Genomic DNA, 140,047 nt, shown 5'->3' on the forward strand with positions numbered 1-140,047 from the left:
CTGTTAATTAAGCATAGAGGGACCAAAATCATTGGTTGCAGAAAAATAGCCGAACTGAAGTTACGTTTGTGTATGTTTAACAAAAAGTTGAGTTGTTGTATATTTTAGTATCGTGAAAAGTAGATCAGAATAAATATACATGGAATAAATCTTCGTTTTTTTTTGGCATTGGAAAATCTTCATTTTATGATAATGTATACTAAGATATATGGATATCAATATATATATATATATATATATATATGCCTTTAATCGTGTGGTCATGATTTATTAGCAACTTGCAAATATAGGAAAAAAGAATGTCAACTTTCTGTACTATATTTTACCAAAACAAAACTTTCTATACTATATAAATTTTATATTATAAATAATGTGATATATTCTCTCATGCAACTTCAATATGTGGCCTGATATATATATATATATATATATATATTTTATATTACATATATGTCACTTTTATGATTTTAAAATCTTCAAAACATTATTTGTGAAGTGATATGCATATGTATCATTTTCATATTTAATCTCAATAAAAAAATGACATTGCTTATGAAATTGTGACATAGCATCAATCTTATTGTGACGTGACATCAATTTTATTGTGACATGTACAATTTTATTTATAAATATTTATGTTTTTTTGCATTTTTTCTAAATATGATAATGACTATTAACTCATATATTACATTTATATAAATTTTCTATATAAATATTTGTTTTTGGAAATTTTATTAAAATATATCAATAACTAATAACTCATTACATGTACAATTTTATTTATAAATATTTATGTTTTTTGGTAATTTTTTCTAAATATGATAATGACTATTAACTCATATATTACATTTATATAAATTTTCTATATAAATATTTATTTTTTGAAATTCTATTAAAATATATTAATAACTAATAACTCATATATAACCATAAAATTGACATGTATATATACCATTAATAAAAAATAAGCTAAATATAATGATCAATATAATTTGTTACATCAATTTATATATCACATTTTTATAAATATATAAATTTTACCAAAACTAATTATAAGTGTGTATCAAAAAAAACAAAACAAAAGTAACATTAATAATTTTTTATATATAGTTAAATGACTAAAGTTATATTAAAATTTATCGTTTCACTAGGTTAACTAACAAAGTGATTTTCTCAGTTTAATGTATTTTAACTAATATAAACAAAATTCTAAGTTTTACTAGAAATTATATATTAAATATACATATATTTAAAACTAGGTGGCAAGAGATATATTTAAAATAAATAATTACTAAATATAATATAATATAATATGATATAAATTATTTTTTTTATAAAATATAATTTTAACTGTATTGAAATTAAATAAAATAAAATTTAAATAGTTAAACTAAATAAAATGTAAGAATATAAAATACATTTATGATTTTTTTTCAAATCGTTGAAGTTAAAATAAAAAATTAATAATGTCCAAATGTAAAATAAATGTTTCCGTTAAAATAAAAATATTATATTTAAATTTATTATGTATGCACATGGTGCCCAAAAAACTCCTATTTATATACATAAAACTAGTAAATTAAGATAACCAAAGTGGATTAGCAAAAGAAAATTAAGATACCCAATTAATGTTACAAGTCAAAAAAAGAACCAATATCGACGATGATAATAATAAATAATTAAATATCGCGAGGACGGATCGTGGCATCACATATGGTATCATCGTCCGTACGTTGTGTGGTTGTACGTCAGTTCCATCCATACCTAATTTTTGCTTTACTCAAGAAAATCAAATTATTTTCCTAATTTAAGAGATAGATGCTAATAAAAAGTCATTTTTACAATAAATTAATTAATATATATATATAAAAATATGTTCGTTTCTCTTCTAAGCTATTCGCGTGGAAAATTATTTTCTGACAGGCCGACACGTGTCTGTCTTCTGGGTTTTATTTCTTTGGCTAGACTTGAATTTAATTTTGGGCTTATACTATGAACAATTGACAGAACTTTTTACTATTTAATATTATTGAATGTGTTAATTATTTCTTAATACATAGTAGATAAAAAATTACGATAAGGACGTTATATTATCATCAAAGCAATCTTTACTCTATGTACCTCATCCTGTGATAATTTATAAAGTAACAACGAATCTATGAGTTCAGTAAATTTGCAATTACCTACGTCAGAATTTTAAGTATATAAACAGTCAACAGTAATGTGTTGAATATTATATTCATATGATTTAAAAGCCTTTACAAATTTTTATTTTTAAACATACACCAAAAACTTTATGAAAGTAAATATCCATTTAGGTTCTCAACCACTTCAAATACCACCAACGCCAAAAAAAATTAATCAAGTGCACGAAAACTATAATATATTTAAAACTACAATAAATACATTAGTTAATGAAAAATTCTTTTTAAAAAATATTATGGATGCATACATAAATATTAAGAGAAATGTATAAAAGGAAATAAAAGTAACAATAACTTGAAGGACAAAATGTATAAGACTGAGAATATTTATGATTTGTGGTCTACGATATATTCAACTTATTGTCCTAATCAAGGTGGAATAAACATTGAATAATATTTTTAAAAAAATTATATATACATAGAAATATTTTTAGTGGTAGGATATATTAATAATTTCTAATATTTAACCAAATGAAGAAAAAGGAAATCTGCATGTATATAACCATGAAAAGAAAACTACTTTAAATAACTTAATCAAAACAACAACCACGTACAACTAAACCCGATGAACGTCCCAACCTCAAAAGAAAGATGATATAAGAGTTTTTTTGCAAAAAAGATGGTATAAGAGCAAAAATCCCAAGACATGACATATAGTTTTGTACTAAAAGCTTACCAACCAATTTAATTTACATAGTTTATTCAACAGTAATCAAAGCAAGCAAATATCCATAATCAAAGTAAATATTGGTAGTTTCATAGTCTATTTACTATTCAAATACATTAACATGTACAATATTTAACTAATATGTATATTTCTATATGATACAAATTTATATTAAACATTCATTCTAACTGTTTAAGTTGTTTTTAAATTTCTATCCCGTCCGTAGGCCGGCCCTAGTTTACGTATATTCATGTGTTTGTGCATTTATCTACTATCTATATTAGTACGCGTGGAGGAATGAGAATGATAAAATCATCATTAAAAGGAATTCCAATTTGATAAGATCATATAAAAAAGATTGATAAAAAGAGTTTGTCGTCAGCTCAAGAAAATGCTCAAATCCGTAACCGAGAAACGCGTGTTCCCACAAAGGATAGAAAGGTATTTCTTGCCCCCCCCCAGAATAAAAATTTCAACTCATCAAAAACATAACTTTGATTTAAATTCCTTTTCGGTGTCAAAAAAAAAAAGTATAAATACATTTTTTCTTACAAACTGAATTCCTATTTTTCATTAAACAATTCACTTTTTAAAATACAAAATTGCAGATTAGTTTTCACCTTGAAATTGGATAAATCATATTGTTGGCTGTGCAGTAACCCCAAAGGGCTATATTGGGCATGAACATTCGGGATCCCAATCGGATTTCGATTTTATCCATTCGGGTTTTGGTTTTCGGGTTTATCAAAATCAACCTCATTCGGATTATATAAAAGTGTAGTGCGGGACTGGGTCGGGTTCTATCGGGTTCGGATCGTGGTTAGTAGATCTTCAAAGAACCGGTATAACCCATTGTACGTTCAGATTCGAGTCCCGATCGGTTCTTCGGTTTAAAAATACATGATTTGTACATATTTTAATAGCCAAAACATAAATAAAATCAATTCAAAAATAAGAAAAAACATCAAATGTGATCATTCAAAATCAAACGAAAGATAAACATACTTAGTGATAGAAAGAAAACCAGATAAATGAAATCATAAAACAAAAACTAAGTTCTCATGAAATGAGAAACATTATTCAATGAAAATAAAACCAAAATCTAAAAACTTCATCCTTCAACTGCCACATTCCACCATCAAACTTCATGTAATAGATAATTATTTTAGAAGTTCAATAATATCTTAAAGTATTTTGGATATATTAAGAATTAAGATCATACTTGGTAGAAGTTCTTTTTATGATTTTAAATGTTTCGGGTTCGATCGGATATCCATTTAGGTTCGGGTTCGGTTCAGATAATACTCATAACCTAAAATACCAAAAAACAGGATCCATTCGGTATTTTTGTCGGGTTCGGATCGGTTCGGATTCATTTTTATCGGATCGGGTTCGGTTCGGATTTTCGGGTTCAGTTTATTTGCCCAGCCCTAGGCTATATGAACATTTCTAATTAAATTAAATGTATAAGTATGTTTTAAAATATATGTGTATATACATATGTTAACCACTTCAAACTAGTACTCCCACATAACGTAACTCACTTCACATAATTGTTTTTGTTTATGCAAAGTGTTTTTTTGTAAGTTTTATGCAAAAGTTACATTCATAGATTTAATTTAACTTCACAATATATATTGAAATAAAAATAGAGGCCATAAATTTTTTAAAGTTGGTAGATGTTACAATTTGGCCAAACTCCTTAACAAAGATGAAAAGTATTTGTTATATTTTTAATTGTAATAAATATATACTGTAAAATTATTATGTTGGGTGACTATTTGGTTAACACTAAATTTTTCTGGATTTGAATCTATTTATACATAAAATTAAAGAATCAATTACATTTATAGGAAAAAAGCTCTAATTTTGGGTTCACTAATAAAATTAATTTTTAAAACCGAACATAACTGAAGATTTTAAAATTAAAATATTAATTTTAAATATTAGTATTCATAATAGTAAGAATAAAGGTAGATATTAATTCACTGGATTAACTAATGTATAATGTATAAGTAAAGTATTATTTGTTGGTTATAACATATATTGTCTGTAACAAAATGTGTAGATGTTTTCAAAAAAGTGATGTCGTTATTATGCAGATTTGAATCAAACGTTTATCAATTGTTTGTTTGTACACTCTTGTAAACATGATAGTTATGGATCCTAAAATATAGGAATTAAAGGTAAAGCAGTTATAAAAGATTTGGTTTATTTTTTGGTTAAGATGCATAGGAAAATCATAAATTGGTCATGTTGCTGTTTTAATAGTATTGATTTATAGTTTATATTTTGCATGTGAAATGAAATAATAATATATATAAATATATAACATTTAAAGTTTGTAATTACATTCTAAATAAATTGTTTGTTTTTTGTAAAATTTGGTTGGAGAAGAATCCACTTAGAGGATAATTATAATTTTGATAAGTTTGGTCAAAGAATAATCTAATAAAATAAATGATTTGCTAGTTAATTAAGTAGTTTTGGTAAGTTTAGATAGATAAGAATCTAACAAAATAATTAGTTCAATTAATAGTTATTAATTCATTGGCGCACGTTAATAAATATTAAGGTGAAGTAAGAATTATTTTCAAAATGTATTTCATTTTAATAATGTAGATTTAGGTGATGATTGTTTCTTTGGTTTCTAGTTTCTAGTTTTTGGATTTTGGTTTTTGGTTTTTAGTTTTTAGTTTTTGGTTTTTGATTTTGCAGTAGATTTTAATTTTTTATAAAATTATGAATAGTTATTTTAGATTTTGGTTTCTAGTTTTTTTGTTTTTAATTTTAGAGTTAATAAAATAAAAATATTATTAATAGTAAAGTATTTATTCTGCAAAAGTAAAATATAAAATACTATTATACAAAACACACATAAAATTATTTGATAAATTATTTTAAAACAAATACTGAAAATAAAAAACAAAACTATAGTAAATCTCATATATAAAATTTTGGAAATCTATATATACTTAGTAAATTTTTTAAAAAGGAAATATTCCTTATCTTATTTAATACTAAGTAAAATTTGAAAGAATAGAAAATTTATTGTATAAGTATGAAATAAGAAAGAAAACTATTAGTTCTAGTCCTAGTTAATATAAGGTAAAACCAAATATGGATACAAAACATAACTTATAGGTGTTAAATAGTAAAATAAAAAAATATCTCATTTCTCTAAATAAAGTAAAAGGTTATTAAACTATATATATATATGTAATTCTTGTAATTATTAACTTCAAAATAAATAAATTTATATTATTGATAATTTTCAAATTTTATCTGAATTATTTTGTATTTACATCAGTTTATTGTTAGATGTATGTTCCAAAAATAGTTGCTAGAAATGCCTTAAGTTTATATGCTCAGGGTTGGATCATAAACATTATCTATATGTACATTTACTAGGGTCGTCCCGCCCTACGGACGGGATATATTTTATTTATGACTTATGTTATTATTTTTTTGTATGATTTGGTGGTTTGTATTTTAGATTTGCATTTGCAAAAGATGTATACGATACACTACAAAAAGATCATATTACATCACATAAATAAATAGCATTAGAAAAATGAATGATATCAATTTGAAACAATTATTAATAAATGATACAAAATATTTGTTTTAACATCAATTATTGTAACCGATGTTGTTATTAAATTATCTTTGTCTATATTAATCTTTGTTAATCAAGTGAAAATCAATTAAAAGATATATTATCTTTTTATATACGTGTAAAAATAGGTAGTTTACTCTAAACTAAAAATAATTTTAATTTTTACTATTTTTTTGTTGTTCTTGTCAGAAATCAAAATTTTGATAAATTAATAAAAAGCTTTTATTTTTTCATTAATGTAATTATTTTACATTTTTTAGTGTTTGTTATATTTTATTTTAAAATTAAGTACAATAAAAATGCATGTCACTATAGTTGAAATTTAATACATAAATTACGAATTATTTTCATTCTTACATATTTGTTGGTGAATGCGTTGGTACCTTTTTATACATTTTTAAACCTATTTAGTTAGATAATGTGAAAAATGAATCAATTTAAAATTTGTTTTCTAAAGTTAGTTAAATAACATAACAATCTAAAAGTGATTATTTAAGTATACACACATTATAATATTAAAAATATTATCAAATAAACCATATTATCCAAAATTTTATCAAATAAACCATATGAAGCCAAGGTCGTACTACATTTTCAGATTAAGTAACACTCATTCATTTAAGCAGGATTTTTAAAATTATATTACTATGAAATTAATAATCCCTTATAGTATATTACTATAATATAAAGTTATAAAAATAGATTCAAACCAATAGCTACTTTAAAATCATAATATGTAGACTACAAAAGATAATGTATCTTTACGTTCATGGAATTTAAACCAATATATTTTTGGTTAAATTCATAAAGAACTTTATGAAGCAAATAATTTTTTCTTTGTAAAACTTAGTTAAATTGTTCGGATGGCCAATTAGTTTAGAGAGATATAGAGAATCATAGAATCTATGGAACCAACATTGCATCTATGTTGTTTGTATTTCTCTTCTCATTGACATTGTCCTCAACTGTTACTTCTCGGAGAGAGCCATATGTAAAAGTAATTGTTGCATAATCTTTCTTTTTCTTCTCGATTGTAATTCTCGGAAGAACCAGCATGAAGATATTGGTTTTGGCTCTTAAGTATAGCCAAGTAAGTAGTTTACAAAGCTTTCATGACTCGGAAGATAGACACATATAAACACATGTTAACCAAATCCCTCAGAATAGAGTGACTGTTGGAATAAGCCGAAAAATAGAAATTTACAAATGAGAAATTTACTTATAGTTATACCAACTCTACTATTTTCTCTTTTTGTTAAAATTACAAAATTATCTTACCATAAAAACGTAAAAACGTAAAAATGTAATCATTAAATCAGAAATTTACTAGTTCTACTAATTCCCCTTTTTGTTAAAATTTACAAAATTATCTTACCATAAAAAATGTAATCATTAATCCTTTTTATTGTTTGTCTTTTTCCCTCATCTTTGTTGGTGAGGAACATTAAAAAGTATAATCTCTGAACCTTTCTCATCTATATCTTTTCATGTCCTTCACACCTATAAAAAATGCCAATCCTGGTTTTGATCAGAATCATCATCCAAATGATTGCCTCCTTCTCTTGGTTAGAAGAGAGATAGAGAGAAATACATAATTGTGGAGATAAATGAGAAACAGTCTCAACTCATATAGCATTTTTGTCCCTTCTCTCAGGTCTGCAATGGTACGTCTCACCTATTCCAATCTGTATTTAAGAATTTGAAACAAAATACTGTCTCTCATCATTCCCTCTCTATAAAATATAGACAAAACCCACATTCATATGATTCTGCTTGCAGAAAGGCTCCATCCATGTATTCCAGAACTCCAAAAGAAGACCCGATCAATTTCTATCCCCTGTGGCATGAAACATACACATTAGATTTGATGATAATACCAAAAAGAATACACGTAGACTGAAATATCAATAAAACATCAGAGAATGCTTGACTGCAGTGTAATACTTGAGAGAGAGCCTTCTTCTTCTTTTGGTAATTTGAGTGTGAGAAACCATGTTCATTGCTGCAAGTTTCAGTCAAATGAAACTGACCAACCCAGTTGCTTGTCCCTTGGATTGAAGAGGAAGGAAACCAATCAAGAATTAAATCGCAGAGAAGGAAGAAAATATAGGAAAAGCAACGCAGCTCTTAAGACAGGTGAGATTCATTTCATGGCATGGCATATAAGACAGCAACCTCAGTGCTATGAAGGCTGTACCATATGTGGTCGTGCGTGAGAACTTGTTGCAGCTTTAGTACTTCATATTGTTGTTCTGGCGTAAGGTTCACTACTTGTTGGAGCAATGTTTGACTGAACGTCCCGAGAGTGAAGTGCCTAGAGAAAAGAAAATCAAACACGGAGCCAACATAATAGATTTAATTAAGCTTCCAAATTATATGATCAATCTGAAGAGAAGCACTTTGAACGAATTGAAGAGACTAAGTCTAATCCTAGACAAAACACATACATACAAATATTTAATATTGATATTACTCTATCAAGGAGTATACTTCTTCCTAACTATCAGTAGAATTCTAAACTAATTAGGTCCATAGATAGCATAAGGAGATGCCTGATGATTTATGTCAAGAGAACTAATAAAAAGCTTATCTTTGCCTTAGGTGAAAGTCTAGTGATCTCGTGCAACAAATTCCTTTTACCATCAATTCTCTGCAACACAATTATAAATAGGTTACTCTGTCAACTAACCTACTGGAACAAAAAAAAAAGAGTAGAGGTCGTCATAAGCTGGGGATCTAACAGAAGGAGTAAGCCTGCATATATATAAATATATCCAAAGTAATTTAGCATATAACAAAAGAACTTAAGAAACAAACTAAAAGATATACATCCTATTTTTAAATCTGAAATCAAAGAGATAGAAATCAATTGAGAGAAATTTCCATACCTAAAATAAGTATATAACAGTTTCATAATATTTAGTTTAAGAACACTATGACCATCAGTTTAATAACATAAAAAGACTATGAACATAATCTTAAGAACACTTCTAACATCGATTAAAAAACACTTTGAACATGAGTTTATGGATATAAAGCACTCTGAACATGAGTTTAAGAACAGATTTACCTTTGAATCCAGTAAGAGCACATCAAGATACATCAGTTCCCCTCCACTTTTCACATTCTTGGCTTCCAGGATCTGAGCAACAACACTTAGACGTTGGAGAAGCAGCGTCCAGATTTCAAATCAGAAAGAAAGATTTAGTGTTTTCACAGGATTGTGAGGATGTTGTTCAAATGAAAAAGCTACCCTTTTATAGATGAAGAATAGACTGCCTTGCAGAGACATAACTCACAATCAATGCCAAGATCGTGCTAAATGTCGGTCTTTGGAGTTAAGAAGGCGATGATGGCGATTCGGACGGTTTCGGTTGAGTGGAGTAGAAGGCTAAACGACGCATGTGGAGACAGACGAAGAGATTCTCCATCTAGTTTCAGTCATCGAAACACCATTGATGGTGTGAGAGAGAACGCAGAAAAAGTAATGGACTTGGAAGAAGAACAGAAACCCTTGCGACTTATGTGAGTAATCAGATTTGAGTCATTCCCTTGCGATGTTGCCCGACTTTATTGACGTGGATGCTCACGTCGCGCAACAAGAGATAAGCAAACATTTATATATATATATATATATATATAGATTTTACATACCCTACGGCAGTTTTTAATAATTTTTATTTGTAACAAGAATAAAAGTAAAACATGTTCTATGCAAAAAGACTAGAAAAATTGGATTTTGGTTTTTGTTTAGAAATAGACACTTATTTTAAAAACTAGTTTTCCTATAATTTAGGAAAGCGTTTTCTCAAAAATTTTGATTGGATGAAAAATGGGTTTTGGAAAAACAAAAACCAAAAACTATTCCAAAAACTGGAAACAATCAACCTCTTAATTTATATATTTGTAAACAAAAATATTTTTTTAAATATCTAACTAACAACATTTCAACTAATAGGAAAACATAATATAAAAAGTTATATTACATAAAATTAATAAATTTTACATTAAAAAGCAAAACATCATTTAATTTAAAACAACAATTAGATTTTAATATTTATTTTAACTTTTAAAATATACAGTATATAGTTATTGTACATAAATATTGTTACATCAGCATTAATTAGATTATTATTTATATTGAAAATTGTTTTGTTTCTTATTATATACTATTTTTATCAGTATTGAATGTTTTTTTGTATTGAATATATTTTTAGCACTTGTAAAATTGTTTTGTTCAGTTCCTTCAAATTGGCCAAACTCACATTCAACACCCACCATAGAGATATACAAAATAGCTATAAGTAGATCAACATAAACACCGACATAAACGAATTAGCAACAGAAGCGCCGTCTTACAATCTAAATTACACCTTCTTACCATTGTCCCTCCTGGGAAACTGAAAAGGGAGATTTTCCTCTATAGAATTTCGACTGCTGAGATTAGGAATGTGTTACATATATAAACAAACATACACGGAGAAAGTAGGATCAAAGAGAACAGTCAAAACAATGAGTTGTGAACACAAAATGATAGATCTGCCTTTGTCATAGCTAGACCAATTCTCTGATTTGAAATCATACCTAATCTACTATCTAAAAGTAAACACATTACTTAATAATGTGCATAGACGAATGGATTCAACTAAGTTTTTGAGTTAGTTTCTCATCTAAAGAATTTGTCTGCTTTTGCATCATTTACCAAGTAAAATAAACAAGTCTGTATTATATTGTACACGATTTTTGCTTACCGAGGTTACAAAATCATCCATTGACAGCTGCTTTCGTTTCTTCAAGAAAGTAGGGCTCTCTATTACTTCCCTACCCAAAGCTCGCTTTGAAGGTGTTCCATTCTGAAAAGAATTTATAAAGCGGACCATCAGAAACAGTTCCATCGCGTTTCTCACCATTAACAAAACACTAAAACCATGTTTGCGAAAAGTCCTCACCTTTGCAAGCTTCTTCTCTTTACGGGCTCGCCTCTCTCTCTCATCATACTCTTGGTTCTCTTTCTCTATCAGCCGGATCAGTGTTTCGCATCTCCTGGCAAGTTCCTGACCTGAGCGGGATTTTACGTACCAGTCGAAGCTGAACGATGGGGATGTCTTAAAAGCCGTCTTTAGTTCTTCCCAGTTTCCATACCCAAGCTTATGGACCATGCATACCTGTTAATAATAAGTTCCTCGGATCAGTGTCTTATAGGAATGAAAGAAAACAGTAAAATCTCAAGTAAAAGAGTAACAAAAATAAAGAAGGATAAAAAGATATCAGACCATGAAACGGTCACACTCTTCATTGTACAGCTTCCCTTTGTTCTGACCATACTGAATCTTCAGTTCCAGCCACGGGTTCCTGTAGCGATCCAGTTTCTTCCCAATAGCTTTCATGATTTCATTTTCATCTTTCCTAGAGATTCTCCCTTCCCCTTTCTCAATATTCTTGATGATTCTATCGTAATCTACAAATTATAGGTCAAGAGGTAACGCTTACTTAGCATAAGCTACTTGTGCGAGGCAAAATATCCAACTGTATGTTACTGTTGACACTGTAAACTTAACAAATTAAACCTACTTACCACTCAGCTCTTTGTATCGCTCTTTGAAAACTTGAGCATATCGTTCAACCTCTTCCTCTGTTTTCCCTTCCATCTCAGAGGCAATACTCTTTATATCGTTCCGGCCATACTTCTCACAAGATCTAATGAAGGTATTGAAGTCTCTTTTGCTCCATGTTGAGAAGCCCTGAAAAATAATCAACTGTATTCGTTATACAAAGCCCATCGCAAGAAAAATGACAGCTCACTGTATAATGTCAAATGGATTCACTTGCCTCTTCCAACCATTGCTCCTTTTCTTCCACTTCCTCGGCAGTTAAGGGATCTCCAACTTCTAAGAAAGTACTTAATCAGTAACAGGCTCAGTGGAGTAGTGTAAGAAAAGAGGACACGGACTTAGAAACCAAGACTGACCTTCAGGTTCATCAACTTCAACTGTGTCTTTCACCTGAGTTTTCTGATGTATTTGCTGAAACCAAAACAAAAGAAGTTGCTATTACCCTATAACGCCTTAATGTAATCAGAGACAAGTTGCATAAATGTCATGATAAGTCAGATAAATTCTCAAATTAAAACCCCACCATAAGATGTCGCACTTCCTTTTCATACAGCTCGGTCAGTCTCTCCAGGTTAAAGAACTGGAAATCATGCCTGCGGGATGGAAAATAAAATAAGATACATATGATAAGAATAAAATCCATATAAAAAAGGTACTTACAACTGGGGCATGCGTGGAATTTTGGGATCTTTAGGTTTAGCTGGAGCACCTGGTCGCAATGTTTGCTTGAAGTATTCAGCTTCAGAGTAGCTGAAGGGTGGGTAGATAAAAGTAAATATTTGAGACTGGATGTTGTTTAGGAAGACAGAATAGATCACTTAACAAAAAGGATAGAAGTAATACTTACTTTGCGCTTTCTCTCTCGCTTTGGTGGATCATTCCAATTCTCACTTACAATCTTCTTAAAATCAAACTTGTTCTCATCCTACCAGACAATAAAAAAGAAAAGATCACGTAAGATTATGCAAAATAGCGCAGGTGCCTAAGCACAGTATGGATTGAATATTTCCTTGAGCCGTGCAATTAATCATGCAAGAGTACCTTATTATCATCGTCGAAATCATAAAGCTCAGCATCTGCAACAAACCGAAAATCAGATTATTCGGATCTCCCCAGGAGTTACTATAAAAAACAAGACAAAAGGCACATGAGATGCTTACTGTCATCCATTTTAAACTGTATTGCATCTTCAGTGAATTTCTTCATCTTCGCATCAAGTTCAGCAGTTGCCTCCTCTCCTTTGGCAATGATTCTGTCAATATCCTCATCCGTAATTGTGCTATCTTTAGAACTAAACACCATTTCAGCACCATATCTAACCATTTGGAGTAACTCATCCTTATTAACAGCTGAAAAGTAAAGAAGAGAAACAAATGTATAAGAGACAATACATATCTATATGAAAGAAGCCGATGCATTTTACAATCTCAGTAGACAAAACACTTACTTTTCTGTTCTGCCAATCGCCCTTGCTGAATTACCAGAGCATCAAGTGCCAGCTTCTTGTAAGCTCTCTCAATCACCTTTGCCTCAATAGCATTCTGTAAATGACCAATACAAAATTAGTTTTAGGTTCTTGATGTTTTTCTTTCTTAATTCACGTGTCGAAGATTAACCTCCGTGCAGAACCGGAATACTTGAACTTCTTTCTTTTGACCAATCCTATGTGCACGATCTTGAGCTTGCAAGTCAACTTGGGGATTCCTGCCAGAGTCCACTCAACTCATTAAGCATGATGAAAATAATCTCTAACCTCAGTAGAAAAGAAAGGAGCTAACCAGTCACTGTCATAAAGGATCACAATATCTGCAGTAGCAAGATTGATACCAAGCCCTCCAGCTCTAGTGGATAACAAGAAAACAAACTTCTCACTTCCTGGCTTGTTGTAGGCTTCAATGGAAGCATCTCGTTCGTCACCACCAGTGTTTCCATCAATACGGCAATACTGGTAACCACGATACATTAAATAATCCTCAAGAATATCCAAAAGCCTTGTCATCTGAAATCAATTAGTAAAATCATTAGACATGAACAAGAAACAAGAAACAAGAAACAAGAAGAATAGCACTTAGACAAAAGGAAACAAGAAAGGAACCCTTATTTGTTTGTGTTAATTTCTACCTGTGAAAATATCAAAACCCTTGAATCGCGTTCCTTCAACTTAGGTAGCAACTTGTCTAAGAGAACCATCTTACCTAGAAACAACAATCACATCAGATATAACTAAGACACTTGGCCACAGATATTTGGAGGAACTAATTTGAATGCAAATCTTACCTGCATTTGTTACAAGGTGATCTCCTGTGGTATAGGGTGGACCCGGCTATGCACCTTGGAAGAGATAAGGGTGGTTGCAGCATTTGCGCAATTGCATTGCTATGTTCAAAAGACGTTTGCGTTCTCCACCACCATTGACCACTTCGAGATCCTTCTGCAGTAACGCCTTGTAGTACTGTTTTTGCATCTGAGACATGCCAACTTTGAGTATCGTCTCCTTTTTTGGAGGTAAGCCTTTTTCTACATCAGATTTTAACCTCCGAAGAAGAAATGGTCGGAGAACCTGGAAAGATAAGAGGTAAGCGATTAGCATCAACAGAGAGAATAAAATTCATATCCATGAATACGTACCTTATGAAGTTGTTGAACAACAACAACTTCTTGCTGGTCATTTTCACCAGAAATTTGAAACCACTCATCAAAAGTCTCTGCTGAACTAAAAACCTCGGGGAGAAGAAAATTGAGAAGAGCCCACAGTTCATGAAGATTATTCTGTATAAAAGAAACAAATATGAATATCAATTAAGAAGTTGAGAACTGCAAACAAACCAAGTAATAATATGAGAAGTATGAACAAAGTATATATAATCAAAACGACAATGCTCAAACAGTTACAGTAAGATTTTTCTTTGACAGAATTGTTGTAAAATCTAAGTAATTATAGATCATGAGATTGAATAAATACCTGAAGAGGGGTTCCTGTGATAAGAAGCTGATAATTGGTGTTAAAAATTCTCATGGTTTTTGAAAGAAGCGAATTCTCATTCTTGATTCGATGTGCTTCATCAATGATTATATAACGCCAGCTAAAGCGTCGCAAGGTTGTCTTCTCTTTGATAGCCATCTCAAAGCTTGTAACACAAACATCGAATTTCCCTGCAACTAGCAGTTCTTCACGAATATATCTCTGCAATATTTAACATAAATTTCAGAATCCAAGTGGGAACACATAGATAAAACCATGAAAATGGCAGAGCAGTTGTGGCTTACCCTTTCCTCAGGATTACCAAGGAACTTCACAGCACGTAGGACGGGACAAAATCGGCGAATTTCATTCATCCAGTTACCAATGGTTGATTTTGGAGTAACTATCATATGAGGACCATTAATTCCCCTGTATTCATGCAGGTAAGCCAGCAAAGAAATTGTTTGAAGTGTCTTCCCCAGACCCTAGACCATGAAATAAAAATGAAGCAAAGATTAGCATCAGAGAAAACAGAGAGCTGCAAGAAAACTTAATGTATACTTTGGTAAGCAATGGTTTACCATTTCATCTGCGAGAATTCCATTTATGCCATTCTCATACAACCGAATGAGCCAGTTCAAACCAGCCAATTGGTAGTCTCTCATTTTCCCCTGAATGCCTGTGATATTAGTATATAAATCAGATTTCTAGAACTGAACAGAATTTACAAAGTATATGTAGAAACTGTGAGGCCACCACTGAGGAGTGAACGTACGGAGTCAAATCCTAATATAAATAAGTTCTGGTTAGTGGTCACAATTTAACTTGCGCAATTATGCACCATTTCTAGATAAAGAGGAGGAACATTCACGTACTTACAAGCGGGTTGTGTGAGCAATCGCGTGCCTCCAGATCCAGGAATAGCACCCTCTTCTTCCTTAAGATACTCTTCATCTTCCTCTTCTTCAGTTAGTTTGGAAGCATGACGACCCCTGAAGATAAAGTGAAACCCAATAAATTAAAGCCATGAGACTGTGTGCTTATAATATTTCATGAAGCTTCAGATGATTAACCACACTATATTTTGAGATCATGAACATTCACCGCACCTTCCTTTCCCCTTCTTCTGAGACCGAGAAGACTCACTTTTAGCAAAATGTGCAAACAACTCGGTTTGTTGCAGAAGATACTTCAATCCTCCTTTTCCTCTGTTGTTCTACATGCATAGAACGATAGAGAATATTCAATGCCTCGGGATGTAGAAGACAAACAGCACACAAATCATAACAATCTAATACAAGCTTACCATATCTGCATCTATGGAAGCATTTTGGGCGTCTAAAATATCCCGAATTTTCTTCTTCTTCATCTTCTGCAATTCTCTAAGCCTAGCCTTCTCACGTTTGCTGATTTCAGCTTTTTCATTATCTTCTTCGTCCTACATAGGCTCATGAAATCATGAAAGGAGTCAAATATTCTCACGAGTCACATTAATGTACCACCATAATGAGAAACACAGCAGCATTAGACTATTCAATTAGACTAGTCACAAAAACCAAGTATTCTATCGATGGACCAACAAAGGATAACACCATAACCACAAGCTTAGAAGAAGCCCCAAAGTTGAATTTATTGAATACAATACCCAACACACAGTATTCAATTACACGCTCAGAGGAAGCCCTAATAACCGTCGTTAAATAAGAAATTCAAAATTTCAAGCAAACTAACGGCGAACACGAGAATTGTTAGAATGAGAGAATTATTGAGAGTTTATTTATGGAGAATGAAGAATATGAAAAACATAGAGAGAGAGAAAGTAGATCTCAAGATGTAAGAGAAAGAATGAGAGAATAGTTTCCTTAATTTAATTGTGGATCTGGGTACAAGTATTTAAAAACAAGTGACCTCAGTACACAATATAATAAAATATCTTTTTCTCTCTTCTTCTTTTCTTCAATAAAATCGAGCTTATAAAACCCTTATAAAGCCTTATAAAACCTTATAAAGTCTGGCAGCTTAATTCTCAAGTCTGGCAGCTTAATTCTCAAGTCTGGCTGCTTAATTCTCAAGTCTAGCTGCTTAATTCTGCTTCATGTCAACACTCCCCCTCAAGCTTGACCATGTGGAACAAGTCAAGCTTGGAAGCCATGAAGTATTCCCTCATTAAAACCTCAACTAGGTAAAACCCTTTGGGAGAAAACCCAAGTCAAAGAAAAAGAGTAGAACACTTCATGAAGGAGAGATCATTGACATGATAGGTCTATGAGTCCCAATTTTGGATGAATGGACTCACATACCTTAGTGCTTGCTGCCTTGGTGAAGATATCAGCTAGCTGATCTTCACTCCTTGTGTAGCACGGCAATATGATCTTCTGCTCCACGGCTTGTCTCACTTTGTGGCAATCTACCTCTATATGTTTGGTCCTTTCATGGAAGACTGAGTTGCTAGCAATGTGTATAGCAGCCTGGTTATCACAATGCATCGTGATTGGCGTTGTAACTTCAATTCCCAAGTCCTTAAGAAGCTTCCTCATAGCTCTATATTCTGCCTCAGCACTTGAACAAGACACCACCTTCTGCTTCTTGCTCTTCCATGTTACCAAATTGCCTCCAATGAAGGTACAATATCCAGTAGTTGATCTCCTATCAACTCGATCTCCTGCCCAATCCGCATCACAGTACCCAACAATCTCAGTGCTTCTATTGCATCCCATCCATACTCCTTGGCCTGGTGCCTCTCTTAGGTACCTGAGAATCCTCTCAACCATGTTCCAGTGGTGTACCTTGGGAGCTTGCATGTGTTGGCTTACTTGGTTTACTGCAAAGCATACATCTGGTCGGGTAATGGTAAGATAAATGAGTTTTCCCACCATTCTCCTATAATGCTTTACATCTTCATATGACTTGTTTTCAATCTCCCCCTCACGCATCACTTTGTATCCTTCCTCTAGAGGTGTTTTGGCAGCTCTTCCACCAAGATCTCCAGCCTCATTTAGTAAGTCAAGGGTGTATTTCCTTTGAGATAGAAACAATCCTTCCTTAGACCTACACATCTCGATCCCTAGGAAGTATTTGAGCTCTCCCAAGTCCTTGATATCAAATGAAGCCTTAAGGAACGCTTTGGTCGAGATGATCCCTTCTTTGTCACTGCCTGTGATGATAATGTCATCAATGTTGGACCCGAATATGACCCTCAGGTGAGGTACCGATAAGCGTGAGCTAGCATGTGGGTTGCGATAAGCCCATCATAACAAAGGGAGCTGAAAGCCGAGCTGACGACAAGACCTGGGAGACATCATAGCAGAGGTCACGACAGAAAGTGAGCTAACACCTTAAGAGACTCGGTCAAGAGGAGCCTAAAGCGAGCTCCGTAATTGAAGCCAAATATCTAGGAGAACAGTTGAAGGGTTGCCAACGAAACCTAGACTATATAAAGATGGAGAAGATAAAAGACAAGGGGGATCTTTTGTTCCATATATCAACTTTTGTACTAGATTAAAAGCATTACGTATTCTTTAGCAATCATCTCAAGATACATTTCTTTGTATTCATCATCTTTCAACTCATCAATAAAATCATATTCATTCTTCAAGTTTATTTACGGGATTCAGCCCACGATTCTCATTCATCTCTCTTGACCTAACCTAAATCTAAGAAGTGAAACCTTGTCTCTCACAATTGGCGCCGTCTGTGGGGACAAATAATCGAATCCCTTTCTCTAAAGCTTAAAGGATGAATCCATTAGACGGAACGAATCCATCTAACCCCGATCAATCGAACCAGAGCAATAGCTCACCGAATCGCACTGCTCCGGGGGCAAATAACCCGAGAGCCTCCGGAGGGACCAACTCTGGGTCCTCAGCCCTCAATAACCCATCGCATCAATCCGCTCCGAACCAAACGGAAGATCAGCTTTCTGAGATCCGTCGGATGATGCTCCAGTTAGTGGACAAAGCTCAAGAGACCGAGCGAACGGTGCAACAGTTAGCCGAACGGCAGCAACAGTTCGAAGAGATAACCAGATCTCAATCCGCAACGACCCAACCGTCCGTCCACCAGGGAAGAGGAGTCACTTTCCATGAACGGTTAGCTGACCCTTCCTTCCCTAGAGAGCGCCTGAACTTCTCCCCTGATAGCCCAGGTGCAGAAGGGCAGGAACCTGCTTTCCAAACGCCTCGCGCTAGGACAGCTCCTGCGTTTACCCCTCCTATCACCAGCACCATGGGGAGCAATGTAGCTACAACTAGCTCCATGCCTGATCGAAACACCGGTGGGAGCACCCGTTTGCCTCCACCGCCACCTCCTTCCGGGTCTGGAGCAGGAACCAACATACCGTCCGGGGGCAGAACATCAGCTTCAGTGTTTCAAGCTAGGGTTTCAACCCCAAGCACAGACGAATACCAAAGGACGGATGCTGATCCTGCAGCTCTCCGCACTAACCTCGCTCGGAGCCTAAGGACCAATGAGCGACCTATTTCGCCAGCTAGCTGGGAAGACGACCGAGCTCGGTCTCACCAGGAACCTGCTCGCCGAGTATCTGATAATGACCCAAATGTCCTTCCCTTCGAGGGACCTGACGCAATTCGCAGGTACATGGAGCGAACCCACGCAGCTCTCCAGAAATTGGGAGCTCAAGTTCACAAGGTAACGAGCTCAGCTCCCGAAATCGAGAGCTTAATTGAGGAGACTCGTGGAACTCCGTTCACCGATAGAATTGCCAACTCTTACATAAGAGATACTCGAAAAATTAAGATTCCTGAATACGATGGGAACGCAGACCCAAAGGCCTATTTAAGAGCCTTCCGATTAGCTATCGTTAAAGCTCACTTCACAAAGGAAGAGTGTGATGCAGGATATTGCAGAACATTTGCCGAAAACCTGATCGGAACAGCTCTCGAATGGTTCTCCAGCCTCGAGCCGAACTCTATAGACAGTTTCGATCAATTGGCTAACGCCTTTATGAAGCAATATTCAACTCACATCCTGAAACAAGCGTCTGAGGCTGACCTCTGGAAGATCAGACAAGGACTGGGAGACTCACTGCGAGTCTACATCGAAAAGTTCAGAGCAGTAAGAACTAAACTCTCGAATCCCAACGATCAGGTAGCCATTGAGGCTCTTAGGAGAGGTCTCTGGTATAAATCAGGTTTCTTCTCGGAGCTAACGCTAAATCCCCCTCCAACTATCGATGACGCCCTCCATAAGGCCTCTAGATACATTACCTTGGAGGAGGAAATGGCAGCATTAGATAAGCTCCACAGAAAACCCCAGAGTCACCCGAAAGGCGAAGCCTCCGATGGAAAGGGACCTCACAAAAGAGGTAGCTCCCGAAATAATCAGACCCAGGGAGAACATTCTTACGTAGTCGAGGAAGACAAGGAAGAAAAACCTGTCGCCGCGACAGCTAAAGCCCCCTGGTCCAAAGGTTATGACGAGAGCAAACATTGCTCTTACCACGATCGAAAGGGACATTCAACCGAAGAATGTTGGGACCTCCAACGACAACTGGCTGCTAAATTCGCAGCCGGAGAAATAAAAGATGTGGACCTCAAAAAGCCACAACCTTATCAGAAGAGAGGTCCCAGAGATAGCTCTCCAAAACGCGAGAGGTCACCTGAAAAAGAAACAGACTCACCACCCCCAGCTCCCAAAAAGAGAGTCGATATGATCCTTGGAAAGTTTCCACAAGGAAAAAGCCTACAAATCGAGGCCCTCTTGAGTAAACCACCTCCCCAATCGAGCCCTGGCTCAAGGATCGATTACATCCTTGGAGGGTCCGATGTGTGTCAAGACTCCGTTAACTCTATTAAAAGTCACGTACGGAAAGCTGTGTCAAACACTCAGTCCAAACCGACCAAGCCTGAGTCTAACACTAAGATCTCTTTCTGGGAGAGTGAGACATTAGACCTCGATAGACCTCACGACGATGCCCTTGTCATAACATTAAATATAGCAGGGTACGAGGTACCTAAGCTCATGATCGACACCGGAAGCTCCGTCGATCTTATTTTCTACAACGCACTAAAGGGAATGGAAATAGACGACTACGAAATTGTCGACCAGAAATCCAACCTCGTAGGTTTCTCAGGTGAAACAGCCACCTCATTGGGAACAATTAAGCTCCCAATTATAGCTGGCGGAGTCATGAAAATGACCAACTTCATAGTTGTCGACAAACCATCCCCTTTCCACGCAATCCTCGGAAGGCCTTGGATTCATAAGATGAAAGCAGTAGCTTCAACTTATCACCAATGCGTGAAATTTCCAACAACCAACGGAATAGCTACCATACACGGTAGCCAAAAGATTTCAAGGATCTGTTACCTGGGAGGATTCGAGATCATAAAAGAATCCCCCCAATAGCAATTACAGATCCAGGAGAGTCGCGAAATGCAACGAAATATCCGAGGTCCCCCTAAGAACCTCACCGAAAAAGTTAGCATCGACGACTCAAATCCTGAGAAACAGGTGAGCATCGGATCCGAGCTACCTCTCGAAACCAAAAAGGAGCTCGTCGAATTCCTAAAACAGAATATCAAAACCTTTGCATGGACCACCAGCGACATGAAAGGCATAGATGCAAATGTCACCACTCATAAGCTCAATGTAGACCCTACTTTTAAACCGATCAAACAGAAACGTCGTAAGCTAGGTCTAGAAAAAGCCCAAGCTGTCAACGACGAGGTCGATCGACTAACAAAGGCCGGGTCCATCCGAGAGGTACAATACCCCGATTGGCTAGCTAACCCAGTGGTAGTAAAAAAGAAGAATGGGAAATGGAGAATCTGTGTAGACTTCACCGATTTAAACAAAGCCTGTCCTAAGGACAGCTTCCCGTTACCTCATATCGATCGTTTGGTCGAAGCAACGGCTGGACACCAGCTCTTGTCCTTTATGGATGCCTTTTCAGGATATAACCAGATTATGATGGATCCTGAGGATCAAGAGAAAACCGCATTCATAACTGAACGAGGAACCTATTGTTACAAGGTCATGCCGTTTGGTTTGAAAAACGCGGGAGCTACCTATCAAAGGTTAGTAAATAAAATGTTCGCTGGACAACTCGGAAAAACCATGGAAGTCTACATCGACGACATGTTAGTCAAATCCTCAAAGGGGGAGGACCACATCTCCCATCTAAGAGAATGTTTCGAAATCCTCAACAAATACGACATGAAGCTAAACCCAGCTAAGTGTACCTTCGGAGTACCTTCCGGCGAATTCCTAGGTTACCTCGTAACCGAAAGAGGCATCGAAGCCAACCCGAAACAAATAGCGACATTCCTGGAAATGCCATCACCTAAAACGACCAGAGAGGTACAAAGATTGACCGGACGGATCGCAGCACTAAATCGATTCATCTCCAGGTCCACCGATAAATGCCTTCCATTCTATAAACTTCTGAAAAATAATAAGAAGTTCTTATGGGATGAAAAGTGCGAAGAAGCCTTCAAACAGCTGAAGGCTTACCTCTCGGAACCTCCGATACTATCCAAACCTGTAGTAGGAGAACCACTGTACCTGTACCTCGCCGTGTCGGCAGCTGCAGTCAGCGGAGTGCTAGTACGAGAGGAACAAAACGAACAGAGACCTGTCTATTATACTAGCAAAAGCTTAATAGACGCCGAGACGAGATATCCCACCATGGAAAAACTAGCCCTAGCAGTCGTGACAGCTGCCAGGAAGCTGCGACCTTATTTCCAATCGCACTCGATCATCGTAATGACCTCACAACCATTACGGACGATTCTGCATAGCCCTAGCCAATCCGGACGATTAGCAAAATGGGCTATAGAGCTCAGCGAGTACGACATCGAGTACAGACCCCGAGCAGCAGCAAAAGCTCAGGTCCTCGCCGATTTCGTTATTGAGCTAGCATCCGAACATCTAGACCAGGAAACAGAGGTTCCGAAATGGAGCCTATACGTGGACGGAGCCTCGTCAAGGCAAGGCTCCGGTGTCGGTTTAAGACTAACCTCCTCAGCCGGAGAAACCATCGAACAATCCTATAGACTTGGATTTAACGCTTCCAACAACGAGGCCGAGTACGAAGCACTAATCGCTGGATTAAAGCTCGCCCTGAGCCTCGGAATTCGGGAGCTAAACGCCTACAGCGACTCGCAGCTGGTAGCTAGCCAGTTTCACGGGGAATACGAAACAAGGGACGAAAGAATGGGGGCATACCTCGAGGTCGTCCTAAACCTCACAAAGCAGTTTGACAAGTTCGAGCTAACGAGGATCCCACGAGGGGAGAACTCCTCAGCAGACGCGCTCGCCGCATTAGCTTCCACATCCGACCCTCTCGTAAAACGAATTATACCCGTGGAAGGAATCGAGAAGCCAAGTATCGACATAGCTACCAAGGCTGAGATGGATAGCAAACCAAAGGAAAAAATAGAGGATAACAGCCTCCCGACGGTAGCTACCCAAGTTTTCACGACATTCTGGTTCCCGAAAACTAGAACACGCAGCTTTAGAAAGCACACCTCCAGGAAAGCAACCCAGAACCCGGAAAACAACGACAAAAGTGAAGGTACTCACCGAAGTTCAGACTCCCTAGAGCCTAACTCTACGAGTACCTCCGGGGGCACCATCCAGACCTCGGAGCCACTTGTCTATAAAGTCCAAACAAGAAGCCGCACCGCTCTTAAAAACGCATCTAGGAACGCTACACAAACCACAGGGGATAACGAGGAAATTGGAGATATTCCTCAGAACCCAGAACCTACTCCAACGAATATCTCCGGGGGCACCACGGCACCAGGTCCCGAACAGGAATCTCCCTCCTCTCTTCACAACAAAGTTGTAGGGAGAGAAGACTGGAGAATACCGATCATGGATTACATCCTAGAGGGAAAAATTCCACCCAACAAGTGGGAGGCTCGAAAACTCAAAGCTTTAGCAGCAAGATACTGTATAATCGAGTCAGCCCTCCACAAACGAAGTGTCTCCGGACCTTACCTAAAATGCGTTCACGGCCTAGTAGCTATGAAACTCATGAAGGAAATGCACGACGGTTCCTGTGGAAACCATTCCGGAGGCAGAGCCTTAGCCATCCGAATAAAAAGACAAGGCTACTTCTGGCCTACCATTATCGCAGATTGTGAGGTCTACTCCTCATCGTGCGACAAATGCCAAAGGCATGCACCGATCATACACCAACCAGCGGAAAAGCTGTCTAACATATCAGCTCCCTACCCATTCATGAGGTGGTCTATGGACATTATAGGTCCATTAGTACCTTCAGGGAAAGGAAAGAAGTTACTAAACCTCCTGGTCCTAACCGACTACTTCACGAAATGGATTGAAGCTGAAGCTTTCCAACAAATAAACAGATTCGAGGTCGAAGGATTTGTTTGGAAAAACATCGTATGCAGGCATGGCGTCCCATACGAAATCGTAACCGACAATGGAGGACAGTTCATATCCCACGACTTCAAAAGTTTCTGCGATAAATGGAACATCCGCCTCACCTTCTCATCACCTCGGCGACCTCAAGGGAACGGACAGGCGGAGGCTGCCAACAAATCAGTTTTAGCAAACCTCAAGAAACGCCTAGGAGCCCAAAAGGAGCTTTGGTCGGAAAAACTACCCGAAGTACTATGGGCCTGCCGAACCACCCCACGAAAAGCTACAGAGGAAACTCCCTTCTCCTTAGCTTACGGGATGGAAGCTGTCGTCCCAGCAGAAACCACCGCAGGTAGCCTCAGACGGGAGCTCTGCACCTCAAATCCCGCAGCTAATAACCAGCTCCTGATGGATAGCCTCGACTTGATCGAGGAAAGACGAGACCAAGCCTTGCTTCGCATTCAAAATTATCAGCAAGCAATGGCACGACACTACAATTCCAAAGTAAGGCCCCGACAGTTCGCCGTAGGGGACCTAGTGCTTAGGAAAGTGTTCGAAGGAACAAAGGAACCGGGAGCTGGAAAGTTAGGAACCAACTGGGAAGGACCCTACCGAATTATCCACATAGTACGACCCGGAGTTTACAAACTCCAGAAGGTACGAACCGGGGTACCTGAAATCCGATCGTGGAATGCCACGAACCTCAAAAGATACTATCATTAGGTACCTAAAACCCCTGAACTACGTTTGGCTTGATCCCTTGACTGGGTACGTAGGCAACTCCGTCATGAGTGCAGCCCCAACCTCTTCTCACCAACCTCCTCACCTAAGCCAAAGGGGCAGGTGTTACCAAGAACACTTAGCCTAAAAATAGTTACTGTGTAAATAATCTGAATCATGTATTCTCTGATATCTGATATTAATAAAACGATTGATTCAGTTTCATAAACATCAAAGGTCTTAAAACCCTCCAAGAAAATTTAGGTCCCCCTAAATCGGGACCTAAGCTCAACAATCTCGAATACATTCAGGTCCCTAAAAACCTGAACCTAAGGTCTTAAAATCCTTAATACACCCAAAGGTCTTAAATCCTTAATACACCCAAAGGTCTTAAAATCCTTAACATAAACCAAGGTCTTAAAATCCTTAACAATCAGGTCCTAAATCCTTAACATAAACTAAGGTCTTAAAATCCTTAACAATCAGCAAGGTCCTAAAATCCTTAACATAAACTAAGGTCTCAAAATCCTTAACAATCAACAAGGTCCTAAAATCCTTGACAACTGTTAAGGCCGCAAAATCCTTAACAATCAACCAGGTCCTAAAATCATAATCAAAACCAAAAGGTCTTGAAACCCTTATCAAAATCGAAAGGTCTTAAAATCCTAAAGAATCAGGAAAATCCTGAAATTCCTCAATTTCATCCGTTAAACTTCAAAGGCCTCGAAGTCCTTCGAATTAACTCAGGTCCCTATGAATCTAAATCCAGGTTCCTACGAACCTGAACAACCAGGTCCCAGAACCTTTCGAATCGGACTCAGGTCCCCGAGCTAAAATCAAGAACTTCTCTTTAAGGTTATCACGACCGAATATCCATTAAGCTAAATGCTTATCATAAATAAAGACTAAAGGTCCTAATCCGACTCAACGATGACGGCACACAACTCATCTGAGATTCGCAATCACTATGATTAAATGAAACGAGGTTAAGTTCAAAAACTTAAAACAGAAATAATAGCCACGATTTAAACATAAGAAAGGGTTTAAAAACCTCCCCAGGCTATTGAAATCCAGCAAGCGTTAAGGTTTAAAGGCCTCCTCAGGCACTAAGTCACAAAACATAACGAAACAAAGCCCTTAGGCCGAAGTCTTAAAAACACAAAACATAAAGTTAAAAGAGCCGTAGCTCTCAATCTTCCTTCTCTTCCTGAATCGGATCACCAGCACCGGCAGGAACTCCCTCATCGACCACATTGCCGTCACCTCCTATTGCTGCCTCGACTGGAGCTAAGTCAGGAGCCATCAAACCCAAATTAGAGCCATACTCCCCAGAAAAGGATGGATTAAACATGTTAATCTCGAAAGTACCTGAACTCTCCGAGATCTGGGGAAGAGGAAGCTTGCTGACCGAGAAGTCAGAGACTTGAGCCTTCTCATACGCAGTTGTCGCTTCTGGTAATAAGGCCACCAATTGGTTGTACTCCTCTTCAACGCTTTGGATCTTGTTGTTCAGCATATCCTTCAAGAGGTCGGCATTAGCTTGGAGCTCCTGAGCGTACACCAAAGCGTCGACCTCATCTTTCTTCCTAGCAAACTTCTCCTTAACACAGACCAGGATCTTGCCGTAAGCTTCGGCGACTTCTTTCTTCCCTTCCCTGACAGCCAGCTTGACTTCAGCTTCCTTGTTCTTCTGGCTATCCCGGGATGAGGCAATGAGCTCACGTACTTGATGCTCAGCTATCTTTCGAGCAGCCTCTAAATCATTGATCCTCCTGCTCTTCACCTGGATATCGAGCTTTTGACTCTCGATCTCTCCTTGCTGAGCATCGGCCTTCGAGCCTAGCCTCGTCACTTCGGCTTCGAGTTCAGAAATTCGAACCCGGGCTTGGTCAAGATCGGTTTTGGCTGCCTTAACCATCTCGGTAACCTCAGCAAGTTCACCAGCATTGGGGGCAGCACACAGAGCATTCTCAAACCTGAGCTGGGCCCTGTTAACAGCCCCAGCCAACTGCAATAAATCCAAAGAAAATATATATATATATCATCGTCTCCAAAGAATGTAAACAAATAACAGATAGAGATCACGTACCTGACCCATACAGTGGGCAATATCGAGATACTCATCTCGGTTAGTCAGGTCCTTGAGCGCTGGAAGGGGACATCCCACGCTCTTCAGGTGCCTCATTATCGCAGCTAGGCCCCAAGAGTCATCCAGGATCGACCCAGGCTTCGAATGGGTAAAGCTCCACCCAACAGTCCCTCCTCTAGAGGACGAGGAAGAAGAACGGATGGAAGCTCCGCCCTGATCGATCCTGGGCCTCTTGTGTCTCGACGGCTCGATCTCAGAGGTACCCTTCGGAGCCTGGTAGTCAGCCTCCGGCACCTGGACCTCAGGGAGAGGAGCAGCATCCTGAGCTACAACCTCAGTTGGAGTAGTCTCGACAACAGGTTTGGATCCTCCGTCGTCCAAAACTTCCTTCATTGAGATAAGGAACGATCCTCCTTGGTTCCTGTCGCTTCCACGAGAAGCACTGGCAGCTTTAGAGGGGTTACCCCTAGAACGGAATGACGGTCGCAGAGTCATGTCACCTGGCTGAGACTTTTCAGTTCCCGAAGCACTAGCACCAGTTGAGATCGATACAACCGAATCGCCTGCCGAAACTGGAACAATGGAAATCCTTAAGTTTAAAAACTTCAAAGCGATAAAATCATTGAAAAGGTTCTGACAAGAACTCACTCTCAAGGTTCTCAGCAGGAATGGGATCTTGGAAAGAGGCGTTGTAGGTATCTGGGAATCTGGCTGCACTTATTCGAGAAGTGGTGTAGGCCACCCAGGTACAGGGACTCTGTTGCAACTTGCGGTATAGAGCCCTGGTGAGCTTGGTAGAGAGCTTCGGGGGATCTTCGATTTCTGCAAGTAAATCAGAGCAAAAGGTTACTCGGCCATAAATGAATAAAACAAAAAAAATATCCCTAGAATTCCTAACCAGATGGATTAGTCCAAGTGACCCTAAGGTTCCGACCCACAGGAACCGTCGAAGGATCAACTTTAACGTAAAAATACTTCTTCCTCCAGTCATCATCACTACTAGAGAATCTGAAGATAACATGATTGGGACGACTAGGGAGGTAGTAGGTCCCGGTACCACCCTCCTTAGAGGCGCTTTCCTTCAGGGAAAAGAGGCTCATAAGTTCGGTAAGACCGACGCTAACCCCCTCCTCTTTGGACCTAGTGATAAAGCCGTTTATCACCCGGATAACCGAGGGACAGAGTTGGGAAAGGGCTAACTGATAATGATCTAGTAGATCAAGCAGTAGGGTCGGAAGAGGAAATCTCAAGTGAGACTTGGAGATGTACTTCTCATGGCAACAGAACCAACCCTCCGGAGCGGTCTCGGGGGTTTCGTCAGAATTACAGGCACGGCCAAGCTCCTTTTGGGCGAGAGCTTGAACCATGAGGTTAACCACGTCTTGATTTTTCAGCAACGAAGGCGAGTGAGGACTGCTCCCACTAGAATCGTCTTTCTTCTTCCGTTTAGAAACTCTGGTCGCGATTGCCTCCCTGGCTGTCTTTTTCCCCTTCCTCATCTTGGCTCCGATTTCTTGCTTAACTTTCAGTAGTTTAGCTCCAGAAGCAGAGGGAGGCATCCCGGATTCCCCGGAACCTTCTTTCGGATGATCCATAGTATGGGAAGGTTAAGGAGAAAATCGATTGCAAGGTTTGGGAGAGAATTTGCAGAGAAAAGTAACGAGGAAGATAAAAAAATCGCAGTAAAATAAAGAGAGAGAAGTTACCTTGAAAACCGAACGGAGGCGTGGAGAAAGTGGAAGGCTAGCAGTTAATGTTCACCGCTTTATATCCCATCACCTCTCGAGATTCGGAAAAGTCATTTCAAACCCTCTCCATCTGAACCATAGATTCTGCCAAACGTAATAAAGACCGTTAGATCGAGTAAGCTGAATCTAAATAGGATAAGAACTAATCATTATCTTAACGAAAAGATAAGATCGATAGCTAGATTCTAGCTTCCGAGACAAAGGATTTTATTCGGAAGCTGGGGGCAACTGTTGGACCCGAATATGACCCTCAGGTGAGGTACCGATAAGCGTGAGCTAGCATGTGGGTTGCGATAAGCCCATCATAACAAAGGGAGCTGAAAGCCGAGCTGACGACTGGACCTGGGAGACATCATAGCAGAGGTCACGACAGAAAGTGAGCTAACACCTTAAGAGACTCGGTCAAGAGGAGCCTAAAGCGAGCTCCGTAATTGAAGCCAAATATCTAGGAGAACAGTTGAAGGGTTGCCAACGAAACCTAGACTATATAAAGATGGAGAAGATAAAAGACAAGGGGGATCTTTTTTCCATATATCAACTTTTGTACTAGATTAAAAGCATTACGTATTCTTTAGCAATCATCTCAAGATACATTTCTTTGTATTCATCATCTTTCAACTCATCAATAAAATCATATTCATTCTTCAAGTTTATTTACGGGATTCAGCCCACGATTCTCATTCATCTCTCTTGACCTAACCTAAATCTAAGAAGTGAAACCTTGTCTCTCACAATCAACATAGATGAGAATGACAATGATTCCTTGCTGGCTAGTGAGGGTGAATAGGGTATGATCAGCTTCAGACTTGACAAAGCCTCTTCCATTGAGGGTGGTGCTCAACTTATGGTACCAAGCCCTTGGAGATTGCTTCAAGCCATAAATTGCCTTCTTTAATCTGAGAACATTTCCTGACTTCACCATGTTCTCAAGACCAGGATGTGGTCTCATGTAGACTTCATCCTCCAATTCTCCTTGAAGAAAGGCATTTTTCACATCCATCTGCCATAAATCCCACTCAAGATTGACAGCAAGAGATAAGAGAATCCTTATAGTGTGAAGCTTGGCCACTGGTGCAAAAGTGTCTAGATAATCTTCACCATACACTTGAGTATATCCCCTTGCAACCAGTCTTGTCTTCTTTCTTTCTGGTTTTCCATTGGCTCCATACTTGATAGTGTAGAGAAGTCGGCTTGTCACTGCCTTCTTTCCTTTTGGAAGTTCAGTCTCAAATCATGTATCATTCTTGATCATGGCTCTCATCTCATCTCCAACAGATTCTCTCCATTCCTTGTGTTGCATAGCTTCTTCATATGTTCTTGGAATGTATTCCTGATCCAATTCACTGATGAAGACTTGATGATCTTCTGGATATTGAGCAAGGGAGCATACTGCACTTATTGGGTGAGCTACAGCTTCAGCATTGAAGTAAACTTCTGTGTTGATCCACTGTGATTCTTGATCCTTGTACTCCTTCTCAAAAGTTGTATCTGCTCAGGTTCTGCTTCATTTCCTTCACTTGGCGCCTCTACTTGAGTCTCAACATCTGATTCTGATGGCATCTCATCTTGATCATGAGCTACAGAGCTCTCTTCAGGTTGAGCTTGTGTAGACTGCTCAACATTTCTACTGCCCCCTTCATGATTAGGATGAGTGCTCTCAACACTATCAGCTGCAGTAGATGATAAATTTTCAGGGACACGTTCCACACTTGGTAAAGAGGGCATACTGATTCCCAGGCTCTCCATTACTCCCCTAAAGTTATTTGCTCTATCTGAGGCTGATTGAGAAAGATCTTTGAGCTCATCCCAACTCTTTCCATCATAATAGCCTCTAGATTCTGCAAACTTCACATCCCTCGAGACAAGAACCCTTCTTGACTCTGGATCATAGCACTTATACCCCTTCTGAGTTGGAGAGTAACCAATGAACATAGCTTTTGAGCTTTTAGCATCAAGCTTGTTCCTCAGCTCCCCAGGTATCATCACAAAACAGAGGCATCCAAACACACGCAAATGGTCCAAAGATGGTTTGGTCTTATTTAGAACCTCAAAAGGAGACATGTCGTTGAGGACTTTAGTTGGAGTTCTATTGATCAGATAAGTAGCAGACATCACAACATCACTCCAAAATCTCTTTGGAACATTGGTGTGGAACATCATTGATCTTGCTACTTCCATCAAATGTCTGTTCTTTCTCTCAGCAACTTCATTCTGTTGAGGAGTGTAAGGACAGCTTGTCTGATGAGTTATCCCATGTTGAGCAAGATATTGCTTAAATGCATGACTTGTATACTCTCCACCATTATCTGACCTTAGAATTTTCATCTTGGCATTGAAATGGTTGCAGATATAGGTCTGGAAATTCTTGAAAGCATAAAACACCCTGTCCTTAGACGGAATCAGTGTCACCCAAGTGTATTTGGATTTCTCATCAATGAAGGTGACAAAGTATTTGTGGTTCTCTCTGGACACACATGGAGCAGTCCATACATCAGAGTGAACTAGGTCAAAACATCTTTCATAGATGGTGCTAGACTGTGAGAAGACTGTTCTACAATGCTTCCCCAATATGCAAGCTTCACAATCATCATTCTTGAAGACCACACCTGGAAGCATCAAGTTTAGGGCTCTTGTATGAGGATGTCCCAACCTAGCATGCCATAGTGTGCTATCAACCCCGCTGGATGTACTAGCCAAACACTGAGAAGTGGATGGTCTAGACATCTCTGTCTTCTGAAGATGATATAGTTCATTGTGAACGTGCCCCTTTCCAATCACTTGGCCTGTCTTTAAGTCTTGAAATTCAACCTCATCTGGTCTGAAGACAACCTGACAACTCAGATCAACAGTAGCCTTTCTCACAGATAGCAAGTTTGATGTAAACTGAGGCATATACAAGGCAGTAGATTCCCTATCAAACAACCTCAGGTTCCCTATCCCTTCTATCTTAATCTTATCACCATTTGCTATTTGAACATACCCTGAGGCAGGCTGGACATCACTCATCAAGTTTCTATCACTAATCATGTGATGGCTTGCTCCTGAATCTATAATGATGAGTTTAGGGTCAAGAGAGTATGTACCAGCCTTCTTGAATGAGATAAAAGCTTGGATAAGGGAATGTAGGTCACTCATGGTTGCTGGACCATCAGTATTGGCTGCACTATCAGTACTTCTCCATGTTCCTTCTTCATTTGAACCACCAATGACAGATGAATACATGGTTCGACCTTGAATCGATGGATGCTCAAACTCTTTGATTACATTCCTGGCTTGATTCAAGTCACTTCTTCTTGGCATATTGTGGTTCTTATGTTGTTCCTTAGCCTTCTTGTACTCTGGAAACAACACCATGTTGGAGTTCTCCCTCATGGAGAGATATGGACCAGTGGACAATAGATTGTTCCTACTGATTTTGAGATAAACTAGACTTTGAAGAAGCTTTTCCTGATATGGTTGAAGCTTTCTTGAGTTCCAGAGAATAGGGTACTCCTCTATCTTGAGTTCTGGTGAGGTTCTTCCCTTTTGAAAGACCTTTGGACCAGTGGATAAAAGGATGTATCCAACAGATTTTGAAGATAATCTGAGAAGGAAAGAAAGAAATTTGCGGAAGCTTTTGTGAGTTTCAGGAGCTTAATGCTCTGATACCATGTTAGAATGAGAGAATTATTGAGAGTTTATTTATGGAGAATGAAAAACATGAAGAACATAGAGAAAGAGAAAGTAGATCTCAAGATGTAAGAGAAATAAGGAGAGAATAGTTTCCTTAATTTAATTGTGGATCTGAGGACAAGTATTTAAAAACAAGTGACCTCAGTACACAATATAATAAAATATTTTTTTCTCTCTTCTTATTCTCTTCAATAAAATCGAGCTTATAAAACACTTATAAAGTTTATAAAGTCTGGCAGCTTAATTCTCAAGTCTGGCAGCTTAATTCTGCTCCATGTCAACAACAATGAATATTCAAATCGAAGAGGATACCTCGTTGGCGTCGTCTTCTACAGGGACAACCTCGTCGTCAGATGCGGGTGCTTCCTCGTCGGAGTCCGCTGAGCGAGCAACGGCATGGAGCTCCTCATCATCATCTTCTTCCACATTCACCTGATCGTTAACTTGCGCCTCTTCCTCAGATGAGTAAGCCTCGTCTGAAGAAACTTCGCTCTTCAAAGCTTTCGCCATGGACGCCGAGGGTTCTTGTGGGTAGAGCAAAATCAAAAGTGAATTTTAATGTGGAAGCAACGATTAAAAATTAAAAAAAAAAAAAAAAAAAGAATCAAAGACCCGAACGCTTTAACGACCGTATCTTCCGGCGCCGATGTGCCACGTGGCTTTTCATTATAAAAAAGAATTTCCCGCCACCTGAGTGTTCGGAAACTCCCGCCTTGGACTTTAATTTGCACTAGTGGGCTAAAAAGGCCCATGGGCTTAGCTACCAGACGATATATCCATTTGTCCCGCTAAATTCCAGAAATACCCTTATTAAGAGCGAAACACGCTAGTAACGCCTTTGCGTATAAAGGAGGATGAAAGTGGAATTTTGATTTAATTAAAAAAAACAAAAATTCGTATTTCTTCGCACGTTTCTTCCTCTTTCTATCTGAGCGAATCGTCGTCATCGCAAGATCACGCTCTCCCATCCTATATATCTGTCGCCGTTAATGTTATAGCTGGGTAATATCTCCGATCACGAGAGAAATTTCGTATTGTGGTCAAAGAAGTAAGCTTTCTTTCGCTTGATTTGATCCTCGGGGTTTTTAAATTTCTGATTTTGATTACTTAATTATCTTTATTAGAAGGTTTTGTTTACCTATTTTTGGTCAATTTTCATCGATTTTGATATATGAATGTTCACCTTCTTGGCAGAAGATGGGACAGTGGAGATGGGTCTTCTTGCTGGCAATTTTTGCTTTTCTTCTTTCCTTTTCAAGTGGAACAGGTGTTTTTTGATTAAATAAACTTCTATAATGATGTCTCTTTCTATTCTAAGAAATTTAAGTTTTCAGCTGAGTCTGGTTAAGATAATGAGCTTTGGAACTTAGGTGTATTGATAGCTTCTTTGGAAAAATATAAACCAAAATATATATGTAAAGTTAATTTACTCCACTGGAATAGTGATGGTTCATTAAGGGATAGTTACATGTTTTCTTTTAAGTGAAAAAGAAAAATCAACCTGATGCATAAGTAACCATGAAGATATCAAAACATTGATTTCAAAAGCTTTATGATACCGACATTCTTATATGTACTTGTTTTATGAGCCGTGAGGCTATAACTAGATCAAGAGACTGAAAAAGTGAATTTTTATGGTCAAGTTCTTTCTTGTATTTGTAGTTCTCAAGTTGAAGAGCGATGATGGTCCACCTCTTTACAACCATACTCTTACCATGACACTTGTGGAGTATGCTTCTGCGGTAAGCTAACATGGTAGCTACTCCAGTGATAAAAAAAAAAAAGACCTTTAATCTACTGTTTACGTTATTCCCCTGCACAATGCTTGCCATTTATCTCTAATATTCTCTAGGCTAGAAGGAACTAGACGTGCAACACTTTGTCATTATGTTTTCATTTATCGTTGTTGGCACTCTTGTTAGCACTACTAGAGAAGAGATTCAATGGTTATATATATTTATGCAGGTCTATATGTCTGACTTGTCAGAACTCTTCAACTGGACGTGCAAAAGATGCAATGGTTTTACAAAGGTATAACAAATATTGAGGCAAAATCACTGTTTGAAGCCACAGGCCCACATTATATCAAAAGCTAATAGCTCCAATTGGGCATTGGTGCAGGGTTTCCAAGTGATAGAGATAATATTTGACGTTGAGCACTGCCTACAGGTCTGCCGTGGTATCATAAGCTACATATGGACATAATGTCCTTCACTGATCAACTATTAATATCATTACGTGTTACCTCAGGCATATGTTGGGGTGGCAAAAGACTTGAATGCTATCATAATTGCGTTCCGGGGAACTCAAGAACACAGGTATGGTTCTCGTAACTGTAATCTTTAATGTACACCTTTTGCCTAAACTTGGCTCATTGCTTAATCAACCAAAAACTTGTGTAGCATACAAAACTGGGTCTCAGACCTGTTCTGGAAACAACTCGATCTGAATTACCCTGACATGTCAGATGCAATGGTACGCTTTAACTTCAAACTTTTTCCATCGAGACTTTCAATGTAGTAAGGTGGAATTTGTAATAGTAGTCTACACTGGCAGGTTCACCATGGCTTTTACAGTGCTTATCATAATACAACTGTACGGCCTGCAGTGTTGGGTGCAGTAAAACGAGCGAAGAAATCCTATGGTCCGAACATCAACATTATGGTGACTGGTCATTCAATGGGAGGAGCCATGGCAACCTTTTGTGGGCTAGACCTAGTAGTAATCATATTTGCCTCTAACTAAACTTTATTGTTACATCCTTTGAACTTGTTCATTCACTTTGATTTTGGAATTAAATCTCAGGTAAATGGAGGAGAAGAAAACGTGCAGGTCATGACATTTGGGCAACCTCGTGTTGGGAATGCAGCTTTTGCATCTTACTACAGTTTGCTTGTGCCTAACACCTTTCGGATCACGCATGACCATGATATTGTTCCTCATCTGCCTCCTTACTACAACCATTTTCCTCAAAAAACATACCACCACTTCCCAACAGAGGTAACATCGTTTCCTCAGTCCACTGGATGTTCTTAAGAATGATATTTTTAAAAATTTAAAGCTATTTCATGAAAAGAAAAACTGGACTACTCGGGTGATGTTTCCAATGTCTTGAGTGTAATTTCTCCTATTGGTTTATAAGCTGTGTGGAGGAACCGATGAAAGATGTAATGGTGTGTTTCGGCTTGCAGGTGTGGCTAAGAGATGTCAGTTCTTTGAATCATAGTGTGGAGAAAGTTTGTGACAACACCGGTGAAGATCCAACATGCAGCAGGTAACTATCAATCCCTCTAAAAAAAGTTGGTGATACAATTCCACTCCGCAATAAACAACCTACACTAGCAAGAACAAACCCGCAAATAGAACCTTAGGTTGTTTCAGAAATCATTACAACAAGTCTCATGTTTCATGTTTTAGCTTAGTTACCAGACATTTATTACACGCTTCCATTATAACTGTTGGTTCTTGTTGTTTCAGGTCGGTGAAGGGCAATAGCATTTCAGACCATCTAAGGTACTTTGGGGTAGAGTTGCATTGTGAGACTTGGAGACAATGCTCAATAGTGATGAGCCATGAGATGGATAGATTCAGCAAGAAGGATTCAAAGGGTAATCTAATCATGTCGCGGAATGTTCCTTCCACCAACGGTAACAAAACAGAATCTCTTATCGAAAATGGGGATCTTTAGTCTATAGGAATCGTTGATTCAAGTCTTGGTCAAGCAAAGCTTGCTTCAAAAGGAGATTCCGGTGTTGGAGAAAGAAAGAAAGTGTATAGATACATATAATCAAGACTTTGTAAATAGGTTGTAGGTTGATAGTATGTAGCAGAAAAAATGAAAAACCAGATTACATTTTTTTTATACCATGACCACCACATAGATATTTGATTCAAATATGAAAAAATGTAAATGGGATATTGTATGGTAACGAAATAGTTTTAATTTCAAAGTATATAGCTATATCAAAATCATGTGTTTGTTTGGATGAATGTAATATTGTAATATGTGGCTTTACATGATTGCGAACCCACCGGAGGACAAAGCGTCTCTTGTAGAGTCTGGAAACGGCCTTCATCGGTCAAAATACATGTCTAGTTCCGATAATACCCTTAATATTAACCAGCACGAGTCTTCTTCGGCGTTGCGTGTAAAGGACGAAACTGGAAATTAGAGAAGAAAAAAACGAATATTCGTATTTCATCGAAGTTTCTTCTTTGGATATATAAATATTCAGCCGAGGATTATCTAAAACGTATATCCAAATAGGTGGCTTGAGGATTTGGTTCGCTTGCGTTGATCCTCAGTTTCTGTCTGGTTTATCCTTCAACTGCTTTGGTTAGCTCAAGTTTACTCTTATTATTGGTTGATGAACAGAGAGATGATGTGCGTTGTGTTTATTGTCATCTTCTTGTAGAAGAACATGGGACAAAAGAGATGGTTCTTGTCCTTGCTGGCACTTATTGCTTGTCTTCTTTTCTTTTCACGTGGAAGAGGTAATAAATGGAACTAATCTTTCCTTTTTGATTCTGCCTCTTTAAGTCTAATCAAGACAATAAGCTTGAAAAAATTGTGAAATTTATGGTGTGAGCTTCTCTCTTCTAGTTGAAGTTCTCAAGTTGAAGAGCTATGATGGACGACCTGTTTACAACCATACACTTGCCTTAACACTTGTGGAGTATACTTCTGCGGTAAGCTGATACCAAATTACTACATTATCTCTAATATTATCTGCAAGGTAACCAGGACTCCAGGAGTTAATGCTACATGTGTAATAATCGTCATATTTTTAATATATCGTTACTAGCACTACTAGAGAGATTATGCAAGTAAGTACATCAGGTTGATGAATCAAGTTTATATATGCACGCAGGTGTATATGTCTGATTTGGCACAACTCTTCACTTGGACCTGCGAAAGATGCAATGGGTTGACAAAGGTATAATAACATTTCCACTGTTTAAAGCCACAGGTATGTGTAAAAGCTACTAGTAGCTTCAGTTGTGTATTCTAATATGGTTGCAGGGTTTCCAAGTCATAGAAATCATAGTTGACATTGAGTACTGCCTACAGGTCTGCCACTGTATCTTTAGCTTTATGAGGACATCCTTTTCTTTTATGAATATCAGTTCATTTAAATTGTTACAACAACAGGCATATGTTGGTGTGGCAAAGGATTTGAATGCTATCATTATTGCATTCCGGGGAACTCAAGAACACAGGTATGGCTCTTGTTATTGTAATCTAGAAGGTACACCTTTTTTTTTTAATTTTGGTTGATTAAGCCAAAATTTGTGCAGCATACAAAATTGGATCTCAGACTTGTTCTGGAAACAGCTTGATCTGAATTACCCTGATATGCCAGATGCAATGGTAACGCTTTAACCAACAAGTTTTTTTTTATCATCTGGATTCTTATATTCTGAACAATGGTCCTACATTGGCAGGTTCACCATGGCTTTTATACTGCTTATCACAATACAACCGTTCGGCCTGCAGTTTTGGGTGCAGTGAAACTGGCGAAGAAGTTCTATGGGACGAACATCAACACCATCATGGTGACTGGTCATTCAATGGGAGGAGCCATGGCTGCCTTTTGTGGGCTAGACCTAGTTGTAACCATCCTTGACTTTAAACTAACTTTATTTATATGTTATTGTTATGTTCTTTGAAGTTGTTAAATGACTTGGGTTGAGATGTAACTTTGCAAGGTAAATGAAGGAGAAGAAAACGTACAGGTCATGACGTTTGGGCAACCTCGTATTGGGAATGCGGATTTTGCATCTTATTACAGTTTGCTTGTGCCTAATACCTTCAGGATCACGCATGACCATGATATTGTTCCTCATCTGCCTCCTTACTTCTATTATTTCCCTCGGAAAACATACCACCACTTCCCAACAGAGGTAACAAAAATGTTCATCAGAGTAATAGCTTTGTGTAACATTTGGTAATAGTGTGTTTGGGGTTGCAGGTGTGGGTGAGAGACCTCAGTGTTTTGGAACTTGTTCGTTTTGGTGTTGAGAAAGTTTGTGACAACACTGGTGAAGATACTACATGCTGCAGGTAGTAAATAACTTGTTTCACTTAGTACATCGTATTATATTTCATGTTTTCAGCTGGATACAATTCAGTTTTGACATGAATTCTAGTATAATTTGGTGGCTTGTGTTGTTGTTTCAGATCGGTGATGGGAAGAAGCATATCAGACCATTTAAGGTACTTTGGGGTAGATTTGATGTGTGAGACATGGAGACAATGCAACATAGTGATGAGCAATGAGGTGGAGAGGTACAGCAGGAAAGATTCAAAGGGTAACATATACCTGACTCGGACAGTTCCCTCCACTGAAACGAAAACTCTATCCAAAACAGGAGTCTCTAGTATATAGGAGCTGGCTGATTGAACAAGAATAGTTGCTTGAAAGGGTGAGGTTGGGAGATATCAATGTGAAGGAGGAAGAGGAAGGGTTCTTTGATTCTTTGTGGTTGTGAAAGATAGTGTACAGATAATAATAATCAAGACTTTGTAAATAGTTAGTTGATAAGAAAAAGAAAACATGTAAAGATCTCATAGAAATTGGATTCAAGTTATGTATATATGTGAATGAGTATCAAATTGTTTTTCTTTCTTCTTCTTTCAGATACTAAAGTTACTCTACCTCTCACTCTCTCTCTTTTACCAATCAATCAAGCAAGGTGTAAGTGCATGTGGCCTTTTGGTCCTTGTTGGCCCTTGTTGCGAATCTAAAGCTGAGCAGATCCTGTCTGAATGTGATATTCCATTTTATGCAAGAGCAGACAAAACATGTCTACTTGCCTCTTTCCTTGAGGACCAGGAATCACTAACTTTAGCCGTCCATAAAACTACAACTGGGTAAGTAAACAAATAGGTGATTTATTATTAGTAAAGAAAGCATTGAGAAATAATAAATAGAAACTGTCTGCAGGATAACGATCAAGAAATGTGATTGGTCAAATAAAGAGGCACTCTCTGCTACGGTTTGTAGCCATGTCATCCCTCCACCTTATCTTTAATTTATTCCGGTTCTTTTAAAGCTTCAAATCTCACGAACTCCCAAGCTAACAAGTAACAACAACATTCACGAGGAGAGAGAGAAAAGAATTGTAAAAAAAGCAAAGTGGATAGAGTCATAGAGAGAGAGAGAGAGAGACCCCCTCCATCGGCTCTGTTTCCTCCTGTTCTCATGGAAGATTCACCCAATGATCGCCTTCATTTTGGCATCATGGGTTTCGGGTAAATTAAAGATCTCCTCTGTTTCTCCTCTCTTTTACTCTGTTTGATCAGATCAATGTTTCCTGATCTGATTCATGGGGCACTTTTCACAAAGTCTCTTCCTTTTTCCACATCTGATTCATGGGTTTTCGAAAAGTTTCTATTTTTGGCCTGAAACAATAAGATCTGTCTCGATCCAGAAACTTTGATAATTCTCAATTGTGTCAATTTGAAACTGTTTCTGATCAATATTAAGATCGTTTCTCTTCCACCATGTATGTTAGGTGTGAGCATTACAGGAGGAGATGCCAAATCAGAGCTCCTTGTTGCAACGAAGTCTTCCCTTGTCGCCATTGTCATAACGAGACCACTGTAATATTCTCAACTTACTGTCCGAAATTACTTTTTCTGTTATGTCCTAACCGTAAAAAAAAAGACCATCCTTCCTTTGTTAAAACAGAGCACTTTGCGGAATATTTTCGACCGTCATGAGCTTGTTCGTCAAGACGTTAAACATGTACACGATCCGATTCTCTTAATTGAACCATGTGATCACAGCAAGTTCGTATTTTTCTCTCTAATTTTGTTGCATCTTATGGCGGTTTCTTTCTTTTTTCAGGTGATTTGTTCGGTTTGCGATACAGAGCAGCCGGTAACTAACTATTCTCATCACTATAACTATTCTTATGAGATGATCACTCAATGTTTCTATCAGGTAGCTCAAGTATGCTCCAACTGTGGTGTCAACATGGGAGAATACTTTTGCAATATCTGCAAGTTCTATGATGATAATGTAAACAAGTTTTGATTTGAATCCTCTTCCTTTCTAGGTTTTTGATTCTAATCATTGCTCCTTTTTGTCCTGTTTCAAGACTGAAAAAGAACAGTTCCATTGTGATGACTGTGGAATCTGTAGGTGAGAACCTTTCTTATGTTCCTCTTTATTTTGAGAGTTGTGTGATGAATGGCATTTTATTTCTGCGTGTTGCAGAGTTGGTGGGCGTGAGAACTTTTTCCATTGCAAGAAGTGTGGTATGCTATCTTATTCATCTTCAGTTTCAGACACACAAAAAAAAAAAAAAAAACAAGTGTTGAATGATCCATTTTCTTGCTATTAGGATCTTGTTATGGGATTGGTCTGCGCAACAACCACCGCTGCGTGGAGGATTCAATGCGACATCACTGTCCCATTTGTTACGAGGTACTACTGTATGTGTGTGTTTAAGAACCTTGAGGCTTTTAACTTCTTTATGGCCGAACATTTTCAGAAAATCATATAGTATGCTTTTGTTGATGCAGTATCTGTTTGACTCCCTTAAAGAAACTACAGTGATGAAATGCGGACACACAATGCACTGTGATTGCTACCATGAGATGCTCAAACGTGACAAGTAAATACACTCTTTTTCTTGTTGGTTATTTGTCTCTCTGTTTAAATCTTGAATGTGTGTGTGTTTTCTGTTTGATGTAGATTTTGTTGTCCGATTTGCTCGAGGTCAGTGATTGATATGTCCAAAACATGGCAGAGGATGGATGAAGAGGTTAGTATAAAAATCCATTGTTGAATCTTTGTTTTTAAGTACATTAAATCTCAAATTCTATTCATTGGTTTTCTTAGGTCGAAGCCATTTCTATGCCTTCAGATTACCGTGACAAGAAGGTACATAAGTTTCTTTTTTTTCTATGTCACTCGAAATTGAAAGATTACTGACAAGATTCATTGGCATTAACAGGTTTGGATACTATGCAATGACTGTAACGACACAACACAAGTATACTTCCACATAATCGGACAGAAATGTGGACATTGTAGATCTTACAACACTAGAGCGGTCGCACCTCCCGTTCTTCCTCAATGACAAAACGAAAGATAATTCACTTATTGCCACCAGCAAGCGAGCAAGAACTTCTTGTTGCTATAAAAAAAAACAGTGGCAAAGATTGATGATCGGTTATATAACAAAAAGGGACTAAAGAAAGATTGATTGGTCACAAAAGCAGAACATACATTTGTCTTCTTCATGATTCGATTTGTTTGTTGTTCTTATATTGTTATATTGTCATGTATAATATACTCTCGATCCAGGGGAAAACCCTACCTGGATTTATATGTTTTCAAAGATCTGTTGAAAACTCAGGCAATATATTAGTTGCAATGTGTGTTTTCTATGGTTGTTTGGATCTACGAATGTCTCAAATTTACAGATACATCATTTTTATAATCTCATCAGTTACATACTACACAGGTCAAAATTCATTTTGCATGAAACTTCCTCGCAAGAAGAACTGTTCGACGAGCTCTTGACCCCCTTCTCTTCACTACACTATCCCGTCTCTGAATCAAGAATCAACATACTTCTCTTCCCATACTCAGCAGCTTCTCCAACACAAGGAACGTCGATACCTAAGCCTAGATCCTCCGCAGACTCTTCCAGAGCATCTATCTAACTGAGAACCACACATTAGCGTCTTGCAACTTTTTCAGCGTCTCTTGCCTCTATGCTGAGTAGGAACTAGGAAGTGAATACGTTGAAGGAAGAACAAAGAGACATTCTTTATAACTCAGTACAATGCTGTTTCTATGAAGAAAAATTATTCAAAAGACGCAGAACAGTGTTCTGATGATATGTGATCTTCTTCTTCATCACCAAACACAAAGAAAGAAGGTCAACTTTCAAAAACGCCCCGCATATTTGACGTTATTTCAATTTTACCCACATAGTTTGTTGTATGGTGAAAACTCGGTTGAGAATATGTGATTTTATATCATTCTGACCAATCTAATTTGTTAACAAGAGAGGACAAAACCATAGTCAAAGAACCAAAACCAAATACCTTATTCATACACTAATCAAGAACCAAAACACATACATGTATGTATAAGAGAAAAGGATCCGAAGTAATCTTTTTCTGTAGAGTTGGTGTGATCTGATATACATAGATGGTTGGTCAACGGCACCGGGCAACACGAACGGATGTACGGCGTTCGTTGGAGGTGCAGACAGCCATGACAGAGAGGCAGACGACCACCATGATGAGGAGATGTAATAGTAAACTAGAACCATCGTCGCCACCACCACCACCACCACTACAACACGAAGACATGCACATCCCACCCATTCTTCTTTGTGTCCTTAAGATCCGATGGTGAGTCCACGGAAGATGAGATGATAATGAAGAGGAGATGAATTGGCAGATGAGAAGTGTCTCTCTTTAACGAGTTTTTGATTGGTTAGTTGTTTTTAAATATGGTTTTTGTTGGACTTGATTCAGCCAACTTCTTGTTTTATTAATGATTAAATCTATGTTTTAATATTGTTTTTTTTTTCGTTTGTATTTACCTGTTTTGATGGTATGTAGTAGACTTAAGACATGGTCTCACGTCAATGTATTTAACTATATAATCAGCATGTTGTTGTATGAGACATAGATTATTAATTAAAAAACATTAAATTAAATAAAAAATAGCTACAAAAAATAAAAACGCTAATTTTAACGACGCTAACGCTTCCAGCAAAACTCTAAACCCTAAATCTTAAATTCTAAACCCTATATCAAAATTCTAAACCCAAATCCAAATCCAAACCCCTAAACCCAAACCCTATACCCTAAACCCTAATCTTAAACCCTAAACCCAAATTATATACCTTAAACCCAAAAATATACTATAAACCTAAACCCTATACCCTAAACCCAAGTCTTAGACCATAAACCTTAACCCAAACCCTATAGCATCTAAGTTTGGGGTTTGGATTTAGAGTTTACCGTTTTGGGTTTTAGGTCTAGGATTTGGGTTTAGGGTATAGGTTTTGGGTTTAGGATTTACAGTTTGGGTTTAGGATTTACCGTTTGGACTTATGGTTAAGGTTTTGGGTTTAGGGTATATAATTTGGGTTTAAGATTTACGGTTTCGGTTTAGGGTCTAGGACTTGGGTTTTAGGGTATAGAGTTTAGGTTTATAGTCTAGTTTTTGGGTTAGGGTATATAATTTGGGTTTAGGGTCTAGGATTATGGTTTAGGGTATAGGTTTTGGGTTTAGAGGTTTGGATTTGGGTTTAAAATTTAGGGTATAGGGTTTAGAATTTAAGATTTATGATTTAGGGTTTAGCTGGAAGCGTTAGCGTCGTTAAAATTAGCGTTTTTATTTTTTGTAGCTATTTTTTATTTAATTTATTGTTTTTTAATTAATAATCTATGTGTCACTTTGATTGATCCTAAAGAGTGGAGTAACTAAGTTCTATCCTTGTTGTATACTACAAACGAAATTACTAGATCACGTAACTAACTTTCAGATTAATGTTTGTTTCAGTCTCGACTACAAAAGAAACCGAAAAAGAAAGAAAGAAAGGACCAGTAATTCAACCTGCCCTGTCATGTTTCATACTTGGACTGCCTTTCTCGAATGGTCAGACATCAAGGACACAACCTGCCTTACTACGCTTCGTCTACTGGTTATCCAAACAACGATCTACAAAATTTGGTTTGAGAGAAATGCAAGACTTCACTCTTCACCAACCTCGACCCCCCTCAACCCCCCCCCCCCCCCCCCCCCCCCAAGGATGCTTCAAGATCATACAAGGAAGAACCACAAGAAATTCCAGAGACTCCTCGGACACTGGTTGAAACACTCTACCTAGTGATCATCTGTTAGTAACTAGTTTAGTAACTTCTGAAACCTATCGTTGTTTTTTCACTTTTTTTGGCAATGATTGGTTTAACCGCTCAACCTTTGTAAAAGTACAATCTGCTTCATTTTAATGAATTCACATACTTATAAAAAAAAGACCAGTAAACTGAAAATATGAGTCAAAACACACATCAATATAGAATAAAAGAATTTGAGCTTACTATTTATAGTAGGCATCCCACTACAACCAGGATAATCTCTTCAATATTAAAGATAGATACAAGTTTTTCTAAGTATAATTAAGATCATCAAAAACTTATGAGGAATGCATTGTCATGTGTGGTTTGTCTCAAATATATATGTGAAGGTTTTCTTTGGTTCACCATGACCTATCAAAGTGGAAAGAAAAACAATCAGCAATATTTTGCAAATAACGAGAACTAAACACTCAAAAATATGATCATACATCATGGTCATGAAGCCACATGCATGCTTACTAACTATATGTCTTTTGGGTTATTCTCACAATAAGAAAAACAACACAAGCATCCGTTTCCCAACTAATCAAATTGAATCTTAAAACATATACTTGTACTCAAACGTGCAACAACTTTTCACATATGAGGACCATCTGGATGGAGATGAAATTATTGTTCGTTTAGACTTAAAATTACAAGTCATCTGAATGGTTCATCTTGATGAGTTTTATAAATTTAGGTTTAATTTTTAAAACCAGTCAACTGAACCAAATTGAATCATCTCGATGGAGATGGTTTAAGTAAAACTGTAAAATTTATACTCCTAATAAATTTCACAAACTACAAACCTAAACCTAATATCACGAGCTTGTCTCTCTCACCGTCACTCTTGAATCTCTCTCGCCGTCAAATTTTCAATGTTGGTTTGAAATAGTTTGGCATGTCTTCAAAAACCTTTACCTCAACATATTTATTTTTGTTGTCAAAACCAATCGAATTTGGCATCTTCAACATCAAAGAAAACGAGTTATCCAAGAGATAAATATTTTATTTTATGAATTGATTCAACAACATCAAATGAAAATCTGTGAATTAGAAAAGATGGTAGTTTGTTAAATGGAAGGAGGATGTTGTTATAAATGTAGTCTATACAAAAATAATTACAAAACACTCTAGACTTGAATACTCTTTTTCAATCAAATTATAAACACTTTCAATATTCAAATAAAACCAATTACGATAGAAAAATCACTTTATTTATGTTTGTGTTATCCATTGTTTTATCAAGTTAACCAACTTTTAGTTATCTAGAATAGATATAGTACAATTATCTATGACCATATATGACCAAGGTAGTATGGATACACAACCTTCACTTAAATGTTTAATGAAGATAATATTCCAAAGAACTTCAGTTTCTTCGAAATTGTCAGAAAAATCATAATGTGTATAATAGATGATTTAGTAATCTTTGAAAAGATATATCTAACAGCGGGCCTGACTTTCCATTTTATATCATGTCCTGTGTGACTGACTCAATTATCTTTGTTGTGGATATGAAACATGTCTCACATTATGTTCTTGCATTCCAGTTAACCGGAGAAAGATATGGAGTTCTTAGAGGTTGTGTTGAGCTAGAATCAATTGCATTTTCCCACAACTTGTTTTGACATGATAAGTAATTGTTCTTGTGAGTGTTGATAACAAACACCTATGCAAAAGAAAATTAGAGAAATTGAATAAATATTATGTTACTATATTTTCTATCAAATTATGAATATTTTCAAGATTCAAATAAAACCATGTGCTATAAATAATTCACGTTCATTGTCCTAATCGCAGGTGATGGAGGATACTGCTACTACCTTAAGAAGCTTACAATGTCATACCACAAAACGTTCCTGTTCCACAGTTCGGACCGGAATACTAATAAGATACTGTCAAGGAAAAAATGTGCTACAACATTGTGCGGTTACACAGCTTTCCTTGAATGAAAGCATACTCGTGTGGGTAACTTTTATTTGGTCAATTTTATGTACCATCCTTAGTTGTATGATGGGATTTATGCGATGGAGATATTATTAATAATCAATACTGAACATATCTGGTTATCGAAACTAAAAGTGTTAAAAAAAATAAATAAATAATTCACGTTATTACATTTTTGTTATCCATTTGTTTTTAAGAGTAAAAACCAAAATTTTGTTACCTTATGCAGATATAGTACAATTATGTATGACCATTAATCTATGATCGAGTTAGTATGACTACACAATCTCATATTATTGAATTTTGAATATTTTAAAAACTTTTGTTTCTTAAGAATTATCAAGAAATTTGCAGTGTATATAATAGATTACTTTAGTGATTTTTAAAAAGATTCATCCAATATTGGGCATGGATTTCATCTAACATCATTGCATTCATCTAATATCATTGCATTTGTGTTTGACATCAATTGTCTTTGTTGTGGACATGAATCATGTTTAAATCTTCATACCCAAATGACATACTTTAAAATTTGAAAAAATAAGTTAAGCTTGTTCATGATCATTAGTCCATTTATGAGATATTTTTATCGCCAAAATGAATTGAGAATACAGCTTCTTACTGTAGTCAAAAAGGGAATATGACATCTTACCTCATGGATTCCATTTTATATGAAATAAAAATTAATGAACCTGAAATAGGTTAAAGCTAGACATTATCGACAGCTTCAAACAAATCATCATCATTCTAAAGTCCTTTTTCTGTAACTAAATTGATGAAGCAAACGGGGAAGAATCTGAATGAATACTTAGGGGGGTGTATTGAATTTGACATTTGAAGTAATTTGATTTTTAATGAGTTTGTAGATGATTGCAGGAGAATTAGAGAATTTGGTGTGATTTTTGTTAAAACACTCTAGAATCTCATCTAAAACAGTGAGATTTGGATTTTTATTTTTATAACTAAAGAACTCCCCTCAAACACTCTAGAAACAATTAAAATACTCTAAAATCTTCAACTTAAATTTTGTTCAATAACAGTGGATTTCAGAGTGTTTTATGAAATGACAAGTTCAATAACACTAGATTTTAAAGTGTTTTTTAAAATCCGTGTTTGAATAACAGTGGATTTGTCATTTTAATACAAATCACTTGAAAATCTTAGTTGAATACACCCCCCTAGTGATTCGATAGTGCTCTTCCGGTACATTCTAAGTCTTCAAGGAAAAAGTGGAAATAAGCATCAATGTGAGGAAAATGATCCTAAAATGTGAGCTAGGAATCTCACATAAAGTTTCTCCATTTTGGTTAACTGGAGAAAGAAAGGAAATTCTTAGGGCTATATGTTAAGCTAGATATAGCTGCATTGTCCCGTAACTTGGGCGGAAATTTGTCTAATTCTGGTAGGGAGGTTTGGTTTTTCTTTCCTAGTTAGTAGAAATAGACTTTGCAATTTGTGCAATGTGTAGCTTTCTGTTTTGGGTTAAGAAGTTAACTTGCATGATAATAAGTCTTTACCCTCGGTTCAAGTTTACCAGAGACTGTGGAATCAATTAGGTGAACCTTTTCGCTTAATTGTGCTTCTTGCTTTATCTTTATTTTCACTTTTGTAATATTAGCATCACCATGAAGCTGTCTTGGTTTGTTGTTTTCCGTTTGAGGTTAGTTAAAGTATAGAAATGAAGTAATGTTAAATCCACCAACCAAGGGCGTTTGGTCTAGTGGTATGATTCTCGCTTTGGGTGCGAGAGGTCCCGAGTTCGATTCTCGGAACGCCCCTTTTTACACTGTCCATAAAGGACGTTACTTTTTAACGAAGTCTGAATAAAAAGATAACAACTACATGTCATAAATTTGCAAAATACTTTTAAGCCTAGAGACTCCATTTCACAAAGAAGTTACTGATCTCATTCATAACAGCTCTTTCAGTTGATGTATCTTCACACTTTTTCATTGTAGTCCCACAAAACTCATATTGCTTCGTACAAAGAACCCATATACATCTACAGATCTTTTACTGTTTCAGGTGAATCTTTCTATCCAGCAATATACACTTTCATATACGAGCTTTCAAGGGAGAACAAAAGGAACTACAAAAAAGGGAAGAGACTTTCTTTATACTAAGTTCCGGTTCTGTGGAACTCGCACAAGCCGAGAAGCATAGCAAACGTACAGCTGGTTTAAGCACATTGCCATCCCGAAACCAAGAATCCCCGCAAAAAGCATTGAGTAGACAACCGGAATACCAAACTGAAACAAAAGATCTTTACCATGAGAATGTGTTTTCAATGTATGACTGAGATTAAATGTTCTAAGTAGTTCAAAGCTTATATTTACTTACTGTAACATATAACAGATGAACAAGCAAGGCCACTAGTGCAAACTCAAGAGCTGCGTATGTCCACATGTATTCTCTAATAGCTACAAGTTTGGGATAAGATAATAAAAGTTAACAAATTTACATGATTTGTGTCAGGATGGATTAAAAAAGGGAGCAGTCTTATACCGAGGACGACGGCAAATGTTGAGGCTAAGAGAGCTAAGGTGAATGAAAATGGCGCTGCCACAAAGATGGCCTGTGATTTCAAGTCACGAATCTACAGAACATAGAAGAATCCATGTCATATTATGTAATGAAAGATAAAATCTTTATGATGAAATACCACAAAAGTTAGTCTGTGTTGAAGAAAACAAGCATTACCAGTAAATGTTCAAGGAAGAAGAAGTAGCAGACTGTGCTGATGAGTACAAGCACTACAAACTCTTGCCCCACACTGCAACATTTATCATCAACTGTTAGTGTTTCTGAAAAGGATAAGACCCTTTTTGGAGTGAGTTCTGAATATTACCTAATGCTTTGTGGCTGAGGATTCTGCTGAGTGAGTTCTCGTCTAGTGGTAAGCTGATTGATTGTTGGGACACGAAGCAGAATCACCGGCAAGTTTCTGACTTCTTGTCTGCAAACGTCGCAGATTCGGGTTCCCTTTGTACTAAACCACTTAATGGCACAGTGCTCATGGACGAGCCTGAGGTCACCTTTGCAGCTGCATTCCATTTTCAGCGTGTTGCCTTCCTCGCAGACGTCAAGACAAATCCTGCACACCGCTTCTTCTTCAGGGATCTCTTCTTCAGTTTCTTCCGCAGTAACCGGAGTGATTTCATCTCCTAATGAAGAAGGCACACATGAATCAATCTATTCCTCATATCAACATTCAACACTCTTCATCCCCATGAATCCAGCAAAAGAAAAACAAATGAAAATTAGTACATACCACTACCACTTGCTTCATTGGAAACATGTTTGTTTGTATTGTCAAAAGAGACAGCTCGTACAATGACTTTGTTTCTCCCAGGCATGGACAATGATCTTGAAACTGATGCACCATCCCTCTGCAACAAAAAACAAACTCCAACATTTTAACCTTGACATAAAGAAAAAATCAAAACTTTCTAGCAGGGCTGAATCTGAGCACAGCTCCAAAAAACATTGATCTTGGCTCCAAATTTTTTGGAAGTCCTTTTACATAGAAATAGACCCCCAAATTGTTTTAAAAAATATTTATAGAAATCTCAGATCCAGCCATCTTTCTGCACACTATAAACTTCTCTACTTACATTAGATGTAGATTGGTCAGTATGCACAACAGGAGGTGTAGATGTAGCCAGAGACAACTTATTAGCAGCATTTGCAGAAGAAGGAAGTGACAAGCATCTTTTCCAATAAGGCAAAGAAGCAACGGAGCTATTAGGCTTTTCAGAGGTTTCTGACACAGTTGGACTAAGTAGCAATCTCTTCTCGTAGTTTGGTAGAGAAGCTTTCCTTTTCAGACTCAGGTTCCTCAAGATTCCTATAGGCATAGGGTTGGGGAGTTTGTGGATTGAAGCATCCGATTGGGTTTTATTTGGTTGAGATCTGGTGACATCTTCTTTAACCTGATAAAATTCAAATCTTTATATACACCCAGATCGTTTTTTAGTGAGTAACCAAGATTTAGAGTTTACCCGAGAAGAAGGAGAAGAATCTTGCATCGTAATCGTCGAGCTGATCAAAACTCAAGAACCAAAGTGATTCAATCTGTTTAAGCCGACAGATAGATTCCTTAGCCAGCCAGAGACGCAATCTATAAAGGTTGGAAAGTCTTGTCCTTTTTTCTCTCTTTTTGTTTTTTTCTCTCTGGTAGTTAATTAATTAAAAAAAAAGGCTAAATGACTAAAGTGATGACTGAAAGGACTTTACTTATGCGTGTGTTTCACGGAAGATACCATCTCCAAATTTTCCCCTTCTTAGAGTTTTTTTGATTTAATGTTATACGCTTCTCTTCTGTGTGCTTCTATGTTCTCCAACTCCTATCCAGAGATGTTGCCACTTGCCAGTCAATCTTGAGACATACTCGAACCTAAAACACCTCACCTTGGTGAAGATTTGCCTACAACTTTGTATTTTCAACACAGATTGGCAGGTATTGGTTCATGATTTTCTGGTAACAGAGGGGAGAAGTTGACTCTTGACTGTACCGCCCTGGAGATAAAGCAACCCGAACTGGAACTTGTTTAGATATTTTCTAGTGAACTCAACAACACTCAAGAAGATTATTCTATGTTTGAATCAGTTTTGTCTTAAAAAAAAAAACACTGAGCCTAGTCTCCTGAATCATCTCGGAGAATCTCCAAGGTGCTCTAGGTTTTGTAGACCCTGAGTAATGTAAATGTAAACTACGATCAAAGGTAGACACCATCAAAGAGACACACTATCTTTATGCATCCTCAAAACTGGAACTTGCAGAGTCTAAACCCCAAGTTAGCTTGAGAACTTATTTGATTGATAAGTGTAAACTACTCAGAGAGATTTATTATGGGGCTCTTCGAAAGCAATGAAACACACACAACAGAAAGAAACAAGAAGCGAGTTTTGAATCACTTCATCTTCTGCTCAGTGAAGAGGACATGGCGGTTGACACGAGGATCGTACTTGCGGAACTCAAGCTTCTCAAGAAGACCCTTGCTACTCTTCCTCTTCACATAGAAGAACCCAGTTCCAGCAGCTGAGACCAGACGGATGAACATGAACGTCTTCTTCCTCTTGTCCCCCATTTTCTCACTTCAATACACACTTAACCACAGAAACATCACTAAAAGCTCAACAAATCTCAATTCAATATTTGCATCATCATGCGACCTAGAAATCTAAAGAGCAGAGTACAATCACGAACCTTTTACTAAACTATCCATACATTTTCATAGATTTTCGAAGCAGATCAATAAAATTGAGCAGGAGATTTCAAAGATAGCAACAACAAATTATCAAACACAGAGGTGGAGCAGTAGAAACTTACCTATGACAGACGGTTACGAGACGGCGGCGATACGACGGCTGAGAGGAATCGGGAGTGAGAAGAAGAAGCTACGAAACAGATGATAATAAAACAAAAAGGCTTTATAAAGTTATTCAGCCCATTTAAATATTATTAGGCCCAGTGTGGCCCATCTTCTCCAGCAGCTCTCACCTGGTGGCTGTTCTCTCTCTCTCTCTCTCTGTTCAGCGGAGAAGAAGATCCAAATCGATCCGTTGAAAAGGTACGGTGACGATTGTTCGTTGTCTTCTCCTGACTTGGTTGTGGTGTAGCTTCTTTGAGTTTTTGATTTTTCCTTTTGCTTACTGTTCCTGTTTGCGATTACATTGGATTTAACATTTGACTTTATCTTCTCTGTTTCGACTCAGGGATATCGAGTTTGTGAGCTATGTCGAGTGCTGTGGACGCGACGGGGAACCCGATCCCTACTTCTGCGGTATTGACTGCGTCGGCGAAGCACATAGGTCTAAGATGTATGCCGGAGAACGTTGCGTTTCTCAAATGCAAGAAGAACGATCCAAACCCTGAGAAATGTCTCGACAAGGGTCGTGACGTCACTCGCTGTGTCCTTGGCTTGTACGTATCTTCAAAATCTCTTTGAAAGCTTAGTATGCGTTTAGGATGATGCCTTTGGATGACGTTAGTGATGAATATCAACTGACCGAAAGTATATGAATATAGCCGTGCCAATGTGTGCCATGAGATCATAAGAAACTACAGAAGAAAATGTAGTTAAAGGTTCGCCTAGATAAGATATCAAATCTTCTTTCATAGAGGCCCAAGGTAGTGTTGAACATGATAAATTAACTAGTAAAAATGTTGTTTAGCGTCTAAAAAGAGCTATACCTTTGCTAACCATTTTCAGCATTATGATACCTTTGAATTTGGCTCACGCCAAGTAATAAAGTATAACCATCTGTTCAAATAGTATAGACTGATTCATACCATGCTTTTCTGCTCACAACTTCTCATTGTTTTTTTCCTTAACTAAGAAACCAGATGATACCATTTTAATGTTGGTATAAGACTTAGTTTTGATGTTGTTGAAAGAAGATCAATCAACAAGACATTGAACCTATCAGCCATACTGTGATTCATTATATCGTGTTTCTGCATCATTCTGGCCGTAGATAAATGCTGGCGGTCAGGTCCACATTTATACATTTATAAAGCATAAGTTTTGTTGACGGACTGATAATTGTTGCAGGCTGAAGGATCTTCACCAGAAATGCCAAAAGGAGATGGATGACTACGTTGGGTGTATGTATTACTACACAAACGAGTTTGATCTCTGTAGGAAAGAGCAAGAAGCCTTCGAGAAAGTGTGCCCCCTCAAATGAGAATCACAAGTTACTGTCATCTTTTAATTTGTATTCTTCTAATAAAGTGAAACGTTCATTTTTTTTTTGAATGAGCTTTACCCTCTCACCTCTTGTTCTTGTCATCCCATTTTTTCCACTCAGAGACGGCCAAATGACTCCGTTTTCACTGTCTGATGTTTCATCACTCAGTTTTATCCAGGCTCCAGAGGCTACGGTTATCATTATATGGGCCGATAGATTATATGGGCTTAATATACATTATTAGACTTTTAAAAGTAGAAGCAAACAAGCCCACAAGAGACTTTAAACTAGGGCTAGGCAAATAAACCGAACCCGAAAATCCGAACCGAATCCGATCCGATAAAAATAAATCCGAACCCGACGTAAATACCGAATGGATCTTGTTTTGTGGTATTTCGGGTTATGGGTATTATCCGAACCGAACCCGAATCTAAATGGATATCCGATAGAACCCGAAACATTCAAAACCTCGAAAAGATCTTGTACCAAACATGATCTCAATTCCTAATATGTATCCAAAATACACTAAGAAATATTGAAAATCTAAAATACTTATCTATTACATGAAGGTTGAAGATAGCCGTTGAATCTTGAAGTATTTAGATTTAGATTTTGTTTTCGTTAAACAATGTTTCTCATTTCATGAGAACTTGGTTTTCGTTTTATGTTTTTATTTATTTGGTTTTCTTTTTATCAGTAAATATGTTTACTTTTCGTTTGATTTTGAATGATCACGGTTGATGTTGCTTATTTTTTGAATCGATTTTACTTAAGTTTTGGTTACAAAATAGGTACAAATCAGGTATTTTAAAACTGAAGAACCGATTTTACTCATGTTTTGGTTATAAAATAGGTAAAAATCAGGTACTTTAAAACCGAAAAACCGATTGGGACCCGAACCCGAAAGTATATTGGGTTGTACCGGTTCTTTGAAGATTTACTAACCCCGACCCGAACCCGATAGAACCCAAACCGGCCCCGAACCGAACTTTCATATAATCCGAATGGAGCTGATTTTGATAAACCCGAAAAATCAAAACCCGATTGGATAAAACCGAAACCCGATTGGGACCCCGAATGCCATGCCTACTTTAAACAGAAAAGTAGTTGACTCGTCCCTTGACTCGTCCGGGTCATCAAACTTCCAAAACTCGCTCACCTCTACAGAAACATCAATTAAAACCCTGGGCAAAACCTCCCTCCCTCTCTTCTTTACCATATAAACCGGAGAACCCGAAATGTTCGCCGTTTCACCGTCGTACTTTTCGCCGTCATCAATCTCTCCGGTGAGTTCTTCTTCTTCTTCTTCCTCTCACTCCATTTTATTTCCCGAGATTCTTCTTATTATAAACTTCTCTCTCTCTCAGGGGAAAAAACCTCAATTGCCGAGGAAACTCTTGGTGGTGAGGGCAGGAGGTAAGAGGATACTGTACGGTAAAGACAGCAGAGAAGCTCTTCAAGCCGGCATCGATAAACTAGCTGATGCCGTTTCCGTCACCTTGGGCCCTAGAGGTGAGACATGATTCTCTGCGATTCTTACCCCTCTAAGAACATAGCAAACAGATAAAATCGAGGTTTGAGATTTGAAATTATCTTCCTGAAGTTGGTTAAACCGGAATTTTGAATTGGTTTAAGTTGAATTTGAATTGGATTATGAGGTTATCAAGCCTGCTTAGAGACGTCTTTAACTGATAATGAAATTTTTTTTTTTTTGAAACGCAGGGCGTAATGTAGTGTTGGCTGAATCAGATACAATCAAAGTGATTAACGACGGTGTCACCATTGCTAAATCCATTGAGCTACCTGACACGATCGAGAACGCTGGGGCAACACTTATCCAAGAGGTTATATACATTCATGGTGGATTAATGATTACCTTCTCTTTGTTAGTTTCGAGCTTGGAAGATGCATAAGAATGATTACACTGAGACTGGTTAGCCTCTATGTTTTTGTAGGTTGCGATTAAAATGAACGAATCAGCGGGTGATGGGACGACCACTGCAATCATTTTGGCTAGAGAGATGATCAAAGCTGGCTCTTTGGCTATTGCTTTTGGGGCTAACGCTGTTTCCGTGAAGAACGGGATGAACAAGACTGTTAAAGAGTTGGTCAGGGTGTTGCAGATGAAAAGTGTTCCTGTCAAAGGGAAGAGCGATGTTAAAGGTTACTTACTACTTATTAGTTACTACCACATCTAAGTTTTTATCCACCTCTTGTTATAGTCTGAAATAATTTATTAGGGATTTTTGTGTTCTGTAGCGGTTGCTTCAATCTCTGCTGGCAACGATGAATTTGTGGGGGATTTGATTGCTGAAACTGTGGAGAAGATTGGCCCTGATGGCGTCATCTCCATTGAAACATCTTCCACTTCAGAAACGTCTGTTATAGTCGAGGAAGGCATGAAGGTTAGTTTTAAAAGCTTCACAATAACATTGAGTTTCTGCGATTAATGAGGAGTGTTTTCTTTTGTACAGTTTGACAAGGGCTACATGTCGCCTCATTTCATCACAAACCAGGAGAAATCTACAGTGGAATTCGATAAAGCTAAAATCCTTGTGACGGATCAGAAAATCACTTCAGCCAAAGAACTAGTTCCTTTACTGGAGAAGACTTCGCAACTCAGTGTTCCGCTTCTTATAATCGCAGAAGATATCTCTGCGGAAGTGCTCGAGATACTGGTGGTGAATAAGAAGCAAGGTCTGATCAACGTTGCTGTTGTTAAATGTCCTGGAATGTTGGATGGGAAAAAGGCTTTGCTACAAGACATTGCACTCATGACAGGTTTATTCCTCTCGCTCATTTGTACTTTCAATGTTCAGATTCTAACATGAGAAATGATGTAAAACAGGAGCTGATTATCTTGCCGGAGATCTAGGCATGAGTCTAATGGGCGCAACTTCAGATCAGCTGGGTGTTGCTAGGAAAGTAACAGTCACGGCTAACTCAACAACTATAGTCGCAGACCCTTCAACTAAACCGGAGATTCGGGCGAGAATCGCTCAGATGAAGAAGGATCTAGCTGAGACAGATAATTCATATATGACAGGAAAAATTGCAGAGAGAATAGCTAAGCTCTCCGGAGGTGTGGCTGTAATAAAGGTCCGGTTTTACAATAACCCTTCTTTGCTTATAATATGCAGACACAACGTGATATTTCTTTTTTTTAGGCCTCTTTAAAAGCATCAGCTTAACTTGGTGTTGATTCAGGTGGGAGGTCACACTGAAACAGAACTTGAGGACAGGAAACTTAGAATAGAAGACGCGAAGAACGCTACGTTTGCAGCCATGAGAGAAGGTATAGTACCTGGTGGTGGTGCGACGTATATCCATCTTTTAGATGAGATCCCTAGAATCAAGAAGAATCTAATGGAAGATTTATTCGAACAAATAGGTGCAGATATAGTAGCAACGGTATGAAACCTGTTTTTTTTTAACCTTCCCGAAAGACCCTTCAGAAGTTATAATCACTCTGTGTGTGTGTTTTTGCAGGCGCTCACGGCACCTGCAATGGTCATAGCAACCAACGCTGGTGTTGATGGATCAGTTGTGGTAGAGAAAACGAGAGAACTCGAGTGGAGAAGCGGTTACAACGCAATGTCTGGGAGATATGAGGATCTTATTAACGCTGGAATTGCAGATCCTTGCAAGGTTTCAAGATTCGCTCTTCAAAACGCGGTTTCTGTTGCCGGTATTGTTCTCACGACTCAAGCGGTGCTAGTGGAGAAGATCAAGCAGCCTAAACCTGCGGTTCCTGAAGTTCCTGGCATACCCACTTCATAACCAAGCAGAAAAAACAAACGCGTTCACCAGATTTTGTCTGAATCCAAACCTTTGCTCACAAAATGGTGTTTGGTCTTGTCGTCATTAGTAAAACCTCAGAATCTGTGATGCATTGGTACGTGCACAGGGTGAAAAAAAGAAAAGATTATTGTAATCACTGTTGCTTATTGTTAGCCTCAATTATCCGACAAAGCAACAGGAGATGTGCCTTGTAATCCAAGATTAATCCTAGATACTAATATACAGCTTTATATTATTATTTTGTGTTTATCAGCGTGATATCATTCGTTTATATAATTTTCAATTTCTGAAACTAAATATTAATTAAACTCCTAGCACAAGATCTTATCATGTGACTGGTTCATATCCAAGTTAATTTAGTTAAATATGACAAGGTGTGATCTAATTAATTTTAGTATGATGATAATATGTGTTAATTGTCAAAAAAACAAGGTGTGATCTTAATACTAGTGTCCTCAAAACAAGAGAGCTGCAAAGAAATAGGTCTTATATATATGAGTCCATCTTTGTAGAATCTATCAAAACCATAGTGACCTTTGAGTTTTGAAAATAACTTCGAAAATATAGATTGATGGATTATCGTTGCACACGTCCAGCATGAGGTAAACAAGATTAACTTGTTACAGAGAGTGGCCCTTATTCATGATGTCGTCTAGTCCTGGGCATATAAACCGGATCCGGAAAACCCGATCCGACCCGACCCGAAAAACCCGACTCAGATCGGTTTCGGTTTCGTGTAATAATCCGTTCGGTTTCTATTCTTATGAGATTCGGATTACGGTTCGGATCGGGTAAAAACCCGGACCCGTTCGGTTTACCCGAAAACCCTATAGAACAAAGCATCATTAATGTCCCGTGTCCGCATGTCTCTCGGAGTCTCAGTACTCGAAGTTTTCTCATCTCTCTCTTAAGTCTCAACAAAAAGAAACCCTAAAGTTCTCCCCTAGACGACGATTGCGATTTCGAATGCTCTCGATTAGTGAAGGCGTGGAGGATTTAATTGGAAAACTGGAATCCATTAAAGATGTTGTCGCTTCTGTTTCACTATTTTATAGAGGAAGTTCATCTCCCTCTCAGACTCAAGCATATCCTCTCTCAGCTTCTTCAAGGAATCAATCGAAGGTATGAAAAATGAATCATATAACTGAAGTTCTAGCTTCTCTAATTTCTTTTCTGTAATCTGTCTAATACATAGTCTTAGTCTTAGATAAAGCTATAGTTATGTGTCTTTGAACTTAAGATTTTGTCTTTGTGCTAATCTTGGTTTAGTTTTGCTTTTGCAGATGGATTCTTCCTCACCTCGAAATGAAGTTAACAAAGATGATTCAGAAGATGATGAAACTTAGGAAAACGAAGAGGAGTTTTTGACACCTCCTACTACCGCAAATAGAAACAAAAGGAAGAACAAGTCAGCTACAAGTCAGAAGAAGAAGAAGAATACAAGTACAAGGTCAAAAGTTTGGAATCATTACACAAGATTTAAGGAGAATAAGAACAAATGCACCTGCAACTACTGTGGTAGAGTTATGTGTTGTGCAACGTCCAATGGCACTACCTGTCTGAAGAAACATCTTGGAATCTACAAAGAACACCAGGCATGGTTACAAACCCAGACTCAGACTCAGCATACACTTAATGCCGAAAGTGAAGATGATGGTGGTCAGTTGAAGCTTGCAAGGGTTTCTAACGAAGTTGTAAGGGAGGCTACTAACGAGATGCTCGCCATAGCTGAGTTGCCACTATCATTTGTTGATGGTTTAGGATGGAGGCACTTCTGCAACAAGGTTAACCTACCTAAGCCACATTCACGCAGAACAGCAACAAGGGACATTGTAGAATTGTATGCAAGGAGGAAATCAGCTTTGATGCAGCTGATCAGTGGCAACAAGCAAAGGGTTTCTTTAACAACAGACATTTGGGTTGCACCTAGTACATCAGCTAGCTACATGGTCATCACAGCACATTTCATTGATGCGAGCTAGAAGCTTAGGAAATTCATCATTGGTTTTAAGCATGTAGCGGATCATAAAGGGGCAACAATATGTTCTGTCTTGATTGAGTGTATGGCTGAATGAGAGATAACGAAGGTGTTTACTATAACAGTAGACAATGCCACTGCGAACACTAATGCTCTGAAGCTGTTTAGGGATGCATTCAACGCTTTAGGACCTGAGTTCTTAGTATTGGGAGGTGAGTGTCTGCATTTACGTTGTTCTGCTCACATCATTAACCTGGTTGTGCGAGATGGTTTGCTAGAGGTGGATGCGAGTGTGTGTGCAATTAGGAATGCCATACAGTATATCAGAGCTTTTTCTAAGAGAGTTGATGCATTTGATCAGAAGGTTGAGTCAGCAAGGATGACAAGAGGTAGCTTGTCTTTGGATTGCAAGACACGATGGAATTCAACCTATCTTATGTTATCAAGAGCTTTGAAGTTTAGGGCAGCGTTTGATAGAATGGAAGTTGAGGACAAGCTGTACAATGATCACTTTCAAGAGATTGTGGATGGCAAGAAGAGAGTTGGACCACCGACTTCAGAGGATTGGGATAAAGTGGAAATCTTGGTGAAGTTCCTGGTAATATTCTATAACTCTACTTTAGTTGTCTCTGCTTCTAACCCGCCTAGTTCCTATAAGTGCTACAATGAGATTGTTACCATAGAATGGAATCCGATTACATTGGGTACTAGTACGGATGAGAAGCTTAGGACAAAGGCTTTGGTTATGAGAGCAAAGTTTAATAAGTATTGGGATGGTCTCAAAGACATTAATAGGCTGTTGATTGTTGCAAGTGTCTTTGACCCGAGGAACAAGATGAAATTTGCTGGTCTTTGCTTTGAAAAGCTTTATGGGAAAGATAGTCCACAGAGTAAGGTGCTCAACGACTCAGTCATTGATGTTATGGAAAGACTCTTTGATGAGTGAGCATCAAATACAGCTCCGATATTTGGTTCATTGTCTCAGTCTCAGAGTCATAGTGGTCAAGAGTCACAAGATGGGGTTACGACTGATTCTTTCGAAAATGAGTATGGATATGAAAGGATGGATTCTCTGTACAAGGAGATGGTGAACGAGTTGGGATTTCAGGATTCAAGCACTGAGTTGGAGCTGTACTTGAAGGAGAAGGTAGAAAATCCTAAACCCAATCCTCTAGGAATTCCGTTTGATGTTTTAGGTTGGTGGAGGAACAACAGTTCAAAGTACCCGATCTTAGCTGCCATAGCTAAAGATGTTCTAGCTATGCAAGTCTCTTCAGTTGCATCAGAGTATGCCTTCAGCACTAGTAATCGAATCCTTGATCCATCCAGAAGTTGCTTGACCCACTACATGATTGAGGTCCTCATGTGCACAGAACAATGGCTTACGTGTGAGATTCGGATCAATGAAAAAACTGTGGTGTCTCATCAGCAACTGGTTGCTGAAATTGAATTACAAGATGAACTTCAAAAAGGTACGTTCTTAATCTTCTCTTTTTCATTTTGAGCACTTTTCAATTCAGCTTTTAATCTTCTCTTTTTCATTTTACCTAGAGTTCGAGCCTCAGCTGCACTTCCAAACCTGAGACTAAGAATGTTTCATGCAAATCATGTTCTAAACATGGTACATGTTCTTATTTAGTTATTTATTAGGCTGAAAATATATCATGTAAATAATTTTGCTATTTGAATCATGTTTGCAATGCTTCTTGACGAGATCATGTCCTAATCATTTACTTTCTTTTGCAGGTTATCTTTGACGTTGATGCTTGGAATTGGAAAGAAGAACATGGTGGATTATCTCATTTGTTTCTGTTTTGAGGATTTGTTTCTGTTTCAAGAATGATTTTAGGATGTTTTTTTCTGTTTCAAGAATGATTTCAAGATGTTGTTTCTGTTTTAAGGATGTTTGGGTTTGTTTTAAACGCTTGAATTTATATTTCTTGTTATAATTTTGGTTTTTTCGGGTTAAAATCCGAACAGAACCCGATTTTTCGGGTTAAAAACCGAACCGTTCTTAATTCGGTTCTGTTTCGGATTCTGAAAAAAAATAAAAACTGAACCGGATCCGAAATTAACCGAACCGATCCGATCCAAAATTCAGTCGGTTCTTAATCGGATTACATTTGGTCTAACCCAAATAACCCGAAAACCGAATAACCCGACCCGACCTGAACCGAGAATCCGAATGCCCAGGACTAATGTCGTCATTTTCTCTTGGGCCCGGACTGGCCCTATCAAGAACTGAGCTAATCTCTCAATTTTTCAGCACATATTCTCGTACCACACCCACCCAATCACTAGACATGTATTATTGCTATACAGTAGTTATTAATAAGTGGAGGTACGTGTCGACATTCCTATGGTGTTTGACTTGGAACCAAGCCAAGTTCTACCATTATTCTTGGAGAAGAAAGAGAAAAAAAGAGAGCTCACGTCCCAAATAACACTGCTCCGACGTCGTTTTCGATAACGACTGATGAACCATCGGTTTCCTCAAACTCGCGTAGCTTGCACTCGACTTCTCTCTTTAAGTTTTTTTAAACTAATGTAACGCGTGCTTGTCACGCCCCAACACTCCTACCTGGCTCTAGGGATGTTAACAAGATTAATTAGGTCAGCCATGGATATTAATTTTAAAACACATATTTATGTTGGGTAAATACAAAAGAACAACGGTGTACCTAGGCCTGGGCAAAATAACCGGAACCGAAGAACCGAACCGGAACCGAACCGAAATACCCGAAACCGGAACCGGACTAATACCCTCAAATACCCGAACGGTTCCTATATTTTTATATCCGAAATAACCGAACCGAACCGGAACCGAACCGAGAACCGAACGGGTACCCGAATATATAAAAATATTAATTATATATACATATAACATCATTAAATATATATTTTAAATTTAAAATTCTATTAAAAGTATCTGAAAATCCTTGATGATAACTAAATTATTATAAAGTATCCAAACTACCCGAAAGTATCCGAAAGTATCCGGATAGTTTTATCCGAAATATCCAAAGTAATCCAAAATATCCAAAATTTTTATGTAAATCATCTTAATTATTTGATATTTTACCCTAAATAACCGATATTTTATCCAAATTATCCGAACTACCCGAACTATCCGAACCCGAACCGGATCCAAATGAGAACCGAACTTTTTTCGGATATTTTCCGGTTCCTACATTTACTATCCGAACCGAACCGAACCCGAAACTATCTGAACCGAACCGAACCGAAAATAGGTCAAGTACTAAATGAATCCTCTAACCCCTATCCGAACTACCCGAAACCCGAAATACCCGAACCGAACCGAACCGATACCCGAAATGCCCAGGCCTAGGTGTACCTATGATTTTTCAATTATATATATAGATTTTCACCATTTTAATTAAATTATATAAAAATATGCAAAAACGTTTTTTTTCGTCAGAACCAAAAAATGAATTTTTCTGCCAAAACCGTAAAATAAATTTTCTCACAGAAACCAAAAACGAGTTTTCCCGCCGAAACCAAAAAATCGAGTTTTTCTGCCAAAACCACAAAACCGAGTTTTTCCGCCAAAACCATAAAACCAAGTTTTCCGCCAAAACCGAGTTTTTCCGACAAAACCGCAAAACCGAATTTTCCCGCAAAAACCGCAAAACCGAGTTTTCCCGCCAAAACCGAAAAATCGAGTTTTTCCGCCAAAACCGAAAAACCGAGTTTTCCCGCCAAAACCGCTAAACCGAGTTTTTCCGCCAAAACCGCTAAACCGAGTTTTTCCGCCAAAACTGGAAAACCGAGTTTTCCCGCCAAAACTGCAAAAACGAGTTTTTTCCGCCAAAACCAGAAAGATTATTTTTCCCGCAAACCGCAAAAATCGAGTTTTCCAACCAAAACCACAAAAAAAAAATTACCGACCAAAAACCGCAAAAAGAAAATTTTCCGCTAAAACCACAAAAACAACTTAACAAGTTTTCTCTTTAAAACCATAAATGATTTTTCCTGTCAAAACGATGTTTACTGCTAAAACCGCAAAATGAGTTTTCCGGTTAAAATTGCAAAATATTTTTTTCCCGAAAAAGCGAGTTTTTCCGCCAAAATCGTAAACGAGTTTTTGCGCTAAAACAAGTTTTCTATAAAATTGCAAAATCTTGTTTATATATTAAAGCTCATATTAATGATATTAATATTTTACATGATCTTCAGAATAAATAAGATAATAGTTTGGGTACCCATGGATAAACCTATACCTTATTAGGTTATTGGGTTATTTTCTTGGTTTGGATTTCAACCTTGATTTTTCTGGGTTTTTACAGATTGTGTATAAACTAGATTGGTTTATTTGTAGGTTGGACCGGGCTGGACTGGATTATTTTACCCTAAGTTAACATCCGTCTCACAGAATCCTTACCCTCAATCAAGTTTATAAAACCTTTTAAACTTGTTTTCACTAATCTTATTTTAACTTATTTTAATTAATATAATTATTTTGTTTTCAACATGTTTTTGCATTTGGTTTGGGACACAACTACAACGATTTACTAATTTGTATGAAAACGGTATTCTTCAATTTTGACAAAAAAAATAATGATAGTATATGGTTTTGTGTCACTAATGATCCATGCCCTTTCTAGATAAGTACCACTGAAATCATAAAATTAAATAATTAACTAAAAATTACCCTATCGAATCCTATATACCTTCAAAATTACATATCTTACCAATTGTGAATTTTTTTGACAAAAATATATTTTAGCGGAATTGTGTCACTGAAAAATGTGATATAATTGGGGGGGGGGGGGGGGGGGGCATAATATAAAAACACCAGTCAGACAGACATATAAAATTTTAACCTCATTTTAGCTTTTAAAAAGTAGGTTAAAGTTAATCACAGTCATATACTATTGTGTCACAAAGAATATGTCAAAAGTTAAGCACCAAAAAAGGGGAATAATATGTGAATAAACTATTACAGCACGATTAAAACTAATCATGGTTGCGTTTATTAGTTCAACAAGTTCATGTTCATAAAAAAACTGCACACTAGTGTAGACAAATGATTTTATTTTGCCTTATATTAAATAAAAAAACTCAGTTTTTGTAAATTATATCAAAATTTAAGAAGCAAAAAAAAAGGAAAATAATGTGAATAAATTATTACAGAACGATTGAAACTAATCATGATTGTGTATAAATTCAACGAGTTCACGTTCATAAAAAAAATGTAGAGTAGTAGTTGATTTTGCCTTAGAAACGCCTTTTCCCAGATTTTAAGGACTAGTTTGCAATTTAACCCAAAACCTTCAACCAAAATCACCAACTTCCTCAACAACCGATGGGTCCTTAAACGATTCGAAGACGCAGCATCAGATATACAATCTTCTATGTCGCAACCGCCATCACCGCCGGAGATGGATATCCAACCGCCGGCATTGCTCGACGACGATCCATCCTCCGCCACGTGGGATTGGGGAGATCTCCTTGACTTCGCCGTAGACGACGACCAACTACTCTTCTCTCCCCTTCCTCCGGCGATGATTACGACGCAATCTGAATCCTATCCTTCTCCAGATGAATCGGGCTCGGGCTCGGATCGGGTCAGGAAGCGTGACCCGAGGCTGCTCTGTTCCAATTTCGTGCAAGGGATGGTCCCGTGCTCGTGTCCGGAGCTCGATCAGAAGCTGGAGGAGGCTGAGCTGCCGAAGAAGAAGCGGGTTCGAGGCGGGTCGGGCGTGGTTAGGTGTCAGGTCCCGGGTTGTGAAGTGGATATAAGCGAGCTCAAAGGGTATCATAGAAGGCATAGGGTTTGCCTCACGTGTGCTAACGCTAGCTCCGTTGTGCTTGAGGGAGTGGATAAGAGATACTGTCAACAGTGTGGAAAGTATGTTCCTTTTATTGCTTTTTTTTTTGAAGCTTTGAGATTTGATCCTATGCTTTATGGCTTAACAGATACATACAATAGTAGAGTTGATTATCAACACGGAGTGTTCAAGATCTTGATTGATTCCTGTTGTCTTGTCTGTTTGATTGGATTATGAATCTATCTTTAGGTAATCTATCATAGCCATTGTGGTAGAAGTCTCTGGTTCAAGTGACCGCTGGGACGAAACTAATATTACATGTGGTTTCGACCCCTAACCTCTTGGTATTAAAAAAAAAAAGAGATATTAGATAAAGGCTTATTTGCCAAATAACAAAAAAGGTAATTAGTTTTTTAGTGAGATGTTAGAGAGAGGTAGGAAGAGAAATGAGGAGAGAGGGGGTGTTTTTGGTTAGATAGTGAATTTGTGTTTTTTTTTATGTATATAGGGGGCAATTTCCCATTAGATAACTTGGGGAGAGACTGTTGATCTGTTTGAATGATTCCACAGATTTCAAATATATATCCAAGTCTCTTTGTTTTGCACTAAGCTGAGCTGAACCGGTTCAGTAGTCAATATTATTAGCGGGAAATATATCATTCCATGCTTATAGTGAGTAAACTGTATGGCAGGTTCCATGTGCTCCCGGACTTTGATGAGGGAAAACGCAGCTGTAGGAGAAAGCTAGAGCGTCACAATAACAGGCGCAAAAGGAAACCTGTAGATAAAGGAGGAGTTGCTTCAAAACAACAGCAAGTGTTATCACAGAATGATAACAGCGTAATTGATGTTGATGATGGCAAAGGTATACCTGAACAGCACAAATCATATCTTCATGTGATTTCTTTGTTAATGCTTGAGTTCTCTTGGAATTTTAAGCTGAATCCTATTAAATATGTTATTAACTTCAAGCAGATAATACATGCTCCAGTGACCAGAGAGTGGAACAAGAGGCTTCATTGATTTCTGAAGATCGGAATATTCCCACTCAGGGTTCTGTACCCTTTCCCCATAGCATCGACGCAGACAACTTTGTCCCTGTTACAGCTTCGGGTGAAGCTCAACCAGATGAAGGAATGAATGACACAAAGTTTGAACCTTCACCTTCCTGTGGTGACAACAAAAGTACTTACTCAACTGTGGTGGGTTTCTCTTCAGCCATTCTTACATCAAAAACTTCTGTGTGCTTTATGAACTAACTTTTGTCCATTTCGTTGCAGTGCCCTACAGGACGGATCTCTTTTAAGCTATACGATTGGAATCCAGCAGAGTTCCCACGGAGACTACGTCATCAAGTATACCCAAGAATTTTGCATTACAGTTTAGTCTTCAGAGACTATGTTTACCCTTTTCGACATCTTAGAGAACTAATTTTCGTGTGATCAATTGAATTTGCAGATATTCCAATGGTTGGCCACCATGCCTGTTGAGCTGGAGGGCTATATCCGTCCAGGATGTACAATTTTGACTGTCTTTATCGCAATGCCAGAGATTATGTGGGCGAAGGTACATTCTATTATCTTTTACTTATCGTTTTCATGTTCTTGATGCAATAAAACAATATAAAAATCGTTTCTTTTCACCTATTTTATAATGGTGCTCTAGTTTCTATGCCCATTTTCCCTCTTAATTACTATATACACATTTAAGTTCTTACCGGTTTGTGTGTCCTGGAGTCCTTTTGTTTCTGCAAATTGTGCATTATCTGGAAGCTTGTATCCTAGTGGGAGAAAATATCAGCTTAATATCTCTTCCCTGCGAGTCCTCTCTTTGAATTTTCACTGTAATAATCGTTTCCTATTTGTTCCTTTGAGCAGTTGTCTAAAGATCCTGTGGCATATCTTGATGAATTTATTCTTAAACCTGGAAAGATGCTATTTGGAAGAGGCTCGATGACTGTATATTTGAATAACATGATATTCCGTCTTTTGAAAGGCAAGATGATGTGCTTTACTTTTTTTCCTCTGTTTTTCTTATTCCCTATCATACAAAATACGCATAATCTGGTGAGTCGGACATTATTAGTGTAAGTTTATTCTTATATGTTTTGGTTTTGACAGGTGGAACAACTTTAAAAAGAGTTGATGTAAAATTAGAGTCACCGAAACTTCAGTTTGTGTATCCAACATGTTTTGAAGCTGGAAAACCAATGGAACTCATTGTTTGTGGACTTAACCTTGTGCAACCCAAATGCCGGTATGGGTATCAGCCCTTGTTTTGATCTATGCTTCGTGCTTCTCTGGCATGTTTTAGTCTGTCAGTTATTATATGATGGAACTATATTTCAAGAACTCGTCATGTGTTGGTTAGGTTTCTTGGGCTTGTGACCACTGAGATGACCTGGATAGGAAAGAATAACATGATAATGGTTTCACTGCAGGTTTCTTGTGTCTTTTTCTGGGAAGTACTTACCACATAACTATTCTGTTGTACCTGCACCGGACCAGGATGGGAAGCGTTCTTGTAACAACAAACTGTACAGGATAATTATTGTGAATTCTGACCCTAATCTCTTTGGCCCTGCATTTGTCGAGGTACCCATTTGTTGAAAATATACATTTTTTACAAGCAACTCTGTTTCTACGAATAATATGGTTCTCCTCTAATCCATTTGTAGGTTGAAAATGAATCTGGCCTATCAAATTTCATACCTCTAATAATTGGAGATAAAGCTATCTGTTCTGAAATGAAATTAATAGAGCAGAAGTTCAATGCTACACTCTTTCCAGAGGAACAGGACGTTACCGCATGCTATTGTTCTTTGACTTGCCGTTGCAGGGATTTCAAAGAGAGGCAAAGCACCTTTACTGGCCTCTTGTTAGATATTGCATGGTCAGTGAAGGTGCCCTCAGCAGAATGCACTGAACTAACCGTGAACCGATGTCAGATAAAACGATACAACCGAGTGTTGAATTATTTGAAACAAAGTAGTAACTCGCCCTCAATCTTAGGAAACATACTGCACAATCTGGAAACTTTGGTGGAGAAAATGGATCCAGGCAGTCTCATTCACAGTAAATGTGACTGCGACGTGAGGCTTCTACATGAGAATATGAATCTAGCCAGAAAGCAGCAGAGCGATGAAGATTCAAAGGTGAATCCAGTTACATCAGCGTGCTGTTGTGAGAGCAGTTTTCATAAAGACAAACCATCAAGAACATTAAACTTCAATCAGGTTTTCTCACTAACATCTTATTTCCCTTATTTGATATAAACTGGACTTGGCACACAATCTTCACTTGTCTTACACATTTGGATTCTTGCTCCAGTACTGATAGGTAGTTGTGTGCTTCGTGATATCTTTATGAAGATACGTTAATGGATTCTGCGCAAAATCTTACTCTTTTAAGTGGTTTTGCATACTAACATTCCCTCCCCTTTGTGTTTACAGGATCCGGAAGCAGGATTAGATTGTAAGGAGAGGATACAAGCGGCTACACCAGATACTGGTGGAAAAGAAACGGATCCTCTTTTAGAGAAAGAGATTGTTATGAACGTAAGTGACATAGGAGACTGGCCGAGGAAGTCCTGTATACCAATACACTCTGCCCAAACAATCAGGTCCCGTCAAACTGCTTTCTTAATCACTACATTCGTTGTTTGTTTTGCGGTCTGTGCGGTTATCTACCATCCAAACAAGGTCGCACAGCTTGCAGTGGCGATCCGAACGAGATTGGCTCACAAACTTTGATATAAAGTTCAATGGCAGAGACTCTCATTTTAACCGATGAAAGCGTGTTCGTTAAAGAAAGCTTGAAGTGAGCTGTTTAAAAAAAGCTTGTCTCAGCTTTCAACAGGGCTCAGCTACAGCTTCGCAGATCAGATGAGTTTTCCTTGCTCTTTCTCTGTGTTCATCTTCTTCCCAATTTCTTAAAGACTGGTGGTGGTGCTTCAACTGTAATAACAGGAAATGGTCTGCTCAGTGATCTTATTTTTCCTCATAGAATAGTGTTATATATAATGGGGTTTGCTTTAGCCGACTGTGTAATGTTTGTTTTTGGTCTAAAAATGGTTCTTGGACAAATCATAATCGTAATTTAGTCTTATATACATTTGTTCTGCTTCAAGCTATGGTCAGATACTGATCGATAAACTGGGTTGAAAACAAATCGAGATACTCGAAAGAGTAGATTTGAGAGGCTGCTTTGAGAGTTTTGCTTCTAGACTCGATGATATGAACCAATCTGCGCTTTGAAGAACAATGGAAGAAATGGAACACACCTCCAAGTTGAGAGAGCAACACAAAAATACCTATAACCACTCAAAGATTTGATTGAATGTATATGCTTCCTGGTTACTCTTTGGACTCATTTGATTGATAAAGCTTCCAAATATACGTGTGCTAAATCTTAAACATGGCATTCAATTACTTTAGCAGGAAAGACTCAAAGATATACGTGTGCTAACATGCAATGAATCATTCACCTTTCATTTTTTTGTGGTAAAATTCAAATGAAAAGGAAATAATGCTCAAATTTCTAATTTAGTGATGGATTAGTCATCAAAATGTCATTATCACTTTGGTATATGTTTTGGTGTTTTTGGTTTGGTACTTAAGGTATGTGGTTCCCGCTAACGATAGAATAAAGACGAGTGTTTTGAAGCTTTTTATCAATAAAACATCATTGTTCTTATTATCTGGTGCATTTTGATAGGAAGGATAATGTTATCACATTCTCGTTTTATAGAATCTTATACTCCGTAAATGCATGATAATGAAATGGATGCGCATTTATGTCACCGGGTTTTTTTTGGATTATCCAAATTCTTGGGAGATATTTTATAGTTTCTCAAACTAAATACTTTAAGATATAAATATGACACATATGTTGATTTATACTCCTTCCGTTTCTTAATAAGTGTCACTTTGACACTTTTCACACAGACTAAGAAAATAATGGAAATATATGTAAGTTGTTATTAATTACATCTTTCTGACCAATAGTATTTGAGATAAATAAAATTATTTATAAAACCAATGCAGTTTGCAATTAATTTTCAGCTGAAAGTAAGTGTAATTTGCATTGAAATTGTAAAGTGACACTTTTTGTGTAACAAGAAAAAAAAGCTAGAATGACACTTATTATGAAACAGAAGGAAGTAAATAGTTTCTTGTTGTTTAAACATTAAAATTTAGTCAAAAACTAAATTATATTGAAGTATTAAATATGAAAAACTCCACCAGTGTGAATGTTATTTTATACTCCATGCATTTGTTTCTTTTTTTCCCCTCAAACTTCCCATTTAAACTTCAACATTTTTATAAAATAAAAAATGAAGATATTATTCTCTTAACCTTCTAAGATTTATGTCCATATCTGAAGTAGTTACAGATCTTGATCTTTCTTTTTAAATTGCAAACAAGAAACAAAATTCTATTGAATTTATTCTTCTTCTTGATGTTGAGTCTTAATTGCAAGATGTTCTGGTTCTTGCTCGTTCTAGTCATCACTATTCTAGGACTCTTGGGTCATAACTTCCCCTGTGTTGGGTCTAGCCCACACCGTATTCTAGTGGACACAGATGTCGACACAGACGATATCATCGCTCTCTTGTACCTCTTGAAGCTCAACAAATCAGAATTCGATCTAGTCGTGAGCCTAAGCACATTGCACTTCATCTACGCTCTAGTCTCCAACTTTCTTTAGTTGATGTTCTGTTTTTTGAAACAGGGGATTACATTGAGTGCAAATGCTTGGACAAACGCTGGACATGGAGTGAATCATGTGTACGATTTATTGCACATGATGGGTCGTGATGATATTGCCGTTGGTGTTGGAGGTGAAGGTGTGATTCTTGACGATGGAACTATTCTTCCCGACGTTGGTGGTTATCTTCCCATCATCGATCAGGTTCTTCTTCTTTCCCTCAGTTTTTAACATATAATTAGTTATGCATCAGTTTATGATTTTGAACATGTTCCTAAAAGTGTTTCAAAAAAATAAAAAATAAAATGTTCCTAAATAATTTGCCTAGTGAATTTAAACCTTAAAAAAGTTTGTTTCTGGCGATCACCAGAGTAACAATATGAACCGAGTAGGAATGAAAATTTATGAAATAAAGTAAAAATGATGAGAAAATAGTGTAGAAAAAGAATATAATAAACTTTTCAGATAGATTGTTACAAAAAAAAAAAAAAAACTTTTCAGATAGATGGCAATAAATAATCAAAAAGATGAATAAAATGAATATTTTTTCTTGTAACTTAGAAACCTACAATTTTTATAATGTATATTATTATTACAATTTAAAATGTATCGTTTTTTTTTTTACAATTTCTTAATAAACCTACTACAAGCTTTAAAAACTTTTGCTTAAGGTAAAGTTTTTTATATAAATTTTCTTTTTTTATTTCAGGGGATGGCAACAGCAGGAGGATGTAGATACAGACAAACCATCCCAAAAGGTCGTAAAGGTTTACTAGACATGGACTCCAATTATGGATTTCGTAAACATTTTCTTCCTCAGGTATTTTATTGTCTTAATATTATCTAGGTGAATCAGCTAGGTCACCCACAATTTTCTTGTTGAAATACAACTCATTATATTCTTGAATATTATGGGAAAATAGGGAAACAGAAGATACACTCCTCTCCAGCAATCAACAGCACAAAAAGTGATCGCCAACAAAGTTCTTGAAGGTCCAATAAGCATCTTCTTGATGGGATCTCACACCAATCTCGCTCTCTTCGTTATGTCAAACCCTCACCTCAAACATAACATACAACACATATACATTATGGGTGGTAGTGTACGGTGTCCAAACCCTACTGGATTCTGTGGAAACTTGTTCACAGATTTCACAAGTAATCCTTACGCTGAGTTCAACATCTTCGCTGATCCTTTTGCTGCTTACCAGGTTTGTATCATAGTGATGTGTTTTTGTATTTATAATGTGTTTATGTCATGTTTTGTGTCCAATTTAGGTATTTCATTCAGGTATTCCGATAACTCTGGTTCCTCTAGATGCAACCAATACAATACCCACCAACAAGAAGTTTTTTGAGACATTTGAAAAGAATCAAAGAACATATGAAGCTCAATACATTTTCAAGTCTCTGGAAATCATCAGAGACACTTGGTCACCCGAAGTATTCTATTCGGTAATACTAATATACCTAAGTTTCATAGTTGTTTTTTAGCATACTAGTGTTGCATTTTATATACTAAGACTTAGGTGAGCTATTTCTATGAAGCTATCTAGTGAGTTGTTAGTTATCTTAGAGGTTATATTAGTGGTACATGACATAAATAATATAATCTACAGTTTTTAATAGCAATTTTTAGAGATTTTTTTTCTTATATTAATCACCTCTTATAATATATTTGTCTTTAATGTGACTAGATTAGCTCACTGAGTAAGACTAATTGAGTAGGTCATAGTTGAAAAATATCAAACTCATCATGAAAAAAAGAGCTGAGATTAACTAACTTGTAGAGTAATCTAAACCTCATGAATAATTGAGCCTCATTTTGTAACCTCTAGAATCCGTCAAGTTTGAAAACATTTTCTCAATAATTATGAAGTTGTTTTGATTTATTGTCAGAGCTACTCCATGTGGGATTCTTTCATGGCTGGTGTTGCAGTTTCCATCATAAGAAACTCTGGTAATAATAACAACAAAAATGGCGAGAACAATTTCGCCGAAATGGAGTACATGAACATAACCATTGTTACTTCAAACAAACCTTACGGATTACCAGACGCCTCAAATCCATTTTTTGACAAACAAACCACTCCAAAGTTTAACCTAACCCTTGGAGGAGTTCACAGTGGTCATGTCCAGAGTGGTTTGAAGGATCCAATCTGCATGCAGAGAAGAGACAAAGGAAACTGCAAGGTACATGTGTTTTCCTTAATCATCTTTCAACCTTCAGAGTAAACAATGCAATTAATCCCTCTTTTATTATGTTTTACATTAGGATGGTTACACACAAGAGACCTCTGGACCTGATTCAGTTCAAGTCCTTGTCGCCACACGAGCTAAACAAAACAAGAACTATAAAAGTGAACTGGATAGAGAGTTCTACGTCGATATCTTGGAAGTTAGTTCTTTATGTTCCCATGAGGCCTATCTTCTTTAAAAATGTGATAAATCAAAAATTACTTATATCATGAACAGGTTTTGAATAGGCCTGAAGAAACAGGGAGGTTTAACTTATCAACTCAGTTTCCATACTATAGAGAAGAACGGTTCACACCAGACGTTAGCACTACACAGCTCGGCAAGCCTGTTATTTTTGATATGGACATGAGCGCAGGAGATTTCCTCACTCTCTTCTATCTCCTCAAAGTTCCTGTGGAGATTATAGATTTGAAAGTATGTTTTGTAGGGGTTAAAAACGATTTCTTCTTACACAAGTAACTCTCTCATCACTTGTGAAATTTACAGGCAATTATTGTCAGCCCTACCGGTTGGGCTAACGCAGCGACAATAGATGTGGTCTACGATCTGCTTCACATGATGGGACGTGACGACATACCAGTAGGTCTAGGATACTTGCTAGCACTGAACCAGTCTGACCCAACATCTCCATCCGTTGGAGATTGCTTGTATGCCAAGGCCATTCCACAAGGCTGTGGCGGTTTTCTTGATTCCGACACTCTCTATGGCCTTGCTCGTGACCTCCCAAGAAGCGCTCGTAGGTACTTAAATATGCATTGTAATAAACTATATGCAGTAGTCTATGTTTTTTTTTTTTGCTAAATTTTATTATTATTATTATTTTGTAATAACATTGTAACAACTATATGCTAAGTGCAGTAGTCTACGTTGTTATATGATATACATTAGGTGACGAAGGTCTCTATATATTTTCTACTAACAGTGTTGTTTCTCAGATACATTGCAGAGACCTCAGTGGCACATGGAGCTCCGAGGAACACTGATAGTCCTGAACTTAGACAACCTCTGGCACTTGAAGTTTGGAAATATCTGACCAAATCTGTTAATGAAGAGTCTAAAATCACTGTACTAACCAATGGACCATTGACTAGCTTAGCCAAGATCATCTCATCAGATAAAAACTCAACCTCACTTATCAAGGTCATAATCTTCTGTTTCTTTCTCTGATTTTTTAATATAAGTTCTTTAGTTAAGGGAGCTTTTTATGTAAAGTGCAGGGAGTTTACATAGTGGGAGGACATATAAACATTAACAAATCAGACAAAGGGAACATATTCACGGTTACTTCAAATGCATACGCCGAGTTCAATATGTTTCTTGATCCTTTAGCAGCTAAGGCTGTTCTCGAATCCGGTCTAAACATCACACTCATCCCTCTAGCCACCCAACGCAACTTGACTTCTTTCCACATGATGCTCAACAGTCTCAACTCTACGGTTCAAACACCTGAATCTCAGTTTGTGCACCGGTTGCTCGACAGACTACATGCTCTCCATCAGGATCACATGAGCTACAAGCATGTGGTTGAAAAGCCTTTTAGTTTTCCGCTTCCTAATAAAGATGATCTTGTCTGGTTTTTAAACAAACCCTTTTAACTGTTGTTCCAGGGGATGTTCTTAGGAGAGATTGTTGGAGCATTGTTCTTGGGAGGAGACCATGCAGTGTTGAAGCCAAAACTACGAGATGAGCAAGTTAAAGTGATCGCAGAAGGGTCTGAATCGAAAGACGGTCAAATACTGATCGATAAACTGCATGGAAGACGAGTACAGATTCTAGAAAGCATCGATTCAAGAGGCTGCTATGAGAGTTTCGCTTCAAAGCTCAATGACAAGAGACAATCTGCAGTCATAGGAAGCTTTGAAGAACAAAGAAAGAAATGGATCACATCACCTAGCAGAACACTAAGAAGAAAGAAACGGACCACACCGCCTAGCAGAACGCTTAGAAGGAAGAAATGGATCACATAACCAATAAAGGATCTGAGTAAGCATGTGCTTACATATTATTCTCTAGAAATTTTGCTGTATTGGCCGAAAAATATTATTTAGCAATTTTAACAGAAAAAACATGAATTTGCAGTTTTAAAAGAAAATTCAATTTCAAGATTTTTGTAAAGAAAATATCTAATATTAATAATTAATATAAACTAGTTGTTTTTCTATTTATATTGAAAGATATTTAAAACTTTTAGATTTTGAGATGCAAATGCTACATCCAAACTGTACTTTTGTTTCATCTCAAATATCAATTTTTTTTTATGTTGTGTATTTTGTTTCCAGATTCAGCATTTAGAGCTGATGCAATGTGTCCAAATGAACAAATATTTACATCTAGATGCATGGCCTAAGTATATGTGTTTACATATTATTCTCTCGAGGTAACTGTTGTAGTTATGCATATTCCAGTTAGAATAAGTTCACCAACGATAACAACTCTACAAGAGACATCAACATAGAGTTTTAGAAGAGAGTAGGAGAAACAAAGTCTAACAAGCCTTACAGCTACGCCTGCAATAGCCAGGAAGCTCAGCAGAACCAACCATATACTCTGGGTTCTTCGTGCATTCCCCAAGCACCGCCCATCTCTCACAGCTCTCGTTCATATCAGTACAGTTTCCACCAGGCGCCACAATCCTGTCAAATGAGTCCACGTGGATCCACTTGGTCGCTGACCATTTCTCTCCTTCGATTACAGGACATCCACCGTGAAGGCTCAACGGGTCAGGGACTGCGTCAGGGTGGAGGTTGAAGAACAACAAAGCATCCCCTTTCCTTGGTTTCACTGATAAAAAAAAACAATAAACCAATAAAACACACACACAAACCAAAAGTCTTGTTTTGTTTTGTTTTTGGTTTCTTACCGGCGATTCCTTTCTTGGCACAATCAGAAAGGTCTTCTTGGTTCTCAGATAGTACTCGACGAGAAGGTATCTATTAAAACAAAAACAGATGTTTATGTAAGAGAGGAACAAATGAACCAATACAAGAACTTCATCTGACCTCTGCATTGGGGAAGACGGTTTCTCCACCTCTTGTGACATTAGATAGATACATGAGAACCGTTGCTATGCGGTGTCCACCACGTACAATGTTGACTTTGTCATGGAAGTAGTCGAAGTGAGCATCGTATTTTTGACCGTACTCGTATCTCAGTACCTGAATGTCTTCCCCGTTCTCTGTCACAAACAAAAACCAAATAACTTCATCTTGTCAAGAATATAAGATTTCAAGATCTAAGTACCTTTAGGAAGAAATGTCCAAGTGGAGATCTTGTCTTCTATACCGGCAACAATGGGATCCTGTGATCAAACAAAGAGAAAAGAAAAAACTTCACATAAAGACAAGTAAGAATCAAGGAAGGGAAGCAAAGAGAGAGAGAGAAAGTTTGAACCTTTGCTTTGGGAATAAAGGTGCCAGAGCTGGTTCGAACCTCGCTGAGCTTGCTCTCTCCGCTATCATTATCCGCTACAGCAGATCTCTTGAGGCTCGCTTTTGCCTTTTCACCGACCATATCGAAATTTATATTTCCAAATTAAGCTCAAAGCTAAGATGAAATGAAGAAGAGACACTCACAAGCGAAACAATATGATCACATTCCAATTCCGTGAGGAACCCTTCATACACAAACGCCCTGAAACAACGAGAAACCATATAATTTTCCGATTCATCGAGTTTTAACATTGAAAGGTTCAAACTTTCCCACACCTGGGTTTCGATGAGACCTGCTTGACTTTGGAAGGATTAACAATGGCGCTAGTGGAAGATTGAAGGAAGACGGAGAAGAAGAAGATAGCTAAGAACAATAACAATACATTGTGAGACATCGACATCGTAGTTGATTAGATCTAGAATGCACGAGGGTCGGTACGAGGAAAGAGAAGACGGAAGACATCGATGTCGTAGTTTATTTATGCTCTTGTAAATAACGACAAAACAGTTTTGCCTGTCAGGTTCTTAGAATGTTGTTGTACCGTACCGAACCTAATTGTACCGTACCGGATCTTGCGTATGCCCGGTCCAGCTCCATTCAATTTCAGATAATGTAATTATGCCTTGTCTTTTCTGTGAAATGACCATCTTTGTACTAGTGTTGTATTTGATTTTTTGTATTGAACATTTTTTCAAATTTGAGATTATATATTTTAGTAATTAACATATAGAACAAATAGAATAACATTTAACAAACAATTAGTCAAATATGGAAGAACACCAACATCATGATCAAATATACATATGCAGTAAGTGAAATCATTCTCTTTGTAACTTAACAAGTAAAGATGTTTCAAGAGTCGTTAGATGTTCCGAGAACAGTCTCCATGTGTCGATTAATATCGTTCAAATATTTTGTTGAGTTGTATTCTTCGTTATCCAATAGTTCTTCTGAGTATGTCCTCTGCAGTTTTGAGTTTTCTCCTTCTTTTAGCTTATCTAAGCTGCACTTGTCTCCCTTCAGAATCTCCACAACCTGTGTATGTGTATCATAAGTCATTATATATATGTGATCATATTAATCACTTTTGCTAAAGAAAAGTGTGAATGTTTTTGTTATGCGTGCCTGGCTCATGTGAGGCCGGTTCATGGAGGTTTGGTGTATACACAAGGACGCTATGGAGACAAGACGGTCCAACTCTTCTAAGTCATAGTCATCTCCTAAAATCGGATCAACAAGTTCTTTGATCTTGTTCTCTTTGATCAATGGCTTGGCCTACAAAAACATAGATAGCTCATGTTAGTAATTTCACAACGAAATAGATATCAGTATTCTCACATTGGTTCTGAAAAACCAAGATCCATGTCAAGTACTTATGAGATAAGGGCTATATCTAGCTATAGGGTTTAAGGGAGGGTTACACATCACATACCCACATGACAACGCTATGTTGTGCGCTGTCGATGGCTTGTTTACCAGTAATGAGCTCAAGAAGCAGTACACCAAAAGCATATACATCTGTTTTCTCGTCTACAATCCCGTGCATGAAGAACTCTGGCGGAAGGTAACTGATGTATGAAACACATAAGAGATTATACGTGAGATTTATAAAGTACAAGAGATAAGTGAATCCATGTATATATGATCTACATCAATGAGAGATTCCAAACCCGAATGTTCCTTCCACTTTGGATACAGTATGGTGAGTCCATTGGTCTGGTAGCCATTTCGCTAGCCCAAAATCAGATATCTAATAAAGAAAATAAGGATACGGTTTGAGTTCATTATTGTTTCATAATCATAAGTTCGTAAGACTATATCTTATCTTTATCTTAATAATCATTACCTGAGCCTCAAAGTTCTCAGTGAGAAGGATGTTAGAAGCTTTGATGTCTTTATGAATGATCCTTCTTTGACAACCTTCATGGAGATAGTACAGTCCCTCAGCTGTTCCTATCGCCACTTTGTATCTTATGCTCCAACTCAGTTTATCTTTTGCCTCTACAAAAGTATTATAAAAATCTTAGTTAGTTCTTTGAATCATTAAATGAATGTCAGACAAGATTGCTTTGAAAACATCAAATAATGAAGAAGTTGTTCACGGTATAGCAAAGAAGCGAGGCTTCCATTAGGAGATAGCTCAAGAACAAGATGCATCCCTCCTTCAACACAATATCCAATAAGCTTAGCAATGTTTGGATGATCTACATGAACTATGATCCCTAGTTCTGATAAATAATCCATCGTCATCTCTTCAGCAGACCCTCTAGTCAGTTTCTTTACAGCTACTATTTGCCCATCTGCCATCTCTCCTTTATATACCTCCGCATATCCACCTTCTCCGATCAGATTCTCTGCCATAATATCCACAATATTCATGTCACATTATTGCATATATAAACAAAATGTCACAAAGATTCTCAGAAGTAACAAAATAACATACAAAATGTAACAAAGATTCTTCAACAAAATAACATACAAAATGTAGCAAAGATTCTTTAAAAAAAAAGATTTTAGAAGTAAGATTTTCTAACCAGGGCTATAGCCATTTGTAGCGGTTTGAATGTCTTGGAGGGAATAGTTTTTCCAGGAAGGTTTGAAAAGGAACAAGTCATCAGTGTCAAGAGCAGCAGCAGGTAGAACAGGGACCATGTTGTCTTTTATGCGTTTGCTCTTGCGTCTGGTTAGTTTAGGGACTCCTTTGAGATGTGAGAATGTATTGAATGGCATCGCTGATGATCCTTTCTTGAGTAGACGGTGGAAAACTCTCCAGTGACCGTTGGTAGGTCCTACATGCGAATGATGATGACGGCGATGGTGGGGATGATGATTAGCTTCTGATGATGATGTGTCTGACGTGCTCAACACGGAAGATGATAATGTTTCAGATTCTATGTTCCTTAGTAAATCATCGTCTGATTCTGATTTGTTTGCGCAGAAGGTTGCTATTTGCTCTTCATCTGGATAGAATGATGGTAAGATTTTCATGAAATTGTTTAGTCAAGAATAATCTCAAAAAAGTAAATGAATTTTTTTAATAATTTTACCATGAGAAGAGAAAGAATCAGAGAAGCCAGCTCGAGATCTTCTTGTTGAGAGAGGAGTTAATTGTTTTCCACGATTCTCAACGTTTACATCGCTGCAAGATCACGTGTTCACATCAAAAAAACAAATTTAAGTTACATTATTTTCAGATGACTTGCAAGACAAGGTACACATAAAATGGTTTGCAAATCTTTTTTCTCCGAGCAACATTAAAAACATATGTCTCTATATGTTTTGTCAAAGGAGATAAAGAAAGGAAATTACTCGGAGGGAGACGGAGAAGACGTTGTCGTGGAAGCAAGAGTTTCTGAGGAGTCTCGAACGCCTTCCATGGAATTGGAGACAGAAAATGAGATTAAGGAAAGAGAAGAGAGAAAGTAACGGAAGACATGATCATTGGTTCTCTTTTATTACACCTCATCTTCTCTTTTGTTATAACTGAACATCCGCCTCTTCTTTCTTAATTTTAGATGAAATGAAAATTATATTTTTTTTCCTTTCTAAATAGAAAATTCCCAGAGAATATTCTCAATAATTTGATCAATATCTAAAACCTAAATTTAGAGTAACAGACTAATGTATTCTCCAATCTCAACTTTCTAATTAAAGTCAAAATGAAAGTGAAAAAAAATTACTACCATTTTCCGACATTTTCAGAAGGAAGCCATTGTTTATGTGGGTGGATGTGACAGCTCCCACGTTGGTGGGTTAATGCCACGTGACACAATTCGTTTCCAGACAAGCCGACAAAGGTTAGTGGACCTGAAGTCATTAGAGACAGACACAAATCTACATGCTGACCACTTATCTGTGTCAAAGCTTCTTCTTCTATGGGTCCGGATAGTGTTGATAACCTTTGGTGTTTGTGATTCGTTCCAAAGACGTTCAAGCTTAGAAGGAATGCAATGCAAGGAGAAGGAAGAAATGACAGAGATAAAGAAAAGCCACATGTACATTTGTGATTAGGAAGCATTGATAAGTTGCTTATTATATAAGGCTTTCTGAACTAGTTTTCTAACGATCATTCGTTTTTGGTGGAGAGTGATTGCATCTTTCGACAAGGCATGTCGAATAACGAGCTCGGCCCAAAAGCACAGCCCAGCAACTTGGGCGCCCGAGAGCTCGACGACCAGAAGATTGATATGAAGACTATGTCCAGGTGCTCGATCCATTAAAACTCGGTCCAGTTTATTAGGTCAACCTGGCTCTGTCTCTTTAGTTGTTGAGGTTTGTGTTTTGTGATGTGAACAATGTTATTTGGCAGACCTAAAATAGCAAGAATATTTGCATTTCACAAAAGCTTGGTTATTTTGAGAGGAAATTCTCTGTTTTATTTCTCTCATTTGAATCCTTTTTAACATAGTTGTTTTCCCTGTTCAAAAACTCGGTTAACTCAGCCGCTTGGCCGGCGAGTGTACGTGGAACAGCCAACCACAGTGTCAAATCGACCATAATCAAAGATAAAATCAGGATCTCGAAATTCTCTTGTTTTGTTTCGATTTGTGTTAAAAATCAATGTAATTTAGTTAGATGTACCAACATTAGAAAGAAATAGGCAAGAACATGTTGAAAACAATGAAAAAACAGGAGACAAAAATGGAGGCTAGTGTTTTTTGCAGGTTAAAATCGCAGGGTACAAGAAATGAGGTGACTCGGTAAATTGTTTATAAAATCTATCATTAGTTATAAAAAAAATTGTTTATTATATTTTTATTCACTATTCTAATTAATAATGTTTTCTAATTAATAGTTTATAATATATATTTTATAAATTTTATTATATTAATTTAATTATTAAATATATTTCTTATGTGGCTCTGCCACTGCGCAATCCTACATCTCTATCGATGCTCCTTTGAAATATCTGTGCATAGAAGCACATAATCAATAAGCGTACAAACATACACAATCTCTGAGTTTCTTAGCAATGTCAACCATGATTCTGTTTTCAATGACTGAACTTTTTAAAGAAGGTGCATGCACACATACACAAATAGCACTCATAACAATTGAATATATGGAACGTTACATACTTTCTAATATAAAAATAACCAGAAACGAGCAAAGAAAGGGAAGTAAATCAAACCTGCCCAGAAGCTATGACTACAGCCTACAGGTTCGCTCATGATGGCATGCGAGAGCATACAGGATACATTTAAGCTATTTGGGCAATTCGAGCACCAATACCAAAACTTCCAATACCTACACAGGGCTTAACCTCATTCGTTTCCTTGTCCTCGCCTCTGCATTCTCATCACGTCCAGATTCTTCTTCCTCCTCAGTTTTATTGCGTGCCTTTATGTTTATTGCATCAGAAAAGCCAGCGTCATTATCATTGACATCATCCTCTATATCCTCCTCAACGTCATCATTATGACCATCACCAACTTCATACTCTTCATCCTCAGCACCTTCCTCATCATCACCACTCTCATCTTCATCACTGTCACCGTTACCTCCATCATCATCATCGTCTTCGTCATTATCATCATCACCATCCTCGTTAACATCATCATCCTCACCGACACTATCATCTTCATCCTCAGCACCTTCAACATCATCACAACCTTTATCGTCATTATCATCATCATCATCCTCCTCATCATCATCATCTTCATCATGCTCACCACTTGCATTTTCATTGTTTGCCTCTATGTTTATGCCCATACATTCTTCGTCTTCATTTTCTTTTTCGTCAAGAATACAATGAGGGTCCTCCTCCAAAAGTCGTACACCGCAGCCTTTGACCTTCCAGGGTTTATCATGGACTCTGAACACAAAACTAAGCTCGCTGAAAGTGGTTTCTTCGGCTTCAGGTCAATCCTGGTTTAGAGAGAAAGATTCTTCAAATATATACAAATGCTCTCTACGTCCATATAGAGCTAGCATTTGGAGCTGGGTTGATCCACGCCCGACTGTGAGGCCATTCTGTTTACCCCTGACGCGACAAGTGACAGCCACGGATGAAAAATTAACATCTACGGAAACGGAATCCTTGGGATTAATATTGCCTTTTGAATCTAAAGGATGAAGGAAAAGGTCTTGGAATCAAACTGATCGTTAAGTAACCTGAAGTAGCTCGGTGAGTGAAGTGTGCAGGCACTTCTTGACCCGGTAAGACCGCATGTTTGCAAGCTGATGTCTGGATGAGCTTTCTCGCTTTTTGATCCAGGTTGAAGCAGTAAGGAAAGTTTAGGCAAATCTTTGGATTGTGGAAAGAAGAGTCAATTATCTTCAAAAATACACAATCTTCTGCATCTAGAGATAGAAGGGAACCTGGAAGCTGTGGAAGTGCTACGAGGTCTCTGCATCCTGAGACATCAAGCTTATGCAAACTGGAATAGTCATGAAACCATTACCGCCGAGGAAACATAATGATATTGGAGATGTAAGAGCCTCCCCTCCTCGGGTAGACATATCGGGAAAATGTAGTCAACGTAGAAGTCTGATCGTAATGTCCAACTGCGCATCAAGTCACGCGACCATTCGATTCTTGCTTCAAATAAGCCATCATCAGTATGTATCTCTTCGTGTTTAATTTCAACATAATACAAAAACTCAGACCAAGAAAATAAAGATTCTTCAACTTAGAAATGTTTGGAGATATAGTTTTCAGCTTCCCGCATCCATACATGAGTAGTTTACGCAGACCTAATAGATTCTCAATCCATGGAGGAACTTCCTCTATCCCTGTATTGCACAACTCCAACTCATTAATGCTGTCAGAAACATTTGGGAACTCCTTCAGGTTTCTACAGACAAGACCAAGTGCTGATTGATGATGGCATCTCCTCTATCGCAGTATATCTCAGCTTGATCAGTTCTTTCAAACTCGAGCAACCACTGAATTCCATCACGAGCACGCAATCGTTAAGTTTGCTGACTGTGAGCTCTAACAAACTTTTGCAGCCACAAAGGTCTAATTCTGCTTCTGATAGATCAGGATTCTCTTTCAGATACTCAGATTTACTCAAATCAATCAGCTTGAGGCAAGGGAGAGGCTATACAAAAAAAAAAAAAAAAAAAAAAAGATAAATTTTAGAGAAATGAATAATCGCGCTTTACACGCAAATACAATACAGACAAAAAAGATGAATAATTTTACTTGGATTCCCTCCCAAAGCTTCTCCAATTTGCTACGTTGCATGATTAGTTCGACAAGAAACTTGGCAGAGAACTTGGAAGGCCAAAATGTCAATGGACAGTTGTTCCAATGTATCAACCTGAGTTTGTAGGGAAGACAGTTGAGGCCTTCGGGTATGCATAAGTTATCAGGGGAGATTTTTAGAAACTGGAGATTATTCATCCCATCGAAACAGCTTTTACTCATTTGGATTTCCCCTCCCTCTGAAGTGTCCAAAAATATGCCTAGGACTTTTCCAGTACCCTACAATAGTTTATCAAAAAGAAAAAAAATATCAGCTTAAAAAAAACAAGAAAACAGCATACTGCACACGTGAACAAAAACTTACAGGATTTTCATAAAGTACATCAGCAATTTCGGTGGTATCCCACAAGAACTGTCGCTTTCCAGGCTCCTCCAGAGACTGTTTCTTGACAACTTCTCTACCCGTTCGTTGCAGTAAACAATGCATATCTACGTATCCGAAGAATGTAGATATAAGAGATTTATCAGCTAAGATTTGAAGCCCATGGTTTACATCCAACCCGCATTTTTCAAGAAGTCTCTTTAAGCGATCAACCTTGAAGCGGTAAGGGAACTTAGAAAAGAAACAAGCCAAATACAGAAAAAGAGCTTTATCTTTATTATCACTTAACCCGTCGTAGCCAAATAATAGAGTTGATTCAATTTCTCTGTCAAGGCTAGACCTGAGCCTTGGTAGTGCCTCTATCCACTCGTCCATGGACATTCCTCGTAAAACCATAATCTGGAGAATTTTGACCAAAAGCATATTGACAGAAGATCTGCAGAGCCCAAGTTGAAGCTGGAAATATCATCTCATACATATGGTTGGTCCCGAGTCCCAGTGACTTGAGAAGTTTTTTATCTTCGGTTGTAATGATAACAATACTTCCCGGACCAACCCATCCACGCTGGTTTGCCATCTCCTCTAATTGCCACCGGCTATCCACTTCATCAAGAACAACCAACACTTTTTTGCCACTCAGCATTTGTTGAGCCACTCCCAAGTGACGACAAGTTTTTCTGCAAATGCAACTTCAACTGATAGTCATTACCACAAGGCTTCTCATAACTTCCTCTGATATTCTCCAAAAAAGTGTTGAATGGAAAACATGGAGAGAGTTGGTTGTATAAAACTCTGGCGGTGGTCGTCTTCCCAATCCCGGCAGGACCCACAAGCGCAATGACCTTAATTTCTTCTGACTGTAGGATCAACTTAGATTTTATCTCTGTGACTTGATATTCTGTGCCTACAAAGTCATCAAAGTCCTTTGATGGTGTAAAACCCAGCACAGCCGTGACATCTGAGGCTACTTTGTTGATCAAATCAGCTTCGTTGCCACTAAAAAAAACATTCATTAAAACAGTCATTACGTACACATAATAAGCAAATGGAAGTAAAATTGAACGAACCTGTTGCTAGAGTGGTAACCAGCTATACCCGCGACTTCCTCCAAAGCTTTCCTCCATGCCTGCGTCACCTCTTCTGTTTTTCCCACACAGGTTTCATCGAAGGCGTTCCCGAAATCTCCTTTCTGTTTGGATCCACTTTGTAGAAAATGGTCATCACTGTTTGTTGATTTTCTTCCCTGCACTTCATGATCTCCACTAACTCGTCCAAACACCAGCTTGAGGAGGCGTAGTTACGGGAGAGCAAGACGATGGCTACCCTTGATTGTCTGATCGCTCCTAGAAGCATGGGGCTGATGGATTCGCCTCGCTTGATCTCGTGATCAATGAAAGGTATGATTCCCTTGCTTTTGAGCTCTTTCAGAACGTGACTAAGAAAGCCTTCGCGCACGTCTTCTCCACGGAAGCTCAGGAAGGCGTGATACAACCAACTGCGAGACAGAGATGAAGAAGAAGCCATGGATAACAACACGAAGAAAAATGATCACAAAGCTTTCAGATGGGAAGAAGAAATAGCATCGGAAAAGAGTAAAGACGCGTAAATAGATAAATCTTGACTTTTCATGTCGAGAGAAACAGTTTAGAAATGCAATTTTTTACATAATTTTTTTGTATTATATGCATAGTAGGAGCTAAAACAGGTTGTTTAGATTTAGAAAAGGCATCTTCCTGATGCAATCCGGGACTTTGTCAGAAAAAGCACCTTCCAAAGACGTGTGAAGCAATCCAGGATTGTGTCAATTTAACTATTACTTAAATAAATTGGTCTCGACTCTCGAGGAAGATCAGGATTTTGAAGGTTTCTCATTTACATCACCAGATAACGACAGAACCTAGAGCGCTGGAAGATCTCTACAAGAAAGCTGACAACATTCTTGCATCCCAAGAAACCCTGATACAAATGGAATAGGCTTTAAACCTTCTCGGGTAAACCGTAGTGAGCGTTGTAGTCTGATCGTAATGATCTCCAACTCCACAATGATGCATTTTGGGGAAGTCCTTGAGGTTTATCCAATCTATAAAGACAAGACCAAGTGCTGATTGATATTGGCGCTTCATCTATTGACTATTGTACAACAGCTTAAGATCGTGGACTTTCAAACTCGATCCAGCAACTTCTGAGTACTTCCAAACTAGAGTAACCATTGAGTCCTTTCAAACCCCGGCAATCATGGATGCCCAATATCTTGATGTTTATAAAACTGCCGATAGAAGAGGGAAGCCAGCAACTGGGATCAAATGCTAGTATGGACCATTTGGGGTCCAAAAAATCTCATTTAGACCCATCCTTTTTTTTTTCATTTTGTATTTAAATTTAAATAGAAATTTAAGTAAAATAACGAAAAAACCTAAAGACTTAAACATATATACTTACCCATGCCATTATTATCCGATCCAGAATCCGACCCACCCGAAACCCGACCCAACTAACCTAAATCTTCTTCTTCTTCCTCCTTTCTTCTCCATCGATAGTTTTTATTTTTTAAAATAAAATCAAAAAAGTTTTTCAATTATCCGCTAATTTTCTCTTTCTTATACCAAATCGATCAACCCATAATCATATTCAATCAATTATAACTTACCCAGAATCAAATTTCATCTTTTACGTACTAGATTCAAAATAAAAAAAAAACACAGAGTATTACTAGTATAACTAGTACAACTCAAATTAGTAAAACTAGTATAACTAAAACAAGTATAACTAGTTCAAATAGATTGAGTATAACTAATATAACTGGTACAAATACAATGCATATAACTAGTACAACTTTTCAATTAATATGATGATATTTGGTTTTTGTTGTCAGTGCTATAGAAGATGATAATGCAGAACCAATAAAAATATTGGTATAATCCTCCTGCTTATATGTGTCAAAATATGTTAATAAATTTTTTTCGAAAATATTTAATTTGGATAATGACTTTGTTTTACTAGTTATACTAGTGTACTATTTAGGAAAAAAATGCATCTTCATTCTTTATGTTCTCGTAGCAAAAGAAGGCGGCTGCAAAGCTTAGGGGTGGACGTTCGGCTACCCATTCGGATTCAGTTCGTATCTATTTGGATTTTGTGTTTTCAGGTTTAAAGATTCTGGCTCCGTTTAAATTATTTTAATAAATTTTCAATTCATATATAATTTAAATTTCTCAAAATCTATAAATAAAAATAATATATAACATAAAATTTTGAATAATGTATGCTAAAATACCTATACTTAACCTAAAAATTAGTTTAGCTTGAAAATTTGGATGGAGAATCAATCAATAGACATTTTAAGTATTTTGGTGTTTTGAGTTAGCTATTTTAGATATTTATTTTTGACTATTTGTATATATTTTTAAATATTTTAGACAATTTCAAAATATCTTATACATTTTAGATATTTTTTTGGATATTATATCTACAAATAGCTAACATATTCAGGTACATAATTCTAATTTTGATATATTCGGGTATCTATAATATTTCGGTTTGGATCGGATTCGGTTCTGGTTCTTTAGATACCAAAATTTTGAACCCGTTCGGATATTTAACTAATTTCGGTTCGGGTACGGTACTACTTTTTGGATCATATTTGGTTCGGTTCTTCAGGTTCTCGGATTTTTTGCCCAACCCTAGCAAAGCCAGAAAAAGTTATAGTAGGTTCAGGCCTGTCTTTGGGCAAGTGCAAGTGGTGCTTATGCATGTAGACCCGCCCGTAATAAACAAATGAACATATAATATAAATGTATTTAAAATATACCGACTGTACATAGTTGTACTAGTTTTTGAGTTGTACCAGTTTGTGCATAGTTGTACTTTGGCAGTGAAATCATAAAATATTAGTTGTATCACATAATAAATACATTTACCTCAGTTGTACCACGTATTTATGTTTACAAGTCTTTGCCCGGTTACAATGAAATCATCAATTTTGTAAAACTACATTTCATGTATGTTTTCCAAAAATTATGTGGACAAACAAGTTAACAAACATTAAAAGTATAAGGTAGATCATGTAAACTTATGGAATTGTGTAATAATTTTTATATTTTTTTTAAAAAACTTCAAATTAAATTAAGAAAAACTTTATGAGTACATACCAACTGGGATATATGATTGTTTTTCTCATATGAAATACCAAATTGGTTTTGTTAATTTCTGAAACGTCGAAGTTGTACTAGTTATACTAGTAATACTCGTCTAATATATAATAAAAGTTATATATATATGTATATATATATATATATCTATATATTGTTTATATGTCTAGTTATAAGGGTTGTACCAATATTTTCACATCATAGCTTTATAAAATATGTTCGATGTTTGATTATCATAAAAATATGGCTAATATAGTTAATAACCTTAAAAGTATAAAATATATAATATAAAATTAAATGTGTAATGCAATAATTTAACAAAAAATTGAAAAATCTTAAATGAATTAGATGACATTTTTGTCATCATATACCAATTAGAATATTTATTTTTTTATTTCATGTGTAAATTATAACATTTGTATACTAATTATATAATTTTTTAAAATGTTTAGTTTTACGAGTTATACTAGTTTTACCAACTCGAATGAGAGAATGAGATAAGGAAGATTGTGTAGATGTGAGTGGCTGAGATTAAAGAAAGAGAATGAGGGAGAATTAGACATGTGTGAAGTTGTATGGCCAAGATTAAAACATAGATGTGACAATCCAATGGCTCATATTACTTTTTCATTAATGGCAAAATCGTCATTTCCATTTAATTGGTCCATGTAGATTTTTTTTGGATGCTCTAGATTTTTTGACCATTTGGTTTATAATAGATTTTTGTCCCAGCAACTGTCATGTCTGCAGACTCTAAGCTTAGTGGCATTGCCAATAGAGCTTGTGAGCTCTAACAAACGTTTGCAGCCACTGAGGTATAATTTCTCGAGACTAGTTGTTTACAAAAGTGAAGTGTCAGAGTGGAGGGATTCCACTGATTGGTAACAAAACAATTTAAGTTTGGCTACTGGACATAATAATAAGATTTGGGTTTTTAAGCCTATTATTGTCACGTGCAAATTGTATTTTAGTATGTTGGGGATGGATAAAGAGTTTACATGCGCGATTATTAACTTTAACCATATATTAATTGACTTTTTTTTGGGTTCACCCCTCGGCTGAATCTTTAGGTTCACCAACTAATAGAAATTTATCATTTTAGATCTAGTATCTTTTAATTAAGGAAACAAAATAGCTTGCCAAATTATATTATGCTTTTAAAATAAAAAATAAAAAATTAAATAAATAAAAATAACAATAGTTCTAAAAAAATATTATTTAAAAAAATATTTATTTTTAAGATTTAGAGTTTAGTGTTTAAGATTTATGATTTAGAATTTATCCAAATGTTTAGTGTTTTTCCAAGGGTTTAGGGTTTACCTAAGGGTTTAGGGTTTACCCAAAGATTTAGGGTTTACCCAAAGGTTTAAGGTTTTCCCAAGGGTTTAGGGTTTAGAATTAGAGTTTAGGGTTTAGTGTTTTGTTGACAACATGTTTAGTGTTTTTCCAAGGGTTTAGGGGTTTACCCAAGGATTTAGGGTTTACCCAAGGATTTAGGGTTTAGGATTTGAATTTAGGGTTTAGTATTAGAGTTTAGGGTTTAGTGTTTTGTTGACAATATTTTTTTTTTTTGAATTCGTTTTTTATATATTATTTTTATTTATTTTTTAATTTTATTTTGAAAAAATAATATAATTTGCCAAATTATTTGGTTTACTTAATTAAAAAATATTAGATTTAAAATGATAATTTTCTATTGGTTGGTGAACCTTTTTGGGGGTGAATCCAAGAATAACTCATATTAATTTCCCTTTTCCAAGGTCAATAGCAAAAAGCATAACTTGAGAATATAAATATTTTGTTGTTTGAGATTTTTATAATAGTCTAAAGCACTTAAACATACACATTATTAGGTCTGAACCCATGTTATTTCTATTTATTTTCTTAAATATTTATTTTGACACTCGTAAATATACTTCGAACGGTAGTGAATGAATTAATTTGCACCCATCAAATTAAACCGTGTAACAAAAGACGGATATAGATATTTAAGATAATTTAAAATTTTAAAGATTTCAAAAACAAACATGAGAAAGAAAATAAAAAAAGAGCAGACATTTTTTACCATCCCCCACTAAAATTCTACAACACTGAACCTCAAAAATGCTTAGGCGTGACATTGGCCACAAGTGCAAAGTGGGGTGCATGATCATACGTTCCCACTTAATATATTTCCTTACCCAAGTCAACCAATCCTCTCCCTCCACGTCATCACCTCCCCTTTTCTTGCTCCTCTCAACTAATTAAAAACCTAAAACCCTTTCTTTACTGTTCTCCTCCCTCCGGCGAATAATATTTCCGGCGAGGTGTGAACGACTGAAAAACAACCGTTCCGGATCCCGGAAACTCATCCACAAGTCTGCTCCGACACTTAAGACCGAGCTTTTTAGCCAACACACGCTCCAAGCGCTTCGTCACCTCGTGGTCATAATCCTCGCCGCCGTAAGTGGTGGCGACGGAGACGCAATCTGGCCGGAAAACATCAATGGCGCGGGTCAACACCTCCGAGATATCTCCGTGGCCGTCGTCGTAGAGAGACAAACCGCACTCGAAGCTCGCGTAGCTGAAACCGTCTTCAGGCGTGACGTGGATGGTCGAGTAACGGTCTCCGTCGACTCCGTTCATCGAGTAGCCGCAAGGATCAAACGCGAAATCGCATATAAACGCGTTTGCGTTTATCATATCTATACCGCTCAGCCGCGTCATCTCTTTCCCAGCGGAGTCGCTGTTTTTACCGTCGCCTTTCCGTCTGAAGAAGCTCCGAACGTTGACTCGGTCAAGCTCCGTCATGCAGACCTCAACCACAACGAGCGGCTCGTCAGGTGCCACGTCAGCGCTCGCTGTGAACACGTGCCAAGCACGTGAATGGTTATTATTATTATTAGACGGCGTCATGACGGAGGCTTTACGGTAACGGAGGGAGTTGGGGAGGCTTTCTTCGACGATGACCACTTCGTCTTTGAAGCTGGTGTAAGGGAAAGGCTGCGCTTTCGGGAATATGAAGCTCCCTCGCGAGTAGCGACACGCGCGTAGCGTGAGGCTGAGGGTACGCGCGAGGTGGATGAACGGTCGGATTGATTTGAGGAGTTGCGTGGTGCCGCATGTTTTGATGATGATTTTGGTTGGGTAGACGAAGAGGCTCGACTCGGAGAGGACGTAAGCATCGAAGCTGTGGTTCGCTACGGCGGAGACCACGGTGCACTGCACTTCGTTTAGGACTTGGTCTAGTGATTCGAAGTCGATTAGACGGAGGCCCATTGGGTTGTTATTGGTTGTTGAGAAACGAAGTTCGAGTCTTTTCTCGAATCCCTCGAACCCGGACACTGCCATTGCAAGGTCAGAAGAAGATGGGTGAGTATAACAGAACAGAGGGGGTTGCTAGGACAGAGCAGAGAGAATGTGTGTGTGTAGAGAGAGAAGAGAGAGGTAGTGGTGGTCAGTGGAGGAGAAGTGGTATTTATAGGGAGAGATTCTGGAGGATATAGAGAAGGAGGAGCATGCGGGTTAAGAGACCAAAAAATCATGATTGCAGGCATAATGAAACGAGAAAGATGATGAGAGTTTGTGTCTGCTTTCTACGTGTTTGAATGTATGTATGTATGCGTGTATGTATCTATGAATATTATGTGTGTATGTGGGAGATTTAATGAGTATGCGTTTCTGATTCTGTTCTGTTTTCCTGTGTTCTGTAATGAGAAATTTTTGTAATGGGTTGTGCGTTTCTGACCTTTGTACAAAAACTTTTGGGGATAATTGGAAGAGTGGTGGTGGATCCAGCAAAAGATGGTACTGGGGTCAGAGGTGTCTTTGGGGAGAATCAAACCATGGTCTGGGGGGTTCAATGTTAAATTCACACCAACTGAAATTTATTGAGGTATAATCATACAAATTATAGTTTTTGTTATTTTGCCGGTGTCAATTGAATCGTCGCCTCTTCAAGTGGATCCATCCCTGGATGCATAGTATTTCAAAGACTGAAACTGAATATGTGGATAATTACAGAGTGGATCAGAGAGTTGATTATCCATATAAAATGTACCAAATTATAGATATTTTCAAAAATCTAGATATTTGCTCCGTGTTCAATTTTAGATTTCGAACGACTCTTCCTACAGTATTCGCACTCTAAAAACTTTGTTAAAGTTTGCATCCTATAATCTATAAATAGTTGTGTTGTCTGAGATTGAAAACTCATATCTAGCTATAGAACCCTTTAAATCTTAACCACTAAACTATAGTACTTCCGCCTTTTGGCTTGAATAGACTCAAAAAATCGTTATCGACCGTAACCTTCTAAAATATTCTTAGCACAAGTATTAGTTTCTTCGTAATTGGTTCCAAATACACGTTACCTATCACTCATCATTCCAAAATAAAGGACCCATTTTACGTGGCGCATATTAAATAATATAATCTGACTAGCTATATGTATAAACACTAAAACACACACACACTATAAAGATCTTGCAAGGCAGTGGAACAAGTGTCTGCAAGAAACATCAATTTTAGTGGCTTGTGTGTCAAACAATTGGCTAATGCACATACAGATGCAACCAAAGGTTAAAATTAATTGTTTATTTCAATATATATGCACGTAAACCTTATCTATTTTTTAAATATGGTTTTGACCAAAAACATGTTATTCAATATGGAAGTTTAAGCCCGTATAATACGAGAAACATACGTATTCAAGCTCCAAAATCTAAGAGAAGATAAGAACAACATCCTGAGTCAGATATATTTTTCCCAAACATATGGAAAATTTTCGAATTGAATACTTCATACATGACGAAAAGAATGAATAATTGGATGTAGCAGGAAGCTCTTTTTGGTTGGAAAGAGAAATGATAAATCGTGTGCTAATTTGAAGATGATTTTGTTGGGGGCTAACTTTAGAGAGACCTCATTAAAGTTCGAATCATAAGTAAGTCCATATTGTTGCCTTAAAAAGAATCATTAAACATTTACCCCTCAATTCATTTGACCACAACTAGCTTGGTCATATCCTTATACCTTATGTGTATATTATTACCAGAGAGGGATCAAGACTGCTAAAACGTAATAAATAAAGTTGAAACACAGAATAGTTAGTGACACCAAAAGAGAAAATGAGTATAGTTACAGAATGAAAGATAGATTGTTGGTATACATAACTAATCGCTCGTCCAACACCACTATTTGGTATTTTTAATCCGAGTTTCAATAATATATGTTTATTTATTTCTCGAGTTTGAATAATATTAAATGAATTGCAACTTAATATGTGTGTTAGTTTTATAGTTTATATCTGCATTCAATTTTTAACCAATTATAGTTATTTTATTTGATAGAGAAATTTACGCTCGATTATGTTTATTATTTTGCATCATTGCATGCTTCAGATAATTTAATTATATAAATTATGTTAAAATGTGGTATGGTTTCTGATTCTTTTTTTTGCTAGTATATGGTTTCATTATATACTTGATTTAGGTTCAAATGAAAGGTTTATGGACATTAAACACTCTTATAATTGTCCATTATGTAGTATGTACCAATGACAACCCTGATCACTGCAGACTTACACATTATCCAGCCGCCATTTAATTATTCATAGTAAATTGTATGCTTGTCGTCCAATATACAGTATTGTTAAGAAATCAGGATCAAGTAAGATTATGCTTAAAGTCAACTTATTCATCCAGTAAACCTATGGAGCTAGATTCACAAATATATCATTGCAACTATAGGCATTTTATTAATAATAATTTACCGGTAAAAGCATCTGAATCGGATGGTTATTATTATTACCCGGTTTTTTAGTTTATCAGGTTTTACTTCAATTACAAATGTCTTACTCCCTCTGTTTCTGAAATTATGATTATTTTTGGGTTTTTCTTTGTTCCACAAAGTAAGATTTTGTGTAATAATATTAATGTTTTTCATTTAAAATTAACTCAGTCAATGCTTATACATGAGAACTTCTTAAATGTTTTATGGGTAAAAGACAATTTTTTTGGGTAACGTTAAGTTTCTTACCAACTTCATTTTATTCTTTATAGTTTCCTTTCTTTCTGAAGTTCAAAGAAAAAAAATTAAGAAAATACCAAAAATAATGAAACAAAAAAAGAGGAAAACGTGAAAACAAAAATGAAACCAGAAGCAAGAATCTTCAAAGGTGAATCAAGAGATGTCTACAGGATCAAATCATACACCGCCCAAGAACTGGATTTGAACAAGGCGTACTATGATGAAGAGGAGCTTCATCCCAAAAAGAAGAAGGAACCTAATGTGATGGATCTGCTTAAAATTTACTTGCCTAAGTATTTTTAACATTTTGTTTTCCTGATTTTCTTTTAAGTTTGCTTTCTTTCTCTCTATAACTAAATAATTTTTCTTGTTTTGATTTAAGTCTCTAAGACCTTTGATGTTGTTTGTTTTCATGACGCTATAAGAAAGACTATGTAACATGGAAGAAAGATGATAATTTGGCTCCATTCTAAAATTCTACTTTTGGCTCCTTTCTAAATTTTACAAAGGATAGTTGGCTTCATTCTAAAATTTTGACTTTAATTGTACGAATAGTTTGGCTTCATGTTTGAAGTTTTTAACCAAAATTGAAATGATTTCTTACTAACTTACATTTAATGTTCAAGAATATGAAGAGGTGAGAAGGTGTGCGTAAATTGATTAAACTACAACAGATTTCATAGTAAAAATATCTATACATTAAAAACAAAAATTAGACAAAAAGTGCATTAATTTTTTCTTAATCTACGTAAAAACTCCAAAAATTCATATATTCAGGAACAAATGGAGTATATGTTTGTTAGATCGTTGGTTCAGAAATTTGTCGGGCGGGAACTTATCGAATTAACGGAAAAACAAGTTACTACCAAATAAAAAATGCTCAGGCGTGGCAACTTGCTAATTATATATTTTCCCTTTTCAATTTTATTAGGAAGGAATGAAATGAATGCTTCATTACGTGATACCAAAAGTGCCCTTTCAACATCATTTCTATTCTCCATGCAGTTTGATGTCTAACTCTGAATTCCGGCATTATCATTATCCATTATTTTTGCATGAATTATATATAATCTGCCAAAATTATCATTAGAAATGCATGTACTTGTGACTTGTGAGAATCACCTCTAATTCCAGTAGTTTACTCTTGATTGACTCCATTGATATATACTAATATATATCAGGTCAAAAACTCAAAGGTTAACTGATAAATTATAAATTTAATCATATTATCTGAATTACTTGAATTTGAACCTGAACCTAGTAATAAATTTGGAGGAAACATAAATAGTTTTTTTGGAGGAAACATAAATAGTACTTCTTCCGTTCCTAAAAGATCTATGTTTTACAATTTTCACACTTTTTAATAAAACATATTAAAATTTAACTATAAGTGCATAATATTTTGTAATTTTATATTTCCTATATTTTTAAACCAATAAGATTTTAAAAAATGCAATTAATGTTCTTGAACTTCACAATTTCTCATTATTAGTTGACAAAAATTGCATTGGAAATACAAAATATGTATCTTTTTGAAACAAAAGTTTTCTTTAGAATATAGATCTTTTAGGAACGGAGGGAGTATAATAGTTTCTTTTAGTTTATTCATTAGTCAATAGAATTATTTACATATTTGATAATATAAAATTTACCTGTGAAATAGATGCTAACTTTCCTAATTAATTACAAAAATATATCCAAAGCGATCTGATGTCAAAAAAGAAAATGTATATTCAAAGCGATCTAGGATCCCCGAGATCAACACCTAATTCAGTTATTAAGCATTTTATCTAATGTTCATACTGCTTATTCTTTATACCACAGACAAAAGTTTTAAATAGATGAACTATTTGAGTCTCACCTAACTATTCAATCATGTACCTGATATACATAGACCTCATTTCATGCACATTAATAAATCATCCTAATTAAATATCTAATATCTTTCCATCTAGTTATGCCATTTTAAAACAGTATTACAAAAACAGTTATCCCATAAAAGAGCAAAAACTAAGCAAGGCATGAATTCATTGACTTGAGCAGACGATGACCTTTTGATAAATGCTAATTCTACTTAATTTGGTAGACTAAATTATGATGGTTATTACATAGTCACCAATATACGAGTTCATAGGTAAAAAGGATTTGGGACCAGATAGTTTGTCTATAGCTTTATATTCTAAAAAAGAAAAGTAATCGATTGGTCTTAATGCTTAAAATTTCTTCCTCGTTACTATAGATGGTATTCTTAGCTTTTAATTTAAGTTAGTTTTTTTCCAAAAATTACCACAGTTATAAACTTTTAAACTGAACCGTAGTCTAATATAAACAAATAAACGATTGATTGGGTTGTGATAATTAGAATATAAAAGTTATACAATTATGGTAGTCGACGTGGAGTAGTGCTGATATGACTGTATCTTATATAAACCAATCATCGGTTAATTTTCTTAGATATATTTATGTTGAAAAACAAAAAAGCTCTCAATATCTCATGTGTCAAGCATGATTAAGGACATCAGATTTGTAAAGAAACCCGCATAGTTTGGACTAAACTTTTAATCAACAAATAAAGGTTTGGACTAAACTAAAATACCATAGTAACCAAAACCAGCCGAACTGCTGACACCTAAATATACGTTAATTACTTTAACTTTGGAGAAAGAATGAACAGAAAATACTATATAAGAATATAGAAAGACAAAACAGGGAGGAAATGTTTTAGGGTAGCAGCGCAGTAAGAATTATGACCACAATCCCACGTATAGAGAGCTGCAAGCGCACCCACCAATCTTCTCTCTCACTAGTTTCTTCCATCACTCCCACTCCCACACCCACACATACTTATTTACTATTAACCAACCAATTAATTAAAAAAATCAAACGAGAATATTCCACCCATACTTTAGTTACACAATAAACAAAATTTGAATTCCACAAGATTAGCTATACAGTATTACTTTTTGAAACTAAACTAAGTTATATTGTAACGCATGACCGGCTACAGTTAATGGGTTTCCACGCTCACTCACTCGGTTGGTGTGCTTCATATGTGCGCATGGCGGTATATTAATTTTTTGGAGGCTCCTAGGACTTGTCTATTAACTCTTAATCAACCACGTAACATTTTTCTGTGCTTTGATCTCTCTCACACGATATGGTAAATCATTTTTCGATAGGTCAATTATCTTTCCACTACTTAAATTCAAACGCGCTTAACTCTTGAATTCTTTCTAACAAAATGTATTAATCCATTGTTATAGAAAGTTTTCTCTAACAAAAATGTATCTACTTCAAGACTATTTTTGTAGAGTTTCTCTAACCAAATGTATTTATTTCAAGACTCGTTCTACATTTTGTAGAGTTTTGATTAACTCTGAAATAAAATTAACTAATAATCAAATTTATTTTCATACAATATTTGTTCTTAGTTCCATAGTTTTCCGTGGGATATTTATTAACCGTTTATTTGACATGGTTCAAATCATCTAATCAATTTAGTTTGTACATCATGCAACAATTCTCCGGTTTTAAACATGGGACTGGATTTTTTTTAATTATTTCTCCATTAACGAGTGTTTATGTAAAGTTTTTTTGTCAGCAGTTTATGTAAGGTTCTGAATGCATTTACGTTTACAAACCTACATTTCTTTTTTTTAGCATTATTGTTTAATAATGCATGTATTAATTCGTTTTTGTGGGCAAACTGTTTTTGTAATCAATTCTTTTTGTTTTAGCATTCACGATATTTAGTGGTTTTGGGTTAACACATCATGTTTGTTAGCTTTTGAAATTGAGGTAGTGAAAGTCCTTGGAGCAATGGATCTAAACTTCGAAGACATTGTATCATAAAAAGGTCAATCACGGATATCCATTATATAACTGTACCACGTGACTTAATTCATCTTACACATATAATCTATTCTATTAAAATAGCAGTGTGACTTATTGATAAAAATATGGTCCAACTATTATTTTTTTTATCTTTATCATTATTTAGAATATTATTTATTATGATTTATGCCATTAGACGTATATTTAAATTACCAATTGAAAAGACTTAAAAAGATGTAAAAAAATATATATATCCGCCCTTTTTAAGGACGGGTCAGAATCTAGTAATAATACAAAGGAGATGTCTAAGATTTTCTGTTAAAAAAACATTCTCCACAAAATCTATCCTCTCTTTTTAAAGCCGCGTGCTGTATTTTTTTTATTCCCTTAAAAGCTAATCTATTCAGGTTTGGGTTAACAATTTCTTTTTCAAGTTTCGAAGTATACTTCTTCTTCTTCTTCTTTTTTTAAGAAAAAGGGTTATTTAGAAGTATACTATAAATCACCAAAACGCCTAAGTTATACTTCCTCCAAGGCTCCACTTCAAAAAATATACGTTTTGTAGTTCTCACATATAAAAAGCATAACAAAATTTGACAATATAAGTTTTGAAAATTAAAAGTTCAAACCAACCAAAAAATAAATATGGGCATTGGTGTTTGTATCTAACCCTAAAATATTATGGCTACCTAGCTCGATTAGGCAACACAATAATTCATAGAAAATTAATCGAAAGTATGTTCTAATTTAGAAGATCTCGAAGATGTTTGGAAGTTGAAGATAGTCAAATTAATCTTATTATCCTCTTTTTGCGAGCGTTTATATAACCTTTCCAGGAGTTGTATTTTTTTCTTTGTAAACAATATTTTCTTGCGCAATAAATTGAACATTCCCGGAAAAAAAACTATCGCTTTGACCCCTAAAAAAATTACTGCCAAAAAGTTGAAGCATGATATATTTAGGTACGAGTCTTCTTCTTCGTCTCAATATATATTGTGGGGCCAGCAATTTGGTGGGAACCGTCGACGTGGAAAAGGACCCACATAAGAGTTGAGATTCTTACAGCATCATTGGAAATGCGCCCTAAGCAGACGACAAAAGAGGAAAGTAGGCCCATGACTTATGAATTCAATTCTTAAGACATTGACATGTGAACCATAGTGGCCCTACTCAAGTCAGTCTTGTTTTTTTTTTTTTTTTTTATAACTCTGTTATCTGGGCAGCGTTCCCAACTATCTCCCGAAAAGAGTCCAGCGCCCCAATAGAAGGGATGTTAAATCCGTTGTGGCTAAGGCTCAAACCCGGATGACGGGCAGTACAGCTTTACCTCTTTTACCACCAAGCTACGAACTCTTGGTTTCAAGTCACTCTTGTTGGCGACAACTACGCTTATGTTTGGTAAGTTTGTTGTTTCTTTGACAATATATTTTCTTTTTATAAAATCAATATTATTTTTATCGAAATTGATCTAAGTAATTGACGGAAAACCAAAATTACGTGTATTAGGAATTTGTTATATGTGGTAATTTTATATTACGATTTATATATATATTGGATGTTTAGCCTAAAAATATAAAGCATATATATACAGTTCTAACTAAACACACATATTATATATATAACGGGTCCTTATATATAACTGCAATTTATATTTTTAAAAATTGGCCTTAGCCATCACTCACGATTTATTGCACACATTTGATGAAAATGCTATAGGCGGAGGCAACAAAATTTTTTAGAAGGGTCAAATTGATAACAAATGTATTTTGTATGGGTCAATAAGCCAAATTCATCATATTTCTTTTGGAAACAGAAGTAAAAAAAAAAACTTTTTTTGCACAAAATCACACGGGTCATTTGACCCTCTGATATCACATTGGCTCCGCCGTCACATTCTAACCGCACATAGTTAAAAGAAAATATCGCTCTGAAAAGTTAATTATTTTTTTGTTAATGTGATTAGTTCTAGATGATAAACTATGTTCGTGGTCAGATTTTCTTTTTAACTTTGGAACCCCGAAAAAAAAAGGTATTCAAATTATTTAACATATTGGTTGATATTACCCCAAAAAAAACCCCAAACCAAATTTTGTAGTCTGAAGGTTGCGACCAAGGTGACTTTAAGACACATCAAATCATCAGGTAAAAACATTTTTCATCTCTTTTTTTTTTCTCTATGTTTTCTTTGCTGTATGCTTTACGGCCAAACCGAAAAAGAAACAACAGAAATAGATTGAACATATGTTAATGGGACTTCAATCCAACTCAAAGAATTTTATAAAATGACACTCTAAGTAACTTTCGATGGTTTAAGCATGATTGTTAGTAGATTAAAAATAGTATAGTAATTACGTTCTCTTTAGCCATCTACATGTGTGTGAGAGTGCATATATAACAAAAAAAAAAAAAAAAAGCAAATTCGCTTACAAAGATAAGAATTATAAAACATTACCAAGACATCCAAATGACCATGATTCAACCGTCATATATGATATATATCAAAAGAAAATTAATAAAAAACAAAACTGGACATATTTTTCAATTGAAATTTTTTAATGAAAAATATAACACAGTATTTGCTATAGAAGTAGTGTAAGTTAATATTGTTACTTATTAGTAAATGGAGCGTAAAATAAAAATGAGAGTAGATGAAGCTGGTTCTAATGAGGATAAATTGAGTGCCACTGTATCATGCGCATACAAGTTTATATTCAATAATAATTAAGCAAAGAGCCCCACTCTCTTTTAGACACCTTAATTCATCACTATCTCATGTTGTGCTCCCAACAATCTTTCTCATTATCTTTATAAATAAGTTTTTTTGCTCGTCAATATTCATCTCCAAGGAAAGATGAAAAAAAAAGAAGCGCATCTGGAGAACGGAGACAGTGCATGCGTAATAAGATCAAGAGTTTAAGATGTGTCTCGAGTCCAAAAACCAAATCCACGATCAATCTCGATATCCGATTGTGTTACTATTTGGTTTTGAAATCTATATAATAGTCAGAGTACGTACTTGTGTCTTAGGCATCTTAGCAAAGAAATAAGTACTTGTATAGTTTTCTTATGAGGTTGTTGGGTACATATAAGGCAATTTATTATTCGATGCAAATCATTCCTCGTGCCTCTTATGCTATGTTTTCCTTTCTTTATTATAAACATCAGAATCCGTATTTTCAAATTTGATTATCTTTTGAGAATTAAAATAATTAAAAAAATTAAGAATTAAGGACAGGAAAGAATCTGATGAACCCTTATGGTTTCACCAAGATTAATCATTCCACTGAAAGGGCTAATACATGCATTATACACTCTACTTTCTTCATTATTTAATACGTTTAAATGGTTTAATACTATCTGAACAAAAAAAATGGTTTGTACTCTTTTTTTTCTTTCTGGTAATGAAGTTTATAGGACCAAAAGTCTATATCCACAACTATATTTCTTTTGTTGACTTGTAGTGATTGAATGCGTACATCTACGTGTAAAATTGATTTGATTTAAGTGGTGAAACAATTAACCAAGTAATATATATATATATATATATATATATATATATTAAACGCATGCATATATGTCGATAATTAACATGCTTCAACCGCAGCGAACGCTCGCTATATATCATCCAAGGTCGTAGACTCTACGAACATCAAGTACATCCTTATCCTGGTACATAATTTGATTTTATAAAGTTGCCACAATAATGAGACGTGCTTGCGTAAGTATGCGTCATCTCTTTGGCATATTGTGCAAATCCAACAAGACATATTATTATATGTGACACTTTTGTAATGGAGAGACTTTCAAGAGATTTGGTTCAGTCTTTTTTTTTTTTTAATACGATAGCTGATGATGAGAGAAGGGTGAAGCATGGAGGCCATCATGTTCCCTCTTCCCCGAGCCCTCAGTCCACTTCAAAAGGTGTCTGATTCTCTCTTTTGAAGTTACTTCATGTATATATAGTTTACATTCTAGATATTTTTTTGGCGTCTGTTTAGTACATTATAGATTTCACGTATCGTTTAGTACATTATAGATACATTTAATCTCATCTACGCTACTGCTTTCCATAGCTGCTGTTGAAATCGTTGTATTTAATCTTGGGTTTTCATGTAAAAAGAAGGTAAAGAAATCCACTTTGGATTTCGCAATGCGTACTGCTGAACGGGAAGGATTATCAATAACTTGGAACTCGTAAACTATATATGATGCATTGACTAATAGTCAGTCAATTTAGTATATTAAGAATCTTGATTCGACGGATCCGTATATCCAGGAAATTTATGGTACGCAATTCCGGATCCGTCGGATCCGTGGATTTAATATCTAGATCCGGATTCGTGATTTCCAGATATCCGAATTTCGGATATCCGTTTCGATATTCTATTACCCGCAGATATCCGGATCCGGATTCGGATCCGTAAAAATAATTTTTTTTTAAATACTAATTTTTTAATATAATACATAAATTAAATATTTATACAAGATTTATAAATATATATATATATATATAATATTGTAAAAACTAAAGTATAATATTATAAAATTAATTTATGTATAAATTAATACATCAAATATAAATATTAATGAAATTTAAAAATTTAATGTGTTTTAGAAATAAGGATACAAATCCAGATATCCGGATCTGGATCGGTTTGGACGGATCCAAGATTTTACTATCCGGATTTGGATCCGAGCATCCCGAATATCCTATTTTCGGAACGGATCCGAAGCGGATCTCGGATCGAATCCGGATCTCCGATAATAAGTCCTATGCGTGTTCCCTCATACATTATTTCATGCGATGTTATATGTGGAATATGCATGTTAGCTTTGGCTTGTGGTATATACATATAGGTATATTCTAACTAATAATTCATATATATAGATGGATATATGGGTTGATGATTATCCTACTAATAAGCCCCTACAGTACTGTCAATCACAATGTCATGCGGGTATCAATTATCGACTCCTATAGAATGAAACATATGTTTGATTATAATAAATCATATACGGCCCAATAAACAACAAATAATTAACGGCCCAAGGTGGGAGAGATGTGAAATTTTCCTTCTATTTTTTCGTGCACATCACAATGATTTTTGAATTATACATTGACGGATGCTATTTAAATTATACACGTCGGAGGTTACTACTCTTGGGCTATCTACTTCTACCCAGACGGCAAGAGTCCGGAGCCGGAGGATAATACGTCTTACGTCTCTCTGTTCATTGCCCTCGCGAGCGAGGGAACCGATGTGAGGGCTTTGTTCGAGCTCACGCTTGTGGATCAGAGTGGTAATGGGAAGCACAAGGTTCATAGCCATTTCGAAAGAGCACTCGAGAAAGGACCTTATACTCTCAAGTATCGTGGAAGTGTGTGGTGAGTACTTCTCTTCTCTCTGTTCCTGGAAAGGTTCAAACTTGCAATAAAACAACACATTTTTGAGTGGTTTCAGTGTTGATAATGTATCTGATGGTTGTTTGTTTCAGGGGATACAAGCGGTTTTTCAGGAGGTCTGGTTTAGAGTCATCAGACTATCTCAAGGACAATAGTCGCTTGGTTCGTTGCCGTGTGGGTGTGGTGAAGTCGTGCACGGAGGGACCGAGGGATTACAATATCTCTGTACCAGTTTCCAACTTGCGCCAACAGTTGGGGAAGCTTTTGGAAAGTGGAAAAAATGTTGTGATGTTACTTTTGTAGTCGATGGAGAAACATTCTATGCGCACAAACTGGTTCTTGCAACGCGTTCTCCAGTTTTCAAGGCGCAGCTTTTTGGCCCGTTAAGAGACAGGAATACCGATCGTATAAAGATAGATGACATGGAGTCCCCCATTTTTAAGGTCCTCTCTTGTAACTCTCTTCCTGTGATTACATCTGTTTGGTCTTGGAATGTGTAAGTAGATATCTACAGTCCATGGGTCTTATAGGAAGAGATAGATAGATTTCTTGGTTCATTGTCTTTTTTATTCCGGGTGAGTGATTGTGGTGTCATACAGGATTTTGTGTTGACGAATGTACCATCCGGGATCTTCTCTTGAGGCGCTACTCCTGTTGTCTGAGTTTACTCACCCGGGATAAGGTTCTTTCTGTCTGCTTATCTTCCTAGTTGGTTACATGAATGTCTGTTAGCATATTAGTGACGTTGGCTGGATACTTGAGTGCCATAATAGGTTTTGTGATGTAATGAATCTATATCTGTATGTCCTATAAGTTGCTTCTAAGTATATTAGTCATTATTTTAGGTTTAGAGCATTTTTATCTCAGTTTCTCTTTATGGGTTTTTAGTATAATAGACCATTTAATTAAATGAAAAAGAAATAAATAGACTGTAACCGATCCTTAATTGGAGATTTTCGGAACCGTTTTGAAAGAGGTTTCCAAAGATACGTGTCAGCGTAGGAGTAAAAGTTGGAATTTTTATGTTTTTTATTTTTCTTCATCTCATTAATTCTTTCTTTCTTTCTTCGTCTTCTCCACTCCTCTAATCAAGAGTCTGTTCTGATCGGAGCCAGCGCCTCTAATCCTCTCGATGTACTCGTCATTGGCGGTGGAGCCACTGGTTCTGGAGTGGCTCTCGACGCTGTGACGCGTGGCCTCCGTGTGGTCTGGTGGAGCGGGAAGATTTCTCGTCGAGGACGTCTTCGCGTTCAACGAAGCTTATCCATGGAGGTAAAAGCGTTTGAACAATTGCTTTGGTTTACTAGGTGGAACTGAATGATATGATCTTCTATAGCTTCGATTCTCATGTTTCTTCGTTATTTCTCTTTCTCATCTTCTCCGAGCGATCCTTCTTAAAAAAAAAGTTTATAGAATTTTTTTTTTTAAGAACCCTTAATTAAAAATCTAGCATTGGAGGCACAAAATTGAACAATTTCTTAACTAGAGTTCTTAAGTCTACTAAGTACACTTTGTATACTTAAATAATCATCAAGAAACACTAATGGTTTCTATGGATAAAGATGCTCTTAGATCCTAACTCCTGGTAGTTTTGTTGGGCGATGTGTTACCCTGATACAAATTCTTTTTTCCCCTTTTTTTTATTGCCCGTGTGCAGGTTTTGCTCCATTTTATCTACTGGGACGAATTGCCTGATATGCAAGAGTTAATAGGCACCGACTCTAAATCAGCTTCTACTCTTGTGGCTCAGGCGCTCAGCATCTGCTTGCAGCGGCAGACCGGTATGCTCTTGAGCGGCTTAAAGCGATCTGCGAGTCAAAACTTTGCGAAGGAATCACCATAAACACGGTTGCAACGACCTTGGCCCTAGCGGAGCAGCATCACTGTTTCCAGTTAAAAGCAGTCTGTCTCAAATTCGTTGCCTTGCCAGAGAACCTGAAAGGTAAAAAAAGAAGGATCACTCTTTTTTTGCAGTTCGGGGTCAACTCTCTGTTTCATCTAATGAGGTTTATGTTTTTTTGTTTCCTCTTGTTTTTATCAGCTGTGATGCAAACAGATGGGTTTGATTATCTGAAAAGAAGTTGTCCATCTCTACTAACTGAGCTATTGGAGTATGTGGCGAGGCTTAGTGAACACTCTGTTATTGCATCGGGGCATCGAAAAGAGGTAGTTGCTGATGGTTGTGATGTCAATGGAACAAGAGTGAAGCAACGGTTGCATTGAGCAGATTTGTGCATTGTATCGTCTCTAATGGCTGATCTGAATCAATCTGATCCAGCAAGTACACTTGTCTTTTTCAGTGCTTTCTATTAAAATCAAAGATCCAATGGAATTTGGTGATTAATCTTGGTCCATTTATATACTAGTTAAGCTTAACTTGCAATTGGAGAGCCTAGATGTCCACACATATAAAGCATATAAAGGTTTTTAATTGGCAATTCAAACTATACCGTCGTTTTGAATTGCTCTCATTATTAAGATGTGAAAGACATAAACCAAGTATCTACACATTAGCATCATTTTCTTTATCCCCTCTTTGTAAGGAGTGTTTCCCCTCCAAACGTCAGATGAAGATGTATGTTCATATCTATAACCGTTTTGCTATCCGTTCGGGGCTTGAACATGCAATGAATTACGTTTCAACGATATTCTGAAATGTGAATTGGGTATCAAGGTTAGAATTTAAAGTGACTATCTCTCAAGTTGTGGTGTTGCCACGAATTTTGTTTCGACGCATTCTAATTTTTCTCTGAATTCGTTGTCAGTTTATCTTAGAGTTTTTTGTACATCTAGTTTATGCTTTATTGTATGTTGTCGTAGAGTTTGGTTAAACTCTCTTCCATGTTGTAGCTAAACTATCTTCCACAGTCCAAGTTCTTGAGTTGTGTTAAAAAAGCTATCTACACTTTAGTTTATGAGTAGGTAATCAGTTTGCACAGTCTGCACCGGTCTAAAATATCAAATTATAGTAACTAATGGTGTTATTTTCAGTTTTGAAAACTATGTTGTTTGATATTTGTAAAGAGCTCTTGTTGGTTTCAACCTTTTTATGTCAACTATTGTCTGGTAAGTACCCCTGTTCGGGAACGCGCTAGGCGCTAGTCGGGCGGTCGGGTTGGGCCTAGCGCCTAAAGAGAAAATCGGGGATTAATCGGAAATTATGCGGGGCGGAATTTTTAGATGGCTTACTATATTATAAAACATGTTAATCTTTAATTGTGTATAACATTAATACATTTTCATGTTTAAGATTGTATAAAACACACAAATAGAATATATAAACTTAATATAGTGTAATTTTCATCAAAATTATGAATATAAATGATATTTATAAAATTTTAGATCAAATAAATAAATAAAAATATTATTAAAAATAAAAAAATAAAATAAAAAATAAATAAAAAATAGATTAGGCGGCCGCCTAGGCGGCTAAGCGGTCATTTAGGCGGCTAGGCGGTCATTTAGGCGGTCTAGGCGGAAAAAAATCGGATATCCGATTTTTTAAACCGATTTGGCATAAATCGGAGCGGAAAAGTGACGCGTAACGCCTAGGCGGCCGAGTTTTAGAACAGGGGTAAGTACACTCAAGTTAATGGTTTGATTGTAATATCTAACAACTTTAAGGTTATTCTATATTCTGTGGACGATAAAAAAACCTAGAAATCGTTTAATATATCAGCAAACTTTGCTCTTTATCACTTTTAAATTCTATACGGAGAATTCATAACTAAAAGAGAAAAATGTACGTTCAATGTATATAGAATCTAACAACTAGGGGGGAAAATCTTGCAAGATATTGGTTGGCAAATAAAATCTTGAACAATTTAGAATTAAAGAAAAATCTTCGGAGATAGGAAACTGAAATTAGATATGGTTTATTGGAATTTTGGAACAAATATTAGTATTTAGATTAGGTTCTTGACTTCTTGCTATAACAAATCTTTTATATAACACTATCTTATTCTATATTTTAATTGAATTTCATTTTCATATAACCGATGTATATCTTACAATGATAAATCATTAATATAAAAATAAAAAATACGTACATATTCGGTAAGATTTTCATTATAACCGGTGTGTCTTTACAAAAGTAAATCAGTTAACCTTAAAAGTTAAAGCCAAAATACTTATACGTATAGTAAATTTATTCATTCTAAAAAAATTCAAAGATTTAGTCGTACTATATTATGTTCGATTTTCTTCAAATCATATCAAAACTTATGAATTCATTTGATAAATAATCAACATAAAATATCATGAATATATAAAAAATAATGACTAAATATTTTTTGACTCATAAAATATTACATGCTAACATCTTTTTTAGAGTTGGTAAGATCAAACTGATCCACTCAAAATATGCATACCCACGTATTTGTCAACTTCAGTTAGGATAGAAATGTTTTAATCCAGCGATTAGATATGTTTATGTTAAAAGGTACTTCGTGACTATTGTATAACTCTATATTTAATATATCGGAAATGCATGCATCCATATATTAATTTTCATTAGTCCTCTTGTTCATTAAAAAGCTCTTGAACTGGTCAATAGTTAAGATTTGTACTTGCTATTTTAGCATGCCTAAATTCACCATGATTTTTCATTACTACACGATAACTGCATACTTCAACCAATACCAAATGACAATAGAGATTAACAACTTCTCTAATAAAAGTAGTTAACCATTAATTAATGAGAAATAGCCCATAACTTTGACCCTAAATGTAAAAGTTGATGAGACTAGACGGACTAATGCATGCATCTTTCATATTATTATTCAATAAATAATTCATACAAAGTATGGCTCTAGTGACTGATATAAAAGTACATAAAATGAATATATTTTACTTTGATGGTGAAATATTATTCACATAGTTTAATTATTTAACTTTAATATAATTATAATATTAGTTAAATCAGAACCTTGAATCAGTCACAATTGTACAAGTAGTCTAGGAGTTTCTAATGATTTTTTTTTCTTTTACAATTTCTCATGTGAAAAAAAAAATCAGTTCTTATTCTCTTTCTTTTTCTGTTAATGGTCAGATACTCTAAGAAATACCAGCAGTGGAGATGGCTTTAACCTAAACAAAACTGAGTTATTTAAATTACTTCAATTAAAATAAACCCCATATACAGAATAAACACATGGATTCACCTGATATTGAGTTGTTATCCTTTGACGACACGCATTGATACAAAGCTGTAAGATAAGTTAAGTAATAATTTAAATCTTGGAATATATATTATGCTATGAAAACAGCTTGTGGGTTGTGGCTCGAATACATCTAACGTGTAGACTGACACTACAAGAAAACACGGATAATACCGACGGAAAAACCGACCGAAAAAAATCGGTCAGGATTTTCCAACGGAATTCCGATGAAAACTTGTCGAAAATCTATTTCGGCAAATTCGTCGGAACTGCGTCGGAAAATACTGACAGAATACTTTCGTCGGTATTTGGTCATACGATCCCGACAGAAAACCGACAAAAAACTGACAAAAATATGACCGTTGCAAAAAGTTGACACATACCGACGAAATACCGACGCAGTACCGACAATTTTGGAACTCGGTCAGAATTCCGTCGGTATATTCCGACGGAATACCGACGGATTGAACACCCTTTCACTTCCCGATGGAATACCGACGAATTTGCAGCCGTTGCACTTCCCGACGAAATACCGACGAATTATGTAGCCGTTAGTATCCGTTTAAATTACCTACGGAACACCGACGGGTTTTGTACGTTAATTTAGCCGTTATGATTCCCGACGGAATACCGACGAATATTTGCCGTCGGGAAGTTTTCCAAATTCATTATAAATACGACCTCTCCTTCATTCATTCAAATCACAACAAAACAATATAAATTATGGGTACTCCTTATAATTTCCGTTCTTGGTTAGATCAACCTCATATGGATCCAAATACAAATTTACTTACGGAGGAATACACACGTGGTATTCAACAATTCATGGGGGTGGTTCAAAGTCAACCGGAAGCAAGAACAAGTAAGTATTTATTATGTCCATGTTCTACTTGTAAGAATAATTTCCGGCGATTCCCTCCTCCTCCCTCGCGATTTCCGGCTAAATCCCCCAAATTCGACCTCCTCTTTCACCCAGTCATGTAAGATTTTCAATTCCTTTAACTTTGCTCATGGGATTTTAAAGGTTACAATGTTAGTTTTAGGGTTTATGTGATTTTGAGATTGATTAGGGATTTGGAAGTTAGTTTAGGGCCGGGATTGAAGTTTTGATTTAGGATTTGTGTGATTGAAGTTATAGATTTTGAAGTTATAAAGTTTTTTTTTAATCAAATGTTTTTAATTATATAAAAATCGTTTTTATTTATAAAAAATCAGCATATGGTATAAAAAATATTTTTTTCATTATAAAAATTCGTTAAATAAATTATAAAACACATTTTAATTATTATAAAAATATTTTAATTATAAAACGTTTCTAAATAATAAAAAAGCTTACTAATGTTTTTTTTTGTAGGGATGAACCACCTCCTCTTTTACTTAGACGTCGTTCTCGCCGGGGTACTTCTTCAGTCACTCAGAGTACTCAGAGTACGTCACCCGCTAGTAGCCCAGTTGCAGCTACCACTCCTCCAGCAGCCCCCACCCCTCTAGCAGCCCGCACCCCCCCCTTCTGTAGCTTCCGGCCCTTCTCAAAGTTCAAGAGGAGGAGGATTGCCTACTACGATGACTGTTGCGGAGTTAGTTAGGCAACCTGGCCGAGAATCGCTTCAGCGTCTTGATCCAAATTATCTTATTGTCCCAAACACCACTTGGTAAGTATTTGTTTTAAAAGGTTCTTTCATTTTATATTCATCTTTTACATTTAATTGTGTTTGGTTTTATTTCGTAGGTTTGATTTGTCTGGCAATGGTATCACCAACAGCCTTCTTAGGATGGAGTACACGATGCTAAAGCGTGGTTATCCAACTTTCTATGACATGCCTCAAGAAGATCAAGAACTTTGGTTTCGGCAATTTGCGGTATACGTTGTCAATTTTTAATATTATAAAAAAAATTTCTACAGTTGTAACTTTCTAAAAAAAAATTTGAATTTATTTTGCAGCAAGAGTTCACTTGGGAATCAGGGATTACAGAACAAGTGAAAATTGTTTTCCGCCGCAAAGCAGCTTCGCACTACACCAAGCGGATCAATGAGTGGAAGCAAAAATTCGATGTTGGCGAGGTCCCAAAGCACATCAACCCAGACGTTTGGCGGGATTTGTGTGCTCATTGGACGAAAGATGAGACAAAGTCTTTGTCGACAATCAACTCGCAAAATCGGTGTAGCGGGCGTGGCGGGAAAGGGATGTTTGTCCACAACTTAGGGGCAACAAGTTTACAGACCCGAGCACTTCAGCTAGTAAGTTTCTAATCTGATTTTCTTATTCATTTTTAAATATGTGATACTAAATATATTGTTTTTAGATGAAGGAAAACGGTGGAGTTCCCGTAGATGATTTTACCCTGATGAAGAACGCCTATACCAACAAGAAGACTGGGGAGATTCAGAATGGACTTATTAAGGGCGTAATCCAGGTCGTGGAAAATCGAAAAGTGGATCTCCTCGCGACTCAAGCTTCTATGTGTGAAGAAGGCGATTCTGCATCTTCCAACTCCTTAACCGTAGAGCAACTCAACAACCTTGTTCTCGAGGTACATTCTAATTTCTTTTTGCTATGTATGTGTGATATGTGTGTGTGCGTGCGTATGTGTGTGATATGTATTTGTTATTTCTCATTCAGGCTGTTCCAAAGAAAAAGGGCCGTTATGTTGGATTGGCTCGTTCGACCGGAGGGGCTTCTTCTTCTTCTTCAGCTCACTATCCACTCGTTGATGAGCTTATGGAGCAGATTAAGACCAAGGATACGGAGATTGAGTTCCTGAAGCAAGACAATGCTGAAATCCGGGTTGAGCTGCAGCAAAACCGAATGACTATGGAGGAAAACAATGTTCTCACCCAGACCTTGTTGCAGAAATTTAGGACCCGATTCAGTGAAGACTTTTAGTTGTTTTTTAATTTTCAAAAACTTTTTATTACTTTTTATAACTTTAATGTATAATAATGTTGAATTTATATATCTATAATGTTTTTAAGAAATTATCAATTTTTTCCTGAAATTAAATTAAGAATTATAAAACTTATTTTTTTAATTAAAAAAGGAATACCGACGGATAGAGTTATCCGTCGGAATTTCTACATTTTTCCGACGACTAAGATCCATCTGTATATTCATGATATTCCGACGGAATAAAGTCGTCGGTTTTATTTTCAATTACCGACGGAATCTTTTCGTCGGCATTTTCTGAATATTCCGATGAACACCCTTTGTCGGTATTTTTAGAAATTCCGACGAATTCTCTTCGTCGGTATTCTCTATAAATACCGACGGATACGCATTGTCGGAAATTTTAGATAAAAACCGATGGAATACGTTCGTCGGTATTTGCCGACGAAATATGTTCGTCGGTATTTACCGACAAATTTCCGACGAATATCAGTATACCGACGAGATGATACTGACGGACATTTTTCGTCGGTATTCCATCGGTATGCGGCTTTCCCGACGAGATTATGACGGATTTGTCCATCGGTATCGCGCAGTTTTCTTGTAGTGAGAGCTAATAATAGAGGCGTTCAAAAGTTTTAACAACTTGCCTAATGGGAATTGTTTTTGACACACATTTTGGCTCAATTATTATAAACTTACGATATTAATACTGTCTAACAAACGCAATATAGTTATGAAAAAATGACAAATAATACTTTGTCTATTGGTAGAGTAATGTACTCACGCGTATTCTTAAACTATATTTGTCGTTAGCAGAACTAACATTTTTCATGTTGAGCTTCAATTCATGCAACTGCTAAAGATTGAATATTGTCTCTTTCAAGTCATATTTAATAAGGTATCATCAAACCACCATTATTCAGCAATGTTATTTCATACTCCATCTCCTAAAACATAAACGTAAATTAAATACGAAAAGTTCTCCTAAAACATTCATAACAAAGTGTATGAATACACACCATACATGTTGCTTCGGATTTGACATATGATTTACCCGTTTGAAATGAAAAATCGCACTCTTCAAGTATTACAAAATGCATGCTTGTTTGTTTGAGATGGACAAGCGGTGCGTGGCGGTGGGTGGTGGGCACATCAACTCACACAATAATCTCTTTAAAAAATAATTTTTTTTTTGAACAATCTCTTTAAAAAATATATAACCTCCAATATAATATTCTCTCCGTTTCATATTAAGTGTCGTTGTAGAAAAAAAATTTCGTTACAAAATAAGTGTCGTTTTCGATTTTCAATGCAAAATTTATTAATTTTATGCAGTAATTTATTTTTTTATTGGTTGAAATATGGTTAGGTGTATAGGTAATTGTGTTTTTATATAGGAAATATACAAAATTAATTGTTTCCTTAATTTATGTGCACAACGTCAAAATGATACTTAATATTAAACAGAGGGAGTATTACTTATGGGACAAAAACTGATGATGTAAATTCATTTATAATTTGTTTTTCTTCATATTTTAGTATTTGTGTTGTAATGGTTTATAATCTTAACTTTTCATTTGGTTGTTTTTTTATCAAATTCTATATTTTTATTGTAATGCTACATTTTATTTAAATAAAATAGTTGTTAAAAAAATCATTTCACAACCGTTTGATAGAATTATTGAACCACATCTGAGAAGACCTAACACATAACTGATAAATCTAACCTAATCCACCGTATAACCGTACACTAAACCGCACCACATCCTAGCTAAGTACCATACCGGAACAAAAGGAAACCTGTCAGCATCCACTCAAAACTGATTCCGTTAACCGCAACACTCCGACAGCGACCCATCTTGCAACGTGGCATTATCGTAACTATTTTTAACCAATATCGCCACGTGGCATTATTTTGTCTCTTTTATTCTTGAACTTCCCTCTCTTTTTTTCAGCATATACATTGTTCGGTTCTTGTTATGTTCTTTTTCACCGCGAAATCGCTGCCACGGCGGCTGGAAGCGGCGGAACGACGGATATCTCCGGTAGGAGTATATCAGCGCCTTCCAAATGGTGATCTTCGCTGTAATTGAGGAACCGGTCGACGGCGAGTGCGCTAGGGCGAGCCACCTTGTCTTCCCAAGCGTCGTCAGCTTCTTCTCCTCGTCGGAGATACACCTCCGTCGCGTCTAAGCGGTGCATATTCCACTTCCACTGCTTGTAAAGCCTCTGAATCTTCTGATACTGGCGAGACGCAAGCAAACAATTACTATCCTTGATTTTCTTGATCGCCGTCTCAAGAAGCTTCTCCGTCGTCTCAGCCGGAAAATTTAGAAGCTCAGCTCGGAGAAACTCGTCTAGCTCAGGAACTCCGATCGCTCTTCGGATTCCGGAGGAGTAATCCGACGACGACGGATCGAAGATGCGGCGAACCTCGTCGACGAGTCCCATCTCAACCATTTTATCGACTCGCTTCGAGACAAACGAATGCAAAACCGGTTTATCGACATCAACCCACAAGAAGCAACAACTGTACCTTAACCGGAAGTCAACGCAGTTGTTGACCAAAGCCTCTATGTAAGAATTAGAACCACCGGCTATGATCGGTACACGGTCTCTCTCCACTATTGATTTAACGGCTCTGATTGCATCTCGCTGAAAATCCTCCGCCATGAAATCGTCGTGAGTGTTCTCCACGGTGCCGAGGAGGTGGTGCGGGACACCGAGGCTTTCCTCCGGAGTGACTTTGTTAGTCACGATGTCGAGACCTTTGTAGACTTGGATCTTGTCGGAGTTTATGATCTCCGCCGGAAAACGAGTGGCGAGGTCGATGGCGAGACGGGATTTGCCGGTTCCGGTTGCTCCCATGACGAAAACAACCTTGTCTTTTCGCCGGAAAAACGGAACGTCGACCATGTTCAAACCGGTGGATATCTCTTTGAAGTTCAACAATGGTGGAATCGCTTGTCTTAGAGCCGTCATGCATGGCTTCATTCTTATAAAAATTCCCCTGCTGGATTTAATTATATATAATTAATAGTTGTTTAAGACAGATCTAATTAAAAACATAATAACATGCAATAGATTCGTTTAAGTTCAAAGACAGAGACACCGTTCCCGGATAATACTACTAACCTTGAAGTGGCTTGTTTCCCGGTGTACTGTCTCTTCCCTGTCAATGGATATAAACAATATTTTTTCTTATTGTAATCAACCTCTTTAATTAATTAGGAAATGGAAATAACTTAAAATGAAATGTGGGGAGAAGGCAAGTTTCAAGATTCTAGCTCAGGTTGTGATAAATATTTAGTAACAAATGCTGCTCTCAAGGAAAGTATTTTGTTGCTCTCAACGAGCATATGTTGTGGAGGAAAGATCGGGGCTTGGAATTTATAGCTGTCTCGGGGTGTGTTAAGCGACATGTTGTTCATTTTGTTTATTGTATTTTACGGACACTTGTGTCTTGACACATCTCTCATAATGATTAGATATATAAGGTTTTAAAAAAAAAAAAAAAAAAAAATTAAAAAGCAAACCAATCGTGGACCGCCACGTGTCAGTGGGGCCCGCGAACAGTGTAAGAAACTCACTAAAATCGGTTCTTAGTTAGTAGTTTTTGTAACCGATCCTTAAGGGTTTTGTGGGGGCCAACGCACTAAGAAACCCACTAAAAACCCCGGATAATCATGCTCTAAGCACATTTTTTTTATTACCACGGAAGTTTCGGACTAATCAGAATCCATATATACACTAAATTTGGTCACTGATCAAATTCAATGGTTACCAATACTACAACTTAAGCGTGGTTGTTAATTGTTATAGTTAGAGTCAAAGTTAATGAGTTGTTTAAATTAGGTAATTTAAATACTTTACTCTACATTTTACGTTTTTTTCTTGCAACATTCCTTATATCTGATCAAGATAAAAAAAATTTAGCTTATTGTAGTCGGATTGGATATGATCTTTCAGATGAATATAGGCTCTAATATCATATACAATTTTTTTTAACTTTTTATCTCAAAACTAACTGATAATAGATTCGACTAATCTACTTTTTATATTATATTGATTATGTTCCCTTGTTAAGATGACACGGTTAAAAATTTAGTGATCAATGGTATGAACGCATCAACTGTTATTCATATTTTTTTGAATTAGTTAACATATATAACAAAAAGGTCTAATTCCCTCGCACGTTTGATCGGACCATACAAACATAAAAAACTGATTTTGAAGTTAGTGGAATCAACTAAAATTAAATTGGTGATGCGATTTCTGAGCAGATCGAATAAATTAAGGTCTCGAAGCTTTTTTATTTTTGGCTTTCGGTTTTAAGCCTTTTGCTATTTGGCTTAATTATTCCCGAACACAATTAGTTTTATTTGTTAATTGCCACTAACTCTTCTTAATTAAAATGCTCAACCCATACATTTTATGGGTGTTTAGAGAATCTCTAACCCTATTCCATTTTACTCAAAATGGAGTTTGAAGTAACAAATGCTTCAATCCTACTATATTTTCTATTATATAAGATCATTGGAAATTTCCTTTATTTTCGTTCAAAATAAAGTAACTCTACAATAAAATTAAGTTATACTTCAATAATATTTTATTTTAAAATAAAAATAAAATAATGTACAAAAAATAAATGAACTACACTATTTATAAAATATACTTATTTTTCACTCAATTTTTTTTTTTGAAACAATTTTTTTTTTGAAACACATTTTGCACTCAATTATAGAATGAAAAATAGTATACCATTGAAATATATTTATTTAAAAACTTTATTTTAAATTAAAAATAGAGTATTATTAGATATGTTTTAATAGAATAAAAATGAATTTACTCTATTTATAGAGTTACTCAGCTATGAAAGAAAAAAAATGAAATTTTACATTGGAGTTAATCTAAAGTGGAAGTCACATCTATAAGCCTTTCAAGTCTAGTATCCGTTTTTTTTCTATCGTTAAAAAGTAATCATCCTAACTGAAACAGCCTATAATACTAAGATCTTTGTGTTTTAAAAGTTCTTTAATCTGAGTACAGGAAACTGACTGTTACCAAAAAATGAATAAATCGTATAATATTATTTTGCAAACTTGTTCATATAGTTCTTTCTTTGTTGTCAAGATTAACATTATATATAGGCTAAAATGTTACTAAACCAACAATTGTATTGGATATCCAGAAAAGATCACTAACACTCAAAACCTAAATAACCTTATACATCTATCTTGATAAGAGAAATTAATCATATAAAATTTATAGCTTCACTACAAGAAAACATCGTAATTCTGACGGAAAATGAGATACTTGGAATATTCCGACGAATTTCCGAGGAAATTCCGAGAAAACCCAAAATTTGGGTTTCCTCGGAATTTCCTCGGAATATACCGATGAAATACCGAGGAAATCATATTCCTCGGAAAACACCGACGAATATCCGAGGATATATTATAGCCGTTAGAGAGTCGTTGGGGGATTTTAAAAATTCCGAGGAAAGAGCCGTTGCCGTCGGGATTCCGTATGAATTTCCTCGGTACTGTCGGCAGCATTTCATCTATAAATACCCGCACCCCCCCCCCCAACCTTTTCATTCACTCTATTTCTTCATCCTCTCACGTACTATATTTACACACGAATTTGATTGAAAAAAGCGTGTCTTCTTCAAATTATTATCGTTCTTGGATCGATCGATCTCATTTGGATCCGAACACGAGATTGCTTACGGAAGAATACAAACGAGGTATAACCGAATTCATGGGGTTAGTTCAACGACAACCGCAAGCAGAAACGGGTATGTTAAGATGTCCTTGCTCTAATTGTAAAAATAGAAAAATTATTAAAGAGTGGGATGTTTGGACTCATCTATATTTGAATGGGTTTACACGAAGTTACAAAATTTGGTATCATCATGGAGAAACTGATTATGAATATGGTAGTACTAGCGAACCTCAGCCTGCGGTTAGGTTAGAAGAACCAATTAGAATGGATGTAGATTATGGTGTAGGTACTGAGCAGATGGTAAATGATCATTTTAGAGGGGAAGATTTACCAAATGCAGAAACTATGAGATTTTATGATATGTTGGATGCTGGAAAGCAACCCTTGTACGAAGGTTGCAGAGATGGTCATTCAACTTTATCATCTGCAACAAGACTGATGGACATTAAAACAGATTATAATTTGGCTGAAGACTGTGTGGATGTGATTACTGATTTTGTAAAAGGTATTCTACCTGAGGATAATGTAGCCCCCGGTTCATACTATGAGGTTCAGAAACTGGTAGCTGGTCTTGGTTTATCGTATCAGGTAATAGATGTATGCAGCGATAACTGCATGATTTATTGGAGGGCGGATAAACAGAGGGTTACATGCAAATTTTGTGGAAAGGCTCGTTATAAAGATACGAGTGGAAGAGTTCCAATGCCATTTAAAAGGATGTGGTATTTGCCTTTGACGGAAAGGTTGCAGAAGTTGTATCAGTTTGAATGCACAGTGCAACCAAAGAGATGTCATGCGGAGCATTCAACAAATGGTGAGATTAGACATCCTTCAGATGCAAAAGCATGTGGAGCATTGAACAAATGGTGAGATTAGACATCCTTCAGATGCAAAAGCGTGGAAGCATTTCCAATCAAAATATCCCGACTTTGCGTATGAGAGAAGAAATGTCTACCCTGGATTATGTACTGATGGTTTCAGCCCGTTTGGCAAGAGTGGAAGACAGTATTCTCTATGGCCAGTCATTCTTACACCATACAACTTACCGCCAAACTTGTGCTTGCGACGAGAGTTTTTGTTTCTCTCCATTCTTGTTCCCGGACCAGAGCATCCTTAGAGATCACTTGATGTGTTTTTTCAGCCACTAATATATGAGTTGCAACAACTATGGGCTCAAGGTGCTGAAACATACGATGTTTCATGTAAAGAAAACTTTCAAATGCGGGCAGTACTTATGTGGACAATAAGTGATTTTCCAGCATATGGTATGTTATCTGGATGGACAACGCATGAAAGGCTATCATGTCCATATTGTCAAGATAACACTGATGCTTTCCAGCTAAAACACGGAAGGAAAACGTGTTGGTTTGACTGTCACAGGAGATTCCTACCACCTGATCATCCATATCGTAGGAGTAGGAATTTGTTTACGAAGAACAAGAGGGTGTTTGACAGTCCACCTCCAGAAATTTGTGGGGCAGATTTGTCGACACAACTAAGAGATTTTGGTGCAGAAAGGACGCAAGACCAAGGTGGACATGTGCATTATCCGGTAGATGCTGTTGGAAAACTACATAACTGGCACAAAAAGAGTATTTTCTGGGATCTGCCATACTGGAAGGATCATCTGCTGAGACATAATTTAGATGTCATGCATATTGAGAAGAACTTTTTTGACAATCTCATGAACACGATCCTTAACGTTCAAGGTAAAACAAAGGATAATTTGAAGTCAAGACTGGATTTAGTCGATATATGCGCTCGTTCAGAACTTCATGTTGATGAGAATGGTAGGGCTCCTTTTCCCATATACCGACTTGATGCAGAGGGAAAAGATGCGTTCTTTGATTGGATTTCAAACGATATGGAATTTCCAGATGGTTACGCATCTAATTTGCGCGACTGTGTCGACAGAAAGGAAGGAAAGTTTATCGGCTTGAAGAGTCACGATTGCCATGTAATGATGCAGCGCCTCATTCTGTTTGCCTTCAAAGAACTATTACCACGGAATGTTCATGAAGCAATTGCAGGGATTAGTGCTTTCTTCCGCGATTTATGCACGAGATCAGTGACTCTTGAAGGTATTGAAAATTTGAAGACTAACATAGCCGTGATTCAGTGCAACCTTGAGAAGATATTTCCTCCGTCATTTTTTTATGTTATGGAGCATCTTGTTATTCACCTGGCAAGAGAATTGGAACTTGGTGGTCCTGTGCAGTATAGATGGATGTATTTGTATGAGCAGTATATATACCATTTGAAGAAGATGGTGAAAACTTATAGTAGGGTGGAAGGTTCTATAATGCGCTGTACTGTTTTCTATTGTGACTGGTACGACAACACTCCAGATAGAGGTGTGAGAACAGATGCATTTGGTGTTACATCAGTACATTCGAGGCGAAAGTTGCAATATTATGATCCTTTCATTCTTGCTTCTCAGGCCGATCAGGTAATTAAATATACATATATCAATTATTCATAATGATTCATCATCATGTGTATTAATAACACTTATTTACAAATTAAATAATTTTTTAAATGTTACAGGTTTGTTATATCAAGTACCCCCGGGTTAGGAACAGAGATGATCCATGGGTCAGTGTTACATCACTCAACCTGAGAGGCCGTGTTCAGGGAAGTTCTGAGCTGGAAGACCCACTACAACCAAGCACATCCGGTAACTTAAGTGCAGCAGAAGATTTAGCTGCAGTTGGCCTTGTAGTCGATTTAACCGACTTTGTAGAGGAAGCCGTCGTTCACGTAGAGGATGAACCAGAGATTGGAGAGTTTCACCAAGATCCAGATTCAGATTCATCTGGTGATGATGACTCGGACACGGAGTAGCATCGCCTTTTTTTTTTTAATATAAGTATACCGAGGAAATTCCGAGGGATAATAGGATTTTAGGATTTCCTCGGAATTTTCTTGGAATAGTCCGAGACTTTTCCGACGATTTAGGGCTTTTCTTTTAGGGTTTCTGTTTCCCCGGAAAAGCCTCTGAATATTCCGAGGAAATCCAAGTGTTCCTCGGAATTTCCTCGGAATATTCCGAGGCTTTTCCGAGGAAGTAGGGTTTTTAAACCGAAAACAACGTTTTGCGGTTTGAATAACACTTATATAACCCTTATTAAGTGTCTTAGACTGATTATGAAGTCAAAAATTTGTTCATTACCCTATAATAAACACTTTTCCGATTGTATGAACGAAATCCCCACAACATAAGAGAAACACTTATACACTTTAATGAACGGTAAAGGGAATACTTACAATTCGTTTTGAAATTTTGTTATTTCATAGTTTATGATCATCTATACAAAGATTCCTCAATGGTATGCATTGCATTTGTATAAGAAATGATATAGGACAAAAAAAATTGATGTTTTGAAACCCCAAACATGTGTTCCTCGGAATTTCCTCGGACTCGGAATTTTCTCGGAATAGTCCGAGGAAATTCCGACGGATATTTAAGTGTCCGTCAGAATTTCCTCGGAATATTTTCATTTAACCGGGCAAACCAGCCGCCAAATATTTCGCGAAAATTGAAATTGAAAATACCGAGGAAATTCAGACGGATAGTTTCCGTCGGACCCTAGGTTTTATAAACACGAAACACTTCTTCTTCCCCATTTCTTTCTTCTTCTTCCGGCTATCTCTCTCTGCTTCCGGCGATCTCCCCCTTCTCTCGCGACGATCTCTCCGGCGAATCCTCTCTATTCCTACACAAATCATGTAAGGACCCTATCCCACTCTCTTAGGTTCTATTTGTTAGGTTTTTATGCAGATTTGATGATTTTAAAAGTTTTTTGATAGATTTTTGTTAGGGTGATTGGTTAGGATTGTGATTTGATTGTGTAATAGGTTTATAATTGTGATTTGATTGGATAATTTGTTGTGTTGAATTGATTTAGAACATTTTTATAAATTTTTTATTATTTTTGTATTTATAAAATCTATTTTGGATTTTACAAAACGTTTTTTGTATATAAATTCGATTTTTAGATTTATAAAAGATGATTTCATATTTATGAAAATATTTATATTTATTAAAACTAATTTTGTATTTATAAAACATTTTTTTGATTTATAATAACTATTTTATTATTTTTTGTATTTATAAAAACTTTTTTTAAATATGTTTTTCAATTAATATTTATTAAAAATATTTTTAAATATGTTTTTTTTTAATTTATATATTTATTATAACTAATTTTAAATATGTTTTTTTTTAATTTATATATTTATTATAACTAATTTTAAATATTTTTTCAATTAATATTTATTAAAACTATTTTTAAATATGTTTTTTTTAATTTATACATTTATTATATCTAATTTTAAATATTTTTTCAATTAGTATTTATTAAAACTATTTTTAAATATTTTGTTTTTAATTTACAGGTCTACTGGTGATCAGACCCGGTCTCGATCTCGTCGTGCCTCACCACGAGGTCGTAGTGGTACGGGGAGCCACTCTCAGGGTTCGTCCAGCCACTCTCGGGGTTCGCCCAACCACTCTCGGGGGTCGAACAGCCACTCTCGGGATTCTTCATTTTTCGCTCTGGTTTTTGCTTCCGCTGCTGCACCCCCTCCCGTTGCTGCACCCCCTCCCACTGCTGCACCCCCCTCCCGCTCCTCCAGTCATTCCGGGAGTGATGACTTTGCCCAATTGGTTCAACAGCCCGGTCGTGAGCATCTTTCCTATCTCACTCTGTGTCCAAAGGGACGACGTCAAACATGGTAATTAAAAGTCTTTTTTTTTCCTTTCATTAAAATTTGATTCATTATTAATAATTTGTTTCTTATATTAGGTTCAACCGATCCGGGAACGGGATCAGCGCATGGATCAACAATATGATGTACTAGAACCTCAGCAAGGGATATCCGACTTTCACTCACTTCCCTGCCGAGGACCAGGAGATGTGGTTTCGTCACTTTGCGGTAAGTATTCTAATTTTTTTACTTATATTTTTAATCTTTAATATAAAATTTCTACAAATTGTGTTTTTTTTTCAGCAAGAGTTCACCTGAAATCCCGATCACACGAACTTTATCCGTGACGCCTTCGTCCATAAAGTTATGGACAACTATGAGAAGTAGATCTACGAGTGGAAGCAGAAATGGCTTATCAACCAGGTTTTTTTTAATTTATTAAACAATTTTTTTAATTTATTAAACTATTTTTGGATTTATTAAACTGTTTTATTTTTTTTTATTAAAAGGTCCCGAAGTCGATCAACAACACGGTCTGAGAGGAGTTGTGTGTGCATTGGGATAAGGACGAGATGAAAGCTACCTTCGTGACCAACTCCGCCAACCGCAAGAGCGATCGTGGCGGGAAGGGCATGTACAAGCACAATTTGGGTGCCCAGACTATTGCCACTCTGGGGGATCGCTTAGTAAGTTCAATCTCTTTTTTTTAATTATTTAAGTATTTTTTATTTTATTTTTTATGCATTTCTTCTAATTTCTAATGTTTGTTTAACTTTTGTTTTTTTCAAGGCGGATGAAAATGATGGCGAGCCGGTTGATGATTTCGTCCTAATGAAGACGACGCATACCAACAAGCACACCGGGGAGATTGATGATGGTGTATTAAGGGATGTGCTCAGCCTGATCGAAACTCAGAAGGAAGACGAAGAGACCCGTCTATCTCAGCTTCAAACCGACATGGACGCCACTTCGACGGCTTCGACCAACTTGTCCCGGATTCGAATCAACGAAATCGTTGAATCGGTATGTTCTCTATAAAAAAGTTCAATTCATTTATTTCTTTATTTTCATTTTATCATCTTTTCTATTATTTAAATTTGTTTATTTTCTATTTCAGTCGGTTCCAAAGAAGAAGGGACGTTTGGTCGGTTTGGGTCATCGAGCCCGGTCGGTTCCTCCTTCTGCACCACAGCCCTATGGTTATCCAGAAGTGCTTATGGACCAGTTGAAGGACAAAGATGACAGCATAGCTGCGTTGGAGCAAAAGATGGCGGATCAAGAGGCGGGATGGGAGGCAACGAGGAAGTAGAACGAGCAAATGATGGAGATGATGAAGAGGATGTACCCGAACGAGCAGTTCCCGTAGTTTCTTTCTTTTTTCTTTCAAAAACTCTGAATATTTTATTTTGGTATCTACAACTTTGAATATTATCTAATATGTTTTCTATTTCAATTTTAATTTTATATTTTCGAATTTCAATTAAAAAAATTAATTTTTAATTTAAAAAAAAATTATTTTTAGGAATATTCCGAGGAAGTGTATCCCTCGGGATATTCCGACGACAACTTCCTCGGAATATTCCGAGGGCTTATCTCCTCGGAATATCCCGACGGATACACTTCCTCGGAATATTCCGACGGCAAAGGTTTCTCGGAATATTCTGACGGCCGAGGTTCGTCGGAATATTCCGATACCTCTTTTCTCTCGGAATGTTTTCGAGGTCCGTTCCATCGGAAATATCCGAGGAGATACCGACGAACTGTCCTAGGAAATGTTTCTTTGGAATGTACTCGGAATCTTTAATTATCGGTATTTCCTCGGAATTTTACTAGGAAATTCCGAGGAAATTTTACTTTCCGACGAGAAATTTCCGACAACCATTCTCGTCGGTATATCCTCGGAATACTGTTATTCCGAGGATAAACCGACGATATTTGTCGTCGGAATACCGGTGTTTTCTTGTAGTGATTGCTTATATGTTGAGTCTTTATCACTAGACAAAAATAGGTTATATGATGAATTCAAGTTTGTGGTTGGACTAAATTTATATTGATTGGACGTTTAGTGAATGGAATAAATTAAGATATCATATTGGCTTAACCTCTAATGATAAAATTGATGATGTATTATGTCGTTCAATTCAAGAATAACATTTATTCGAATTCAAAAAAAATGTAATTGTATGCACGCTTGTTCTATAAACAATATGGCATCTATTCTATTAAAACACAAGTGTGACCTATTGATATTAGTTTAGTCCAACAAATATTTTTCATGATACCTACCTTTTGATATGATAACTGTATATAAGAAAAATACAAACTTTATACAATAACCACCGCATCAGTTAACCTAATAACCACCACATCAGTTTTCATCTAACTGCATCAATATATTTGGGCATCAATAATATACCCGGCTTCACTCTCTAGTAAAAATATTAATTTCATAGGGCCTCAAGACCAACCAAAACTCTTCTAAGGTCAGTCTTGGCCTCGTCGAGTTTTTTTTTAATCTGAAGAACCCCCACCGCGGCTCACGTGGGTCACCACTACGGAGAATATAGAAAGTAACATATAACAAAATTAGATGGTTGATGTGCAATAGTACAGAAGATTAGTTTGAACTAATTGCTTTTCATGTTTAACTGACCAGTACAGAATATAATTAACCAAAAACCATATAAAAAGGAAATTTAATAATAAATTAGTTATATAGTTTGCAAAAATATAAGCTTGGTTATATAATTATGCTCATATATTTTTCTATTGTTTGCCACTCACATGCGTTATAATATATATGCAATTTTATGTTGCACTAAAAAAATATAAATTAGTGTTAAAGCAATTAAAGGATATATCGCACTAATTCTTCTAAATGAAAAAAATCCCTTTATCAAAATATAAAAAAATATTCTAAATGAAATGTAAGGTCGAAATAGGGTTGACGTGAGGCTGAGATAGATTTTAAATAAATTTAAATCGGTTGACCGGGGAAAATGACACAAATTGTATCATTCGAGACAGAAGTGGAGCAGATTTGGAGAATGATATATAATATATAGCTTTTGTCAAGAAATTATTGTATATTATAAGAAACATATATATTAATTTTTAATTAGTATAAGGTAAAAAACTGATGGTGTCGTTATAAAATTAATGATTAAAAGACATGGCTGATGGGTTCCTCTTTACAAAAAAAAAACCTATGATTTAAATTTATGTTGGCATGACTTGTAATCTTTATGTTATTTCAGTGTTTTAAAACTGGGTCATGGTTCAATATGGTTCAACCGGGTCAAACTTGGTTCAATAATATGGTTTAATATTTTTTTAGTATGTAAATATAAAAGTAATATTAGTAAACATGATGTATAGTTAAAATATAAATCAATTTTGAACATAAAATATTATAAATATAAATTAGTTTCTTGTTTATATGGATGGTTTATAGATTTTTGATAGTTTTAGTGGTGTTTATTGGTTTAATAACTTTGAAATATAATCCGGCTATGTGGCCGGTTCATGGTCGAACCAATTACTAGACCAACCCGACTATATAACCGGTTCATGGTCGAACCCGGTCCAACCATCGGGTCGGTCCGGTTTTAAAAACACTGGTTATTTTACTTGATTTTAATTTCATGTTATGTGCTATGGATCTATATTAATCGTTCACCATGGCATCATATGAAAAGTAGCAACCATGAGGTGACACCAATTTTTGGGGGATCTCTTTATTTTCAACAAAGCTACGAGCAGCGGAATTTGCTTTCTTTGAAAACAAAAGTGTTCGATGCCTTGACAATTCACTAAAAGATTGAATGATATTACAAAATCGCTAATATAGATTGCTAAAGTATTGAAAATGAGTTGCAAAATTGGTCTAAACTTTATTTAAAAAACTGGTAAAATAAAATGATTTTAAGGTATAAAACAACTTAAAATAAAAGCCATGAACTGTAAATAAACCGCACATATATACCAAATTGAAAGTTAATTACAAAAGCATTTAAATATTTTCAGATAAAATGAAAAACTATGTTTCAATATCAATTCAAAATATTTTATCACAAAGCTGATGAAATAACAAAAGATGCTCTACTTTCATTTTATACAGAACTTGATTTAACTGAAGTACTAGATTTTGATCCGCGTTTTCAAAGCGCGGGAATATATTTGTTGAAAAATTTATTGATATAACTGTTTGTTAACTAATTTATTTCACTATAAACATTTTCGGTTTTCGTTCGACTTTAATTTGCTTTTATTGGTTTTTGATTTCAGTTTGGTTGTGATTTTTGGTTTTGTTGTGATTTTTGGTTTAGAAATATATGAACAATATTGGTTATATATGAAGTTGAGTTCGGGTTAAAGTGATTGAATATTTTTATATTTTGTGTGGTATGGATATATAAAAATTTCAAATTTTTCGGTTCTGGTTATATTTCTGTTTTAAATCATTTCAAATAATTGAAGTAAAAAAAAAAAAATCCTCATATTGTGAATCACCAATATAATAAAATGGGAAAAATATTTAGAAAATTATTTTATTTACATATATATTTATTTAAGGTATAAATAATATAGCAAAGAATAACAAATAATTTTAATAACATAAAGTTACTATATTTAGAAAAAAATGTTATAGTTTTTATTAAAAATATAATCTGTAATATTTATATTATGAAAAAATTATAATGTCGTTATTTGATATTTTCAAATATTTTAATTTGCTGAAAAGAATTAAAATGAGACGCACTATTACTTGATTTTAAAATCACATGCAAAATGATCAAGTTGGGTCGCAAAAACCAATTCAACCAGAAAGCAAAACAAACATATATCTTATTTTACATTAATACGTCCAAGCTCACTGCCCTTACAAATATAGTTTATTGTTTTGACCGACAAAATCATGTTTTTTATTGGAAAAGTCAATGAAAAAGTTAATGGAAAATTTTGTAATTAATTGGAAAAGTAAGGGACATGATCATAAGAATGATTCTGCTTTGATAGTATAGATTATGCTGAAAAGCCAAAAAAATAACCAATGATATTTTATTTAAATTAGTGTGTATAATTTTTTTTTCAAATTATTTTTTATTCATTGTGTACGATTTTAATCTTAATATTGTTTCAAACCAACCATCTTTACCTGTTACACAAGTTACATCCCGATTGCCGTTTATTTATACTATTAAAACCTTAGACATGTTAACTAGGTTGCCTATTTACCGCAAGAAAAGGCGTCCGTACACTCGATAAATAAGAAGCAAAGATTTGACATTTGACATTGATAACTTCATATTCTCTCGGAATTTTCTTTTTCTTTTCCCTAATCTTTAGTTTTTCTTGGTAGGGGTAGGGGCCAATGCTAGGACTTACTATAAATCGTTATTATAGTAAAAATAAAAACGAAATATGATTCCGTTCTACATTAGTAATACTATCAAAATATTATAAAACAGAATAAATTTGTTAAAAATATTTAATAGAGTGCCCTTCAAAAATTAAAAAAATGTTATCATGGTCCAAAGTGGAGATAGGGTTTCTCAATATTTTATAACATATTTTGGAACCCATTTGGGCCTACAAAGGCATAAGAATAAATACACATACAAGGCTACAAGAAAACAAATCAATCTATACTATTAAAACAGGATGCTATTGTCTTTTTTACCTTAGCCTGCCCTTTCTTTACTAACATTGCATGTTTCATTAAGGGCAATCAAGTAATATTAATAACACATATATATTGGGCCATTTTTTTCGGATCCAGCCCACTGTCCACATCAGATCTCTCTTGGCTAATTTGGGCCGATTAAGAAATTAGATCCAATTCTCACATTTTTTTTCCTTTGGGCCATTGAGTCCAAGTTCAAATAATTTTTTTTTAACCATTCTTAATTATTTTTTTTTTCTTTTCTTAATATAATTTAAGCATTCATAAAAAAAATGATTTTTTCATTGAAAAGTATAAATCTTTATTAAAAATATTAACCACATAATAAAATTAATTTATCAGAGTTATACCAACTTAATTCATTAAATAAATACAGTTTAATTTTTTAAACATAAATAGTCATTTAAAATGAAACACGATAAAGAAAGATAAAAAGTTTAAGTCTTTTATAAAATAAAATACAAATATATGAAATATGACATTTACTAAATATTTGTCAATTGAAAAAAAAAAAAAAAAAACCCGCGCTTAAATCTAGTTAATAATTATATGAACAGAATGAAGAAAAATAATTGTAATTATAAGATTTTCCTGAGGAAGCTCAACTAGAAATCTTATACATTTGCGAATAAAAGTACTAAAAATAGATTAAGAACAAAACACTAGATACATGGTTCAAAAATTGTAGATGGTTTAGATAGTAACCAATCTACAAACCTGGCCTTAAGACTATACCATAAAACACAATTCTTGGGGTATAGATGAATAACACAACATAAGTGATAAGCCTGCTTTTGACACACAATAAATAAACCTGTATTTTGAGCAAAAGAAAGGTACCAAAAATATTCAGTAAACATATGCGCTCGTTTGGCTTATTGATTATAAAATGTGTGTCACGACCTTTTTATCGGATTGGTTTTGGGCTTAGCTAGCTAGCTAGTCCCTATATAACTTCTGTCACAAAAATGGAATTGAGAAGGGTCAAGAATTAAGCCAAAACTAGCCAGATTAGCGATATATCTTACAAAGTGTCGGGTGCGTCGGCCGATGCAAGAAGTATATTGGTCGACAGTGATTAATTCATAATCTCACCTTTTAATATATTTAGTATCGATTCTATTAAAATAACAGTGTGACCCATTGATAAAAGTATGGTCCAACTATTATTTCTTTTATCTTTATCATTATTTAGAATATTATTTATTATGCTTTATGCCATTAGAATTATATTTAAATTACCAATTGAAAAAACCTAAAAAGATGTAGAACAAAAAATATATTTAAGGGCGAGTCAGATGAATCTAGTATAAATTAAAAACGATACGTTGAGAGGTTGAGATTGTGATGTTTTGAATAAAGATAGCATCATTTGGAGCATAAAGAGGGCTTTTATACATGTGTAGTCATTTGCAAATGATTAATCGACCACACAGTTGCATTCAGAATCATTCTCTCTTTACTCTTGTAAATATAATTTACACCCATTATTTTGGATTTGATAGAGTATTCGATAATGGACTTCGATATAATATACATTACGGACATGGTTAGATTCGGACGCAGGTAGCATTTAGGTTTTCATTGGATAGATTTTCCCTAGGGCTTTTATTTTTGAAAGATAGTACAAAATAACCAACCGTGGATCGGGTTTTATGCATTTTATATCTTTTGATCATCGAAGACGTTTTAAATGGTAGATTAAACATTCTTCTTGGGTCAGTATTTTTATAACAATATCACTGCCAGATTATCACTATATATTAATTACAAAATTTCATGTGCCATTAACTATTAGATATTAAACAATACTAAGGGCGAACAGTCCATTGTGGGACACTGTTCATTTACGTGTGATTTGCAACTTGCGACTAGAAACAAATCACAAATTGTAATTGTTTGTTTTGCTGTCGCACAATCGATCGTACAGCAATAACGTTGGTTGCAAACCGTAGGTTGTTATTTGTTTCGTTGTCGTGCAACTGATCGTGCAACCAATCTCAAATCATGTTTTCAAATCACTGGAAAAGAGAGACTAAAAGCTAAATTTTATGCAACAACAAAACGCATAATAATTTATCATAGATCACAGCCATATATGGTAAATCGCAGGAACCTGCAACAATAAACCAAATAATATTTGGTCGGAACTTGGAAGTCATAGTCATAGATCGTTGCGACATGCAAACGAACAAGACTTAAATTAATAAATTTGTTGCCGTGATGGTACTTTCTGTTTTTATAATGAAATCTGAATCAGACATTTACTTTGTTGGAAGGATATATCCTTTTGGGCTATATGTTGTATTAGAACCAGACGTTTTTTGCTAGAGATCAAATGATCTAATAGAACCAGATGGTTGTCTACGGATATCTAACCCATCGCTTACTATCATATTTGTCCACAAGCTTTTTCCATCAATTGTTTCCCAAAACCTTTAATACTAAATATAGTTTTTTTTTTATTTTTTATTTTTAACCTGGGGGTATCCCGGGCCTATGGAAGGGCCCAGACTAATCCCCAAAGGGAGGTGTAGCCCACAGATAGACTCTCTCTCCGGATATGCAAATGGGCCCTAAAGCATGGATCCATATCCGTGTGGAGTGTCCAGAAACATCATGAGGTAGTTTCCTCCGGCAGGATTCGAACTCGCAATTTGGGTGCAGGAAGAAACTCGTCCTTACCATTGGACCATGATGTTCTGGACTAATACTAAATATAGTTGAACCATACTTATATATTAGATTTTCTTTGATGTAACTTTCGACGTATAATTGACTATTTATCCTATCGGTTTTATGTTCATAAGTCACTTCAAAATCATCATAATTATTTTCTATTGGAAAATAAAATTGTAGGTAGTTTTAGTTAGTTAGTCGTCGTTATTATTTCTGTCATTTAAACTGCACGTATGCATAATAGAATAACAAATATACGTATTTATTATTTGAAGCATATGCTGATATACATGGTACAAGTACATCAAGATGGAGGGCAAAGCATAATGAAGGTATTTTCGTACACACTGAATCTGTCTGAAGATGGGCCTAGTTGGCTCTTAAACTTGCATGTCTTTTATTGTGTTATACATTACAATTATTGGGTCTACCAACAAAATATGGGCCTACAACATCATAATTGAGCGTGGACTAATTAATGTATTAACGTTATATTAAAAAATAAAACGCAGACGAAAAACAACGTAAACTGGGACGCAAGTAGGCCTGGACAAAATAACCGGAATCGAAGAAGCGAACGAATCGAAATATCCGAAACCGGAACCGGATCAATACCCTCAAAAATCCGAACGGTTCCTATATTTTTTTATCCGAAATAACCGAACCGAACCGGAACCAAACCGAAAACCGAACGGGTATCCGAATATATAAAAATATTAATTATATATACATATAACATCACTAAATATATATTTTTAATTTAAAATTCTATTAAAAGTATCTGAAAATAGTTGAGGATAACTAAATTATTATAAAGTATCCAAACTATCCGAAAGTATCTAAAACTATCCGGATAGTTTTATCCGAAATATCCAAAGTAATCCGAAATATCCAAAATTTTTATGTAAATCATACTAATTATTTAATATTTTATCCTAAATAACCGATATTTTATCCAAATTATCCGAACTACCCGAACTATCCGAACCCGAACCGGATCCAAATGAGAACCGAACTTTTTCCGGATATTTTCCGGTTCTTACATTTACTATCCGAACCGAACCGAACCCGAAACTATCCGAACCAAACCGAACCAAAAATAGGTCAAGTACTAAATGGATCCTCTAGCCTCTATCCGAACTACCCGAAACCCGAAATACCCGAACCGAACCGAACCGATACCCGAAATGCCCAGGCCTAGACGCAAGTATGCCAACAACTTCATCCAGCCACAACGGCACGGCGCGTGGTCACTTACATCTTTGAATTTCTCCACTAAGCAGATTTGTTAGCAAAGATTTCAATGTTCAGGATGCACAAGAGATCAATCAACTTATCAGCTATCTCATCAACAAAGAGAACTCTGAAGGCGTTGTTCTGCTTGGTCACAGCACCGGCTGCCAGGTGATTAGTTAAGCCCTAAACACTTTTTTTTTTCACTTTTCATTATGGTTCTGAAAGATAAAAGGTTATGTCAGAAGCTCTCTTTCTTCTCGCATTCTGAAACAGGATATTGTGTATTAATAATCTTGATCATATTGCATATTGCCTATTGCATATTGCATATTGCAATGTGTTTACTTAGGCACCGGCCAGCGATAGAGTGTATAGAGCAACACTTCCTGAAACATCAGCTAAGATAGACGTGGCTGCAAACATGATAAAGAAGGACGAGCAGAGGACCTAATGCCTAGAGAGGCTGACCCTTGTGTGCTCCAGTCTCTGCTTACAGGTACATATCTATTTCATTGTACTTCCTTCCTGCAGATACCACTCCCTCTGCGCTTACATGGATGACGAGGACATTCTTGCGTTACAAGTTAACTAAAGGTGTTAAGATCACGAGTACCCTCAACGGACAGTGGAACGAGACTCAAAACTATGAAAGTCTTGACTGGCTTAAAGATCACGGCTTTAGAGAATTGCTTAAAAGCTACTTCAACGCGATGATCGTCAACTTGGGCTATCAAGCTAATTAGATTCTTGAGTGAATGCTAGCTTTATCTCTGATTCATTACTAATGTTTAACTATTGAGTTGACAAGTTCTGAAACATAAGCTAGAAAGCCATTTTTCTCACGATGGTTGCCGTCCCGAAATATCCGGTGGCCTAAAGCAATATAAAAAAAATGTGGCCTCAGAAATTTTGAATCTGGTTTATCATTACTAATTCTCTAATATGAACATACTTTTTTACATAAGAATATTTTTCGTTATATAGGAAAATTTATTGTTTTAAAACTAATTTTATGTTCTTTAAAAAAAAATTAATTGTTTAGTAATGAAGTTGTTGCTGTAATTTTTAACCTGAACCTTCGTTAAATTATTTTTACAAATATATAAAGAACCAAAGAAATCATACAAATACAACAAAAATGCATATTACTAAATGTGTTTGAAATATAAAGGATCACTGAATTTAACTATAGTAAGTTACATAACAATAATCTAAACTATTAAAACAGAAGTACAAATTTAAATTAACCATGAGTTTTCCTGAATAATTACGCCTCAATGCCACTGCTTTTAATACTCGGTTACCAGCGAAATTATAGTTCCATAATTAACCAAATTTAAACGTGATTCAAAACCAGTTATATCTCGGTTTAGTATTGCCTACACAATCCAGTTATATCTATCCAGAATTCAATTAAATACTTTTATATACCAGTTGGTTTTGAAACACGTATACAATTGGTTTAGGTTAATTCTCGTCTAGTGCTGTCAACGGAATAAAATCCAACCTTTACAAAATTCAATTGACTACTTTTGTTTGTATACCAAATTTGTAAAACTTTCCACACAAAAAAAAAAATCGATCCATTAGTATCTAATCAATTCTACTCATTTGTTTTTATTATATCTAAAATATATTGAAAATACTAAAATTGGTCACTTAATATAAAAAATATTTTCTGTCCACCAAATCTAAACTAATAAATTCGTAGCGCAATTAAATCATGTAACATTTAAAAAACTTTTCCTATTTTTAAGCAGTCATTATACTAAAAAGATTGCAATCTTACTTACAATAACTTCATATTCTATTATCAAAAAATGCAAATCACGTCTAATTTAGAGAAAGGAAACAAGTATACTGTTACCTCAAGATTGAAATCCGATTAAGGTATCCCACATTAGTCATTTCAAATCACATTTGACTTACCCAAATAACGAATATACTGTTTTTATACAATATACAAGTTATATTGTATGTTGTATAAAGAAAAATATTTATAATGAAAATATAAAATTACCCGTTGAGATTGGTTGAATGATTAGGTAGGTTTATGACAATGGTACATGTAAAACCCAAGAAAATTATAAATTCTATTATAAACAATAAAGTCAATTAACATATTTTATCTCATATAAGTTAAAATATAACATATCATCTAATACTTATTTATTTATTATTGAGCGACAAAAAAATAAATTCGGCATAAATAATGAATAATTATAATAAATAATATCTAAACAAAACAAATAAATAATAACTCAACATTAAGAGATTAGATATCTTATTTTATTTCCAACACATTATATACATAATAAACAATTAAAACAAATAACAATTAAAAAAACTAATAAAATTGATGCATTTTAAACTATAAAATCATATTAAACATTTGTAAATCGTAAAAATATATACAATGAAGAAAGTTTGAACTATAAAGTTTAAATCCGCGCGGGCGCGCGGATCATGATCTAGTTGATAGTTAAAATGAAATATATATGGTTATAAGTTATAAATTCAGACAAATAGATTAAAATTAGTCTAGAAACAGAGACTAAGAAAGTGTGAAAAACTAAAATGACTAAATATTAAATTTCGAGGTTTTGAACAATCATCTATGACCATTACACAATTTAAGATTTGTGGCCTTAAAAATATCAATTATAGATGTGGCCTAAAGCTTACCTTGGCATTGAACTAAACTTCTCTGTTCTTTTTTACTAATATCTTTAATTTTTTCTTTGTATCAAGTTTTGGTGTAGATCGTAATCCAAGATTTTAGAGTTTATAACTCAGTTTAAGCTCGTTCCTCAGTCTTTCTTCCTCCTTCGAAGATATTGTCATTGAGCTTGTGTTTAAATTATTAACACAAACTCAATGGCTTAAGTTGACAAAGTTTGCAGGATTTGTTGATGGAAATCACATATTCTTGAAGCAGATATAAGGCTCTCTTATCTCACTTACATTCCAGAAGAAGCATCATTTTACCTCGCAAAAGAGATTGGCACAGTCGTGCATACTGTATACAAGAATTGTCCCTCGTGGTTTTTCTAGTTTGATTACGTATTTGCCCTAACCGAGTGTGGTGACAGACTGAAGGTTGATTATGGCCTTTTGGAAATATTATGCGAAAAAAAAACTTTGGATAATCTGATCCTTAACGATGTGAGTCGAGTCTTTTGAAGATGGTGCATCACAAGTTAAGCCTCTGATAAAGCAAGTTAATGTGTACAGATGTTTAAACTTCTAAATCCATAATGACTCATCTCAGATGATTACATATGCAAAAAAAAAAAAAATCTACTTGTATGTGTTAAAAAAACATTTGTAATAATTTTATCTGTTGGGATTCATTTGTACATGATGGAATGGATATTTTTAGAATTATTGTATGTTATGAATTCATTAATTAACATGATTCTCTCAAAACGATACAAGAAAACATATTTATTACAAGTGTCATATTTCTTGTTAATTCGTTGTAATAGAAGGATTACAACGAATTAACAAGGAATAGTGTTTCGTTGTAAAACGTCCGTCGTAATACAAGATTCGTCGTAACTTCCACGTAACATTTACGATGAAATAAATTCGTTGTAAAAGCAAAAGAGAGTATTTCATCGTAATTTCGTAGTTACGTTTCATCGTAAAAGACTCGTATAGTTTCCTTGTAAAGTCTTCTTTAAGTACTTGTACAATTTAGGACGAATTTACAAGTCTTTTAATGTAAACTCCTTGTAATGTTTACGAGGAATTTACAAGTATTTCCTAGTAAATTTCTTGTAAAGATTATGAAGATTTTACAAGTACTTTCTTGTAAACTCCTTGTAAACATTATAAGAAATTTACATCTCATTGTCATATTATTATAATATTATGAAATATTCAAAATCTAAAAATATATAAATTATAAAATAAAATATTGAAAATAAAAATATTTTTTGAAAAAATATATACATGTCATAAAATAATATTCAAATTAATAATAGAAAACAAAAAATTGAAAAATAAAAAGTTAAGGGAGGACGTTGTCGAAGTAGTTGTTTGAGGTGTTTCTTCCTGGAGAGTCTCGTACTTCATCTGGAGAGTCTCGTACTTTGTCTATGGGTTCCGTCTCGAAGAGTAGGATGAAGTTGTCCTTGTGGATTCATTGATGAAGCTTATTCGTACCGTCAGTTCCATCTTTTTAGGAGCCACCTTGAAAAAGAAACATATTAATATAGTTAATTACATAAAATTATAAGAAAATAAAATATATTTAAATTTTTTTAAAAAAATCTAATCAGTCGCTTAAATACCTCAACTGAATATTTGAATATAGTTTTGTTACCTAAAATCTAATTACCTAAACTAACCCACCTAATCTAATTATCTAAACTAATCACCTAAACTAATTACCTAAACTAACCACCTAAACTAACTACCTAAACCTAAATTAATATTTAAAAAAACATACCTTTGAGAGAAGGAGAGGAGTGGTTTGAGAGGAATGAAGGAGGCATTCCTCATTCATGTTTCGAGTTTATATAAGAAAACAATATTCCTCGTAAAGTCGTCGTAATTTTACGAGGAATTTACCAGGTCCGCGTTTTTAGTGTTACGAGGAATCTACCAGGTCCGCGTTTTTAGAATTACAACGAATTTACAAGGAATATTTACGACGAACTTACAAGGAAAACTTTACAACGACTTTACAAGGAAAGCTTTACAGTGAAATTACAAGGAAATCATTACAACGAATTTACAAGGACACATGTATTACGAGAAATCTATCAGGTCCGTATGTTTTCTATTACGACGAATTTACTAGGACTATATCTGAAACCCCGAAAATCAAATCCCTAAACCCCAAAATCACTTATCTATTTACACCATACCCTTTTACCACATCATCCCCTTTATCCCATAATGACTCATCTCAGATGATTACATATACAAAAAAAAAACAATCTACTTGTATGTGTTAAAAAAAAACATTTGTAATCATTTTATCTGTTCGGATTCATTTGTACATGATGGAATGGAAATTTTTAGAATTATTGTATGTTATGAATTCATTAATTAACATGATTCTCTCAAAGCGATATACACTCCGAGAGATTTCATACCCCCTGCAAAAGGCTGGACAAAGACTGATTTAAGGTGATTGTTGGGAGTTTAATAGATAGGATTAGGGTAAAACAAGTTAGGAACTATTTAATCTGTGATTTTCAGGCTGTGATTTTTGCCGCTTCTCCTCTTCTTGTGCCCCGGTTCTATATCTCTCTGATTATTCTGAAAAACAGTCTTACGCTATAAGTTTAGGCTAACAGCTAATTTCTCTCTTTAATCTGCAGTATGTGCACGCGTTTAATGCTTTGATATTATAAGAGACATTCTCAATTCGGTGACTCATAAGGTGAAGACCAGCATGCTACCAAAAGAAGGTTAGGCTCCAACATCAATCAATCCGCTTCTCATATTATATGTTCAAAAGAAGATAGCTCTATATATGTGTTCCTCATTTTGGTTTTCCTTTTAACTTTTTTTCTTGTTTTCGAGAAAGTAAAATGGTTGTGTATAAGTCAAAAACGGGGAATGGAGATTCTAAAGAAAATAAAGAGAGATATAACTGAAGTTGATGAAGAACATTCAACCAAGCAATCTTTTTTTCTTCTTCTCATTTTGCCTTTTGTCTATTATAAAAAGGCTACTAAAGAAAAGGAAAAGCAAGTTGTAGATGGAGAATGTTTCCTACTGAAGTTAAGCTTGAAAGAAAAAATCTAGTTTTAAAAAAAGTGAATATTTGTTCGTTCTTTTGACAGAATGTTCAAACTTTTTAATTTAATTAGGAAAATATAAAAGAAAACTCTTCATTTGATTGTAGCGAAGTAACCTTCAGAAGCCAAATTATTTTTTTCCATATACAGACTACAGTACATCTTGATTACAGATGCTATGGTGTATCATCTATATATTATATAGACATAATATTCCTTTGATAAAAATCGAAAATTGTTTCCTAATTTTCTTTTAAAATAGTTTCTTATTTAAAGAAACTGAAATTGTAAATACAAACAGAAACAATGCATGCATTGGCTATGCTTGAGTTTATAACTTATACAAAACAATGTATTTAATAATATTGTAAATATTCAAACATATATTAAAAAAATGAACAGTAAAACTCGATGTATGATTTATCTTTGTCTTATTTTAGAATATTTATTGAATGTATGTGAGATCTTCCCTTTTTTTCCTATGACAGTGTTTTTTTTTTTTTTGAACTTAGCTTTCCTATGACAGTGTTTACTAGGTTTACTAGGATGTTTAATCAAATTCTTACCAAACCTTATTTCTCATCTGACTCTATGTAAATTCCATGCATCAATTTTCAGTTTCATGGGTTCTGGTTAGCATCTTCAATGTAGAACTCTATTTTTTTCTCCAAAATAGAATAAAAGTTAAAATAAAATAAAATTGGTCCAACCCAACTACATATCTCATTTCATAATGGAATAATGAATAAACAAAAAATAAATTACTCTATTTATGGAGTAAACTCCATTGTAAAATGAGAAATGTAGTTGGATTGGAGCATTTTTTACTCTATACTCCATTTTGCTCCATTTTAAAAGAAAAAATGGAGTAGAGTTAGAGATGCCCTTAAACCAATCTTCTTATATAACTTTTCTCAGATTTTGAACTTATCAACGGATATGGTTTTAAAAGAAGTTTAAGGTTTTATAGCATCTCTAACTCCACTCCAAACTCCATTTTGCAGTAAAATCATCTACAACCCCGTTCCAAAACTCATTCAAAAATGGAGTAATAGACATGATTACTCCAAATATGGAGTAAACCAATTCATTACTCCAAAAAGGAGTTGAACTTTTTTATTTATAAAATGGTTCTCCACATATACATATTTTCGTTTTTAATAAATTTTTTATAAATAAGTAATAATAATATTATTTTACTATATATATTATAAAATTTACTGTTAATATTTCTTAATTATATATAGCCATCTAATGAACTATTTTGTGCAACAAAATATATATAATATAAAAAATCAAAAATAAAGAAGTTCATTTTTTACTTCGAAATGCATTAGTTTATCATTTGCGGGAAAATTATACTAATTCTAATGAATAATTTAAGTTGATGTATTATTGTGTTTAAGTTATGTAATGTAAATGGACTGTTTTGCAAATAATATAAATGAAATGTGATATTACTAATTTTTAAATAAATATAAAAAATAATATATTAAGAATATTCTATTTTGGAGTGAAAATGGAGTAATACATTAGAGTAAAACTTAATTCTATTTTAGAGTTACTCCATTTAGAATAGAAAATGGAGTCCTCTTGGCCAATTTCAAATTTCTTTTCCATTTGATTAGACAATAAGAAATTAATTAAAATAAACGAGGTAACTCGATGGTCGTGGTCTAGTGGTTGGGAACATGGGAACCGAAGATCTATAATTGGTCGTCTGCAGAGTTTAATTCACCTCTTAAAACTTACACACACTTGCTGGACCAGTTGGTTTTTGGACCTAAGACATAAATGATTCGTATGATGAAGTGTTACCTAATGAACTATATCATTTTAGAACTATTTTGGTATAAAACCCGGAATATCTGAATACAAGAAATGAATGAGGTTGCTCAAAGGAACAAATATTTACCAATGCTAATAAAATATCCAAGCGAAGTTATTTTAAAGATTTGAATATATAAGTACACACTACAAGAATATCGAGTATTCATAGCACACGAGTATAGCGTTTTTTTTGTTTATGTTATGGTTTATAACACGCGGCTTTTTCTATAGCGTTTTGTTTTAATGAAACGCTATATTTAATTTAGGCGGAAAAAATAGATTCGATACGCGGTATATTTTTTAGCTAAGTGTTTTCGCGGTTAGTTATTAGTAGCAAAACCAAAATAAAAGTGTTATGAAAAACCAATACGCGGGATAAAGTTATTTTTTGGGTTTTCCCTCAAAAAATATTCTAAGGCAAAAATAAGAAAGATATCTTTATATCGAAACCGAGCTTGTGCCTCTCTCTCTCGAATCCTCATTCCAACTCATTCCGACACTCTTTGATTCAATCGAAACCGAACTTGATTCAACTCATTCCGACACTCTTTTATTCAATCGAAACCGAGCTTGATTCAACTCATTCCGAGCTTGTGCCTCTCTCGAAGGATTCATCTCGTGTTCACAGTCGAAGGTTTGATGTTCTCGATTTAGGGTTCTTCGATTTTCTCCTCAAATTTCCGAAATGATTTAGGGTTTTAATTGGATTTCAAGTCGATTTATAGTTTTCATATGTTACATGTACAGATTATTAATCGATTTAGGGTTCTTCGATTTTGTCCTCAAATTTCGAAATGATTTAGGGTCTTAATTTGGTTTCAATCGATTTAGGTTTTTCATCTGTTACATCTACAAATTAATCGATTTTGGGTTCTTCTATATGGTTTCAATCGATTTAGGATTTTAATCTGTTTTTTTTTTCTTCTATTACATCTATAAATTATTAATCGATGATTGTTACTCTGCAGATATATTCCCATATCAAGTGTACTCATTTAAGTGGTGAGCTTCTCATTCCTTATTTCTCAGATTTTAGTTTTCTCAGAATTTTAGTTTTCTGATATACGACAATTTACTCGTGTCTGAGCACACTTGGATCTGGAGCACTGGTTTTCTGTAACAATGGATAAGAATTGGGTTTGGCTACCAAGGTATGTGAAAGATTTTATATTTTCATTTGTCTGTTACGTTGAAAGTGTTTGACCCTGAGAAGCTAATATCTTTGGAGAATGAACTTGTCTGTTACGTTGAAAGTGTCTGTTACGTTGAAAGTGTTCACTGGTTTTCGAAATGTTTGTTACATGGCTAGCC

At 35.9% G+C, this 140,047-nt stretch overlaps 17 protein-coding genes, 1 long non-coding RNA gene, 2 other non-coding genes and 2 pseudogenes across 35 annotated transcripts; 11 read left to right on the forward strand and 11 right to left on the reverse strand.

The window, feature by feature from the left end:
- Nucleotides 1-7,004: 7,004 nt before the first annotated feature.
- LOC125581300 lies at nt 7,005-10,696 on the reverse strand. 3 transcript variants are annotated; one of them, XR_007318968.1, is made up of 5 exons: nt 9,561-10,080; nt 8,688-9,140; nt 8,435-8,538; nt 8,116-8,327; nt 7,006-7,990 (listed from the first exon to the last, which is right to left on the reverse strand). It is a non-coding gene; the product is annotated as an uncharacterized LOC125581300 (long non-coding RNA). The 3 variants fall into 3 exon arrangements; XR_007318966.1 differs by having other exon boundaries at nt 7,005-8,327; nt 9,561-10,696; XR_007318967.1 differs by having other exon boundaries at nt 7,005-8,327; nt 8,688-8,804; nt 9,561-10,075.
- A 405-nt stretch (nt 10,697-11,101) lies between these two features.
- Nucleotides 11,102-18,120, reverse strand: LOC106388083 (annotated as a pseudogene).
- A 3,337-nt stretch (nt 18,121-21,457) lies between these two features.
- On the forward strand, nt 21,458-25,497 carry LOC125581299. Its single transcript, XM_048746446.1, has one exon. It carries the CDS (start codon nt 21,458-21,460, stop codon nt 25,136-25,138), a length of 3,681 nt encoding a protein of 1,226 aa, XP_048602403.1. The 3' UTR covers nt 25,139-25,497.
- A 588-nt stretch (nt 25,498-26,085) lies between these two features.
- On the reverse strand, nt 26,086-29,894 carry LOC106387015. Its single transcript, XM_048747744.1, has 7 exons — nt 29,705-29,894; nt 29,236-29,314; nt 29,077-29,098; nt 28,931-28,967; nt 27,873-28,046; nt 27,225-27,796; nt 26,086-27,143 (listed from the first exon to the last, which is right to left on the reverse strand). The coding sequence occupies exons 1-7, from the start codon at nt 29,892-29,894 to the stop codon at nt 26,325-26,327; spliced, it is 1,893 nt and encodes a 630-aa protein (XP_048603701.1). The 3' UTR covers nt 26,086-26,324.
- A 3,634-nt stretch (nt 29,895-33,528) lies between these two features.
- Nucleotides 33,529-36,613, forward strand: LOC106388086 (probable feruloyl esterase A). Of its 2 annotated transcripts, none has more exons than XM_013828066.3 (11): nt 33,529-33,692; nt 33,839-33,911; nt 34,307-34,386; nt 34,610-34,675; nt 34,766-34,813; nt 34,895-34,962; nt 35,047-35,119; nt 35,201-35,365; nt 35,450-35,644; nt 35,836-35,918; nt 36,122-36,613. In XM_013828066.3, exons 2-11 carry the CDS (start codon nt 33,842-33,844, stop codon nt 36,330-36,332), a joined length of 1,059 nt encoding a protein of 352 aa, XP_013683520.2. In that variant the 5' UTR covers nt 33,529-33,692; nt 33,839-33,841; the 3' UTR covers nt 36,333-36,613. The 2 variants fall into 2 exon arrangements, with proteins under 2 accessions (XP_013683520.2, XP_048602409.1); XM_048746452.1 differs by having other exon boundaries at nt 33,535-33,692; nt 33,842-33,911; nt 35,201-35,362.
- A 259-nt stretch (nt 36,614-36,872) lies between these two features.
- On the forward strand, nt 36,873-39,272 carry LOC106388085 (lipase-like). 3 transcript variants are annotated; one of them, XM_013828062.3, is made up of 11 exons: nt 36,873-36,980; nt 37,060-37,138; nt 37,248-37,333; nt 37,516-37,581; nt 37,668-37,715; nt 37,797-37,864; nt 37,943-38,015; nt 38,090-38,257; nt 38,354-38,548; nt 38,617-38,708; nt 38,826-39,272. In XM_013828062.3, the coding sequence occupies exons 2-11, from the start codon at nt 37,066-37,068 to the stop codon at nt 39,031-39,033; spliced, it is 1,077 nt and encodes a 358-aa protein (XP_013683516.2). In that variant the 5' UTR covers nt 36,873-36,980; nt 37,060-37,065; the 3' UTR covers nt 39,034-39,272. The 3 variants fall into 3 exon arrangements, with proteins under 3 accessions (XP_013683516.2, XP_013683517.2, XP_048602408.1); XM_013828063.3 differs by having other exon boundaries at nt 36,892-36,959; XM_048746451.1 differs by having other exon boundaries at nt 36,905-36,954.
- A 402-nt stretch (nt 39,273-39,674) lies between these two features.
- Nucleotides 39,675-42,061, forward strand: LOC106388087 (E3 ubiquitin-protein ligase MIEL1-like). Of its 10 annotated transcripts, none has more exons than XM_048746455.1 (12): nt 39,675-39,899; nt 40,163-40,250; nt 40,315-40,395; nt 40,498-40,530; nt 40,594-40,671; nt 40,751-40,794; nt 40,870-40,910; nt 40,997-41,079; nt 41,178-41,269; nt 41,350-41,419; nt 41,497-41,538; nt 41,612-42,061. In XM_048746455.1, exons 1-12 carry the CDS (start codon nt 39,850-39,852, stop codon nt 41,735-41,737), a joined length of 828 nt encoding a protein of 275 aa, XP_048602412.1. In that variant the 5' UTR covers nt 39,675-39,849; the 3' UTR covers nt 41,738-42,061. The 10 variants fall into 10 exon arrangements, with proteins under 10 accessions (XP_048602412.1, XP_048602413.1, XP_048602410.1 ...); XM_048746456.1 differs by having other exon boundaries at nt 40,339-40,395; XM_048746453.1 differs by having other exon boundaries at nt 40,498-40,671.
- A 177-nt stretch (nt 42,062-42,238) lies between these two features.
- On the reverse strand, nt 42,239-43,104 carry LOC106387069. Its single transcript, XM_013826883.3, has one exon. The coding sequence runs from the start codon at nt 42,996-42,998 to the stop codon at nt 42,828-42,830; it is 171 nt and encodes a 56-aa protein (XP_013682337.2). The 5' UTR covers nt 42,999-43,104; the 3' UTR covers nt 42,239-42,827.
- A 5,074-nt stretch (nt 43,105-48,178) lies between these two features.
- Nucleotides 48,179-48,250, forward strand: TRNAP-UGG. The gene has a single exon. It is a non-coding gene; the product is annotated as a tRNA-Pro (tRNA).
- Nucleotides 48,251-48,356: 106 nt separating this feature from the next.
- BNAC02G08320D lies at nt 48,357-50,674 on the reverse strand. Its single transcript, XM_013828073.3, has 8 exons — nt 50,474-50,674; nt 50,087-50,404; nt 49,744-49,861; nt 49,321-49,636; nt 49,173-49,245; nt 48,978-49,068; nt 48,813-48,892; nt 48,357-48,721 (listed from the first exon to the last, which is right to left on the reverse strand). The coding sequence occupies exons 1-8, from the start codon at nt 50,498-50,500 to the stop codon at nt 48,587-48,589; spliced, it is 1,158 nt and encodes a 385-aa protein (XP_013683527.2). The 5' UTR covers nt 50,501-50,674; the 3' UTR covers nt 48,357-48,586.
- Nucleotides 50,675-51,169: 495 nt separating this feature from the next.
- LOC106388091 (50S ribosomal protein L33-like) lies at nt 51,170-51,869 on the reverse strand. Its single transcript, XM_013828077.3, has 2 exons — nt 51,805-51,869; nt 51,170-51,569 (listed from the first exon to the last, which is right to left on the reverse strand). The coding sequence occupies exon 2, from the start codon at nt 51,560-51,562 to the stop codon at nt 51,386-51,388; it is 177 nt and encodes a 58-aa protein (XP_013683531.1). The 5' UTR covers nt 51,563-51,569; nt 51,805-51,869; the 3' UTR covers nt 51,170-51,385.
- A 74-nt stretch (nt 51,870-51,943) lies between these two features.
- On the forward strand, nt 51,944-53,250 carry LOC106388089 (NADH dehydrogenase [ubiquinone] 1 alpha subcomplex subunit 8-B). 2 transcript variants are annotated; one of them, XM_013828076.3, is made up of 3 exons: nt 51,944-52,045; nt 52,191-52,398; nt 53,030-53,250. In XM_013828076.3, exons 2-3 carry the CDS (start codon nt 52,211-52,213, stop codon nt 53,160-53,162), a joined length of 321 nt encoding a protein of 106 aa, XP_013683530.1. In that variant the 5' UTR covers nt 51,944-52,045; nt 52,191-52,210; the 3' UTR covers nt 53,163-53,250. The 2 variants fall into 2 exon arrangements, with proteins under 2 accessions (XP_013683530.1, XP_048602414.1); XM_048746457.1 differs by having other exon boundaries at nt 51,950-52,046; nt 52,186-52,398.
- Nucleotides 53,251-54,261: 1,011 nt separating this feature from the next.
- On the forward strand, nt 54,262-57,224 carry LOC106388092 (chaperonin 60 subunit alpha 2, chloroplastic). Its single transcript, XM_048746449.1, has 9 exons — nt 54,262-54,451; nt 54,533-54,677; nt 54,888-55,009; nt 55,121-55,328; nt 55,425-55,570; nt 55,640-55,946; nt 56,014-56,264; nt 56,373-56,576; nt 56,655-57,224. Exons 1-9 carry the CDS (start codon nt 54,404-54,406, stop codon nt 56,943-56,945), a joined length of 1,722 nt encoding a protein of 573 aa, XP_048602406.1. The 5' UTR covers nt 54,262-54,403; the 3' UTR covers nt 56,946-57,224.
- A 6,948-nt stretch (nt 57,225-64,172) lies between these two features.
- Nucleotides 64,173-68,848, forward strand: LOC106388093 (squamosa promoter-binding-like protein 7). The gene is made up of 10 exons (XM_048746448.1): nt 64,173-64,816; nt 65,429-65,601; nt 65,712-65,938; nt 66,017-66,091; nt 66,195-66,302; nt 66,614-66,731; nt 66,857-66,992; nt 67,177-67,330; nt 67,414-67,971; nt 68,188-68,848. The coding sequence occupies exons 1-10, from the start codon at nt 64,320-64,322 to the stop codon at nt 68,485-68,487; spliced, it is 2,346 nt and encodes a 781-aa protein (XP_048602405.1). The 5' UTR covers nt 64,173-64,319; the 3' UTR covers nt 68,488-68,848.
- Nucleotides 68,849-69,814: 966 nt separating this feature from the next.
- Nucleotides 69,815-75,129, forward strand: LOC106388094. Its single transcript, XM_048746447.1, has 12 exons — nt 69,815-70,390; nt 70,469-70,648; nt 71,154-71,264; nt 71,368-71,655; nt 71,723-71,899; nt 72,344-72,637; nt 72,720-72,842; nt 72,920-73,117; nt 73,190-73,443; nt 73,639-73,843; nt 73,921-74,226; nt 74,311-75,129. Exons 1-12 carry the CDS (start codon nt 70,196-70,198, stop codon nt 74,668-74,670), a joined length of 2,691 nt encoding a protein of 896 aa, XP_048602404.1. The 5' UTR covers nt 69,815-70,195; the 3' UTR covers nt 74,671-75,129.
- Nucleotides 75,043-76,630, reverse strand: LOC106388097 (probable prolyl 4-hydroxylase 4). Its single transcript, XM_013828084.3, has 7 exons — nt 76,408-76,630; nt 76,276-76,333; nt 76,094-76,198; nt 75,944-76,001; nt 75,703-75,878; nt 75,564-75,633; nt 75,043-75,484 (listed from the first exon to the last, which is right to left on the reverse strand). The coding sequence occupies exons 1-7, from the start codon at nt 76,530-76,532 to the stop codon at nt 75,189-75,191; spliced, it is 888 nt and encodes a 295-aa protein (XP_013683538.2). The 5' UTR covers nt 76,533-76,630; the 3' UTR covers nt 75,043-75,188.
- A 212-nt stretch (nt 76,631-76,842) lies between these two features.
- Nucleotides 76,843-79,613, reverse strand: LOC106388096 (receptor-like cytosolic serine/threonine-protein kinase RBK2). The gene is made up of 9 exons (XM_048746450.1): nt 79,442-79,613; nt 79,180-79,271; nt 78,667-79,092; nt 78,235-78,486; nt 77,979-78,133; nt 77,803-77,882; nt 77,565-77,700; nt 77,258-77,407; nt 76,843-77,167 (listed from the first exon to the last, which is right to left on the reverse strand). Exons 1-9 carry the CDS (start codon nt 79,507-79,509, stop codon nt 76,985-76,987), a joined length of 1,542 nt encoding a protein of 513 aa, XP_048602407.1. The 5' UTR covers nt 79,510-79,613; the 3' UTR covers nt 76,843-76,984.
- A 1,766-nt stretch (nt 79,614-81,379) lies between these two features.
- LOC106383893 lies at nt 81,380-86,342 on the reverse strand (annotated as a pseudogene).
- A 3,309-nt stretch (nt 86,343-89,651) lies between these two features.
- Nucleotides 89,652-91,808, reverse strand: LOC106385395 (S-adenosylmethionine decarboxylase proenzyme 4-like). Its single transcript, XM_013825319.3, has one exon. The coding sequence runs from the start codon at nt 91,143-91,145 to the stop codon at nt 90,081-90,083; it is 1,065 nt and encodes a 354-aa protein (XP_013680773.2). The 5' UTR covers nt 91,146-91,808; the 3' UTR covers nt 89,652-90,080.
- A 10,985-nt stretch (nt 91,809-102,793) lies between these two features.
- Nucleotides 102,794-105,500, forward strand: LOC106383894 (the record flags this gene model as incomplete). Its single annotated transcript, XR_007318969.1, has 4 exons — nt 102,794-103,044; nt 103,155-103,505; nt 104,720-105,004; nt 105,104-105,500. It is a non-coding gene; the product is annotated as a BTB/POZ and MATH domain-containing protein 1 (transcript).
- Nucleotides 105,501-110,620: 5,120 nt separating this feature from the next.
- LOC125581767 lies at nt 110,621-111,106 on the forward strand. Its single transcript, XM_048747745.1, has 2 exons — nt 110,621-110,753; nt 110,843-111,106. The coding sequence occupies exons 1-2, from the start codon at nt 110,682-110,684 to the stop codon at nt 111,104-111,106; spliced, it is 336 nt and encodes a 111-aa protein (XP_048603702.1). The 5' UTR covers nt 110,621-110,681.
- Nucleotides 111,107-112,737: 1,631 nt separating this feature from the next.
- On the reverse strand, nt 112,738-114,525 carry LOC106385904 (adenylate isopentenyltransferase 5, chloroplastic). Its single transcript, XM_013825805.3, has 2 exons — nt 114,245-114,525; nt 112,738-114,119 (listed from the first exon to the last, which is right to left on the reverse strand). Exon 2 carries the CDS (start codon nt 114,101-114,103, stop codon nt 113,099-113,101), a length of 1,005 nt encoding a protein of 334 aa, XP_013681259.2. The 5' UTR covers nt 114,104-114,119; nt 114,245-114,525; the 3' UTR covers nt 112,738-113,098.
- Between the last annotated feature and the right edge of the window lie 25,522 nt (nt 114,526-140,047).

Source organism: Brassica napus, chromosome C2 (assembly GCF_020379485.1).
Source record: "Brassica napus cultivar Da-Ae chromosome C2, Da-Ae, whole genome shotgun sequence".
In the NCBI taxonomy this organism is placed as follows: Eukaryota; Viridiplantae; Streptophyta; class Magnoliopsida; order Brassicales; family Brassicaceae; genus Brassica; species Brassica napus.

Coding starts and splice junctions, on each gene's coding strand:
- LOC125581299 (XM_048746446.1), top strand. CDS start 21,458: ATGCAACGAAATATCCGAGGTCCCCCTAAGAACCTCACCGAAAAAGTT.
- LOC106387015 (XM_048747744.1), bottom strand. CDS start 29,894: ATGGTGAAGTCAGGAAATGTTCTCAGATTAAAGAAGGCAATTTATGGC. Junction 28,047..28,930: donor GCCTCCGTTCGGTTTTCAAG/GTAACTTCTCTC, acceptor ATTTACTTGCAG/AAATCGAAGATCCCCCGAAG. Junction 27,144..27,224: donor TTGCCCACTGTATGGGTCAG/GTACGTGATCTC, acceptor GATTTATTGCAG/TTGGCTGGGGCTGTTAACAG.
- LOC106388086 (XM_013828066.3), top strand. CDS start 33,842: ATGGGACAGTGGAGATGGGTCTTCTTGCTGGCAATTTTTGCTTTTCTT. Junction 33,912..34,306: donor TTCCTTTTCAAGTGGAACAG/GTGTTTTTTGAT, acceptor TTGTATTTGTAG/TTCTCAAGTTGAAGAGCGAT. Junction 34,387..34,609: donor TTGTGGAGTATGCTTCTGCG/GTAAGCTAACAT, acceptor ATATTTATGCAG/GTCTATATGTCTGACTTGTC.
- LOC106388085 (XM_013828062.3), top strand. CDS start 37,066: ATGGGACAAAAGAGATGGTTCTTGTCCTTGCTGGCACTTATTGCTTGT. Junction 37,139..37,247: donor TTTCTTTTCACGTGGAAGAG/GTAATAAATGGA, acceptor TCTCTCTTCTAG/TTGAAGTTCTCAAGTTGAAG. Junction 38,549..38,616: donor ACCACCACTTCCCAACAGAG/GTAACAAAAATG, acceptor TTGGGGTTGCAG/GTGTGGGTGAGAGACCTCAG.
- LOC106388087 (XM_048746453.1), top strand. CDS start 39,850: ATGGAAGATTCACCCAATGATCGCCTTCATTTTGGCATCATGGGTTTC. Junction 41,270..41,349: donor GAGATGCTCAAACGTGACAA/GTAAATACACTC, acceptor TGTTTGATGTAG/ATTTTGTTGTCCGATTTGCT. Junction 41,420..41,496: donor GGCAGAGGATGGATGAAGAG/GTTAGTATAAAA, acceptor TGGTTTTCTTAG/GTCGAAGCCATTTCTATGCC.
- LOC106387069 (XM_013826883.3), bottom strand. CDS start 42,998: ATGGGTGGGATGTGCATGTCTTCGTGTTGTAGTGGTGGTGGTGGTGGT.
- BNAC02G08320D (XM_013828073.3), bottom strand. CDS start 50,500: ATGCAAGATTCTTCTCCTTCTTCTCGG. Junction 49,637..49,743: donor CAATGAAGCAAGTGGTAGTG/GTATGTACTAAT, acceptor CTTCTTCATTAG/GAGATGAAATCACTCCGGTT. Junction 49,069..49,172: donor TCTTCCTTGAACATTTACTG/GTAATGCTTGTT, acceptor TATGTTCTGTAG/ATTCGTGACTTGAAATCACA.
- LOC106388091 (XM_013828077.3), bottom strand. CDS start 51,562: ATGGGGGACAAGAGGAAGAAGACGTTCATGTTCATCCGTCTGGTCTCA.
- LOC106388089 (XM_013828076.3), top strand. CDS start 52,211: ATGTCGAGTGCTGTGGACGCGACGGGGAACCCGATCCCTACTTCTGCG. Junction 52,399..53,029: donor ACTCGCTGTGTCCTTGGCTT/GTACGTATCTTC, acceptor TAATTGTTGCAG/GCTGAAGGATCTTCACCAGA.
- LOC106388092 (XM_048746449.1), top strand. CDS start 54,404: ATGTTCGCCGTTTCACCGTCGTACTTTTCGCCGTCATCAATCTCTCCG. Junction 54,678..54,887: donor CGTCACCTTGGGCCCTAGAG/GTGAGACATGAT, acceptor TTTGAAACGCAG/GGCGTAATGTAGTGTTGGCT. Junction 56,577..56,654: donor GTGCAGATATAGTAGCAACG/GTATGAAACCTG, acceptor GTGTTTTTGCAG/GCGCTCACGGCACCTGCAAT.
- LOC106388093 (XM_048746448.1), top strand. CDS start 64,320: ATGTCGCAACCGCCATCACCGCCGGAGATGGATATCCAACCGCCGGCA. Junction 66,092..66,194: donor CACGGAGACTACGTCATCAA/GTATACCCAAGA, acceptor TTGAATTTGCAG/ATATTCCAATGGTTGGCCAC. Junction 66,732..66,856: donor GATATTCCGTCTTTTGAAAG/GCAAGATGATGT, acceptor TGGTTTTGACAG/GTGGAACAACTTTAAAAAGA.
- LOC106388094 (XM_048746447.1), top strand. CDS start 70,196: ATGTTGAGTCTTAATTGCAAGATGTTCTGGTTCTTGCTCGTTCTAGTC. Junction 71,265..71,367: donor GTAAACATTTTCTTCCTCAG/GTATTTTATTGT, acceptor ATGGGAAAATAG/GGAAACAGAAGATACACTCC. Junction 72,843..72,919: donor TCTACGTCGATATCTTGGAA/GTTAGTTCTTTA, acceptor TATCATGAACAG/GTTTTGAATAGGCCTGAAGA.
- LOC106388097 (XM_013828084.3), bottom strand. CDS start 76,532: ATGTCGATGTCTCACAATGTATTGTTATTGTTCTTAGCTATCTTCTTC. Junction 76,334..76,407: donor CAGGTCTCATCGAAACCCAG/GTGTGGGAAAGT, acceptor TCGTTGTTTCAG/GGCGTTTGTGTATGAAGGGT. Junction 75,634..75,702: donor CCGTCTTCCCCAATGCAGAG/GTCAGATGAAGT, acceptor TTGTTTTAATAG/ATACCTTCTCGTCGAGTACT.
- LOC106388096 (XM_048746450.1), bottom strand. CDS start 79,509: ATGGAAGGCGTTCGAGACTCCTCAGAAACTCTTGCTTCCACGACAACG. Junction 79,093..79,179: donor TGATTCTTTCTCTTCTCATG/GTAAAATTATTA, acceptor CATTCTATCCAG/ATGAAGAGCAAATAGCAACC. Junction 78,487..78,666: donor TACAAATGGCTATAGCCCTG/GTTAGAAAATCT, acceptor ATATTATGGCAG/AGAATCTGATCGGAGAAGGT.
- LOC106385395 (XM_013825319.3), bottom strand. CDS start 91,145: ATGGCAGTGTCCGGGTTCGAGGGATTCGAGAAAAGACTCGAACTTCGT.
- LOC125581767 (XM_048747745.1), top strand. CDS start 110,682: ATGTGTGAAGAAGGCGATTCTGCATCTTCCAACTCCTTAACCGTAGAG. Junction 110,754..110,842: donor TCAACAACCTTGTTCTCGAG/GTACATTCTAAT, acceptor TTTCTCATTCAG/GCTGTTCCAAAGAAAAAGGG.
- LOC106385904 (XM_013825805.3), bottom strand. CDS start 114,103: ATGAAGCCATGCATGACGGCTCTAAGACAAGCGATTCCACCATTGTTG.